Raw genomic sequence first — 131663 nt, 5'->3', positions numbered from 1 at the left:
GGGGGGGGGGAATCTGATCAATGCTTATCAATACTTAAAGGGAAGGTGTCAAGAGGATGGGGCCGGTCTTTTTTCAGTGGTGCCCAGGGATAGGACAAGAGGAAATGGGCACAAACTTGAATACAAGAAGTTCCACCTAAACATGAGGAGGAACTTCTTTCCTGTGAGGGTGGCAGAGCCCTGGAAGAGGCTGCCCAGGGAGGTGGTGGAGTCTCCTTCTCTGGAGACATTCAAACCCACCTGGACACGTTCCTGTGGGACCTGCTCTGGGTGGACTTGCTTTGGCAGGGGGTTGGACTAGATGATCTCCAGAGGTCCCTTCCAACCCCATGTGATTCTGTGATTCTGGGTGATGCTTGAGGTACGGAAAGCTGCTAAAAACAGGCCACATCTGCACTAAAAACTCCTCGTGTAGGAGAAGCGTCTCCTAGGGAGTTGGATGGGAGGCGGCAGTACTGCCCTGGCATACCGTGGTGCTTCATGGCCAGTACATGGGCAGGAAAACCATGGGAAGCCCCCAAATAGAAGCTCGGAAAGTAAAAGAGAAGAGGAAAATTGGGGAAAGCTCCTGGATCTATGAACAGTAGAGTAGGTGTGGACAGCTACAAAAAGCGAAAAGGGACAAAGTCTGACCTTTAGCCAGGTCCGTCTGTGTTGTGTCTTGTGCCTTGAGGTGGGAAGAGGGATTAACTGAGGGACCAACCCTGAGGGAAGCCGACCAGGCACTAGGCACTTGCCAAGAGAAACGACACTTTGTGGAGATCGGCTAGAGGTAGAAGAGGGATGGTAGCCTTGCTGAAGCATCCTGGGGGAAGGGAAGAACATTTTGCTCCAAGAGAAAGGCCTTCAACTTAATGTCTGCACGCATCCTTCATAGTTGTTTCCTAGAAAAGGGACATTTGATTTCCCTCTTCATATTCAAGAGGTCAGAAATGTATCTAAGAGCCAAGTACTTATGATCCAAGGAAAAACCTGAATGAGACTCCAAGGCCTTAAGAACTATTTCCAGGAGAGTCATGTGGACAAGGGCGTTGGATTCTGGCTCCTATTTTTGGCTCTGGCACTGTGTCGTCTTGGACAAGTCTTCTCTGCTCTCGGCATCTCACCTCTCCTCCCACTCTTTGCCTCGTGTGGTTAGATAATTTCACGGAGGCAGGCGGGATGATCCCCGGTGAAGCCTGTGGGCACAACAACCACAGCAGCAATCGTCTGACTAGATGTGAGATTGCCAACCAACGCTGCTGTGTTTTCATCCCTCTAAGTGTTTAGTTGTGATCGTGCCCAAAAGGCCCCGTTAGGACTGAAAGCCTGTCAGTGCCGTACCCACATTAATGCACGAGGCTCTTCTCCAAAGAGCTCTACTGCGAGTGGTTTTCAAACATTACAGAGGTGTGTGGGTCAAAGTCAATTAAGAGTGGCCAAAGTCTGGAACAGAAACAAACCAAGAGAACTTTACTTTCCAAACAGGGAGATATTCACAACACATACACCCGCGGGTGGCTTATTTTAAATCTGTATTTTTTTCCGTTGCTTCGTAGGCAGAACGTGATACAGGGAATTTAGTACTGGCTCATGAATTTTGATCTGGGGTGCAAATAGCAGAGGCCAACGTCTTAGCGGGTTTGGTTTTACCTGGCATGAAGGACCAGGAGTCTCCATCCAAAGGACAGAGGCAGCAATAGTGAACATTGTCTAGCTTGAGGAAGACAATGCAGCGTTCACAGGAATGTGTCATACAGATTTAATCTCCATTGTACTTCAATATCTTCACTTAGATGGTAACATCTAAAATAGCCTTCTGAAGCGAGAATTGTAAAACAGATAATCCTGGGCAAGGTAAAGCTTTATTTGTTTGGGTTTTTTTTTTTGTTTTGTTTCGTTTGTTGACAAAACCTTGAAAATAAAGAATTTGTTTGACTCGGTCCGCGCGCTTGTTAACCTCTGTTTTAGTAAAATCCAAAAAAGTCTCGACTCAGCACAGCGTATGTCGAGTTTGGTGGCATATGACAGATTCCTGAGTCTTAGAGGGCTGAAATCCATGAGGCTGAAATCCTGAAGCATCAAAAGAAAACTCTGGAGACCTGTGGGTGTAACATTCATCACGGGGAGTTAAGGCATCGCTTCTCTGCTGCAATAGCCTGGCTCTTGGGCCTCCTGCCACTGTCCGCAGGCTCCATAAACAAACGGTAGGAAAGGAGCAGTCCCTACCAACGTTTGTGTTTTAGAGCAGGGGAAAGTGACTGGTTTGATCCCCGCTGTCTCTACACACCAGTGAGGAAAAAGCACCGGTGAAAAGGTTTTTTGACGGGAGGAAGTTTTGGGCACGGAGAGCCGTTCTGTATAAGCTGAATGGAAGCGCAACAGAGGCGAGACTCGCACGTAAACAGAAACTCTTCCTTTATTGCATTCAGGCTGCCCCTCCACGCTTGCATGAATAATTCACAAAGCCATAAATGTTAAATCGGAAAAAAAAAAAATAATCAATTGTGTTCTTGAGCTGCTTGAAGAACCACCTGCTCCGCCTGGGATAGCAGAGAGGAAACACGCCTGCTAACCCGGCAGCCTCCTCCTAGGGATGGAGCTGCTGGCAAAGTCCTATCAGGAATGTGCTGAAGTTCATCTTTTGCACGTACCTTGCACTTCCATCAAAGAGTTAACTGCAAAAACTGTTGACTTATTAGAAAAAAAAAAAAAAAACAAAAAACCAAACAAACAGCTTGCTCTCTTTGCCAAGTGGCCTTTGTCTTTTAAAAAGATATAGCTGTTATAAACCACTGATCACCTGTCTGCTGATAAATGAGTTTCAAATTAATTCCATCGTTACATTCTATTTGTTTGCTCCGTAGCCTGTGAGAACGTACAATTTCTCCGCCTCACTTTTACCAGTGAGCCTCTTTTCCTAAGAGAGGAGGACTCTTTTCTTTCGAGCACTACTAGGACTGTACTTTCAGCGCGGGTAGGACAGCATGATTCCAGGGAGGACACGGAAAGAGTGCTAGTTTTAACACTTTTCCAGGCTTCCATTGTTTGAAGGCCTATTTTATGCACAAAGGCTACAGGAAGTCATGCTTTCTAGCGGGATATCTCGCAGTAAAAAGCGCAAACCGTGAGAAAGAAACATCCCATGAGAATATATCAGAGTTGATGAACTTGGAGGAAAACATTTTCATATATCCTTATTTTTCAATTTATTTCACAGAGTACAGCACATAAAAAAAAACTTCAGTTGAAACTAGACGCTTCAAGTTTCTCTAAATGAGGTGCTCCAAACCGATCCAAAAAGGTTTAGTTTGTTCTTTAACCTTGTGAGAAGTTCTCAGGATTCATCATTTTTTTGTTCTATAAACACTAGTAATAATGTGGTTTTATGTCTGTAGTAAGAGTACATTTACATTTATTGCCTTAATATGCACGGCTGGGTAACGTAATGCGTGATTTTAACAGGGGGATGGATTGAACCAGAGACTGAGAAAAAGCGTGTGTCAAATTCTCATCAGTCCTCACCACACTGCCCTTCTGAATGGTTTATTTTTACGTTCCTTTGGTTGTACTTATTTTATCCCACTTAATTATCAGAGCCCAACGGGTTTTGGCAGCGTGGAGAATTGCTGCAAACTTGGTTTCCAGGATGAGGGAAACCTTGTTGAGGGAAATCTCAGGAAGTGAGCCTGGAGGGTGTCACCTCCTGTGGCAGTCCCACTCTCCATTTGCTGAGTTCCTGCACGCCTTATTGGCTTCTGGGAGGTCAGATCTAACAGAACGTAGCTTTTCATCTGTATCCTGTCACTGGATCAGAGCAACTTTAGAATATCAAATAGCTTCATCTCATGTAAATACGTGTATTTTATTGGGAATGAATAGGGTCAGAGTCATTATCCTGGTACTCCCTTTTATTTTCTGCTGTTGAGGAATGGCAGGTAGCCAGCAAATCACTCGGGAAAATTCTGCGCTCTCTTACCTTCTGCTGTCATAGACCTCCAATTCTTATTACACTGAAAATAAATAAAAAGTATCCCAGCTTCTATGTACCCTTTAAGCCTTGCAGTGTGTATCGACGGAGCTGCAGCCTTGTGTGTTGTCTCCAGCAAGGATGAGGGCTCACCGTGTGCTTCATAAACATAGTGCCAAGGTGCGCCCCACCTCAAAAAAATTGACTTCAATAATTTAGAAATTTAGGTTTCTAAGAGTTCAGCAATCCAGCTATGATTAAACTAAACTAAAAACCCCATTAAAAGCCCGGAGCTTATTTTCTCCTTACAACGACATGGGAAGGACATTAACGGAAGCAAGCTAGAACAGGCACCAGGAAACACATTGTGGTGGAGACAACTTCAGGCCACAGAAACTGTCCACACTCGTCCCACACAACCTTGAGTGTCTCAGAGGTGATTATGCTGAGGTGACTGGGGAACGGTGCCGGGGGGAAGAGGGAGGAGAGGAATCTTCTCTAATGTGATGGTCATATGGATAAATCCCAGAGGAAATATTCCCAGGTGTTCGGCGTTCAGTTCTTTTCATTTGGATACCCTAAGAACAGGCTTTGTGGTCATTTGGCCTCCCGTCTACAGCAGGATTTTATCACTTGGAGCATAATAGCTGAGGCTCCTTGATAGTCTTGGAAACAGGACCTTGAGACCTTTCTAGCAAGAAATACACTTGCACATTTTTCAGTGGGACATCTCAGTGCTCGTTCCTGCAGGTTGCTAAATATGCTGGCTTTTACACAACAAAATACTTCAGCTCATACTTAGAGCTTGGTTCTGTAGCAGCAGAGGGGCATCAGAAGGTGAATCAGCCACAGTCTTCCCTTCGTGACCTCAAAATACTCTGGGCTCAGCTGACCAAACCACTGAGAAACCTTCACCACTGTGCTAATGTGGAAGGGGTTTTGTGAATCTCTGAGCGGTTCTATGCACCGAGCACAGGAGGAGATGGGGACACCACCTTCTGTAGCAGAACTGCTACGAACAGACAACCCAGCAGACACGCGAGAACCTGCCGCATCAACACAAGGAGCACCCCACAAGGATGGCACCTCCTTTTGCTGTCCACCATCACCCGAGGCCAGGCAGCCTGGCTTTCTGTGGCACTCAGAGAGCAGCAACAGTGAAGAAAACATGTGTATTACTCCAGAACTTAATGATCTCTTTAATGACTTAAGCTTCCAGTGTAAGAAAATCACTGCTTAAAATCATAGAATCACAGGATCACAGAACGGTTAGAGTTGGAAGGGACCTTAAAGATCATCGAGTTCCAACCCCCCTGCCATGGGCAGGGACACCTCCACCAGACCAGGTTGCTCAAAGCCCCATCCAGCCTGGCCTTGAACCCCTCCAGGGATGGGGCAGCCACAACTTCCCTGGGCAACCTGTTCCAGTGCCTCACCACCCTCACAGGAAAGAATTTCCTCCTAATATCCAATCTAAATCTCCCCTCTTCCAATTTAAAACCATTACCCCTTGTCCTGTCACTACACTTCCTGACAAGGAGTCCCTCTCCGGCTCTCCTGTAGGCTCCCTTCAGATATTGGAAGGCTGCTATGAGGTCTCCCCGGAGCCTTCTCTTCTCCAGGCTGAACAACCCCAGCTCTCTCAGCCTGTCTTCATAGGGGAGGTGCTCCAGCCCTCTGATCATCTTCGTGGCCCTCTGCTGGACCCGTTCCAACAGGTCCATGTCCTTCCTGTGTTGAGGACTCCAAAGCTGGACACAAATGATACTGTACTTTGCTGTTCATGCCAGCATTTTAAGAAGGGACAAAACACGCTGATGTCCAGTAAATTTACTTACCTTTTCATCTTCTTTTCTTTCTCTTTTTTTTTTTTTTTTCTAAGTGATACTAAGGCTTGTACTTCCCAAAAGGGCATTAATAAGATTCTAGTCCTCCTGGCGGTGTTAGACGCGCGTACAGCCTGCCACCTCCTGGTCCCGCAGCAGAGTGGGCACCCACCAGCTTCCCGTGTCCCCACCAGCTCCCCGTGTCCCCACCAGCTTCCTTTGTCCCCACCAGCTTCCCCTGTCACAGGCACAGCGCAAAAGGGCCAGGGTGCAACACGCCAAGAACAACTTAAAAGTCCAAATGCGTAAACCAGCATCTGGATAGAAATCAGCCTTAGCTCAAATCCTAACATATATTTATTTTTTAATCTCGGTATCTCTCCTTATAATCCCTTGTAGGTGTATTTTATGAAATGATATTAAAAAAACACGAGACAAATGGAGTGGCTATTGGAAGTATATTGTACGGGTTATTTTCTTGAACCTGTGTACATACGTACATCTTAGGTAAGGTTATAAATTATATGAGTAAAGGAGACTGCCCATAGCCATATATTATAAGCATTTTTTAAAAAAATCTGCTCTATAACATGGTAAACACAGTATTTAATGTATGAACAAATGAATGCTTATGAAGTAGTTACAAAATAAGCTGTTTAATAGATGCCTGTATAAATTGAAAAGGTAGTATATAATAGCTATGCCATATAAAAAGAAGAAATATACCTTTCTAAATTATCTAATAACCTATTTCTTAAAAGTCCAATATGCAAGGATACAGCATTTCCCCCAATATTACTCCATTTAATATCCACCATGAAGGTATTAAATGTCTTTCCCCACATCCATCTTGTGTATAGTCAAATACAAATACCGAGGGATATCAACTGATGTCAATAATCTACAGTTGCACACAAATCATGACTACTGATCAGTAAAGCAATTATCATATTAAAAGAGTTCAACAGAGCTCAACATACTGTAAAATTAGAAATCAGTCAATACCATGGCCATTATATGGAACATCACTGATTGGATGTACTAAACGCTGGCCTTAATGACAATTGATCCCGATGAACCCTGCTCACAAAGGAATCTGGTACACTAATTGAGGAGGCATTGGTAAATAGAATAATAAATATAAGAGGAGAAGGAGGGGAGGGGAGAAATGGCTACAAAGCCAAGGCCCTTCCTTTCTGTACAACAACAATAAAAAAGCAAAGAGCCAGGAAGGCCTCTGTCTGTACCGTATCTCCACTAACTTCTAAGCCTACTTTTCCAAACCCAAAAGAACCTAGGAACCCCTCGCAAATCATCTCCACAAGCTGCGCCACAGCTGGGAAGCATGCTCAAAAGAACCCAAGCAATGGGTATTTCACCTCAGCGCAAACATTTCCGAAAGCAAATTCCACAAGGAAGATAGAAAACCCAAAGGTCCCATCCATAATACACCTGTGACCTATCTCTATTGGCCTACTTGAAATCAGGCCTCAAACTGCACACATAACCAAAATATGTTCCTTAGAGTGCCTTGAGACTGAAAAAAAAACACCAGGTGAAGATCTGCCCAGGTTGCTTCCCTCACTTTCATTCATAGAATCATAGAATGGTTAGAGTTGGAAGGGACCTTAAAGACCATTAAGTTCCAACCCCCCTGCCACGGGCAGGGACACCTCCACCAGACCAGGTTGCTCAAAGCCCCATCCTTGAACCCCTCCAGGGATGGGGCAGCCACAACTTCCCTGGGCAACCTGTTCCAGTGTCTCACCACCCTCACAGGAAAGAATTTCTTCCTAGTATCTAATCTAAATCTACACTCGCTCATTAAGAGTCCCTCCCCATCTCTCCTGTAGCCCCCTTTAGGTACTAGAAGGCCGCTATAAGGTCTCCCTGGAGCGTTCTCTTCTCCAGGCTGAACAACCCCAGCTCTCAGCCTGTCTTCATAGCAGAGGTGCTCCAGCCCTCTAATCATCTTCGTGGCCCTCCACTGGACCTGTTCCAACAGGTCCATGTCCTTCCTGTGTTGAGGACTCCAGAGCTGGATGCAGTATTCCAGGTGGGGTCTCACCAGAGCAGAGTAGAGGGGCAGAATCACCTCCCGTGACCTGCTGGCCACGCTTCTCTTGATGCAGCCCAGGATGCAGTTGGCTTTCTGGGCTGCCAGTGCACGTTGCTGGCTCCTGTTGAGCTTCTCATCCACAAGCACTCCCAAGTCCTTCTCCTCAGGGCTGCTCTCAAGCCATTCTCCGCCCAACCTGTATTTGAGCTTGGGATTGCCGTGACCCACATACAGGACTTTCCACTTGGCCTGGTTGAACTTCATGAGGTTTGCACGGGCCCACCTCTGAAGCCTGTCTAGGTCCCTCTGGATGGCATTCCTTCCCTCCAGCATGTCAACAGCACCATGCAGCTTGGTGTCATCAGCAAACTTGCTGAGGGTGCACTCAATCCCACTGTCCATGTCTCCAACAAAGAAGTTGAACAGCAGTGGTCCCAGTACTGACCCCTGAGGAACACCACTCGTCACTGCTCACCACTTGGACATTGAGCCATTGACCACAACCCTTTGAGTGCAACCACCCAGCCAGTTCCTTATCCACCAAGTGGTCCATCCATCAAATCCCTGTCTCACCAATTTAGAAACAAGGATGTCGCATGGGACAGTGTCAAATGCTTTCTACAAGACCACATAGATGATGTCAGTTGTTCTTCCCTTATCTGCCAATGCTGTAAGCCCATTGTAGAAGGCCACCAAATGTCAGGCACAGTTTCCCCTTGGAGAAGCCATGTTGGCTGTCACCAATCACCTCCTTATTTTCCATGTGCCTTAGTGGAGTTTCCAGAAGGATCTGCTCCATGATCTTGCTGGTCACAGAGGTGAGACTGACCAGCCTGTAGTTCCCTGGGTCTCCCTTTTTTCCCCTTTTTGAAAATGGGGCTTGTGTTTCCCCTTTTCCAGTCAGCAGGACCTTCACTGGACTGCCACGACTTCTGAAATATGATGGATAATGGCTTAGCAACTTCATCCATCAGTTCCCTGATGACCCACAGATGTATCTGATCAGGTCCTATTGACTTGTGCACCTTCAGGTTCTTTAGATGGTCTCAAACCTGATCTCCTACAGTGGCTCCCAGTCCCTTTCTTTACCTTCTGTGGCTTGGGCAGTGTGGCTAGAGCATTTGCCAGTGACGACCAAGATAAAAAAAGTCATTGAGTATCTCAGCTTTTTCCATATCCCAGGTGATCAGATCTCCCGTTTCCTTCTGAAGAGGGCCAACATTTTCCCTAGTCTTCCTTCTGTCACCAACATACCTGTAGAAGCTTTTCTTGTTGCCTTTGATACCCCTGGCCAGATTTTAATTCTATCTGGGCTTTACCTTTTCTAACCTGATTCCTGGCTGCTCTGCAATCCTCCCAGGCTCCCTGTCCTTGTTTCCACCCTCTGTAGGCTTCCTTTTTGAGGATGAGTTTGTCCAGGAGCTCCTTGTTCATCCATCTAGTCCTCCTGATGTTTCTGCCTGACTTCCTCCTAGTTGGGATGCATCGCTCCTGAACTTGGAGGAGGTGATCCTTGAATATTAACCAGCTCTCTTGGGCCTCTCTTCCCTCCAGGGCTTTATCCCACAGGACTCTACCGAGCAGATCCCCAAGCAGATTTGGGGCAGGCTGCACAAGGAAGAGTTTGAGTAAAACACTAGGTCATCAAATTCAGTGCTAACTGCTCACTGTTCTCACTGCAGCTCAGGGAAATGCACGCTGGTAGAAAATAAAAAAGCTCAGAACATCTCCCTTATTGTTCTGAGCGCATTTTTTCTTCTGAAAGTGTCCCCAGTCCCAGATCAAGAGTAAAGAGTATCAAGGTACTGAAGAAATTCATCACAGCAAATGCAAGTGTCATACTGCCTTCAGGAACATCCTGGGGCTTGTCTCCTCTACCGAATTTTAAAATACATATAAAAGCTGAGGGGTTAAACCCATACCTGATTTTGAACCAACTGAAGGACAGAAGTATTTCTGATTTTGATTTGTCACAGGGAAGAGTCGGCCTGGGGAAACTCCACACAGCACAGGCTGCTGAAGCGTAGAACGAGCACAAGTTTTGCTGGCAAGTCCACCGTGACCGATAATCAGAGACCCCACGTTTGGGATATGCAGAGTTATTTCTACGTTTTCATGAAGGCTGCGCAAGGGAGAGTTTGCCACCACTCTCTAGATGTCACTAGATGGCAACCTTTGCACAGTTCTCATAATACTTATGTGTACTTATAATATAATGTACAATTATGGAAACACATCTTGAAACAAGTGAGTCAGGAAAAAGAGGTGCCTCCCAATAATGTAGAGCAGGTCAGCAGAAGTCGGAGGGAGAAGAGCATTTCAGAGCTTCCCAAAGATAAGACAGACTGTAGAAAAAGACATTTGGAGTCAAGAGAATAAAGGATTCTAGCTACATTGATCTGTCTTCTGATCAACGCTTATAAATACTTAAGGGGAGGGTGTCAGGAGGATGGGGCCGGTCTTTTTTCAGTGGTGCCCAGGGACAGGACAAGAGGAAATGGGCACAAACTCGAATACAAGAAGTTCCACCTAAACATGAGGAGGAACTTCTTTCCTGTGAGGGTGGCAGAGCCCTGAAACAGGCTGCCCAGGGAGGTGGTGGAGTCTCCTTCTCTGGAGACATTCCAAACCTGCCTGGACACGTTCCTGTGGGACCTGCTCTGGGTGGACTTGCTTTGGCAGGGGGTTGGACTAGATGATCTCCAGAGGTCCCTTCCAACCCCATATCATTCTGTGATTCTGTGATCTTGTCTATGGAGCTTGCAGAGCTAGCAAATAAATAAAAAAAAAGAATAATAAGAAAAAAAACATTAATTACACTGACATGATTTTTTCAAGGGTTTTTTGTTTGGGTTTGGTTTTTTTGAGTGCCTGATCCACTGAAATATTCCTTCTCTTCCATGTAGGCCTATCACTTGGCACAAATTAGCCAAGAACTTGGCACAAATTAGCACGAGACCGTGCTACATTTGATGCTGCAAAGGTACGGAGTGAAAAAGGGGCTCAAACAGTTTAGAAGCCTGGTTCCTGCAAGACCAGTGGAAGATAAGCAAAGAGGAGGAGTAACACAAGTGTGAGCTCTTTGACTGTGAAAAAATAAGCTGCAGTTTACCGGCTTCCCACTCACGTGTTATGAGAACATGTTCTTTTTGCCGTTACCATGCCTTCCTAAAATTTTTTGCCTAAAAATTTTTTTCTTCTTACAAGCAAATAGCGATAGAACAAGAGGGAATGGATTCAAGCTGCAACAGGGTAGGTTTAGACTGGACATTAGGATGAAATTCTTCACAGTAAGAGTGGTCAGACACTGGAACAGGCTGCCCAGGGAGGTGGTTGAGTCACCATCCTTGGATGAGTCAAAGAGTCGCTTAGATGTGGTGTTGGGGGATATGGTGTAGGGGAGAACTTTGTAGAGTGGGATTGATGGTTGGACTCAATGATCCCAAGGGTGTTTTCCAACCTGAATGATTCTATGATTCTATGATTCCTGCTGGAGGAGGAAGACACACTTATCACGGAATCACAGAATCACAGAATTTTCAGAGTTGGAAGGGACCTCTAGAGATCATCTCGTCCAACTCCCCTGCTAAAGCAGGGCTGCCAACAGCACATCACTCAGGACTGCATCCAGGCAGGGCTTGAAGATCTCCAGAGAAGGGGACTCCACACCCTCCCTGGGCAGCCTGTTCCAGGGCTCTGGCACCCTCACCGGAAAGAAGTTTCGCCTCGTATTTAAATGGAACTTCCCATGTTCCAGCTTGTGCCCATTGCCCCTCGTCCTGTCACTGGAAACCACTGAGGAGAGTCCAGCTCCATCATCCTTCAACCCACCCTTTAGGTACTTGTAAACACAGATAAGGTCTCCCCTCAGCCTTCTCTTCTCCAGGCTGAAGAGTCCCAGCTCCCTCAGCCTTTCCTCATCAGGGAGATGCTCCAATCCCTTAATCATCTTAGTTGCCCTACGTTGGACTCTCTCCTATAGTTCCCTGTCTCTCTTGAACTGGGGAGCCCAGAACTGGATGCAGTATTCCAGTTGTGGCCTCACCAGGGCAGAGTAGAGGGGGACTCTGTGGTGTCATTTTGGAAAACCATCAGTTCCTCCACAACCTCAGCACTCTAAGGGCAGTGTACAGTTTCAGTTCAAAGCGATTACCAAGGCCACTGCTGATAAATGCAAATGAAATACAGAGAATCAAGAGAAAGGAAAGGGGGAGATGGAAGGTAGGTAAAGAAAGCACCACCAAAACCCAGAACCATTTCCTTAAATCAGGGCAAGTAGTCTCTATTCCAAGTCAGGTCAGTGTTTTTACCAGCAGCTAAAAAAGCACACCTCACTCCTGTCATTGACAAGTTCTTGGGTTCATTGTTTCCCTTAAACTTACCTATTCTGTATGTAAGTACCTACTTCACAGAGTTTTTAGCTTCTTTTGTCAAGACAGCCAAAAAAATGACAGAGAAAATATAGACAACCCACCACTCCTCCCACAGCTCAACAGGTGATGTGTAACACTCCTACATTCAGAGGTCCGAGCTACACTTTTACAAGACTTGGAGTCATAACCATAATGATGATCATGCATTCAAGGGCTCTTCTGCTCTTAGTGAGCTGGGGAAGCGTTACAGGACAGGAAAAAAGGCACATTATCTCCTAATGCCTTACAGAAGCAGAACCCAAATAAGAAAATTTCTGTTCCAACATTTCTTCTTTATATCCCTACCTTTTCCTGTCTCTGGCCCCTCTTTTTGCCTATTCTATCTCCCCTTTTGCCTCCCAGCAGGAAGGCAGCACACAATAACGTGCAAAAGATGCTCCCAGCACTTGTCTTACCCCCCTGCACGCAACTGCAGTCTCTGTTGGCAACTCTCAGACATCGGTCACACAGAAGGAAAAGCTCCCCATTTTAAAATCTGGCACACTGAAGAGATTCAACAGTTACCAGGATAGTCTGACACACTTCTTCAGATTTTTATACTTAGAAACTGAATCAACAGCTTCAACAGATGCGGAAGCACAGCTTACTGCAGTCAGGAGCAAGCAGATGTCTTTCACAATAGGAGAGCCTGAAGCAGCATTCCTTTGTAGACATACTGCTAGCACTCTCCCTATCTGGATGGCTAATAGCTTTTTGAAAGGGCAGTTTCTCCTACTACTTACCTATGAGTGGTTGATCCACCAAGAGGTTTCACATACCAGTAGCAGCTAAGCCCAGGGATGACACTTCAGGCCTGGCCACAGAAGAGGAGAGCTCTGTTCTGTGCTACATCTGTGCCACGCAGCCTCAGGGCAGTTATCACCTCTGGGACTCTCCCCTGAATATTGGTTTTCTAGACTCTCTGGGGCTGGGCAGTGTTCTATCTGCCTTTCTGCAGGGTGTATTTGTGCTCACCACAACAGGTTCTCCATCTCTGCTGAGACCTCAAGTCAACAGGCTGCTGTCACATAAATCTTAACTGTCTTGACCAACTCATCCATCTCAAAACAGCTCGGGCAAAATAACACCTATTCCTGTGTGCTTCATTAGTGATGTTCAGATCATTAAAGAAGCCAAATTCTTCCACGTGGGAGCTACTTAGCAAGAGAGCAGATATTTTATACAAAGAAATACTATAGGTGACCAATTTTTCCATTAAGATTCTTTAAGTGCACTTGCTCTATTTATTTCTGGAGTGCGGGCTCCTCAGAGAACAAATCGGTAACCTTCACATCAAGCAGTAACACAAGCAGGTGGCATACAACATATTTTTCTTTGACATTGTCCTTGGCTGTGACTGATTTACCCCAGCACCACACACGCAGGCATCAGGGAAGCACCGCCCCAGACACCGTTCTGCTGTTTGGCAATGGGACCCTGGAAAACTTCCTATGCTGTAATCCCTGGTCTTGCAACATGGAAGAGGAAGTCAGCGACTGCCACTTTCCCTCTGACATCCAGCATTTCCTCTCCAACTTGCAATTCAGAAAACATGTTTTTGGTGAACTGCTTAATGTTTTCTGCCATCAGGAGATCTGTCTCTGCAGTGACACAGTGACTGTGGCTCACAGGAAAACTGTTAGTCCGAGTCACCGATAGAGGCTACGAGTACAGAGGTGTTTTATTATGAGTTAAGAAGTAACCATTTAAGTCTTCAGGGTAACACAAAGATTTAAAAAATGATGTTTTAATGAACCTAAGCAATTTTATTGCAGATTTTTCTCACTCAGCATCAGAGAGAATTTACTAGTATATTGTATATGTTCCTATTTGTAAAGTGATATCCTTATTTAACACAAAATACTATCTCTTTATGGTTTCCCTGCTGTGTCATATGCAAAATATCTTGCAGGGACAGAAGCAAAATATGTCCGTTTTAATATAAAAACTAGCCTGTTTTCTGGTGGAGATAACTCATGGAAAAAATGAGATAAAATAAATACCATTTAACAAACACTTCCGTTTCCCACAGATCCATTTTCTATTAGTATCTGGCAATATTTTTTCTGTTGCTCTTCCTTGAAAGACTCTTTGACCTTTTTCCTTTTCAGTCCCCCATCCCTGAAAGATACAGAAAAGAAACATCCTTGAGCTCACTTCAGGGTCAAGGCAGAAAAACATTACTATATTTAGACTATGTAGTCAAAGCAGTTTTTACTGTAAATTTTGGCTTTTGCAATACAATTATTAATGATCTGTACTACTAAGACTTACCACAAAACACAAGTAATGCCTTTCCTTTAATCCAGCATTTAACAGGCAAATAATTTATTTTCATCAATACTACCTGCTGGCTAGATCCACCTGTCAGCTCCATTTCTCTTTTTATACTATGTTAGTCTATTTATTCTAGTGGAAGTGTTCAAGGAATAAAGTAATATTTTCTGACTCCGAGTCAGTAAGGGGGATGCCCTTCCAGCCCAAACAAAACAAATCTGGGATAAGTTTTAAAAGATTCCAGGCTAACGTTTCAGAATACAAAACACCTCAATATGCTTTAAACCCAACCTCAGAGGTGTTGCTTCTTACCAAGGAAGCACAGACATTCCTCCCCGGGCAGCAATGACAGCCTTCACTCTGTTGGCAAAGTGAACAGCGTCTTCTTCTTCCTGAAAAAAAAAATAAAAATAAATGAACTATTTGCTTTGCAACTTCAACAGTTTCTCCATGTCTCAGAGAGATACTTTTTGTCAGACAGCAGGCGCTTGGGTTTATGCCTGGCCCATAAGCCAAATGTGACCTGCAGGGCAGTTCCAGCTGGTCCCAGGGAATGCTACCTGGTTTGCCACCATTCGGTGCCAAAAAAGAACTAAGTGGGAGGCTCCATGGTTTCTGGGGCAAATCTCAAACACCACAAAGCATGAGGTCACAGGTCTGGCCAGAGCAGGGGATGCATCTGCTCCCAGTACTTCAGTATCAGTCTGAAACTGAGAACACACCAACGGGATCACCTTGGAGGGGATGGGGGCCTTGAACAGGCTTGGGTCCTGGTGCATTCAGGATCAGTGAATTATTCTGAGTTCACAGGCATCTCTTTGCCCAAACTGCAAAGGACTGAAGATACGTGCGTTACAGCAGCTCTCCTGCCAAGAACAGGGCTGAGCAAAGCCCAGGGTCAGCAGTACCAAACTGGGGCATGGCTGGAACAAAGGCCTTGACCACTTTGTCAGCATCAGGTGGGTATCCAGGGCCAGTGGGCTGAGAGGCTGTGCCTGTTGTGGGGTAAAGCTGCTGGGCAAAGGATTAGCCGGATATTCTGCAAGCCTGAGAAACAAGGAGGTGGGAGGAAGCCGTGCAGATGGAGGTAGAGGTGGGGGTACACCGAAGGCAGAAGCACCCCAGTATGGAGTGAAGAGAAGGTCTGAATCCATATATCACTTCTGAAGTAAAAAAGGGAGGTCTGTGCCATGCTGAAGGGCAGGACTCCTGCAGCATAAAACCCCATTTAACATCTCTTCTAGTCTCTGGGAGCAGAGGAAAGCAAGACAGCTGCACCCAAGTAAAGAAGCTGTTTGGAAGCACGGGACAGAAATGTCTAAGTATCTGTGAGAGTAGTTTTTACTTGGAGATAACTAACCCACATAAATCCGTGCTCACTTAGTTTTAAGACTACAGTGTTGCTTTCTGGCCTTTGTCGATTAAGTTGTCGATAAAGATTCTCAAACGTAATGCTAACACACTGGGAGCAGGAATGCAGTCTCCCTCCCAGACAGTATTTTCTGAGCATTTTCAAAACATGCGAAAGCGTCAGTACCTCTTTGACCATTGGTGGCAGGTACCACACATTACAGACAATAGCCCAGCTGGTCATCACATTAAAAACATAGGTCATCATGGAATACTTTGTGCTGTTCCAAAACGCATCTCCAAAGCGGGGGTCATACTGGAAGACAACAAGAGTAAGGGGAAGGGCGTAAACTGTTCCCTTAGTTTAAATCATGTAAGTTGTTCTTTTTTGGCCACGAAGTCACAGTTCAACTTGTTAAAGCAGGGGCAAACCTGACCACACCTCCTAAAAGCTGCAGTAAATTCAGAATAAAGCTCCACATTTCAACGTTTATTACAAGTTTGTAACAGTTAACCTTTACAAGCAGTGCAGGACCCCAAGATGCAACAGACCCATTGAAACACATCTCAACTATAACAAGATAGATCTACTCAAAACGTTAAGACTAGTTTTCTACAAATATGCTGACTACAAAGGTTTCCTTGAAAACACTCACACTGGTTTTAACAATTTTCGTAAGATTATGCAACACTGAAGTTCCAGAAAAAGTAACTAATGTATCTAGAGCGAGGGTGAGTTGGCTAAAGCCACTCAGAAAGCTTTGGAAGTACCAAGAAAAGTGCCTTTATCCCCAAAGCACACAAGAGCCAGGAGGCCTAGGACAGAAAGAGCAGGCAGAACACACAGCGTAGAAATTGCCGTTAGGCCTTTCAGGTTGCTTCTAACCAGCTTTAAAGATACTCAGTGAAACATTTTCCACGCTGCACTGAACTGCAAGACATTGCACAACATGAAAAGTTTCCATTTTCTCAGGGCTTATTCAGTATCTTATTCACACAGAACAAACTCCTCTTTAAGGTTTACACACAAACAGCTTCTCTGACATGAGAAGCTTCTGCAAATAATTCTTCCACCTTTGGAAAACTGCAGATACATTACCTTGATTGCTACTGGATGGATGGTCCCTCCTACCTCAAAGCTTCCCTTCTTAAACATCATTACTGATGTATTGTTTATGCACGTACCTGGCCAGAATTAGAACAGATGAAGAGTTTAATCAACTGCAAGAAAAGTATCAGCAAATGAATCTGAAACTGTCTAAGGACCCTTAAGCTGCTAAAGGAGAAAGTAAGCCTTAGTTCCAAAATATAACCCCAGAACCTGTTCTCTTTTCCATCATGATATACACTAGGACAAGCAGACTTTTGAAATACCAGAATCTGACTTTTAATATCTCACAAGACCTAATTAATTCTACAGACTAAAACCAAGCACCTCATTTGTAAAGACTGGATATAATAAACTGCACTCAGTGGCAAGAAGTGAGAAGCACAATAAAATCAATATAGTTGTTTCCTACCTTCTGGGAAAATTAAAATGGGTAATTTGGCCTTATCTGCAATGTGCTCTCTAATTCTGTGGAGAGAAAATAAAATTTCAGTGTATATTTCATATTTGTATTTGGCCAAGAATCTAAACATCTGTTACTTCTTATGCAAGACAGGAAAAGCCCTTGCCCAATTGCCCTTGACCAGTCAGCAGCCTCAGCCAGGATGTGTGCTAGTTTTAGGCTTTCATCTCAAAGGTTATCTCTTGCCAATTGCAAAACTAGGTTTTCTACAAAACTTTATGCGGTTTTATTTCACCATTTTAACTCAATTAACACAAGGCGAGAGAACTTGAAGCATGTAAAAGTCTCTTCCCATTTATCTTTGACAGGTTCTAGCTATGAACACAGTCAAACTTTTCTTCTGACTGAAGTATATTCCATATTTCAAGTTTTCATGGCTTCTAGGTTCAGAACATCAGTTTTGTATGTATCTAACGATTCTCTGCATCTAGTTAAGAGGCCACTATTTCGCTACATTTGCTGCATCACTTAAAAACAAGTGTATTACCACTAAGCAGACTGCTGACACACAAAATCTGTTGTTTTCTGAGACACCTATCTTTCCTGTGACTCAAGAGCATGCAGTTCCTCTCCAGTCTGCATTAAAGAGCAAAACCAAAACATCAGATATCAAAAAAAGGAAGGAATGATCCAGCATGGGGGTACCTTCTCCATTTTTTTAAGGACAAACTGTCCTTAAACACTTACTTGATGTTAGCTGCGTTGCACCCTATTTCATGAAGATTTAAGATGACTAAGAACAGCCTCTGTAAACACCCGAGAATATAAGAACTGCCATACTGAGTCAATCCTGTTCGTGTCCTTAAAGTCCAACGTGCTGTCTCTGCCAGGGATCAATACTGCAGGCCTGGAGAGCAGTATAGGCATTAAGCAAACATATTAAGACACTTCTCCAGGATGCTCTTCCAGCTTCTAGCAGCTAGGTGGTACCTTGGGGTTTTTTTGTTTTGTTTCGTTTTTTCTTTTTTTCCTTTTCTAAAATCAGCCTCCCTTTATCCTGTACTCACAGCAGATATAACCAGCTTCAATGCTCAGAGCTGATGAAAAGCGTACCTGGGCAAGGCATGACCCAGGAAGCACATATGCTGACAGAACTCAGATTTCTGCCCTGACACCCCGAATCATCAGCCTCGAAACTTGAATGAACAAGCTTCTGCCTGCAGCAGGCAGGACGATTTTGGCAATGTGGAAATTCCCAAAGGTTACAGGGCAAATGATCAAAAGCTCAGTAGATGACTGCTGCACCCTGCAACTTCATCGATGGAGCAGTTCTAAAGCTTACACTGATGACAACCTGCAGCTGCCCACCAAACAGAGACACAGGGCAAGAACAGTTTCAACTCACACTTGGCCCTCCCAATTACTAGAGCTGACGGGTCAATTAAGCAAACACCTCACTACCTTACTTTTTCTTCACCAGATGACGGTCTTCCATTTCTGAGCGGTCAAACAAAACATGTTGAGTGGTTTGCATGCAAGATTTTTGAATAAGTCCCATAAGCCCTCCGTGTGCCTGGCCAACCTGCAAGCCCAAAAGAAACTGGTTACTATGCATACATACAGGTACTTAAATGATAAAATTCTGAACACAGATGCATCAGTTCACAAATTTTACCAATCCTCTCAGTCAAAAGTGCACACACATCTGCCTATGTCTATCCTTTTGCGGTCCTGAACATGAGTTTGAATGCTATCAAATCCCACTCTTTCTACCAGTAAGTTTATCTTCCTATCCAACACTACATTTACAGGCATCTCAGCGTTACCAATATTTACCAGCTCTCTTGTTCGTACCAAGGAATAGCATCCATCACTGGCCAGGATTAGAACATCTAATGGAGATGTGTGGTTGGCTACACAGATGCCTCCTTCCCGTGGTCTGTTTTCCCTGCAATGACAACCATAAATGTCATTACTTAATGTTTATTCTCCAGACTACAGGCCCTATCAGGTGATCCATCCAGCGAGCACACATCAACAATTGAGACTCTCAGTGACAAAAGCATTTCAGGCACACAGATTATCTGTAGATCATAGGAAGTGGAAGAACACAAAACATTTAAAAATACTAATATTACTATGATATATGTTAAAACTTCTGACAGTACCTTACAGCAGATAAGTCATCCTTCCACATACTTTCAAGAATCCCTTCAGATTTCAATAGTTTTGGCATTTCACCAAAACCAGTTTCCTTCCAGCTAAGACTATGAGACTTTTTTGGAGTAGGAAGCTGCATACATTATCATTCATAGAGGCATATATCAAAGAATATTTGGACACTAAAATTCTAAAAGCAAAGACACCAGGGCATGATTTTCCTTATTTTCTAAAGCACAGCACAAAAAATATTTCAGAAGCCTCTATTATAATACATAAAGCTCCACCACCAAGCAGGCAAGATATTACAATAACTTACTGAAATGCCACCCATAACTTACTTTAGGTGAGAGCATGAAGAATTAGTTACCAGACAAATTGGCTAATAGAACAGCTGAGTGTTTTATGACTATTTTCTTGCATGTGATTGTAATGTGTTCATGGCAAACACTGAGAAAAACATCTAAGTGTATATTTAATCAAGAACACAGTACTACTACACTTTTGCACTACCCTGCCGATACACAACAGAAAACACAGAAGAGCATGCAAACATCTTGACAGAGTCTAGATGATCCAAACAGCTTCTTGGATCGTGTGGCACCATCATAGTGTCTGTGCAGTAATGGAATAAAAATCCCACACTGAAACTCGAGACATTAAGTACCGTACAAAAGCAATAACAAGCCAACAAGAGCAGGGTGGTATCACTCACCTGTTGTGGAAATGAACAAGACCACTTACACATCGGACACCTAATGTGGCACATATCATCTGAACCTGGTTGCCCAGCCAGCATTTAACTCTAAAAGAAACGAAGCCATACATACATTTCCAGTTCTACGCAGTCACTCACAGAACAACGTAATGTGAACTCTCCAAATTACTCCCAACAGCTGTTATTACAAAGACCATACTAAGAGGATTCATTGCACTAACAATGCCATGCAGGAGGAGCTTACTGGGTATCAAAGATATTCTTGTTGCATTCTTCTACTGTAATCTATTCTAAACCCACCAGATTTGAAGCAGAGAAGATAATAGTCAGGGGTTTGTTTTACAGATTTTCTCTGGAAGCAACTGTTATTAACTCATTCATTAACATTAATTTAATATAAAAATATTTAGCTGGTGAATTGTGTTTGAGTTTTCTGCATTGACAGCACATAACAATCTCACAGTATTAATTAGGAATTGCTCAGGACAGACAATTTACTTGCCCTATTTTGACTCAAGTAGAGCCCACTCTAAGACACTCTTCCAGTATCTATCTGGCTTACATTGCATGTCCACTTTCAGATGCCACTGCCATACTGTCTCTTATAGTGCTCTCAGAGTCTACAGTAGAGAAAAAGTCACCCCACAATAGTCCACATTAATCCTCCAGATTAAGCAGATTTATATTCCAACACATCAACTCAAACCCTTAAAGAAATAAAATAGAAATAGAAAGAGCTCTCAGTAGGCACCTACCTGCCATTTGGAAACTGTCCTACTACTGTAGTGGCCAAGACCAGCAAGAGGATGCTGAAAACAGCCAAGCAGACACTACAAAGTAAAATAATCTTAATTAAATGCTAAGAAGCAAAACTGGAAGACCAATCAAGAAAATATTATCTTTAATCCTTTGATCCATTTCTCAATGGTTTCCTCCACCATTAATAGCATCTAACTAGCAATACAAAGCAGTTAAGGCTAACAGGATAATATGAGCATGTTTTCACTCAATTAATCCTGCACTGAGTACAAAACCTCGTGCTGCCTAGAGTCTACCTTTCAAAAAGCACCGTGCCCTGATCTGAAGCTATCACATGGTAAAGAAGCCGCTGTGTTCAAAAAGGATGACAAGTCACTACTGTTCTTTAATGCAGGTGAGATTTCTCAGTGCCAAAAGGGACTCGTAATTTCATTTTTAAAAACCTATCCAGAAATTTCAGTACATATTTCTACCCCATGCAGTAAGCCACTATATAATCATGAAAATTAAATGTCATAGGTTACTAATGACTGAGCAAAACCAATATTGAAACCATTTCTACATAACAGTTGTCTTACTAAGCATCATATCTAAGTTTACACACAGGCATGTGTGCTCTGGTATGTCATTGACTGGTATAAAATCTGTATATGCACTGCAGCTATGTTTTAAATATACTGTCCTTCCATCAAAGGAATAAGACACTCTAAAAGCTCCTGCTCTTTACAAGAATGTAGGAATATTTGTGACTGTTTGGTCAATATGCTAAAGGCTGGTTTTGCTTAAAAGAAAATTGTAGAAGAATGTAGTACATTCCAGGTGGATATATCTCTTTTTCCATTCAGCCCTGTGCTCCCTGAACACTGGCTTTGCTTCAGATCCCAAGTGTTCAGCATACAGTCTGTCTGTCTTAGACAGGTAGAGCCTGATCCTTTCAGTCGACACAGTTGTTACTTTACATAACAAAAAGATCTCCAGATCATTTCTATAAAGTTTTGCTGGATTTTAAAAAGAAATTAATTACTAATAAAGTATATGGAACATGAGAAATTTACATCTTCAAGCGCCTTTTTTTTTTTTTAGCGATATTTGAGTTTCGATGGCATCTCAGAAAACAAAGTCATGCCAGGTTCTCCTTTCTGCACTGGTCAATAACATATTTTTTCACATATTTTGTAAAAAGTAACATGAAAAACAGATCAAATTACATCTGGCTCACCGAAAAGGCATCAGTAGACAATACCGAATTAGAATCCCAATGACCCACACAACGGTCAGCTGCCAGCTGACATGGTGAAAGTTGGCATTGGTTCTGCTGAGGAGATTCCAGGACACCAGCTCCTCAGAGGAGAACCGTTGGGTGACTTCATCTTCTGCAACTGCCTCACACCCCTTCTTGGAGAAGTACATAACATCACCAAGGTTAAAGCGTCCTTGGTGTTGGCCAGCAATCTCCTCTTCCATGGAGGTTTCCTCTCTCTGGATGATCCCTGCATGAGGAAATAAGTCTTCCTTTCAGATAGTGGAATGGACAACATGGTTCCAAAAAGAGTAAAACACATGTGCTTTTTAGAAATAGTTCTCTTACTCCAAGCACCATAATTGCACTGTTATGCTTTATTTACATACTAGCATTTAGTTCCACAAGTTAAATCTCTAATCCTATGCCACATAACACCACTAAACTGTTGAAGAAAGGAGAAGAGCATTCAAAGCAAGCTGTGAATAAAACCTTAAATACAACACCTACTTCATTGTCATTTACCAAACAATGTATGTACACACACCTAGAAATGTCAGCAGTGCACTGCCAAGGTTACAGATCCCTCCTGGTGCCTTGACTCAAATTCAGGCAGTGTTTGTATAGTTTTTGTTCTTGCTACTGTTGATTAGTTTTACTTTTTCCCAGCTGAAACAAACACCTTCCTCTGGTACAGCCTTCTCTCTTCCCCCATCCCTTCTCCTTTAAGAGCTACTTCACTACTGAGAAACTTCAAAGTGTCTAGATTTTTCCCCTGAGTTATAATAGTATCGCACAGAAGCATTGTGCAGGAAGAATGACAACATATTCATGCTCCATATCTGTAAAATTACACCTCATGGGATGGCCACACAGAAAGTCTCAGTGATGTTTGCTGAGGTCCCTCTAAGACCAGATTCTTATCTGGCTGATTACAGTGACTAAAATTGTTCTGATTCATACCAGCTAACACTTGGCTTTTTTGTTTGGCTTTTTTTTGGGGGGGGGGGGGGGGGGGGGGGAGGGGGGTATGGGACGGACAGGTATTGGATGATATTAAATATTTATTATTCAAAATACATTTCATTTATCTTAATCAGCATACTACCCCCTGATCAGAATCACAACACTTTTCTCTAGCTGCACTTCAGTCAAACCTTCAACAACCAGGAAATCATCAGAACCCGAAATTCATCAGCTGACAAACCAAGCAGTCCACATGACTAATGACTAAAAATGGCACTGCAAGTATAAAGATTAATATGAGAACTTAACCCAGTCCCCTTTAGTCAAAGAAGAAAGGAAAAATAGTTGGAAAGAAAAAATACTACCAAAACCTCCTCTCTCAGATTTTACACCCATGCTTAGACAAGAGTGCTAATTGTTAACTGTGATCCATGGGATAGTGCTGCTTCTTTACTTGAGAGACCCTGGGTTTTTGATTGCAAGGAGTTACAAGAAGCAAGAGAGCAATGCCAAGGGCTAAGAATACTCATTCCTCCTCATCTTGTAAAGAGAGAGCTGATGGGGGTCAGAAAGTACAAAATACTCATGAAAACAGGGACAGCTTCCCAAATGTTTAACAGCAATGCCTTTCTATACCCACACGAGTCTCTAACACCTTTCATTCAGAAGACTCAATCATTCACAGATTCTCTTGCTTGTAACATCCTAAAACATCCTTGTAGGTTTGTAACTTCAGCAGTTATTTGCCCATCAAACTCCATTTTGGCCATTCTAGTTTTCTTACTTAACATCAGATGCAATTTATGTTTCCGTTTACTCTTTTCTAGGCAAGATATTAAAATAGTTGCCTTTTTACAAGACAGAGAATGCTGCGTCACTTTCATTCAGAAATCTTACCAGTGGAGATTAAACTTTCAAGTGCCAGCGCCTTCTGCTTTTTTACTCCCTCCTCAATCTGCAGGGTGGCCCACTGTTCCCAAAACAAGAAAAGCAGATGTTGATGGGTTTCATTTCATTATTTCCAGGTATTTTGTAATTACCTTAGGTGAATTGCCTGAGCCTCTTTTATTGAAGCCAGGTCTTAGATTTTCATTTCTCAAATTCGGCCTGGAGGCCGCATGCCTCTTTGCTTCATTTGTTACACAGATTACCTTTTGCCATTTTCAGGAAAAAATTGGTTGGTTCAAACTTCTTTTCAGGACCATGGGTCTAAAACTCTCTCTTCCCCAATTAGCTTCAGGCAATAGAATGATGCAAAATACTATCCCTGACATTAGAGACATGCTGGAAAAATAGATCTAAACATGGATTTTAAAGAATAAAAGAGATTACTGCAGTTTTAGGGCATTCACACAGTTTCTCTTAAGAGAAAAGAGAGGAGGGACCATTTTGTATCCATCGTAATTCTGAAGTAGTAGTTTTGGTAATGAGTTTTCACCATTCCCTGTCTTTACCTTTTTGAGCTTAACCAACTTTCTCCTCCTCGTGCAGAGCCGCATAAAACTCCTCCGTTAGCAAAACCAAATTTACCAATACGCCTAATTTTTGAAGTTTTCATAGTTTTGAATGTTTCCATCACACACAGACACATAAACAGTAGCTCTCATGAGTACTAGATCTTCCCATATTTACATCAAGATATCGGCCCTAACAAAGGACAAAGGCTGCTTGCGTGTAGGCTCTGCTCATTATTAAAGAATCAATGACCCACTCAACTTACATCCTCACCTGCTATTAAGGCTTCCCACCTGCAACAGATAAGGATGCATCCTTCCGCTTCAGGATAAACTCTTGCTAAATAGTTTATTTCCCTCTAACTGACATGCACAGCCATTTAAGTCACCATGAAGCTTGATCTCAGTCTTCACCACATTACGACGTGTTGCATGAGCCAACAATATCAACAAGCTTTTTGTCATCCTTAAGTTTTATGTGCTCTCTACCAGCTCTGTCTGTAGCTATTGAAGTTTAAGACAATAACAAAAAAAGGGACACTTTATCACAGCATAATTAGGGTATTTTAGTTACTCTTAGCTGATGTTTTTTTTACCAGCCATCTTAAAAGAAAAAAGAGAAACCAGAATAGGCAGTGATGGGATATTTCAAACTCCATGTAATATAACTCCATGTTATAACACCATTAAAAAAATACCCCCAAAACCACACCTTCACCTTGTCTGTATTTTCCAATTATTCCCTAGAAAAAGTAAATGGGTACATCATCTGTCTCAATTTTTTGCAACACTATCAGAATAGGGGGGCCAGGGTATGTCATGAAAACAGCAGCCCACACATTGAGAAATGAAAGAATATACAGCACAGGAACAATAATGTTACAAAAGAGAAAAAAGCAGACGTGGCAAACTTAACCTTTTTATAATGTACTGGTGGTCCTCACCCCTTCCCCAATAGGACAAATGTATGGCATGAAGGAGGAAAAAAAATTAAAATCACCCACCTTGGCAAATAAAGCCCTTTGCCTTACTCTCTGCTTTCTTGTCTCCTGTTTATCTGTCTACCACCCTCATCTTGCCTATCATGATCCTCCTACGTGAACAAGCACCTGCCAGTTGGCAAGCACGGCCAGAAACGAGTTTGCTTATACTATCCTGAGGGATTTAGAATACCTCAATAAGGATGGCTTTTGAACCCCAGGTAGAAAAAGGGTGATAATCACAGACCAAACTGACTCACAAAAACATGTTAACTAATTCAAATGAGCAAGACAATTCAAAACCAACAAAAATTTATAAAGTTTACTAGTAAGTAAACTGCCTCATAGCACAGGGAAACAGCAGGACAAAAGTGGCAGCCTGTAATTAGTCAAGGCTATGAAGGCAGAGGACAAGGCATATGACGCAGGGATTTCAACAGGTGAAGGGTTACACGGGGCTTGTTAGCTTGGAAAAGAGTCGTCTGAGATGGTGTAAAACAGAGGTCTACAAAGCCTGGACTGGCACAGAACAGGTGCATCAGGAACAGTTACGCACTTTCTCTTCTAATAAAAGAACTGGGGAGTTTCACATGAAAGTGTTGGGCAGAGCATACGAGCAAGAAAAAGGTAATATATTTCCAGAAAACACAGTTAAGTTGTGGAGTTCATTGTCCAGGACATATTGCCAGAGATCATCTGAAATAGTAGTTACATAAAAACACCAATGAAAATCATCACAGGACACAAAACTCTCCTAACTCATGAACCGGCATGGGAGGCTGAAGCAAGAAGCAGCTGGGAGGGTATTCCTGGCAACACGGCCCTACAGTCACGCAGCTCTTGGGCTTTTCATCAAGCAATTGAATTGATGCCTGTCAAAGCCAGGTCACCTGTCTGGGTCAAGCTCTGGACTGACCCAGCAGAGTAGTTTCTATGTTGTCCTGCATTTGGTGGCATGTGAATGAGTGATTTGTTTTTAAAATATTAAATAAGGCTTTGTGATCGCCTTTGTTTTGCACAATATTGAGACAGAGCTGTCACGCTGGTCTTTGTTGCAAAACAGTAATGAAAGGATGTTTTAAATACCTTACAAAAACACAGATGTTGCAACTAACACAGAATTTAAGTGTTAAATGGAGCAACTTCATTCCTAAGCCTGCTGACCAAATGAGAATTCAGGTGCTGTGCTTTCCTCCCTCCCATTTCTGAAGTGATGAAGACACACAGAGTCCAAACATCCAGCAGGTGATCCCAGCTGGAATACGAAAGACTTGACAGCTTAACTCTAACAGTCCATTTGTTTGAGGCTTTCTATAATTAAATTCTGAACAAAATAAGGGTACCTAATACTTCATTGGATTAATTAATTTCTTCATTGTACATGACACGAAAAGCAATACAATATGGAATGTTCATTTTTTAAAATCTCACTTCTTCTGGTTTTTCCTCCCTTTTTCCTTTAAGTATAGTTTGGTGTGTTGCTCCATACCCCGTTTTTCTCCACTGTGTAATAACTCAATTCAGTTTTGCCTCTCTTCCTCTATGTTCCCATATTTTACTACCTCTTCTCCCATTTTCTCACAAAGCTTTTTCTAATAACTCATTGCACTGGCTTTTTTCAATCATCTTCTTGGCTTTGTTCTCATGTGTGGCAAAGGCCTTGGGGCAATTACTCCATGTAAAGTCTTCCGATATAATTACAAAGAGAAGGTCAGTAGGTTTTCAGTTCAAGCTAAAATCACCTTCTAAGATCAAGCACTTACGACCTTTTCATCCAACAGTCCTTTCTGTCTGGCCTCATTTCCCCTTTCACGGCACAAATAAGAACCCAGACCAAATGATCTGCATATTATATAGCAGATCTGAGAGGATGTGCAAGCATCCACAACAGGATGGTGAAAAGCACTCACAAATCTGCTGGCTGCTCCAGCGAGGGCAGGTGAAACAGGCTGAAAAGAGTCCCAAACATTTGTTTGGGAGAAAAGCACAAGTATCATTTCTTCGGGGTTTTTTTGATGCAGTGGCTAGCTCAGGATAACCATGTATTAGAAAGCAGAGCAATGAGCTTAAGTGTCTGCAACATCTGCCCATACTCCAGTAGGCGTTTACAGCATATTGGCTACCTCAATATACAAGCGAGCTATCAAGTCAAAGAATATCCACAATTATTAGCCAGCTGATGTCCTTCCTACACATGAGTATTTATCAAGAAACAACAATACTCCAATTTCATACAGAAGCTCAGATCTCATAAAATTCCAGAAGATTCTTGGCAAATGGAGCCACAGCTGTTTAATACGTTTATTTGACTTTCCACAGGACTGCGAGAGCACGGTGTAGATTTCATTCTAGCAAATGCCTGTTCTTTTCCAGCTGCAACACTAAAGAGCTGGAATAATATCCCTAGCACAGCTTTGCCAATATCATTTCCACCAAAGCCCATTACAGACAAGGAAATACAAAGCTTAGAGAAAACATGTTATTTCACAAATAAAAAGCATACGGGAAAGAATCGCCCTATCGGAAACCAAGCCAAATTAATCTTTATCATTTCCAGAAATATTTTAGGATAAATTAACGGTAATAATAGTAATTATGGGCTAACAGCTATGCAATTGAGAAATTACTGCCTTGGAGATCTTTTACTATTGTACTATTCATATGTTCTCAAAAAAAACCCAAAACACCAAAACAAAAAGATAACCACAAACAGAAACAATCAGCCCCCAAATTTTCAAACCTTGAATCTTGCTTTTGTAAAAAGGATTGTTTTGTTTCTAAAAAAAACAAGGTATCTAGATTCCTTGATGCAGAAGCAGCAAAGGGTACGAATTCTTTCCATACATAGACTACATCTTGCCCATTTGTCCCAGTCACTGTTCACACTGCTAAAATACTTCACTGAAGTCAGGAAATCAAAATTACTTATCTCATCATATGCCACCATTACTCATTGATTAGTAACAGATGGGCAAACTTGGGCTTTATCCTAAAACACCTAGGGCTCCCAGCGAATTCAGAAAGGACTACAGATACGCTTTCTTTGAAAACACAACTTGAAAAAAAAAATACCATTTTATTTTCGAGTCCTTGATTTCAGTCTCTACCCTTTCATTTTTCTCAAATTGACAAAACACAGAGGAAAATAAAACATGTTTTCACTCTGCCTCCCAATTTACATAGTCATTTATGGCTGTAAGAAGCAAATATGAAGTGTTCTCAGGTGAGAAGTTTTCTATTAATTTTGCTGGTCTACATAACAGACTAGATCAAATGAAACACAATGGAAAATCCTGGCATAGTGCTCAAGGTTGGATTTTTGGCGAAACATCAACCAATAGTTTGGTCCTTCCAAGAACAATCCTGCAATATACTCAGTAACGTGCCAATACGTGACTAAGCATCCGCTCTCAGCATTTTCAGTGCAGCTATCAAGTAAGGCATCCTATATCTCCATTCAGGCTAACAACAGGAACCAAGGATGGTCTTTGTGCATTACAAAGCAAGATCTCAGGTAGATAATGTCACAGCCAGAAACACGCCGACACTTGACTAGGCTGTCGATGTCAAGTTGTTCATTTTTTGAACAAAGGGTGCATATATGCCTGCTTGAAAGCTAATTGTACCCAAGCAGCAATTTCAGCCATACTCTGGGGAATGAGCCCCAGGACTCCCAAAAGAGGTCCAAAATTGCAGGCACCCAGCATCTCCTGCCTTACTCTTACTTCCGAAGAGCCAAGTGGCCCATAGCACAAGCAAAGGGGAACTGACATACCCTCCATCTCTCTCCTTCCCATTTCCCACCACGACAGGACTTAGTTATACTTTTAGCACGATGGAAGCATTTGACCAACACTTAAAACAGCTGAAATTAATCCTAAAATGAAAACAGAGACAACTCCTTATTGGCCCACAGGACAGTTAGGGAATAACTTTCAGCTAAAGAACAAAACAAGCCAGCCTGAACTGCAGTATCACAGAATCACAGAATGATATGGGGTTGGAAAGGACCTCTGGAGATCATCTAGTCCAACCCCTCTGCCAAAGCAGGTCCACCCAGAGCAGGTTGCACAGGAACGTGTCCAGGCGATTTGGAATGTCTCCAGAGAAGGAGACTCCACCACCTCCCTGGGCAGCCTCTTCCAGGGCTCTGCCACCCTCACAGGAAAGAAGTTCCTCCTCATGGTTAGGTGGAACTTCTTGTATTCAAGTTTGTGCCCATTTCCTCTTGTCCTGTCCCTGGGCACCAAAGTACATGGAGCTGTGCTCTTCCTGTTGTTACCTGCTGCAGCAATGGGGAACTAGACAGAAAAGGCTGTATCTAAGTGCACGACAATTAACTTATTTAGTTCTTTTTTGATAAATGAATCATCCACATTGTGAACATAAAATTGTCATACTCCTAACGTTTTACAAAACCTGTGGAAAGAAAAACATTTAACATGCTTCTCCAAAGTGAAGTGCCTTCCTATATCAAGCTCCCACTGGGTGGGTCAAATGTCCTTCAGAGTTGTGAAATGCACAGGGGGGGAAAAAATAAAATACAGAAATTATTTTAATAGCTGCCAACTGCAGCAGCAAAACTGTCCAAAGACCTTCTCAGATTTGTGTTTGATATGAGACACCTGATGAAATCAGTTCCAAGCCCAAGAGCCTCTTACTCAGGGTACCAATAAAAATGTAATTAACATACCACTGGCTGATTAAAAAGTATCACATATAGACCTCAATATAACATACAGCCACTACAGACAGTCATTTCCCATTGACACCAGTATCTGAAAAAACAAGTAACCCCTGAAGTTTGCAGCCATATGCATTATGCTAAATGATGTTCATACACCTGAAGACTGTCCCTGCCCAAGAGCTCTTAATCAGTATTTAAAAAAAAATAAGATAAAAAAATCAGAATAATTATAAGACAGAAATAAGACAGAATTGGCAAGGTAAAATGGTCATATTAACTGTATCACGTTGTTACAGGCATGTTGTACTGCACAAATAGATAGCTCTAACAGCTTAATAATAGTAATAGTAACAATACTAGTAATAAGTTTTCTGCCACAAGTAGAAAGTATATTCATGAAAAGCAGGTTTATGCCAGAAAGACAAAGTTAATCTACTGGAAAATGGAAATGCTTCACTGTTCAGTATGATGAATTGACAGCACCTACTTTGGGCCACTGATGGATATGAGAAGTCAGACTTGAAAAATTAAATGCAATTCTGGCTCATTAAAAGCCCCAGAAAACTCTTACTGATATCAGCAGAATCAAGATCTTAGCCATGACCTGTTAATCTCTAGAAAAATTACACTTTTAGAAGGTTGCATGGATTCCTCGAGTCTCATACAGCAGAACTTGTGACTGCTGGATCCCCCAGATTTATAACTGGAAGAAACAAACACACACAGAGTCAGTATTCTTACCTAAAATAGTACTCATTAATACCATGTAATTCCAATAATCCAAATAAAACCATTGAAATTTATGTACATCTAAAATACATGCTCTTGTTACTACCAACTCCCATAAACTAAAACTTTTTATTTATGTTTAATTGTCATCAGTAGAGCATGAAGTATGCTAACCAGCTTGAACTAGAAGCAATACATCATGTAATCTCTACTTTAACCCAAGAAAACCTCAAACGAGTATTAGACTATAACCCACCACATAGTTAGATATCGTTAACAAAAGAGCTATCATGGAAGTTAAAGCCGCAAATGCCACATCCAAGTTAACAGAATTCTTTCTACTGACTTTTATGGCATCTAGATCAAATGTACAGATTTTTATTTTTTTATTAAACACATCCTGTAGCAAACATATACCTTTTTAATCCAATTCTCAACTTACCTCAAATATTTTTATTACAATTTTCACATAGAAATGAGAAATCCCCAATGACACTCTGAACATCGAAGGCAACAAAACTAACACCACAAACAAAATCATCCAGACAGACAAAATCTTGGCTTCTGCAAGGCCACGGCCCTCTCTATTTTCTTCCATGCTTGCTCCTTCCAAAAGCCAACCCACTGCCTTTCTGAGAATATACACTGATCTGTAGCGGAGAATCCAGCAAGCTTCAAGAAACAGAGGCAAATGAAAATTACACATTCTAAAAGCCAAAGCTATCTCTAGGAGAAGACTGCTGCCCTCCAAAGACTGACACCACAGACGCTCTCAATGAGGATGTAATTCCTACCCCTTGTCGCACCCTAACTCCACCCACTTCCTTTTAATTGATAAGCATTTGCTCAACACATATAATACAGGGGATAAGAAAGAAAAATACATGGTAAGCAATAATATATGTTAACATAATAAGATGCTGCCAATAAGGAAACTTGTCAATGTGTCAACTAGTTTTCACAAGGCATCCCACCAATAAATTACAATACAGAACCAAGAAGGAGTGGTTTTCAGACTGCCAAAAATCTTCTCTTCTAAAATTCATTTAATACACATGAAGCACTTCTCCAACTGACATTTGCTCAAGTTAGTGACTTGTTTAATCAGACTTTCTGCTTCATGGTGAAATGACTGCTTCATTTTGATATTTGACAAAAGGAACCAAACTGAAGCTTGAGGTGCAAGTCAGGGCTTTTTATTTTATTGTATTTTATTTTATTTTTTAATAACACCTGTGAAATGGAGATGCAAATTGCAGCAGGCAGGAATTGACGATACAATAAAACCTGCTCTCTCCACTGCTCTACAAGAAATTAGGCAAACTGTATTACAGAGTTAAAAAATATACTGTGGTGAAATAACAAGTCGCCTATATTTGCATCTGTTCAACTACAGAATTTAAGAACAACAGATAAGCAGGTTTCTCCTTCTATCCTATCAAATGCCAACAATTTAATTCAGTATTTTTTAGGAAAGCTCCAGTTCAGCTCCTTACACTGACCTCTCTCCTGACTTTTTGTATGCAAGAAACAAAGGTGAATAACTGTATCTCTAGAGCCTAAGGGGAGCCCACCACCTGCTCATTTGCAACCTTATCACAGAATAAATTAACTAACCTTGGTGGGATGAGCATTTCGGGCATAACTTCCAAGAAAGTGGTATGTTGGTCCAAGAAAGATCTTCCCTTTGCACATGCTTACATTAGCATGTTTATCTAAAGCTGGGGCTGTCCTTTTAAAATATCCCCATCCCCATGTACCGTTGTTTGGTTTGTGTCGTGGAGCAGCCTTGGTACACGGCCAACTGGATTTCTTAGGAATGAAAGGAGACCCAAAGATCTTCTGTAAAAGTGCACCCAATACTCTCCAGTCAGTAACAGAAACAGAGATGTCAGCGGGCTGCACCTACTACTAAGCCCTCTAGTTTATACCATGCACCAACAGGCAGGCTCTTGACACGTTACAAGCTCCCATGATACCGTGACATGCTTCTTGTGTCAAATAGCTTTTGTATCATCACATTTGCTGCTGAATGCCATCCCTCAGATCTTTGTAACTACATCGCATCTTCTTCAGCAATCAAACTTTTCTTTTGCATCTTCTTTTCATTATTTACCCGCTTTACTTTCTCTCCCCTTGCCGACCTCTTTCTGAGCCTTCTGTACCTTCTACAAAACCCCGCTGGTTTGGTTTTTAATTGTTTCTGCCTTCCCGTTGCTCTTTCTCTCAATGGAAACCTCAAGCCCCTCACTGTCCCCTTATACTGCTGCTGCCATTACAGGCACACCATTACCCGCTACTTCTCACCTGCCTCACCAAAAGGCTTTAGTTCTAGGCTTCTCTAGGAACAATATGTCATTGTTTGTAAGACAGCTTTTCTCACCCATTTCTGTTTAGCTGACATTCCTTACATTCCCGTTTCTGGTCTCTTCCTCGAGTGGCTTGCCCTGCTAACACACGTTCCCTAGGGTGGCATATGGTAGAGAGCTGGATTGAGTGGGCGTTGATCCTCTAGCCCAACGCAGCGCGTCTCTGAATAGCTACCTTCAGCCTCAGCACAGGGGATCGGTATGCATGGCGTCTGCGTGCTAAAAGCTTTGTGGGTGGGAGGGTGGAGGTAGTTTCTGGGACCTGATTTGAGGCAGGAAAGGTGGGCGAAATGAAGCATTGATAGCACACCAGGAAGTAACAGGAAGGTGTGGTAAATGAGATGCCTCAGCAATAAGCCTAGGCACAGAAAAGGGGGATCATTTCTTAAAAGGAGAGAGGGAACGACAGATTTCCCTATCTTGGGGGGAGGAAGAAGAGGTTTCCTCTCCTGAATGAGGGAGAATTGTTTTCCATCCTGCGAGTCCTTATCGTTTGCACTGCCTGTCTAACCCTTACAAAGTCATATTCTCTGCTACACCAGGAGCACAGACAGACACTGTAACTCTTCCCTGCCACCTTCTAAAAAAACAGACAGCAAGCAAACCCCTCCCATGCTCACCCCTCCATCCTGCTGAATGATGGGACTGCAGCCCTTCATCAGCTATAACTTTCCCTGGCAAGCCACTCAAGACATATGAGGTCTTCTGGGGGCTGCTCAGACATCGAATCATAGAATCATTCAGGTTGGAAAAGACCCTTGGGATCATCGAGTCCAACCATCAACCCCACTCTACAAAGTTCTCCCCTACACCATATCCCCCAACACCACATCTAAACGACTCTTCAGGGATGGTGACCCAACCACCTCCCTGGGCAGCCTGTTCCAGTGTCTGACCACTCCTTCTGTGAAGAATTGTTTCCTAATGTCCACTCTAAACCTACCCTGTTGCAGCTTGAAGCCATTCCCTCTTGTTCTATTGCTAATTACCTGAGAAGAGACCAGCACCAACCTCTCTACAATGTCCTTTCAAGTAGTTATAGAGAGTGATGAGGTCTCCCCTCAGCCTCCTCTTCCTCAAACTAAACAGTCCCAGCTCCCTCAATCGCTCTTCATATGATTTATTCTCCAGGCCCTTCACCAGCTTTGTTGCCCTCCTCTGTACCTGCTCCAGCACCTCGATATCTCTCTTGTATTGAGGTGCCCAAAACTGGACACAATACTCCAGGTGTGGCCTCACCAGTGCTGAGTACAGGGGGACACGTCACAGACGTATCCGACAAAAAAAAGCAGAACGGGTTTAGAGAGGGAACAAATAAAACAGAGAGGCTTGGCAGTCTATTGCTTTTCACCTACCACGTCACATTTGCCACACAGCAAAAGACAATTACTACACCCATTCCACTCAGTTTGCTCCTGGACACACAGCACTGCAACAACCCACTGCAGTGAAAGCATCACCTTGAATTCATGGGCCGGGCTGGGAGTGCCAGCCCCTTGCAGGGTTAGGAAAGAGGAGGCCATAGGGATGGCATTCTCACAATAAGTGAAAGAAGTTGCTAGCAACCTCTCTACTGAGGTGGTCAAACTGTCTAGCCCAAAGGCACTACAAGATCCATACAGCCAGGTCTCTTCTTATCTTTATTCTTTGCTTTGTCTGCTTTGTACCTCCTGAAATCACGCAAAACATTTCAGTGTTATTACTGCTCTATCGCAAACCTTTAATGTCACATGGTTTGGAAGGTAAAAAACAAAAAACAAACAGCAAAAACACCCAAACTGGGAATGACACTGAAATGAAGAAGAGCCTCTATGTCTACCTATTAACAGTATGGAATAAAAATCCTAGTGCAATGGAAAATTGTCCCAAAAAGCACTAAAGAATGAGCTTGAGTACTGGAATTGGTCCAATCATGACTAAGGAGTTCAGTCTTGGTTAATTTTCGGCCAGAAGAGGCTGGTAAAGCTTCTAAAGCACCTTTCTGCTCTTGAGCTCATGGGCATGGAAACAACCGAGACATGGTGGTCAAAGCAGGTCTACTTCTTAACTCCAAAGTGCTTGGGATTGCTATAGAAGTAAATATAGAAGTAAATCTGGACTTGAATTGTATCTCTGCCCTGTATGAAGGTGATATACTTGCTTGTGATGCAAAGAAGAAAGGAAATTCTTTATTTCTCCAGGCAATTCCTAACACAGCTTCCTATTTTCCAGCCAGAAAGTTACCATAGCTTATTACACTTATTACATTTTTATTGTTATTTCAAAAGAACTACTGAAATGTACATGTTTATCAAATTCCGTGCATCCAACACTATGAGCGATATAACTACAGTTTGTTATGGGGCTACACAAAACTCCTCAGCACTATAATTTCCTTAAGAATTAGCTCTGCCATCCACTGAGTAAACAGAGCATCTGCATGTCATTCCTCTGTCCTTCTTGCACTCATCCCCCTTATCAATAGCCAGCCTGCTGCAATCATGTCCATGTTGAAGCTAGAAGAGATACTCTGTCCATTAGTGTGAAGGTACTGCAAATAATTCAAATAAACATGCAGCAACAGAATGTAGTTTCATTCATTTGTAAGGTCCAGTAAATAACAGTTGATGAATTTATACCAAATATAAATACAAGCCCTTCACAATGAAGTACCCTCCCTATATGTCAGGAAAAGTTGCAAGACACTTAATATGCAAAAATCTCTATTCATTCGGAAGACTGAAATCCAACTTAGAAAAAAGGGGTGCTGGTGACACAGGAGGAATTCAAGAACTCCCTTGAGCTCCCTTTAATTGAACAAATCTCAAATTCACACCTGCAAACATAAGAAATTCACATGTAACAATGAAGATATTCCGGGTCTCCTAGGGAAATGAGGAGGAGATGGAGTGGGTGTCAGCTGCCTACTCTTGGCTCTCGATCCTTGAGGTCTACTCATTCTACTAATTTCTCATTATTAGGCAATGTTTTGCAATTGTCTGTGGGAACCAGAATTATGACCCATTTATTTCTGCACTGCAAGGAGAAGCAAATCCAGCACTGACCTCAGCCTATCTGTAGCACCCTATATGGAAGGGTTAAATCAGATATAAACAGCCTTTTCCTGACACAGCAGTCATCTTTTAAGAAGGTGCATATACACTGTGAACACGTAAAAACTGCAATAGGAGGTAACAGCTTTCAAGGAGCACCACTATGGTTTTGCCTTCCCTCTGATATGTTACCTACGGCGGACATGGACTACAAAGAACAGTCGGCGTGACCCCTAAAGAAAAGGAGTCATACAGCCACAGAAATTTTGGGAACCACTCTTTCCAGGTATGCCTCCTTTCTGTCCAATACTAACCATTACAGTGACCCCAACAGATGTCTGGAGGGATGTCATAAAGAAGAGTTTGCTGCTGATACTGGCCTGCCTTTCTTGTAACGCCTTTCTTATCAGACTACCAGAACATTCTATGTTCCTAGTAGATACTGTTCCAGAAGAGCACTGACATATCAGTTTCAGCCAGGTAGTGCTTCAGATGGTTAAGTAATAAGTTCCCTACAGGCTAACAAAGAGATATTTCTACCTGAGGCAAATGACAACAGGCTCCATGACTATCAATCAGGGTCAATCTTCTATCAGTTGATGTTCTTTTTTACAGTAAATATACAGGGTATATTGTCTACCTGTTTTGAGTTGCAACATGACCAAAAGCTGCTTACATCTAGAAGTACACCCTAGCATTGTCATTACGCACGTGAAGGTGTTACTATTGCTAAAATTATTCCTCTGACTCCAGCTGTAGGGCTCCCTGGTATTTTTATGCAAGTTTGCCGTGCTACAAAGACAGCAAAGCAGACTGATCTACTTAGAAAAGCCCTGTAAGTCAATGACACCAAGAGAGCAAACCTGGGCTGACTTCCCAGCATCTCTTAACATCCAGGAGTACCTGGATGATCTTTTGCAGGGTAAGAAAGTTTTTCAAAGAGGACTGACCAGAACATTCTGCACTTTGGTAATTCCGATGTGTGTACCCACAGATGAAAACTACTATGAATACCTCTTTTTCGATTAAACTTTTACCAGCTATAGCAAAAAAAAAAAAAAAAAAAAAAAAGGCCCTTTTGGGTTTTGCTTCTATCTTCTCAATATTTCAACCTCACATTGAGCAAACCCCTCACTTGACTGCTACTGTAGGGTGAAATAATCTCTGGTGGGTTTATTTCGATTTTTATTAAGAATGAGATTCATGCCTCACTTGTGAAAAATCCTCCAAAAGGCCAGAATAACCTTAAAGATCATCTGTTGCAATGTCAGGTGCAATATTTATTTATGGAAACCACACTGTCTGCACACACTAAAGTGCAAATATCCACTCCTCTGCATTCACACTCTAACTGATCTATGCTATGTCTGCTGCTCTTTAGGTCTGCACAGATCCCACCTATGCCACTACACTGATCAGTGTTTATATCTGACCGCAGTAAGATTGTGCTATTTATGGTTTATCTTTGGACATCAACAGTTTAATGATGAAAACATTGAAGAAGTATGTTTAAGTATTGTATCACTCATTAGGATGACTGTAACACATTTAGCTGTGACCACACGCATTATTGTTTCTACACAAGATAAATGCAACAATTACAAAACCTTATTTATCATATCCTGTAGCTTACAACAGGCTTGAGCCTTTTTATCACAAAAATGGGAAGTCCACTACACGTTCTGACTACATTTGTTTGATTCAGCAATGTACCCACCAGATGTGTAGGCATTACATGACTGTAAGTACCTCATACACTGTCAATATAAATCTTACATATAGTTTGCGTATCATCGATGCTGAATCATAGAATCATAGAATGGTTAGAGTTGGAAGGGACCTTAAAGACCACCAAGTTCCAACCCCCCTGCCAAGGGCAGGGACACCTCCCACCAGACCAGGTTGCTCAAAGCCCCATCCAGCCTTGCCTTAAACCCCTCCAGGGATGGGGCATCCACAACTTCCCTGGACAACCTGTTCCACTGCCTCACCACCCTCACAGGAAAGAATTTATTCCTAATATCTAATCTAAATCTCCCCTCTTCCAATTTAAAACCGTTACCCCTTGTCCTGTCACTACACTTCCTGACAAGGAGTCCCTCTCTGGCTCTCCTGTAGGCTCCCTTCAGATATTGGAAGGCTGCTATGAGGTCTCCCCGGAGCCTTCTCTTCTCCAGGCTGAACAGCCCCAGCTCTCTCAGCCTGTCTTCATAGGGGAGGTGCTCCAGCCCTCTGATCATCTTCGTGGCCCTCCGCTGGACCCATTCCAACAGGTCCATGTCCTTTCTATGTTGAGGACTCCAGAGCTGGATACAGTACTCCAGGTGGGGTCTCACAAATGCAATAGAATAATTTGTCAATGCCCAATATTTATTGCATTGATTAGATGCATAAAATTTTCTCACAGTTCTGGCTCAGGAGTGACTGCAATCACAGCACAGGGTCCTCCAGGGCAATTCCTGTAAGATGTCAGCATTTGGGTCTGCTTTCATCATCTTCTCCACAAACAGCTATGGAAGCTGGTCATACCCATCTGTTCTTCTTGTCTCCACCATGGCAATGTGGACCATAATGGATCCATTTGTTGCAATCTATTGCACTTATTCCCCACTTGTTTAATACCACGTGGCCCACAATGCAAGAAATACATACTGGCTCGTTCCCATTAATCTTGTCAACCATTCTGTATCATCCGGAGACTTGTCACCCCCACATTCAGAGATCTAGATAATTTATGAGTGTGTTGAGAAATAAAAGTCTTAGCTAGTCCCTTTCTCCACTGTGACAATAGGTAAGAATCACAATTTTCCTCTTCTAAATATTGCCACCGTTCAAATATATTTAAATAACACTGACTGATTTTTATTTAGATAAAAATATGTCAGAACTAAATCTTGCCAACAAGTTTTAAGGGAAAAGAAACTGCACTGAAAAGGTTAATTTTATATGCAACCTGAAAATACATGCATGAGACCCCAAAATCATGGAAACACCTCTTGAAGGACCACAGCATACACCCTATTTCAAGAGTCAGGAAATGAATGTCTTAGGCTTAGAGTATGCTCACCTATAGTGCTGGTGAGGGATGAAATAAAACATTTGCTCTCCCTGAATTGAAGGGGAAAAACTCCTGGAGCCTTTAGACTGGATCTCTGATCATGTTTCAAAGAATGCTGTTGCTTTTAACTCTTCCTTCCTGAATTTTTTTTTCTAGAGCTTTCTTCTAGCTGATACGGTCAGGAAAACCTGATAGGATGTGAAAAAATAAGTTACTACAAATATTAAAAAGAAGTGAAATGTGACTACTGAAAAAAGGCAAAACACACATTCTGCTAACTCAGTCTATGTCTTAGGAAGAAGTGGTACAATTTACCACTGTCTGATCACTGTTCAGCATTATCATTTTATTAGGTTACTAACTCAGAAGGTCCCCTAAACAGTGCAGTGCACCTCCAGACATAATTAAAGCTGCATGTCCTGTTTCAAAAGGTACAACCTCGTTACAGACAGGAGCTCAGCCAGTGCCATGCCTTTTAGTATTGCAGGCTGGCGTGACACCATCCTCCTACTCCCAAAGACATGAAGACAGCTTGCTCGACCCACGCTCCCCGCTGGATGACACTGGCCAGGCAGCTCGCTTTAAACGCTGGTTTGATGCTTGACTAAAGCTCGTTGAACAGAGCAATGAGGCACTTTCTGTAAGAACAGATCCTGGCTTTCGGCCTGGAGTATGTCAGGTCCTGGAGCCTGCAGGCAGGTGACGGGCAGACATCACTGAGGGCAGGACACCTCACAGAATCACAGAATCACAGAATCTTCATGGTTGGAAGGGACCTTTGAGATCATGAAGTCCAACCACAAAAAAAACCCAACAAAAAACCAAAAAAAACCCCAAAACACAGACACAAACCAACAATCTCGGGCACTAGACCATGCCCTGAAGTGCCACGTCTACACGTTTCTGAAATCCCTCCAGGGATGGTGACTCCACCACCTCCCTGGGCAGGCTGTTCCAGGGCCTGACCACCCTCTCAGGAAAGTCATTCTTCCCGATATCTAATCTAAACCTCCCCTGCCCCAACTTCAGACCATTTCCTCTGCTCCTGTCATTATTCCCTTGGGAGAAGAGGCCAACACCCACCTCTCTACACCCTCCTTTCAGGGAGTTGTAGAGGGCAAGGAGGTCTCCCCTCAGCCTCCTCTTCTCCAAACTAAACATGCCCAGTTCCCTCAGCCTCTCCTCCTATGACTTGTTCTCCAGACCCCTCACCAGCTTGGTGGCTCTCCTCTGGACACGCTCCAGCACCTGCGGGCAGGTGAACGGGCAGACATCACTGAGGGCAGGACACCTCACCCTGCCCTCAGGAACAAGCCCTTGCTGCTGCACCTGCAAGTCCTTCCCGTGAGACCCGGGGTGGGCTGAACAGCCTTCCCCAACCCGAGCGTTGTTTCACCTTAAGGGTAAAAACAAAACAGAAACTTAAAAGTTAAGAATTTACAGCATTTAAGGCAAACCGAAAGGGCTGGTTTTGCAGCGAGCCCCGCCGGGCAGGAGGCGGGAAGAAGCCGGGAGGGCTGCAGCGGGAGCGCAGGGCGAGGCCCGCCGCAGCCCCGGGAGGGGACCCCGCCGGCTGCCTCCTCTCCCCGCCGCTGCCCCCTCAGGGGTGATATGTGCCCGGCCCGGCCCTGCCCTGCCGCCGGCGGCCGCTGGGGGCTCCCGCCGCCGCGGCGCGGCCCGCCATTGTCGGGGGCATGGAGGGCGAGAGCACGTCGGCCCTGCTCTCCGGCTTCGTCTTCGGCGCCCTCGCTTTCCAGCACCTCAGCACCGACTCGGACACGGTGGGTGCCGCGGGGCCCCGCCGCCGGGAGGCAACGGGGCAGGGCTGGGGGCATGGCGGGCGGGGGAAGGAGGGGCGACGGTTGGTGGTTGGTTATGGCGATGCTCGCCGCCGGGCCTCCCCCGGCCCAGACGGGGGACCCCGCTGCCGGGGCGGGCTCCACGGCCACCCGGGGCGGGCTCCACGGCCACCCGGGGCCTCGCGGCATGCTGTGCTGGAAAACGGGTTTTGCAGCCTGTTCCCTCCCTGCTCCAATGGAGGTTGCTTTCCGTGCTGACTAACGCAGGGGAATTGTGGGGTTTTGGGTTTGTGTTTGGTTTTTTTTTTTTTCTTTTAAAAAGAGGAGGTGTGGGCCACCCGCCGGGCGGGGTCTGCCACGGAGTGAGCGAAATGGGGGTCATTTCTTCTGGCCTAAGGCTCGGGGGCGGGCACCCCCTGCCCTGCCGCAGGCTGCTCACTTGTGCATGAAAACGCGAGGGATGGAAACCAGCTGAGTACACATTCCAGCCTTTTTTTTCCTCCTTTTCTTAAATACAGGCACGTATTGAAAAATGAACGCTACTACTCCGTTTAAAAAAAAAAAAAAAAAAAAAATTCATTTTGACAGCTTTTTTTTTTCTTCTGAACACAGCCTTTAAATAATAGACAATGTCCTGTTCAATGCTACTGTTAAATATGAACTTTTTTTTTTTTTTTCTTCCCTATAAAGGAAGGTTTTCTCCTGGGAGATGTGAAAGGTGAAGCCAAGAACAGCATTACCGACTCACAAATGGATGATGTTGAAGTTGTTTATACAATCGGTTAGTCTGTCCACATTTCAGGCAATACACAGCTGCGTGCTTACAGCCAGATCAAAGCTGCTAGACCCTGGGGTCCATATTGACGTAAAAAAAAAAAAGCCCACACACGAAAGGGTTATTTTATAACATTAATCGCTAAACAATTTTACAAATATAATAATTTAACAAAAATACTAGTTCTTAGTTCCTCAAATAGCTCCTCTTTGCCAAATATCTTGTCACATTATAGGTAATTTAGGGCTTAGGCTGCTTCTTTGTCTTGGCCACGTCACAAACTCTCCTGGGACTACAGTTGCCCTGGAAAAACTTGGCTTATTTTGATGATGTGAACTATAATGCGTTAGCACCTATTACCTAATTTGGAACTTACAAATACTGTGTGTGAAGGCTGCAAACTATTCATGTATTTCACTGAGCAGACGCCAGATGCATTTTTCTTTATAGTCTTCATGGGACTGGAGTATAAGTACATTTTATACTAGCCCTTAACAAAAACGTCTGTATACACATGCACACATTTAACTCCATTCTTTTAAAATGCAGTTACACAAAAAGAAACAGAACAAGGTAATACAGTACATACCATCTTTCCAATCTTCCTGAAAATACAGTAGGGAGAAGTTGCATCCCATTTGCTAGTTTTACTGTAGGGTACAATTAAGGTATAACAGTTTCGTCCACTGAGCCTTGAAGCTGAAGCAAAAATGTGGGGAATTTTTTGTGGTGGCATTGATCAAGTCACCCAGAATCTTGCCACACGCAGAGTTAGTTGCTCCAAAGTTTGGAGCTTCCCTTAGTTAACTTGTGAAAATGGAAGTAGTGGAGAATTTATGAAAAGGATTTAGAACACTGTTAGATCACCTAATGTTCTTTTTTTTTTTTTTTGAGGTAGCCAGCTTTCCAGTTACCATCTACTCTATGAGTTTCTGTTCTTCAGCCTCATCTTTCTTACTAACAGCATCCGTGCTTTGCTGCAGAATAACTGAAGTGAAATCCTCCTGAACTCAACAGAAAGGAGGAAAAACTACAGTGCTCAATTCGATTTTTCACTTGACAAAACAGAAAAATGTTTTTAAGACATAAGTGGTTCCCTTTACATTTGAAAAATTAGAGTCTTTTAAAAAAATATTTCCTTAACCTTATTTAATTAGATGCTTATACATTTGATTTTAAGAAATTATATTATATAGTATTCTTTCGTGGTTCTTGTACCAGTTTAATTCTGATCATAGCATACAGAAGAATATACATCTTGAACTGATAAACCCAGAGTAATATTACCTTTCTCTTTCCAGATATACAGAAGCATATTCCATGCTACCAGTTGTTCAGGTAAGAATCTTAAGCAACAGATAAGAAAAAGTTAAAATGAACCTTACCTTGAATTCTTTAAAGTTACATTATGTTACTGAGAAAATAACTACAGGAGCCGTATCACAGAATGATATGGGGTTAGAAGGGATCTCTGGAGATCATCTCTTCCAACCCCCTGCCAAAGCAGGTCCACCCAGAGCAGGTCCCACAGGAACGTGTCCAGGTGGGTTTGGAATGTCTCCAGAGAAGGAGACTCCACCACCTCCCTGGGCAGCCTCTTCCAGGGCTCTGCCACCCTCACAGGAAAGAAGTTCCTCCTCATGGTTAGGTGGAACTTCTTGTATTCAAGTTTGTGCCCATTTCCTCTTGTCCTGTCCCTGGGCACCACTGAAAAAAGACCAGCCCCGTCCTCTTGACACCCTCCCTTTAAGTATTTATTGGCATTGATCAGATCCCCCCTCAGTCTTCTCTTCTCCAGACTAAAAAGACCCAAGTCCCTCAGCCTCTCCTCCTGAGAGAGATGCTCCAGGCCCCTCATCATCTCTGTAGCCCTCTGCTGTACCCTCTCCAGCAAACTTGGAACTTTGGAATTTTAATATCAACTCCTTGGAATTACAGATGCAAAATGCCTTACGTTATTTTTATTTTGGTTCTTCATGGTTTTTTTATGGTGTTTGTCTATGCATATAGAAATAGAGATATGGCATACTGCACCTTCAGGTGAGCTATGATACCATATAAACTACAGAATAACGTCAACAATTTAATAATAATTATAATGCTTTTCTAAAAGCATACACCCCAACCCTTCACCCTCAAAAAAAAAAAAAAGAAAAAGGTAGCATCAGCAGTAGACTTCTAAGTGGGCCAGAAAAAGAAACAGTTGTTAGCGCCATGGGAAGAGTAGTTTCAAGAACTCAGTTCTGTCATAGATGGAAACACAGCTGTGCAGGTTTACACCCCTAAAAGGGGAGAATCACAACATAATCTCTTTCTCAAATCTTTCTGAAAATTAATAAACCCTGATGTAATTAGAAAGGCATTTCATACCAAACTGAAGGCATCTCACTATTTTGTAGTTGCAAGGACACAGATGCTACCTTTAAGTTGTGTTGCAGTAGCACTGATGCCAGAAAGAGCATCTGGGCTGTACAAGACCACATACACACAATACACAGCTGTTTGAGTAATTAAATTAACTGCACTGGCCTAGCAGACAAGCTGTGTCAGCATATCTTCATGCTTACCAGGGGAAGAAAAGCTATTAAAGTGAGACGACTGCCAGGGAAGAATTATTTCTACAGTAGTATTTTTTTTCCCCCTCTAATTATCCTAATTTTCTTCTAGCTTTTATAATTCTGCAGGAGAACTGAATGAACTTGCCCTGAAGAAAATACTATCGGGCTGTAAGAAGGTATTTTATTTTCAAACCTAAACCATACCAAGGATGTCACTCAGATTTTGGGGGCTGTTCTGGATACCTCTTTTATCAAGGTGTTTTTGTGGGGTTTTTTTCCCCCCTCTCCTCTTTTTAAAAAGTCTTGTATCTAGTCCCTCACGCTGCTGGTCAGAGCAGCTGCATCATCTTTTTCCCCTGAAAGAATAGTTTAGATTATTTTTTTACTGGGGTTTGCCTACATATATGTCAACTTTATTTTTTCTTACTCATTTCTCAAACAGTTCAAGTATCCTAAAGGAATTCTACTGATTTCTAGCTTAAGATCAGTTGAGATCAGCTCACTCAAGTGGTTAAGAGCCACTTGACCAAAAAAAAATAATTTAGTCTTCTCCACAGAAGTTTCACAAGGAGAAAGCAGAAGCTGGGAAGCAACAAACAGCAAAATAGCAGAACCAAGTTTGCAGAGTTTCAGCTCAGAAAACAGGCCAGTTCAACACATGGTTTTGAAGGAAAAAGAAAGTTGACATACTGGCATTAGGCTTAGATGTTTTAAGGGTTTCAAATTAATTGCTTGAATACGTACACGTCATTGAACAATTCAAATTCATGACTTTGTACTGACTCTTTTAACTTGCTTCAATATGACACGCAGGGACAGCACGACTCAACTCCAGTAATGTATCTTCTTCTGCCTGCAGAGTGTAATAGGATGGTACAAATTCAGACGTAACACAGACCAGACCATGACATTCCGGGAAAGACTTCTTCATAAGAATTTACAGTCACATCTATCAAATCAGGGCCTCGTCTTCCTTTTATTAACCTCTAGCGTGATGACAGAAAGTTGTTCTACTTACAGACTGGAACACGCCTTACACCGGCCACAGGAAGGGTAATTGGTTTGTTCTGTAGTTTTAATAAAGCAGTAGCACAGCACATGCTATCATTTGGAAGAGATTGTTTTTTTTCTTTGTTGCAACTGAGTTATTGCTAACACTGTTTATTTTAGCCTTAAAACTTATACATTAAACAAGATTATTCCTTATATTGCTAGACCTCAGTTGAAATCTTACCCCAGAGGTCTGATCAGGGATTTGCCTTTATAACTATCTGTAGTGCTGTGTCAGTGGTCAGACACTGTCAGTTCGTTCATGCACATAAGCTGTTCTTCATCAGTTTGGTTTTGTGTGTAGGACTTCAGTGATGCCTGGCATTTAAATTGGTGGTGATTTTCAGTTATCTTCAGAGATACGCTTCCCATAGGCTAGGTTAACAAGCAAGTACTGCATTATTGTGCGACTCAAAACCAGAAATGGGAAAAAACTGGAGGCATTGCTCAGTTTTGTTGCTCTTGCAGTTTACCTTTTGCCATCATTTATATGTGATGTGATACATTCAGCAAGACCTAACTATATTGTAAACCTCCATCTGGGATGCTTAATAGTCAAGAACCTTTAACTATCAAAGAGGCCTTTGGGTGTTAATATGTCATGTTCTCATACTTCTGCTTCTTAAGTCTTTTCCAGAAAGTCCCTTTGGTGGTTACCAACTTGGGTATGGCAGAACAGCAAGGTTATAGAACAGTGTCTGGTTCCTGTGTATCTTCTGGTTTTGTGCGAGCAGTAAGACAACACAGGTACAATATATGCCATATTTACTGATAGCTGTAGCTTTCAGTTAAGATCGGTATAGTTATCTGTCGTGGTTTTGACCAGATTAACCAGAGCGACAGATGGCCCCTCCCCCCCCCTAAGGAAAAGAGAGGAGAGGAAGAGATAAAAAAAGATTTATGAGTTTAGAAAAAAACTAAACTACTTTAATGAAAATATTAATAAATAATGAAATAATAAATAATAAAATAAAAAAGAAAAGAGAAAAAAAAATATATACAGTATATACAAAACCATATCAAGCTCCCAGGGTGATGATCACGTCACCGGCAGGCACAAGGGAAAAGTCCCAGGCTGGACTCGGTGATGGACAGGAGCTGGATTCCGGATCTGGAGTCAGGATTGCTCGGATCGGGATCAAAGGCAGATGAACAGACAGGGTCCTCCTCAGATGTCGGCCATTGAAGGAAGAGAGATGATCCTTTGATCCCTCAGCTTTTATACTGAGCATGATGCAGATGGGATGGAATACCCTGTTGGTCAGTTTTGGGTCACCTGTCCTGTCCGCTCCTCCCTACAGGTGTGACCCCTCTACGCTTTTCCGCTTCCGACCCTCCAACGGGGCAAATAACAAATTTACCTGACCTTGGTTGTTATAGCAATAAGTATAAGCAAGGGCCTCTCTGCACAGCGTTCCTTGGTATTATCAGGTCTTATCACTATGAGAGCGAGCAGTTTCTGAACAATATGCTGTTAATTTCAGAGTTTAGTTAGTTAGAAGAGGCCCAGCTAAGAAGGTAAAATTACTGAACAGAAAATTAGTTCTGTTTTACCTCAAACCAGGACATTATCTTTCTATAAAAGTATTTAAGTGCTTTTACAAACGCTACAGCCATACTCTGCTCACTTGTTGACCTGTTCTCTGCAATTACTTATGTTTCCAAGGTACCTGGAAATTAGTTAAGTCCCATACTTTGCCATGAGAGCAACTGTTTGTCTCAACATAGGCACCTAGTGCTGAAGCTCAAAATGCTTCTTTATTCGTTATAGCTCCTACTAGGTAAGCACTAGGATCATTAACTTGCAATTATACAATTATATTCTTGGTCTACAGGTCAGAATTCTTTTCTGAAGATGGATCCTTACAAGAGGTTCATAAGATAAATAAGATGTATGCCACCTTGCAGGAGGAACTGAAGGTAAGTCAGGCATTCCTGCCTATACCGTCACCTTCAGCAGTACTGCAAAGCCTAGTCTAGCAAAGGGTACACCATCTTGCACTAAATGAGAAATAAAGCTGTGTCTTGGAAGCACGTATTGAAAGATCACGGAGTTCCATTTACTATTAGCTGTACACCAAGTTCTCAAAGTTGAAGACTTAAGTTTCCATTTGATCAAAAGTATGCTGATAAATCCTCAAGTCCAATGATAATTCTCACAAGAGGATTATTTTGAAGGAGCGCTATCTGTAGTTTGTCAGAGCTCCTTTGCTTAGATGGGAACAAGTAAAATATCTTGCACCTCATTCAACACAAGGTTTAAGTTATCTCTAAAATCCACCTCAAGCTCATTACTTAAGCTTTTTAATACTTTGTGTCCAACTTCTAAAATCATGAATACCTTTAAGGATTTTGCAACACTGTTAAAGTCAGCTTCTGTGAATACTGTTAATTCCATCTCATGCTCTCTGCTTTGTAGAAAATATGCTCTACAGTAGAAGCCAGTGAAAGATCTGTAGAGAAACTTTTAGCAGAGGTGAGCCAATTAAAAGAAGAAGTAAAGAGGAAAAAGCAACAAAGTCTTTCAGGTAAGTTAAATAAATGCAATGCCAATCTTAGTTTAGTAAGACTTCCAAAGTTGATTGAATTGGCAGAAGCACAAAACACTTCTTGAACTTGATGCAGCCAAAACAGTAGAACTGTGCAGGAGGGATGGCAACTCAAGTTTTGTGTTTTTTTTTTTTTTTTTTTCCAGAAGACAAAGACTACCCAGGAGAACCAAAGGAGAATGTTCTCCTTTGTCAGGCCCTGCAAACATTTTTCCCCAATTCTGGACTTCAGACATGCATTGTTTCCTTTAAAGGCCAACAGATATCCAAGAACTGCTGTAACACTGACCATAATATTAATGTCATGGACAAACTGACTCTCATGGTAGAGGAAAGAGACTGCACTGAAGCTGAAACAAGACACCTAACCAAGCGTAAAGTCAGAGGGACCACAACGGGATCAAAGTCATTCAAGAAATCAAGATCGCTGCAGCTTCATCAAAAATTACTTCGAGACCAAGAGGACAGTGACCAGGAAAGGAAGCTTATGCTGAGTAGCACTGAAACAGATGAGGACATGTTGGAAAAAATTAGAGACACAAATGAATACCCACACTCTCCTACTTTCTGATCTGTTAATGACTTGGCCGTATGATTTGGCACCAAAAGCTACTGCCAGTATATTCAAGTGACATAAGAATTTATAGCACTGCAGGGATTAAAAAAAAGAACAACTAACAAAAAAAACCAGTGGATTTTTGCAAGACATACAGGTTTGGGTTTTTTCCAATGCATAAATCCTGTTTGGCATAGAGACAAGTCCAGATGACATTCCTTCATTTTGCCTTCCAGAGTTAAATCTGTATTTGCTTTCTCAGGGTTTAAAGACTACTAGCAGGATGTTAGCAGTCATATAACCATATCACATAGTGCCTCAGAGTAACACAACTTCAAGCTGCTGTTGAAGCAGTACTACCCTTCCCTCAGCAGAAGCTGAGGCAGGGAGCATCAAATGAACACAGGTAACATGCTTAACAGAATTAGCTGTCTACATAACTTGCCACAATTTAAATACTTTCATTTATCCTTAGCTGTCTACTATTTGTTTGTTTTTAACTCCCCCTTCCAATCCATCAAGGGAAAAATCACCACCTGACCTTTAGCAAGACCTGCGAGCAGAGGAAGTGGTCCATACAGGTGCCAATTTCTACTGTTGCTTTCATCTTTCATACTTCCTTCAGACAGTTTTAGAGACTTGACACTTCATAAAAAAGCGACTGACATCCACCCTTCAGTCAGTGATGCATTATGCTAGCCAACCACATTGCCAGTAAAAAGGATCTAAACATGAAAAGCAGTTGTATTGTTTATTTCTTGATAGAATATCACTCTGGATACTTGATACTGCATATCTTGGGGTCTGTGAGAAATGACGGGTTCTTAAACATAACTGGCATAAATCCTGTAAAAAGATAAGATGAAGGGGTTTTTTAATAGGAAAGTAGACTTGACTTAAAAAAACTCAAGGGTGTAATCATACTTACCAAGCACATGAGCTCTTTTAATGGCTTTTGTGATTTCCTTCTGCTTCTTGTTGCACAAGCCTAAAGAGAGAAATCATTTTCAAGTCTCTTAAATCAACAATAACCAAACGATTAGCTTAAAGGGTAAAACTAGTATTACTGACAATTCCCTCTAGCTTTGCCTAAGTCTTCCTAGAAAAAAGCACTTGTGCTTATTCTGTTAAATACAAGAAAACCATATAATTAAGGGATATTTCCATTCCTTGATGAAGGCTACTAATTCTGAGGAATACTGTTACTACAAAATAGCAGCTGTTGGCAGCAGTTGCTTTTGGAAAGGTAACTGATACACAATCACTTGGACTCACAAGAACATTAATAGTAACCAGTAAATGATTTAACACTTCACGTACCTGTTATATGCCTGCCATAAATACAGCCCGTATGAGGAGAAACAAACTGGGAAAGAAGCTGTTTAAAAATTAAGAAACCCAAAGTCAGTTTAAGAACTTATTTTAGAGAGCTGTAGTTTGTTTTTCTACTTGCATTCTACTTTTCATTTTTTGATCTGTTTTTACAAAACTCAGTTCTACCTGGAGGCAGGAAAAAGCGTAAAGTTAGACAGGATTTTACATGCCATAACATTTAAGCAACATGACAGTGGAATTAGAATTGCGGGCTCATATTTGGTAAATAACAAGGCTGTAACACCTGCATACAGGACTAGTAGACTGAACACCTTATCACAATTACATTATTTGACCTGTAACTGCACATAGCTTTTACGTTTTAAACACCTACACGCGTGAATGCATTTTCATTTTGTATTTTTAGGGACTTCCCACACACACGTTTAAAAATAGTAAACCACCTGCCTTCATCGGAGGACAGGATTTTTAAACTCACCTGCACATTCTTGTAGTCCACATTTATTCCACATAAGACACATCTTTTAGGAGGCTCTTTATAGGGGTTCTCCATTTGTATGGGCTGAAATTACAGAATTATTAACATTTGTAAGCTTCACAAGAAAATAACGAATGTTTGTTATTTTCACTCTTCGGGCAAAGCATGTCTTGACACCAAAAGAGGTATTTAGTGCATTGTTGAAGTTTTTCAGTAACTTTCTTACCTCTATTTCTCTAACACACTGATTGGTACCTAGCAACCTAAGAGACTTCTCAGTGACAGGACCTTCTATATCTTACTAATAACGACAACGTAAATAAGTCCATTAAAGCCATCAATAAGATAGTGCTAACACCCTTCACTTAGAAGGCAGTATCGACAGAATTTGGTAGTAAAGGAGATGTAGTAAAGTAACGGCCAGAAGGAGCTCCTGTCTGCTCACCTGCTCGAACAGGGAGATCCCAAAAATATATCAGAATCACAGAATCTTTATGGTTGGAAAGGACCTCTGAGATCACGGAATTGTCAGAGTTGGAAGGGACCTCTAGAAATCATCTAGTCCAACTCCCCTGCTAAAGCAGGGCTGCCAACAGCACATCACTCAGGACTGCATCCAGGCAGGGCTTGAAGATCTCCAGGGAAAGGGACCCCACACCCTCCCTGGGCAGCCTGTTCCAGGGCTCTGGCACCCTCACCGGAAAGAAGTTTCTCCTCATATTTGAATGGAACTTCCCATGTTCCAGCTTGTGCCTGTTGCCCCTTGTCCTGTCACTGGAAACCACTGAAAAGAGTCCGGCTCCATCCTCCTTCAACCTACCCTTTAGGTACTTGTAAACATAGATAAGGTCTCCCCTCAGCCTTCTCTTCTCCAGGCTGAAGAGCCCCAGCTCTTTGAGCCTTTCCTCATCACGGAGATGCTCCAATCCCTTAATCATCTTAGTTGCCCTACGCTGGACTCTCTCCAGTAGTTCCCTGTCTCTCTTGAACTGGGGAGCCCAGAACTGGACGCAGTATTCCAGTTGTGGCCTCACCAGGGCAGAGCAGAGGGGGAGAATGACCACCCTTGACCTACTGGCCACACTCTTCCCTACGCAGCCCAGGATTCCATTGGCCCTCTTGGCAACAAGGGCACATTGCTGGCTCATGGAAAGTTTGCTATCCACCAGGACCGCCAGATCCTTCTCCTCAGTAGAGCTTTCCAGAAGATCCACCCCTAACCTATATTGGTGCCTGGGGTTCTTCCTCCCCAGGTGCAGGACCCTACATTTGCCCTTGTTGAACCTCATGAGGTTCTTCTCTGCCCAGCTCTCCAGCCTGTTCACCAAGTCCAACCATCTCCTAAGCCTTCAAAGGCTCCTCAAGCTTCAGAACACAAACACCCAGCACCAAATCCTTGCAAGATACAAGCAAAAGGAGGAATTTCATTTTTTTGCAGACATAGACAGAATTTGGGCAGAGAAAGACTAACTTTTGAAAGCTTTTGCTGGTACTGGACAATACGTTTCTGACATAACCATGCCATATGCATTAAGTCTTCTCCTCGGCTATACACAAGAAACCAGTTAGTGCTTCCAAAGGTTTTGCTCTGCACTCGAGTTCCGGAGGGCGCCGTGAGCACGGTGAAGATATTGAGCCATAAACCAAGGGCGCCTCAGCTTCAACACCCGCCCACCGACCTCCACGCCGAGCTCCTGCTTAGCAGCACATCCCGAACCCAGCTCAGGTGTTTTTGGAGCCCGAGCTACGCCAAGGGCGCAGCAAAGCGTTTCCAGACACCCCCGCTGCCCAGCCGGAGCCCCTCCTCCGGGGGGAGGCCCAAGCGCAGGCCGCACCGGAGCTCTCCTCACCTGGTCGGGCCGCCCCTCATGTTGCGGGCGGCACGGCCGCTCCCACAGCGCCGCTGTAAGGGAAAGACCGACAGGGTTAGCGGCGGGAGAGACCGGCCCCACTGTGCGCGACCACCCCACCGGGACGGAGGCGGGGGGGAGGGGGTAGAAGGAACGTACCGGGCATCAGCCGCCGCCAGGCCCTCCCCGCCACTACCGCCCGCGCAGCCATCCCGCCCGCCCCAGCGCCCCGCCCGCAAACTACGTCACTTCCGCCAAACGTCACTGCCTCCCCAAACGCTATGCGCTGGCCAATGGGATCGCGGGCCGCCCTACTTGAGGCAGGCGATTGGCTGGTGCTCGGTGATGATCTCTGTACGTTAGTAGCTCGCTGGAGGAAGTGATGTTGGTGGCTGTTGCCGCAGGTGGAGCTCCGCTCTCCTTATGGCGGGCCCGTCTTTCTCTGTCGGCCCGGCCGGCCCTCGCCCTGCCCTGCCGCAGCCGTGACGATCTCCGCGCCGCTTTCCCGCAGCCCCCGTCTCACGGCGGAGGCTGACACTGCCCCCCCCCGCCCCCATCTCTTCGGGCAGGCGGCGATGGCCGAGCCCGCCCTGGCGGTGCGGAGGAAGAGCCGTCCCGGTTCCGCCCGCAAGCGGAGCCGGGCCCCGGTGCAGCCCAGCGCCGTCTGCTCGCCGGTGGTTCGCAAGAGACTGAGCTCCGGTGGCGGGAGGTCCCCGGCGGAGACCCCGGTGCGGGGATGGCGGGACGCGGGCAGGCTCCTGGAGCTGGCATGGAGCGGGGGGGGGGGGTGTGCTCTGCCTGGGAGGGTGCCTGACGCTAGTCAGGCCTTGCTTTGTGTGAGGGGGGGGGGGTGTTTTGTCTTAAACTAACTTTAAAAAGAATTTATCCCTACCAAGTAGCTCTGCAGGCATCACATCTTCTTATAGGTTAAGTCACTGAGTTTAAAGCCTGTGTTCTGTTACGCATCCTGGCCTGTGTCAGGAACAGCGTGGGCAGCAGGAGCAGGGCAGTGATGGTGCCTCTGTACTGGGCACTGGTGAGGCCTCACCTCGAATGCTGTGTTCAGTTCTGGGCCCTTCACCCCAGGAAGGACATTGAGCTGCTGGAGCGTGTCCAGAGGAGAGCCACCAAGCTGGTGAGGGGTCTGGAGAACATACGAGGAGAGGCTGAGGGAACTGGGCATGTTTAGTTTGGAGAAGAGGAGGCTGAGGGGAGACCTCATTGCCCTCTACAACTCCCTGAAAGGAGGGTGTAGAGAGGTGGGTGTTGGCCTCTTCTCCCAAGGGAATAATGACAGGAGCAGAGGAAATGGTCTGAAGTTGGGGCAGGGGAGGTTTAGATTAGATATCAGGAAGAATGACTTTCCTGAGAGGGTGGTCAGGCCCTGGAACAGCCTGCCCGGGGAGGTGGTGGAGTCGCCATCCCTGGAGGGATTTCAGAAATGTGTAGACATGGCACTTCAGGGCATGCTCTAGTGCCTGAGATTGTTGGGTTGTGTCTGTGGGTGGGGTGATGTGTGGTTGTGGGTGTTTGGTTTGGTTTTGGTGTTTGGTGTTCTGGGATTTTTATTTTTTGTTTGGTTGGTTTTGGTGTGTGTGTTTTGGTTTTTTTTTTTGTTGGTTGGACTCGATGATCCCGTCCAACCAAAAATATTCTGTGATTCTGTGACTCAAGCTAGGGTTTCCTTACGAATGATATCAGAAAACACTTAGCTTTTTTTATTAACTTGAGGAAGGCTTGTACCTGGTGTGTGCGTGCTGTAGGAAGTTACGCTGCCTTCTTGTGTTGGTGTTACTTTGGAGTATTGATGCTCATTGTTATGTTTTTACAGTGCAGTATCGATAGTGAGGAAGACATGTTTGGCGACTTCGACAGCTTTTGTGGAAATGATTCTTTGCTAGCTCAAGTTGAGGATATAGAGCACAAATACCTGCAGGATGAAAATGCAGACGCTAAAGCAGCTGGAGACATCATACTTGGGAATCTCAAGTCGGGAATTTACCAGAAAAAGCAAGATAACTTTTCTACTTCAGAAAATAAGATTGCCCTCAAAGCTGACAAAGAGGATACTTTCCAAATAAATGAAAATGACCCAGTGGATAGCAATCAAGAGCTGATAGAATCTGGTTTAGATGATTTGCCATCATCACAACTTTTGTATTTTGGGAAAACGGATGAACTTTCTTCTGGTTCTAGAATATCTCCAGTCCCAGAAAGGAGGAATAAATGTGTGAATTCTCGCTCGGACAAAATCAGGAGGCCATCATCTTTTTGTCCTGATACTGAACACAGAAACAGACCTACTGACTTTTCCTCAGACTCTAAGTGTGATTTATTTAAAACTGAGAGTCTTAAAGATCATCTGAAAAGTGCTATGACTGGAAATGCCAAAGCCCAGACTCTGCAGGTCTCTAAGACCAAGCAGCTTAAAGAAGCTGTTTTATCTGAAGAGATTTGTGTCGCTAGGAAGACTATTGAATCATCTTCTGTTGATATAGGCCCTTTTTATGGATTACCTAGCAAAGTTAAAGATCTGTTCAGACAGTTTCGAGGGATTGAAAAGCTATATGGTAATGTGACAAGTAGTTCTTTAAAAAAAAAAAAAAATTGCTAGTGTTGCCTGTTTTACTCATTACACTGTAAAATATTTAAGGTAATATTTAATCTACACAGTGTTGGAAAGCGGTTGTTTTGTTTTATTAAGTTATTATTTTGTGCTTTTAGATGAGTGGGAGAGGTTGATATGGCTTATAGAATACTTTGGAAGGCTTGATCACTGGAAGTGACCTTTTGGTGGTTTATTGAGGAAAAGCTCTCAAATGCAAAGCTCAAAGTATTTTATATGAATCAGAGGCATTTTGATACTGATTAACATGCCCCTACGGATTGCTAATAATTCTTTTTTAATTTTGCAGAATGGCAGCATGATTGCTTAATGTTAGAATCCCTACAGCAAAGAAAGAATTTAATATACTCATTGCCAACCAGTGGTGGAAAAACACTTGTAGCTGAAATAATAATTCTCCAAGAATTACTCTGCAGGCAGAAAGATGTTCTGGTGATCCTGCCCTATGTTGCCATTGTCCAAGAAAAGGTCTGGATATAGTGTTTCTGATGCTGCTTATCTTTTCTGATAATGCGTTGTTACTTGGCTGCTTTTAACACTAATTCTAGCAAATGCCGTGATTTTCATAAATATATATATATAGTGGGAAGTGAGTGACTTCTCTCCTGACTGCTGCTCTGAGGGCCAGTAACTGTAACAAACCAAACTTAAATTATGAGGTGAAGATGCTGAGTTATAAAGTGTGCTGAATTTTGAAATAATAGCTTTTTGCAATGTTATGTTTAGTTCTGCAGTCTTAAATCAGTGCTGCCCTACTTGCTGAAGAAGTAGTCTTGAAATAAAAACTCATATTTATTTGATATAAAGGAAAAGTTAATTTTAGAGAACAGATGTAGTGCAAGCTTGATAATAATTGTAAATAGTTCAGCTCTGCAGTTGGAGAAGGTAGTCTTAGCTAATGTGTTTTCACGAATGGAAACAGTTGATTGTGGTGTGGGTTGGTCACATGCATGTTGAGGCAGCTTTGAAATCCGAAATGAGTGTGAGTTTGTTCCCTAATTGATTTTTTTTTTTTTTTCTTTTACAGGTTAGGGGTTTATCAAGTTTTGGGATAGAATTGGGTTTCCTGGTTGAAGAATATGCGGGAAGTAAAGGAAGATTTCCACCAATCAAGAGGAGAATAAAAAAGTCCCTTTTTATTGCTACTATAGAAAAAGGACATGCTCTAGTGAATTCCTTAATTGAAACAGAAAGAATTAATGACCTCGGCCTGGTTGTAGTAGATGAGGTATCCTACAAGACTTACTGAGACTTATAATATGCAACTTTTTATATTTATAATACACAATTTTTAGCAAAGAGCAGGTTTTTTTGATTACTTGGTTTTGCTTTGAGTGTCTGTCGTTAAATTATTACTACTTAACTAGGTTTTGCCTGCTTTGGTACCTAATTCTGTAATATTGAAAGCTATTTTTCTTTAACTGAAGCATTTGTTGCTATATAAGGACAATAGATTCTATATTGAGATATCCACTGTGTTAGTGGTTGTTGATAAATTACTTAGTAGCTACTTGTCAATTAGACACCTCTAATAGATTAGAAAAAAATATAAATTGTTTTAATCATATGGAGTGTATTTTACGACTCAGAATTGAAGACAAGCATGAGACTTTGTGTCTGGTATTAATAATGACTAAAGGAAACATCAAAAAAAGAAAAATATTACTTAACATTTGAATGTGAGAATTGCCCCTTCTTCTGCTTCTTAGTGGTGCGGCTGAGTGATGTTCTTTAGGGTGATTGTGGGGTTGAAGGACATGCATAACATCTAACAGGGATGTTTAGTTCCTGGAATGCTTCAGGCTGACTGACTTTAACACAGTAGCTTCTAAACAGAAGGCAGCTTATAAATTAACTTCTACTTTTTCTGGTAGTAGCTGGCTGCTAGAAATTTTTTAATAATAAATTCTGCTATGAGTTTTTTCTTAAAACACCATTTGTTTAAAATTGCTTTAGACTGGTGCATTCAAAGATGTCCACACTGACTGTTTACTGTCAGGAGTTAACTGTTTGTGTCAGATATGGTTTGGTTAAATAGAAGGTAAATCTTGTTATCTACGTTTGCTCTTGGGTCTATTTTTCTGTGATTCTTAAATGTTGTTTCAGTGAGGCTATACTTCTGGAAGGAGCTTACCAGTCAAAATTTCCCAGAGGCATATGATGAGGAAGTCCAACAAAGACATTCCTGTAATATTTGTTTAGGACTATGTGATTTGGATTTTTTTTTGTAGAAATACTCTAAGTCAGTAATATTCTTGCATTTTCTTTTTGCCTTCTGTGCACAGTTGCATATGCTTGGTGAAGGAAGTCGTGGAGCAACGCTGGAAATTACCCTTGCAAAAATTCTTTACACTAGTAGTAAGTCATGGCTGCAGTTAATGTTATTAAAATATTGTAGTGATGGAATCTCTGGAGAGAAGTCATACTTTTGCTTTCTGGATTTGTGGTGTTCTGGCTGCTTTTGAAAAACGTGGCATGACTCCATGTATTAACTGTGTTTACTCATTTAAGTGTTAGTCAGTTGACCCAGTGATGATGGGCTGGGTGTTCTTGAAGCTTTTTTGATACTCCCTCTCTGAGAAATCCTGAGTATTGTCAAATGTCTTCCATTTCTTCAGAGGAGCCCCTTAGCCATTCCAATTAAATGCTTCTATAGAGAAGGATTCCTTTTTTATGTTTGTCTCAGATAATATTCCCTAGCTATATCCCCCCTCAAACCTACTACTTCGGCATTTAAAAAGACTAAGGATGAGGAAGCAGGCTTATGAATTAAATACTGAGCAAGAATTAAGAACTGCGAACATGACAATAAATTACTCTCAACTTCTGTTTTACAGAAAACACTCAAATCATTGGAATGAGTGCAACTTTAAATAATGTTGGAGACCTGCAGAAGTTCCTGCGAGCGGAGTACTATACTAATAATTTTAGACCGGTCTGTGTATAAGATAACATAAACTAGCAAAGAGATTTAAAATCATAGCGTATCTGTTTAGTGTCGCATCACAGCTTTTGTGCTTAATTTCACAGTGTAATGTAATATAATGCCTGCTACTGTTTGCAGTTGCACCAATACAATAAATAGCACTATCCACTTGTAAATGCACAAATGCCAGTACCTTTATATTGTCTTAAGCCATTTGTGTCATTTTAACTAAGCTAATTTCTAAATTACAGCTACTGTGATAATTCATTACAGCTCATTTGATAGAGTCAAAATCTGGACTACCAATGCTTGAATGCTATAATGACCATGGTTTATGAATAGTTCATGGGATAAAATGCTTGTCATGTTCTTTGTTATAATTAGACATGTCCTTAAGGCAAATAATTAAACCAATTAACTTTTAACAAAATTCTTGGAGTGGAATGTCTGCTTGTGTGCATGCCAGCATGTAGGTGAAATGTGATGCTTAGGGAAAAAAAATTAGCTGTACATCAGTAATCGCTTAATCTTTAGAGAAGACTTGGTAATTTAACTAAAGTTTCTGTTTACGGCTTTTGTCCCTCTAGGTAGAATTAAAGGAATACGTAAAGATACGAGACACCATTTATGCAGTTGACAGCAAAACAGAAAATGGCTTTACTTTTTCACGTCTCCTTAATTTCAAGGTAAAACTGTAGTGCTTCTTGGTTTCTTTGAATTATAATTAGAAATGTATTATTTTACAACTATTTGTTTACAGAGCTTACTTGATTTTCACTCCTTCACCCCTCTTTAAGGTAGAGGTTTCTTCAGGATTTTGACGTGTGAAGAGCAATGGGTTTGGGTATACCCAGTGCTTTATGCTTTTGGGTAGATTTTCTCAAAAACTGGTCACTCTTAGATGGTATTAAAAGAAGCCATCTATTTTTTTGGTTTTTGTCAGCTTATTACTGCCTACTAGGGATTCGTTTCAACCTTTAAAAAATAAAAATGTGTATTATGGTAGACTGCCAGTAGCACAAGTAACGTTGCTAAAAGAAATTGAAGTGTTATGGGGAAAACGCAAAGCGTTTGATTCTTACATCCCTGTATCCCTCGGCTCAAGCTAGGTGTGCCAGAAAACTCTTTCAAGTGAGGGATTGGGGAAAAATCTTTTCCTACGTCTGCCTGTGGTTCTGTCACGTTAAAGCAAGTGGGAGTATTCTAGTGAAGGTTGAAAACAAATCTTGAATACTTAGTTTATTACTTGCTAATGTTTGTCAATCTGTGTTTATGATAGTATTCTAGTAATCTGGAAAAAGCAGACCCTGACCACATCATTGCACTCGTTACTGAAGTTATTCCTAAATATTCCTGCCTAGTCTTTTGTCCCACTAAAAAGAACTGTGAAAATGTGGCTTCAATGGTGTGCAAGTACCTCAAGAAGTAAGTTTGTCATGATTTTTTTTTTAATTACATATGGGATAATTAGTCAGAATTTAGGATTAGTCTTCACTATTTCACAAGTGACTTTCCCTGGTAATCAGAAGTAAATACTTTGAGCATGGAATCATGTCAAGTTGCTAACTGCATAAATGATAGCAAACTGCTCAAGGTTCATTTAACAAATGTTTTACAAAAAAAAAAATAAATTTTTAAACAAATATGTTGAAAAAATTGTTATTAGAGGACAAATAATAAAAAAGGAAAAGCATACTAAATTAATCTAACTTTGTGTCCCCTTGGCACTGGTCTCTGCAAGCTTAGAAAACAAACATTTTCTCTAAAGGCTAATATTTTGTCATGTATGTTACTGGTTGATTGAGTATCTCTGTTCCATACCGATTTTGTGAATATACGTTGTAAAATCTAAACCAGGCTTCATTAATTAAGCAAGGCAAGTAAGACTTACATTCGATTTTGTTTAAATGTGATTTGATCAACTCAAAGTTAAATTTTATGTAGGAAGAAATTACATTGAAATAATCAAAGCCCCTCCCTTGCTATCAAAATTGAAACCATTTTTGATGTATCTATAATCACTACGAGGTGATACTGGCCCTATTCCCTTTCCTTGGGGCACTCAATACCCACACCCAGTCAGTATCTGATCCCTTCTGTACCTGTGCTGACAAACAAGAAAAGAGTTCTATTGCAACTTAATCAGTCTCCTGTGTATTGCTATTTTAAAGCTACTGGAAATAACTGTTTCTCCAACCTAGATGTTAGAGGAATGGATAATAAGCAGAAACAGACAATAAGCTGAAAGAGACAGTAACTTATTTTAAGTAGTTAATGATTAATCCAAGTCTAAAGAAATGCTTTTCCTCCTTTAAGAGAATTTAGAGCTCACAGGGAAAAAGAGAAACAAGATCTCATCAAGAACCTAAAGAATATTGGAAACGGAAGCGTCTGTCCTGTTCTGATGCAAACAATCCCTTTTGGTATTGCCTATCACCATAGTGGCCTTACAAATGATGAAAGAAAAAGCATAGAAGAAGCGTATTCTACGGGTGTCCTGTGTCTACTTGCTTGCACAGCTACTTTAGCTGCTGGAGTCAACCTGCCAGCTAGAAGGTTAGCAACTGAAACGTATTTCATTGTTGCATTGATTTTTGCTTTGTAAAGAAAATTTCCAACTAAGTTGGAAATATCGGTGCTATTTAAAATATTTTTCTGCTTTTACTAGCAAACTGGAAGTGTAAGGGGTTTTGCATTCAACTCAGACTGCAGCGATTTTTACGTAGGAAATGTGAATCAGTAGCAAGTCCCTCAGAATGCATAGCTGAAGAGCATGTATCTAAATGAATTAAGAAAATTATAATAAATTGAGGAAACGCTTCAGTATTTTAGTAATGCTATACAGAAGAATAAGGAATTCATGGTGATTTCTTTAGATATTGTCCTAAGAACAGTGCGTAAGTCCTATCTCTTTAGGATTTATTTTACAGTTTGAACACAAACTAGTAGTTTTCAACACAAAAATGTGTTATCTTTTCTTATACAAATGCTGATGATATGGCTGCTGTGCTCTCTTTGACTGAACACTGTTTGCCAAGAATCCAGTTTTGTATGCGTGTCTTGGAGTAATGCATCTGAGGGGAGAAAAAAAATACATACAGACAAGTGTTTTCTTTCTAGCATAACTGATGTATGGTCAGTGCTGCTTATGTTTTTCAGTAGGGTTTATTTTATATCTTAGTGATTTTTCACTCAGGCCTTTGAGTAGATATAAAAACTAGTTCAAAAGGTTCTGTAAAACGTAATAAGCATGACTTAGAATCATAGAATCATAGAACTGCCTAGGTTGGAAGGGACCTTTCAGATCATCTAGTCCAACCGTAGATCATTCAACTAGATCATTCAACTTATCGTTCAATAAACTTTAAATTGTTAAATGTTTTCCTGGTTGATTTGCACATCTGTTCAAACAGGTGCATTTGATTAATTTGCATTAAGCAAAAGGAGCAAATGTAAAGAATGTATTTGTAAAATTTTATTGCTGCATTAGTAGTTTTAATATGAAGCATAACTTACTAAAGACTTCTTTACAGGGTTATTCTAAGAGCTCCTTACGTTGCCAATGATTTCCTGAAGAAGAACCAGTATAAACAAATGATTGGCAGAGCTGGTCGAGCTGGTATTGACAGCGCTGGAGAAAGTATTCTCATAGTGCAAGAAAAAGACAAACACTTGGTAATTTTTACAAAGCTCTTGGTAATTTACGTTGTTGGATTAAGCTGGTGGGATAAACAGGAGGAGCTGAGCTGCCTAGCTTAGTTTTTGTTCACTTCTCAACGTTTCAAGTATTTGATTTATGTAATAATACCTATAAACTTACCTTTATGTGGTTTGTTTTCAGATGGGAAGTGTAAACTTTAGGCATCTACACTTATTTTCGTTATAAGCTGAACCATCTGTATCGGGATCTTGAAAAATGTCAAACTAATGCATAAATATTTTCCCTTAATATTTTAATATATTTCTTGCTCTTTTTAGGTTCAGAGTTTAGTTAACAGTCCTTTGGAGAACTGTTACAGCAATCTTTTGCTGGAGTTGAACAAGGGAATGCAGAGCCTCTTGCTGTCTTTGGTTGGACTGAAGGTATCAGTTGACTCTTCTCTGTGAGTAACTTAAGTGCTTGGGAATGCAAAGAAAATTTTATCTGTTGTTTCTATAGAAAAAACAGACTTTTTAAATAGATTGGCTGCAAGTTCAGAAAAGTTTTTAATCAGATAAGAAGGACAAAGATTTGATTAGTCTTTTTATTTAACTCAGTTATCAAGTAATCCTGTAACATGACAATTTTCTTATGTGTAAAAGTCAATTATATCTGTAATACTGTATTACAGTATTAATAATATTTCCTTTTCGGATACTTGATTCAAAATACAAACAGTGGAAACAAATTAACATGATGCAGTAGCTAGAATAATAGAACAGATGGGGAGCAGTCCCATCAGATCTGTCATAGATCTCTATAATTCTATTTCTTGTCACGTATTTCTATAGAAACATATTAACAGGATGTGAAACTGTTCTAGTCAGTAAATTTTTTCATATAGTTTACGGAATGTCTTAGGTGAAATGACACCTTTAAACATGCTGATCACTTGCAAAACTGATGCAGATTGCAGTTACCCATGAGGAAGTCAACAATTTTATATGCAGTACATTGCTGGGTGTTCAGCAGCAGCTGCTGTGTAAAGAGAAGAGCCTCTCAGAGATAATTAAAGACGGGCTAGAAAATCTAATAGAAAAAGGACTTCTTAAAGGAAGAATATCTGAGAAGGAACACAATTCCAAATGTATACTAAAAATCACACCATTGGGTAAAGCTACGTACAAAGGTAAGACTTCTTTTATTCTTACCATAATCTTTATTTCAACAAACCCTTTCATCTCAGCCTCATCTCAGTTCAGTATGTTTTCCCATGTTCTGTCTGAAACTGCAATTTAAAATTAGTTGTAGAGAGACAGTTTTGATTGCTAAATGATGTGCTGGACTGAAAATGGGAATGAACAAGTATTGCCTGACCGAACACGATGGGAATGAAGTGTAATAAGGTTGGTCAGAATGGGAGTAAAACCAGAGCTCTACCCCAAAAGGTTAAAAAAAAAAAAAAAAATTAAAGATTTGAGTGATTGTAATCAAAATAGCTCACAATCTCATTTTATAATTGTTATGAACAGGTATTGAGAACAAGGTCATATGACATGTAGACCAATTGTAATAAAGAAGAGTGTATCAGGAAGTTCTGTTTCCCTGTCATAGGGGGGGATATGGGGTATGGAATGCAATTGGAATAGAACGAATCTCCAAAAGATTCCTTCAATCTACAAGTGTTCAAGGATTTCATTAGAGCCAAGGCAATGCACAGACGCTCCAAAACCACAGAGAATGGACATACATGGCAGTAGGTGACTGCCTTTCCCCAGTTCCATTTCACAGCCTAATTTAGGTTAGAGCAATTATTCAGGTTACAGTTATTCCTCTTCAATTTAGATGGCATAACAAGCTTTTGTGGAAGATAACGGAAATACTGATTCTATGTTAAAATCTATTACACTTCACTCTGTATGCCTGTTTAAAACTGCAATACGTTGTGTGCTTATTATAGGGTCTATAGACTTGGCATACTGCAATCTTCTTTACAGAGAATTGAAGAAAGGTTTGGAAGGGCTGATTCTTGAGAGTAATCTTCATCTTCTATATCTGACAACTCCATATGATATGACTTCTGACTTTAGACCAGATTGGATGATATACTTGAGACAGGTGAGAATTTACTAGCAAACATGCACTGAGGCACATAGTAATCCTGCTTGTTAAACTTTAGGTAAGTTTATATACATAGGAAACGTAGATAGTGGGGTAACAATTTGATGAAAAATTAAGATATGCCAATTTATTTTCAGTCACAGGGCAGAATTGCTTTCCTGTATTGCATAAAAACCTAAGTTGTCTTTTGTATCTATAATATTAGACGGTGTTCAGGGGAAACAATGTCATGAAACGCATCTCTTGAGTTGCCAATACTTCCGATCCTGACTCTAACCTTGGTGCTAGCCTTGCTATCACCAGAGTCTGGTTAATCTTGAACAAAACTTTCCTATGAACTAGTTACATGTAATCACATTGGAGTAGTCTTGCAAGAAAACCACTATGAAATTACTCAAGAGCCATATTTACCTTCTGATGCTGGCTCATTTAACCTGTAGTAATCTTTGTTTGATATCTGAGTCTAATGCTTAACTCTAGATTGCAACTATTACGCTGTGACCGATACCTTCCTGCAGACCGCTGTGCTTATGTCAGCCTTAGCAGCACAGCCCTTATCCTAGTCTTGCACACTTCCTGGGCCATTACATTCTACTCACTTTCTGGGGTTTCCCTAGAACATCCTCATGTCATACTCATGTCAAAACTCCAGTTTTGGGCACCTCAATACAAGAGAGATATCGAGGTGCTGGAGCGAGTGCAGAGGAGGGCAACGAAGCTGGTGAAGGGCCTGGAAAACAAATCCTATGAAGAGCGGTTGAAGGAGCTGGGACTGTTTAGTTTGAGGCAGAGGAGACTGAGGGGAGACCTCATCACTCTCTACAACTACTTGAAAGGACACTGTAGAGAGGTTGGTGCTGGTCTCTTCTCACAGGTAATTAATGACAGAACAAGAGGGAATGGCTTCAAGCTCCAGCAGGCTAGGTTTAGACTGAATATTAGGAAAGAATTTTTCAGGGAAAGAGTGGTCGGGCATTGGAAAAGGCTGCCCAGGGAGGTGGTTGAGTCACCATCCCTGAATGTGTTTAAGAGCCGTTTAGATGTGGTGTTGGGGGATATGATATAGGGGAGAACTTTGTAGTGTAGGGTAGGTGGTTGGACTCGACGATCCCAAGGGTCTCTTCCAACCTGGATGATTCTATGATTCTATGATAATTCAACTATATAGTTGTTTTCTATAAAGTGTTGTGTACTAGGGAGAGCACTAAAAACTATTTAATTTTGTTAAAACCTGGCATTTGGAGATGGACAGTTACAGATAATTCAAACAAGTAGGCAAAGAAACTGCAGATCTGCGTCTAATAACTATTTACTATATATAGATATTGAAATGAATTGTTTCACTTTGAGTGACTTGTGTTTTCTGTAGTATTAAGAGAACTAAATATCTAAATATTCTTTATGAAACTATCCTTGAGTCTGCAGAGCAATTGTTAAGCTTGGAGAACAGCCTTTGATCACCATTTGAGAAGACGTTAAATCCAGAAGATACAGTAATGTTGATGACATTTTTTTGAAAAAATATTTTAGCACTTAGAAGTGACTTAGTTCTCCAGGTTTTTTAACCTGTTCATCTTGAATCATAAATATACAAGTAGATATTGTTACCAAGGGATGCAAGAAAGGTGATGCGGTGTGCACCTTAATACTGGAGTAGGCTATACATTTATGAAAGAAAGACTTCATATGTATGCACACCAGAAGCTTATCAGTAGAACATGTATGGAAATGTATTTCCAAACCAGTAGAGTTCAAGACGAAAAAGAATGAAAGTTTGTCATTCACAGATGAAAAGGGAAAGCAAATTATATCTGTCTGCCGGTGGTATCAGTATTATATAAATTAGTTGTGAATTATTTTTTTTTTTACAGCTGAATAGAGCATATTCACATTGTCTGCAGCTTTTCTAATTTGTAACACTTAACTTCTAATGAGTTGTTAATAAATAATCTTGACTGTAGTCAATCTTATTTTAGTTCAACCAGCTAAGTGCAGCAGAGCAAAAAGTAGCAGATATTGTGGGAGTACCTGAAAGCTTTATTACAAAAAAGGCTTCTGGTCAAGCCATCAGAAAGGTAGGCTGGACATTTCTCATACCTAAGATGACAGAAATTTGATTATTTTCAAATTCTAGATTATTTTCCTGATAGTGTTCTTTGTTTACTGTTCTATTTATTAAGGTTCTTTTAACCTCATTGATTTGGTTTTCTTAATGTTGTTTAATGTCTTGGGTATAATATAGACATGCTTTAGAAATGTGAAGGAGTAGAAGCAAAAATTATTTCTATGTAGCACTAACAATATCTTGAATGTGATATTGGCTCTGAATTCTAACTTGCTTTATTCCTAGAACGTGGACAGTGCTGTGGTAAACAGGCTCTACCTGTCATTTGTCCTCTATACCCTACTGAAAGAGACCAATATATGGAGCGTTGCAGAGAAATTTAATATGTCCCGAGGATATGTGCAAAATCTCCTTAATTCTGCTGCCTCATTCACCTCCTGTGTTCTCCATTTCTGTGAGGTAGTGTGTTAAATTAATTCCAATAAGTTCTTTGGGATTGGTTTTACAAAATCTATAGAGTTTTGTTCTTTAATGTTAGAACTGAACACAGGTGTTGTATTTCGCCTTTCCTCAGTGAAAATGTGTTTTTTCACCTTTTCTGTTCAATTTTCTTTTCCTGTTCAGAAAAGCATGCTGGTACAGTGATACTTCTTATATTAAAAGTAAGCTTTATGCACTGAGAATGTGAAAATACACAAACAGTACAGGGCATTGATCAGTGTCAGTGCTGTTGGTGAAATAATAGTGCTTCTCCTGTCTAAAAGCCAAATAAATGCTTCTTGCTGTAGTAGAGCTTTCATCAGAAATACAGGACTTAGGCTCTCAATTTTAGTAGTCTTTGTCTCTGCAGGAATTGGAAGAATTCTGGGTTTATAAAGCCTTGCTGACAGAACTTACCAAGCAGTTGACATACTGTGTTAAGACGGAGCTCATCCCTCTGATGGAGGTAGCAGGGGTTCTAGAGGTTAGTAAACCTGACTTTGTGAGATTTTTTTCAATGTGAACCTGTATGCTAAATGTTGCTGAGCTTTTCAAGTATATCTGGAAGACCAAGCTAGTTTTTTATTGAGAGTTTTGCATAGTGCAGATATCCTACAACAGTCCTGGAAGTTGGGGGAAAAAATGGTCTGTTGAGGAAACACGAGCTGGAGCCAACGATGGTTTTCTTCTGGTTGCTACCACTGCAACAGGGAAAATGCTGTATTTGGACAATAATTTGGCTGTATACTTAGTTGGAAAACAGAGTCTAGGTTTCTTTTGTGGTAAGGATTTTTCAGTTCGTGAGAGTGGAGAGGAATAAGAACTTACATGTTTAAGTTAGAAGATCCTCACAGAAATGTGTGAAGTCCTGTTGGAAACTTAGGCTTTTACAATCACTTGCAGTGCTGCATGTATTTTAAATAAGAAACTTACCGAAGACTCTTATAAAAGTAGAAAATCTTTTGGGGCTTCAGTGCAAGATTATAAGTAATCACTGACCTCTTTGGAAAGTAATCTAACTTGCCTGTCCAACCTTTTGTGGAATCAGTTTGTCAGCAAACCATTGAATTTAGTTAGTCTGAGAAGCTAAACAAGGATGAAGACTTAGAACCTAATGGGTTTTTTATATATATATCAAATTTTCTGAATTGAGTGCAAAAGGTGAATAGTCTTTTTTGTTTCATGGCTCATCCCATATGGGAATGTTTCTGCGTAAGGGTGAAACCAGCCTCAACAGCATGATTCTGCTGAAGTTGTATTTTAAAGATGGGTCTTCAAAATTATTGCTGTCACCAAGGTACTTCTGCACTGGAGTTAAAACTATACTGACGGGTGATACTTGTAGCAGGTAGACTGTCACGGTGAACAGATGTGATTTGCTTAGATTTCTGTGGAGGAAATGATTAAATCAACCTTAAGGTTACGGTAGTGAAAGAGAAAATTTTCTGCACATTTACTTCCACAGATTTCAAAGAACAATCTAAAACCTTTTCATGAGATTTAAGTCATTAGTGGGAAAAGATTCTGTGTCATCAGTCATACTGTGTATATAACAGCCAAATAGAGCACAGAACGTATTTGTTGCAAACAGTGATTATTTTTGGTGAAATTAGTACCACTTGCTTCTCATCAATGAACATGCATAGTGCTCAATTGTCTTTAAAAGAAGCGGGGGAGGAGAGGGAGGATAAACCAAAAAGTAATTGACCGAAGGGGAGACCTTATCGCTCTCTACAACTCCCTGGAAGGAGGGTGTAGCCAGGGAGGGTCGGCCTCTTCTCCCAAGTTACAGGCGATGGGACAAGAGGAAACAGCCTCAACCAGGGGAGGTTCAGATTGGGTATTAGGAAAAATTTTTACACTGAAAGGGTTATTAAGCATTAGAATGGGCTTCCCAGGGAAGTGGTTGAGACATCATCCCTGGAGGTATTCAAGAGACGGGTTGACATAGTGCTTAGTGACACGGTTTAGTGATGGTTTTTTATCAGTTAGGCTGATGGTTGGACTAGATGATCTTGAAGGTACCTTCCAACCTAGACAATTCTATGATTCTATGAATGTTTGGAGGTCTAACACTTGGTTCATCAAATGGCTATTACTTCAGAACTCAAGATCCTAAAGCCTTAGCTGTAGTAAATTACCCTCCACTACTAGTGTAGAAATGCATTTTATTTTGAACTTTGTAATCTAGCAGTATTTGTTTTGCAAAAGAAATGTTTGTCTGGAGATGACCCTTTGTTAAGCAAGTACTGCTTGGCTGCCTTACATAGCAACAGCATCAAACCAGGTTAAGAGAAGCAGATAATGCACACCTGCTTACACTGGTGACAATCAAATTCCAGAGAATCTCTCCTGTGATGTCTCTCAGAATCACAGAATCACATGGGGTTGGAAGGGACCTCTGGAGATCATCTCTTCCAACCCCCTGCCAAAGCAGGTCCACCCAGAGCAGGTTGCACAGGAACGTGTCCAGGCGGGGTTTGAGTGTCTCCAGAGAAGGAGACTCCACCACCTCCCTGGGCAGCCTCTTCCAGGGCTCTGCCACCCTCAAAGGAAAGAAGTTCCTCCTCACGTTTAGGTGGAACTTCTTGTATTCGAGTTTGTGCCCATTTCCTCTTGTCCCATCCCTGGGCACCAGTGAAAAAAGACCGGCCCCATCCTCTTGACACCCTCCCTTTAAGTATTTATAAGCATTGATCAGATCCCCCCTCAGTCTTCTCTTCTCCACACTAAACAGACCCAAGTCCTTCAGCCTCTCCTCCTAAGAGAGATGCTCCAGGCCCCTCATCATCTCTGTAGCCCTCTGCTGTACCCTCTCCAGCAGTTCCCTGTCTGTCTTGAACTGGGAAGCCCAGAACTGGTCCCAGTGCTCCAGATGGGGCCTCCCCAGGGCAGAGCAGAGGGGGAGGATGACCTCCCTTCACCTGCTGGTCACACTCTTCCTGATGCCCCCCAGGATGCCATTGGCCTTCTTGGCCACAAGGGCACATTGCTGGCTCATGGGCATCCCATTGTCCACCAGGACTCCCAGGTCTTTCTCCTCAGAGCTGCTCTCCAGCAGGTCACCCCCAACACGTCCTGGTGCAGGGGGTTATTCCTCCCCAGGTGCAGCACCCATGCTCTCCTGTATATGTGAGCTCTCAGCCATGACTTCGTACAAAACTAGAGAGATACAAAAGATGTTGTGATTATAAAAGTAAAAATCATTTATAAGCTTAAAACAGGAAAGTATAGTCTCTTCTGGGATTTTGTGAAAGCTCTGTTGTGTGAAAATTCTGTGGGAAAAAAAAAAAATTGGATAAAATCAGCCCTCCTTTCAGTTAGACACCTCCAAAGAATGTGGGACAGTCATCCCTGCCAGTGACAGTGAATGCGGAGAACATAACAGAATGGCAGAGCCAGTATCATCTAGGCTTGGAGAAAATAATGACAAATGGGCTCCTAAGAGCTGGGTAGGATTGTATGAGGGGGCAAAACTGTATTTTGGGGGAGTAAAGGTTCTCGGTTGAGTATTAATGTTGTTAGTAAGATAAAGAGAATTGGACTGATATGCGGAGATGTAATGTTTGAGGTTAGTGCAGAGATTGGCACTTAGTTCTTACTGCCTGTTCTAATAATCTAACACAGGTTTTGACTTGCAGGCACGAGCGAAACAGCTTTATACCGCGGGGTACAAAACTGTAGCACATCTGGCTAATGCACATCCAGAAACTCTGGTCAAGATGATTGAGCACTTGTCACTGCGTCAGGCCAGACAGATCGTTTCATCTGCAAAGGTAAGTTAGAAACAAGTTATAAATACCTGTTTCAGAACTTCCATATATCAAAAGTGGATGTTTGAATGACATTTGAAGTGAAGGATTCAGTTTACTAGTAAAGGCATTAGTGGATATTTGTGATCCAAACACAAGTGTGTTAATTCATTAAGAGTAATGAATTGAGCAATTGCTGGTTTTCATGCTCTTGAATGACAGGCAAACTTAAACTTTTTCTAAAACATTTTTTTATATACAGGATAGTGGAAAGTTCAGAAGGGGAGCAAAGGGCAAAAACATTTGACAGCTTACCTGGTGAAGCGTGGGAATTAAATTACTACCCGATCTCTGTGCAGAGCTATAACTTGAAAAGGCTCGATTCCACCAATACCTAAGGACTTACCTTACAGAAATTCTAGTGGTAGTTGTGATAAAAGAACATGTTTTTCAGAGCAGTAGAAAGGGAAGCCAACATATAGGGTTAACCTCAGCTATTTAGGTTGGTTTCGTCATGCCCTGTTATTCTAATTCCGTTTTGAATATGCATTATGAGAAGGGCCTTAGCTTAACATCTGCCTCTAAGGCACACTGAGTGCCTCAGGCACACATAAATAATCCAAGGGAAAGGGTCTGTAACAGACATCGAGTTGTGCCTAAGCAAAAAATAAAGTATTTTACATATAAAGTGGTTGTGTTTTCTCTCCTGAATCTCCATCGATCACCTGCTGTTGCAGTGGCATCGGCTTCGTGTTTGATTCTGCTAAAATAGCAAGCTTTCAGTAAAGTAAGGGAACGCCTAGAATAAATGAATGGGTGGTTGGTGTAAAAATGATGTAGTCAATAATAAAGCCTTGAAATGTATATTCTCATGGAATAAAAGTACTAACTTTGGGGTTTATGTGCTTGAAAGGTCATGGCCATTTAATGTTGTTGTAGGCTCCTTACTGGTGGTTTTTTTTGGTGTGGTTTTTTTTTTTTCTTTTTTGCTGCTATTTGAGCTAAAAGAAAGGCTTATGTGCAGATTCCTCATCTACGTCAGTGCTAAACCCAGCAATCCAGCTTACTCCCATGCTCGGACATTAAACTGATGGGAAGTTAGAAGAGTGCTGGTGTGTGTTATGCTGCATGTGCAGTAGTTATACTGTCACACTCCCACTGCCAGCTACAAACAGTTCAGGGCACGGGATTAAACAGTTCCCAATATTTGGGGTCCTAGATGTCTGATGTAAAACAGGAAATCTTGTAAAAAGCAAGAAATTGGCAACTCAGCAGGCACAACTTAAAAATATTTATTCCAACATGGAAAATAAATGTTTAAGGTTAAAAGTGCTTTTGTTAACAGTTTGTCATGGTTTAAGGCCAGACAGCAACTAGGACCACGCAGCCACTTGCTCCCCCCGCTTCTCCCCCCAAGAAGGGTAGGGAGAAAAGGAGGGGAATGGCAAAAACCCCCACATCTTGTGGATTGAAATAAAGACAGTTTAGTAGAACAATAATGGAAAAGGAAAAATAATAATAATGGTAAAAGAATATACAAGACACAAGTTACTCTCGCTGCCTGGTGAATTGGTTGCCCAGCCTGACCTGAGCTGAGATCGCAGGTCCCACCACCACCCCCAGCCAACCCTCATTTATACACTGAGCATCATGTCTATGGTACAGAATATTCCATTGGCCGTTCTGTCTTCTGTCTATGCTCCTTCTCAGCTTCTATGGGTTTTTGACTACTATAAACATCACTTAGCAACAACTAAAACAATATGCATTATTGATGTTCCTTTCATTTCAAATCTGAAAACGCAACAACCACTAGAAAGAAGATAAATTATCTCAGCTGAAATCAGACCACGGTTCCAGATAAAACTGCTTTAGGTTAAATTTTGTGTATAATGTGATGGCAGCATTGAGAAAACCGGCCGTGTACTGTGTGAATTTTTGTGTTAAGTGTTTTTCAAATGGGTATATGCTAATTGGTAAACAATGTCGGTAGTGGTACTTGTGAAAAAGTCCTTTGAGGCCGAGGTACTGCGGTCCTGTGAGGAGCAGCAGAAGTATTTTACAGACTAGATGCAAGTTTGGGAAGAACCGTTGGTGTTTCAACCTGTCTAACAGTTAAAACTAATTGCTTGTATTAATTTCCTAGTGTTGAGGTTTGTTTGGGTTTTTTTTATTATAGATGTTGCTGAGTGAAAAAGCTGAGGCTTTACAAGAAGAAGTTGAAGAACTCTTAAAGGTGCCTGCAGATATCCCAGGAACCTACTGACCAACTCTCATGAATAAAAATCATGAATCAAAAAATTGGGATTTTTTAAAATTTTTAACTTTCCCATGTAAAGGTGCTGTAATTACAATAAATATTTAATGTCTTTTGTATACCTCAGTTTTGTGTGAGCTCTGAGTTAATGGTTCTTGGAAAGTTGACTTAATTTGAAGGTTTTGATTATGAACCTCTTGAACAATAGGCTAGAATCAAAAGATGTGATCTTAATTTGTTCCTGTTTTTAGACATAGCCCTAGGAGTGCTTTGGGGACTGGACTAGCTGCCTGGTTTGTACTTCCGCCTCGAGCTTAGGTTCATCGCTGACTTAAATAGTGCCTTTACATTGAATATTCTCTTTAGGACATGTGCTTGAGTGAACTGCTCCAAAATTCCTACTTGCAGGAATCCTTGTACTGTAGGTGTAGCTAATGGAAGGAGAGAAATAGAGTTGCAATTCATAACGAAGGAGTTGTCCCAGAGTTGTGTAAGAAATTTTAAATGATGCCTAGTTCAAGCCTTGTTAAAAGATGCGAATATCAGATTCATATTTGGCCTCTGGGAACTCCCTGAGAGAGAATTCTTTCGGGATGTTTCTGTAGCAGTCTTCCAAACAGAAAGCTTACCTTTTTTTTTTTTTTAATGTTACTAAATTTCCCGCTTAAGTGTGAAGACAAATAAAAACAAAAGTTTGAAGAACTGATTTTTGAGAAGCCATATCAAGTTCTGAGACTCCATGGACATGTGTCGGTCGGTCAGTCACCTTTTAAATATCCTAACTGGCGTATCTGAACCGTATTTACTCCAGCAAAAAGTGAAGCTTTATGAAAGTAATTTTGAAGATACCTGAAACTTCATCGGTTGTGGTACAATAAACTCCTTTTCAGAACTGGGACGTAGTACATGACAACGTACTAAGCTCTGCGCATGAAGAGAAACATAAAAGCTGTGACAGTGTTGGGTTAAATCATGGTAGCCAGTACAGTTACACACTTCAATATGGCATTTCTGTGTAAAATCAGGGATCCCTTCTCAGTAAAGCCAAGTAAGATAAACCTTAGTTAAACTGTCCGTCTTTTGGTCCGTCTTTTGGTCCGTCTTTTGGTCCGTCTTTTGGTCCGTCTTTTGGTCCGTCTTTTGGTCCGTCTTTTGGTCCGTCTTTTGGTCCGTCTTTTGGTCCGTCTTTTGGTCGTCTTTTGGTCGTCTTTTGGTCGTCTTTTGGTCGTCTTTTGGTCGTCTTTTGGTCGTCTTTTGGTCGTCTTTTGGTCGTCTTTTGGTCGTCTTTTGGTCGTCTTTTGGTCGTCTTTTGGTCGTCTTTTGGTCGTCTTTTGGTCGTCTTTTGGTCGTCTTTTGGTCGTCTTTTGGTCGTCTTTTGGTCGTCTTTTGGTCGTCTTTTGGTCGTCTTTTGGTCGTCTTTTGGTCGTCTTTTGGTCGTCTTTTGGTCGTCTTTTGGTCGTCTTTTGGTCGTCTTTTGGTCGTCTTTTGGTCGTCTTTTGGTCGTCTTTTGGTCGTCTTTTGGTCGTCTTTTGGTCGTCTTTTGGTCGTCTTTTGGTCGTCTTTTGGTCGTCTTTTGGTCGTCTTTTGGTCGTCTTTTGGTCGTCTTTTGGTCGTCTTTTTTTTTATTCAATTTAGGTTAATTGTGTTGGGATTCTTGAGATAAACAGGAATGTTTTTAATGTTAGAGGTTGAAGCCTTGACTGAAAGGAGTTATGGTGAAAAACTGGTGAAAAGGCTAGTATTTCACTGCTCGTTTTGTTGCATTACAGAAATCGTATGTAGCAATTGAATAAATCCTTTATAAGCCTTCATTTAGCAGAATGTGCCTCTAGAGCCATAATTCTGATACTTCATAGTGGCTTACAAATTTGGATACATGAAATATTTGAGTGTGTTTGGTATAAAACCAGGTCAGGGATTTAAAACCAGCGCTTTTCAGAGGCAGCATGATTCATTTTGTGCCTGCAGGGGAATCCTGTTACTGATCCTTCACTGCCTCAGGCACAAACAGTTCTAGAAATGAGAACACGTTAAGTTGGTTCTAACAATCGGGTATCATTGGCCTGCGAGTGCAGAAGCAATATTTGCCATGCCTTGAGCTTATCTAGGTCTGTCTCTTAATGCCTTGCCCTTTTAATTAAGATATCTAGCACTTGGTCAAAAATATAATATAAAATTCTCTATTGGTTTTATTTGCGTTGTCTTCTAAAGACAGATGATTCATAGATTGGTCCAGGCCAGAAGGGACCTCCAAAGGTCATCTAGTCCGACCTCCCCGCAGTCAGCAGGGACACCCCCAACTAGACCAGGTTGCCCAGGGCCTCGTCGAGCTTCACCTTGAATATCTCAAGGGAAGGGGCCTCAACCACCTCCCTGGGCAACCTGTTCCAGTGTTCCACCACCCTCATGGTAAAGAACTTTTTCCTAATATCCAATCTAAATCTCCCCTTCTCCAACTTAAAACCATTGCCCCTCGTCCTGTCACTGCAGGCCTTTGTAAACAGACCCTCCCCAGCCTTCCTGTAGGCCCCCCTCAGGTACTGGAAGGCCGCTATGAGGTCTCCCCGGAGCCTCCTCTTCTCCAGGCTGAACAACCCCAGCTCCCTCAGCCTGTCCTCATAGGAGAGGTGCTCCAGCCCCCTGATCATTTTGGTGGCCCTCCTCTGGACCCGCTCCATCAGGTCCATGTCCTTTCTATATTGAGGGCTCCAGACCTGCACACAGTACTCCAGGTGAGGTCTCACCAGAGCAGAGTAAAGTGGCAGAATCACCTCTCTAATGATGCTCGCTTCAGCGTAAACGTGGGTCCGTTTCTCAGCGGTTGATGTAGCATGCACGTGGGAAAATTTTAGTGATGCCTTTAATGCCTAACCTGTTGCTCCAGAGGTTTATTGGTGTTTGATGGTGTTCCTCCCAAGTTTGAAAGTCTTGCGTGGATTTTAGGGGGGAAAAAAAACCCAAACACCAGAATATTGCTGTAAAATTATTCTGAGTACTGAGTTATTGCAATAACTGATGTGAAAATAATCCATTAATTGCTTACAGGAGTAGTTCATGAGCCATTAACCTCCGTAACGATACTTTCCATGATACTTGTACCTGTATGCTAACTTAAAAAAAAAAAGTAGTGTATATTTTTTGTTTTGTGGAAGGGAACTGGCAGCTGTCTGTTGTTGAGTTGCTGGCTGCCCATCTTCACACTTGTACGTCACCATAGCAATTAGCGCTGTTGTAAGATCAGGTGTTGATGAGACTCATGTTTAGGAATGAAGTCAAGTATTCCCTCCAAATGCTGGAGCCTGTCGCGGGCGGAGTGATTAACTTCACTCCTAAGAGAGAAGTAGTGAAATAATATTTATTTAATATAAAACAGTGATTTAACAAAGTTGGTAGTGAGTGCGACAGTGTTTTACGAGATCCGATGTCCAGGTACACTCTATTTACTGCAGAGAGGACAGGGTCAGACACGCTGTCAGGGAGACCTTCCCGTTGAGTCAGGAGGTTCAGAAAGGACCCCCTGGCTTTCTGAACTCCTTCTCAGAGAGGAGTCTGGGTGGATCCAGTCCTGGTCCCAGACTTGATCAACGGTTTATGTCTAAAGGATTAGATGTGCGCAATCAATCCTTTATATCACTTAGCTAAGATTTCAAAGTTTAGCAGGCTATTAGTCACTTACAGAGAACCTGTTGTGGCAAGGAATCTCTCAACCTCAAAGAGCAGAACCTTAAGTGGGTGTCCCTGCTCAAGGGGAGATCCTGGTGTGTGGTCACTGCCCTGCAGGAGAGCTCAACGGGCTCTTGGGCTGTCCACTATTTAGAGAGTAAGATAATTGACCTATAGTCATATTCTCATGGGAACAAACTGTCTCGGTCCCCGCTCCAGACAGTGTTTTGGCTGCTGTTGCCAGCCATCCCCCAAAGTCCGGGTGCAGCTTACCACAACTGATGTTGTGATGGCCATGGTGGCTATGGCCCAAGCAGGAGCCGGGGGGGGAGAAGAGGGGGGGAAAACGCAGGAGCTGGGGGGGGGGGGAGAAGAGGGGGAAAAACAGGGAGAGCACAGCACTGCAGAGACCCTTTGAAAAAGGTAGCTAAAACGGGTTTGAGATAAAACAGGTGGTTCCAGGTCTGCATGAAGCTGGTCTGGAAGGAAAATGAGGTTGGCGTTTGTTGTCTCTGCTGCTCTGTTCATACAGGCGGCGCTTTGCCAGATGGATGAGTGCAACTCCCCAGGGCTTCTTCTCTGTGACCTTTGAGAACATCGCAAGTGAAATGAACGGAACAGCAGTGATTTGCACTAAAACTTTGCCATATACGTAGCTTGTCTTATGTTTCGGAAATCAAACGTATGAAGCGAGGCAGTACCACCTCTTTCACGTTGCTTTTTCTTTCTACAGTATGTAGATTAAATGGCAAAAAACGTGTGATTAAATGCTTTTCGCAGAAAGCTTTCTTGCCTGGGCTTCTCCTCTGGGAGACGGGAGAGGGAAAAAGAGTAGGCAAGTGATGCCGGTGGCAGTATTTTTGCGCTGCTGGATGATGCCGAGGTGCATCGGGGTGCGGTACAGCACTGGGCTCATAAAACGCGGTACAAGGTGCGGGCGTCAGAGGGGGCACCCCTTGGTTTGGTGGATGTCTGGTACGGGTGGCTGTGCTACAGGAGAGCTTGTGCTCGGGATGGGTTCAGGGTGTTTTGGAAGGCAAAGATTTCTCACTTGCTCCCCGGGGATGTTTATATCCTACAGCCTGCGTTAAAGGAAAAGAAGCAACAGCGATCAGCTTCTCCATGTGGAATAACGAGAGACGCTTCAAAGCTAAGGTAGGTCATAAAAATATGCTCTATATGATGTTCCTGTCAATTTTTTTCATAACCTACAGTGAATTGGATCAGGGCTGGCGTGTGTGTAAGTCTCTTCAGGTTGCACCTAATGCAGGACCAAAAACCTCGGAGCGTATTTCTCGGTCTTTATGCTGATTCACTCCACTTTCCAACTTGCCTGCACAGACCAGTCCTTGTGTTTGTGCAATTCCCTTCCCTTCCTCCCCCCGAGTCCCTAATTCTGCACTTTCAGAAATCCCGGTCCATAACTTGCTGAAAGCTGTCTCTCTGGAACTACTGGTAAGAGGCTCAGGCTTAACTGTGAATTTTCATTGTGTGACACCACCTATTGTGTTCCTGGGTTCTGGAAAGCCACTTCCACAGGAGCTAGTCCTGCCGAGGCAGCTCTCGTTTTGTCCTTCCATTTAAAGCTTCGTTTCACCTCTTTCAGCGCCGTGGTCTAGCACTGGGTATTGGTTGTAATGAGAGATAATGAGATAATATCACTTGGAAGCTTTGATTTGATTAGAAGGGAGGCTGAGTGATTTTTGCGGTGCTCCGTCTGGCGTGCTGGAGCTCAGCAGCTCCCACGGCACCTGAATTTCTCAAGAGAAACAAAGTCTTTTTAGCAATGCCTATAAAGATGTGTGCGTTTAAAAGAGAACAGCTGAAAACTAGACCGAAAGTGTTATTTCCGTGGCTGAATAAACAGAGCCATCCCGAGGGTCTCGTAACCAGCTGGGTTCGGTGCCGAGAGCTGTGTGCTGTGCCAGGACAAGCTCTCGCTGGGGCTGGGGCTTGGGGGCAGGGAGTAAGGATGGTTTTTTTCAGTTTCCAGGCTTTCTTGGCGTCAGCTCAGTCTTAGTTGCATCTTCCTGAGGCTGGTGAAGAACTCTTTGTCAGGAGATGCAGTGACAGGACAAGGGGTAATGGTTTTAAATTGAAAGAGGGGAGATTTAGATTAGATATTAGGAGGAAATTCTTTACTGTGAGGGTGGTGAGACACTGGAACAGGTTGCCCGGGGAAGTTGTGGATGCCCCATCCCTTGAAGTGTTCAAGGCCAGGCTGGATGGGGCTTTGAGCAACCTGCTCTAGTGGGAGGTGTCCCTGCCCAGGGCAGGGGGGGTTGGAACTCAGTGATCTTTAAGGTCCCTTCCAACTCTAACCATTCTGTGATTCTTATATAGAAACACGGATTAAATGCGATTCTGACATGGACCAGCTCTCTTCGTCTGCCCAAACGCTGCTATGTCATGAGACCCGTTTGCCTTTTGGACAGATAACAACAATCCCTTCTGAATTCCCTGCATAGGCACAGGTGTAGCACCGAGGTAGGTATACTTAGGTATATCAGCTCTTGGTTCTTGCCCGGGAACAGCAGTGGGGTCACTGTTGGCAATAGCATGGTGCTGCTGCTCTTGAATGGTTGAAATGCCTGGGAAGTTCTGAGTTCCTCTTGGCAGTAAAAGCCGCCTCGTCACATCCCCTGACAGCATCACTGGCATGGGAGAAGCAGGACTGCCTGCTAGGAGCTGTGTGACCAAAGCATATGAATACCACAAGGGAGGGACAGGCTTTCTGCGGAGTGGGGAAACAGGATGGGGTGCTGGTACGGAGCTGGCTCCAAACACCCAAGTGGGTTTAAGCCCAGTCCTGGTCCTCGTGCCAGCCCCTTGTGGCTCACAGGGCATGGCTCGAATTCTGCCCTAATTTCCATGAGGGTCAAAATGCCTCTGTGTTGATATCTCCCCTACTTTGTAATATTTAAAAATTAGTATAATACGATGTGAAAAAATGCCCAGGCAAAAGCTACCAATTCCCAATTCATACCTGTAGCTCTTCCAAATAGTGATGCTGGAAGCCATTCCTTTCCAGCTACGAGGTTTTCCAGGCTGCTGAAAGCATAACACGTGCTAGACCTTCTGTACCCACATCTGCACACAGCAGTGGAATCTGAAATGTAGCATTTGAAATATGTACCTTGTGCCTCTGCCATGAGAAATACAGCACAGTGGCAAGTGACTCAAAGCACCTCCGTCCAAAGAAGCACATTGAGGAACGGGGCTCCCCAGTTCAAGAAGGACAGGGAACTGCTGGAGAGGGGACAGCAGAGGGCTACAGAGATGATGAGGGGCCTGGAGCATCTCTCTTGTGAGGAGAGGCTGAGGGACTTGGGTCTGTTTAGTGTGGAGAAGAGAAGACTGAGGGGGGATCTGATCAATGCTTATCAATACTTAAAGGGAGGGTGTCAGGAGGATGGGGCCGGTCTTTTTTCAGTGGTGCCCAGGGACAGGACAAGAGGAAATGGGCACAAGCTTGAATATAAGAAGTTCCACCTAAACATGAGGAGGAACTTCTTCACTTTGAGGGTGGCAGAGCCCTGGAAGAGGCTGCCCAGGGAGGTGGTGGAGTCTCCTTCTCTGGAGACATTCCAAACCCACCTGGACGCGTTCCTGTGGGACCTGCTCTGGGTGGACCTGCTTTGGCAGGGGGTTGGACTAGATGATCTCCAGAGGTCCCTTCCAACCCCATATCATTTTGTGATTCTGTGAAATTAAGGGAGAATTAGTGAATTCCAACAGAAAAAAAAAAAAGCCCTGTGCAGGCTGTGTCTCAGCTGATGGCTATTAACATCTTCTGTACCTGCAGTAATGACCCCAACCTGCTTTGCAGCAATGATTTCTCACACACTGAGCTGCGTTCTTAACTCCTTGGTTCACTCCTGGGGTCAGGTAGCTTTGTGTGGCGCTCCAGTCATCTGCTGAGAGATGAATTATTCCTCTGGCAGATAGTCACCCCAGCCCTTCCTGTGGGCGTAGGCATATAATTGGTGGCATACCCCCGAAATAGGAAGCGTCACACTGACTAAGATACGGAGCCAGTCAGGAGTGCAGCTGATGTTTCCTTTCTGGCTGAGCCGTGGGTGTTGTTTATCAAAAAACAGAGTTAATTTGGGCTAGTTCTTCTCGTTCTGGTGGTGAGTTACTTAATGGTACAAAAATGCCGAGCAAGCGGGGACAGGAAGGGCCAGGCAGGCGAGGGTTTGAGCCACACTGATGAACGCCCCGACCTCGGTGAGCGTGGGAAGGGCTGCACCCAAATAAAGGAAGAGATGAAGAGCGGACAATTCTCGGAGCGTTCCAGCAGGCGGCTGTTCAGAAGGCAAGCTCAGTAAGAGACGTGGGTGAAGTTCAGGCCGGACGGACTGATTCAGATGAAAAACCCGTAACGGTGGCATTAAGTGTCGTCGTTTAAAAACCCTGCCAATGTTTTAATAGTGTGGGTATTGAGCAATACCTGCTGCTGCTCGCTGCCTCCTGAGAAGGCTCCCTGGCAAAGCCGGGTGTTGCCAAAGAAGAAGGAGTTTCGGCACAGGCTGGGCTCTGCCGGGAGCACCGCGGGGGCAGACCCAGAGCACGCTTGGGTCTTTTTTGGTAACAGCAATTCCAAGTTGCACGCTGGCTGTAATTGAGAAATACCCTCCTTGCAGCAGGGTGGCAGCGTGGGTTCCAGGTGGGTTTCAGCCTGAAGCAGCGAGCTCGCCCGGCAGCACTTGCCACAGGCTTGCTGCCTGCTGCTGTGACTCGGTTTCCCGCAGTGTAGGCCTGTGGGTTGGGATGTTGGACTGACATCTCATCTCCTCAGCGGCAGCGGTAGCGGTGATGTTTTTCCAGCCTGCTGGTTTTGCGTGCAGCGGCCTGGGGTCATACGGGTGACGTGGGAAGCTGTAGAAGCCAGCCGGTGGGCTGCAGCGTGCTGCGATGCCGCAAGGGTCTGAGCAGGCGAGGAACCAGCTTGACACCCAGGCTCACTTTCTAATGGTTGAGGCTCTTTGGGAGAGGAACCCAGGACTTCAGGTGTCTTAGCCCTGATTTAAGACAGAATCGTCATGGTTGGAAAGGACCTCTGAGATCACCGAATCCAACCACACACACACAGAAGTCCCCAACAATGTCGGGCACTAGAGCATGCCCTGAAGTGCCACGTCTACACGTTTCTGAAATCCCTCCAAGGATGGTGACTCCACCACCTCCCTGGGCAGGCTGTTCCAGGGCCTGACCACCCTCTCAGGAAAGTCATTCTTCCTGATATCTAATCTAAACCTCCCCTGCCCCAACTTCAGACCTTTTCCTCTGCTCCTGTCATTATTCCCTTGGGAGAAGAGGCCAACACCCACCTCTCTACACCCTCCTTTCAGGGAGTTGTAGAGGGCAATGAGGTCTCCCCTCAGCCTCCTCTTCTCCAAACTAAACATGCCCAGTTCCCTCAGCCTCTCCTCCTATGACTTGTTCTCCAGACGCCCCACCAGCTCGGTGGCTCTCCTGTACCGCACAGAAAAGCAGGGCTGCGCTTCGAGGATGCTATTGCAGCCCAAAGCCCCCCTTTTTTCAGAGGGTAAGGGGGAGGTGTCTGGGCGCTGGCTGCTCGCGACACCGCTGCCTTTCCCGGCGGCGCCCCCATCCGCGGCTGCCGGGCCCGGCCCCCGGGGGGGTGTTGCCGCGGGCGCGGGGCGGCGGGCCGGGAGCGGAGGATGCTGTTGCTGCTGCTGCTGCCGCTGCTGCTGGCGCCGGCGGAGGGTCGGCGGGCGGCCGTGCTGCGGTTGGGGCTGCGGGGCGCCCCCCGCGGGGAGGTGAGCCCGGCTTTCCTCTCCCTCACCCTGGACGCCAGCCTGGCCCGGGACCCCCGCTACGTCGCCTTGCTCAGGTGAGACGCCTCCTTCCCCTTTCGGGCAAAGGGGCCCTGGGGGACATCCGTGGGGGGGGGGATGGAGGGGAGGGCGGAGGGGTCCCCCCGAGCCGGGCGGGGGGAGGTCCCCGGCGGGCAGAGAGGTCCGCAGCCGCGGGGATGGGGAGCCCGGGCATCCCGGCGGGGAGCCGGCAAAGGCGGTGCTGCCCGGCGTGCTCCGGAGGGGAGGGAGCTGGGGCCGGGAGAGGCTGCTGGATCCTCTCTGCTTCGGGATTCCCTAATTTTCGTCCTCCCGGGCAGCAGGAGGGCGCCTGCCGTGGGTGCGAGCTGCCCCTTTGGGCTTGTGGCCGGGGGGCGAGCGGCGGGGCCGGGCGGATGGCAGGGGAACGCAGCTCGCTGGAAGCAGCGGAGGGGGGGGGTCAGCTCGGGAGAGGAGCTGCTTTGCGAGCACAAGAAAACAGGAGAAAGAAGAGAAAGAAGCTGCCGAGCAGAGGGGCTACGCGTGGTGGGGCTGGGGGCCCCTGCTGCTCCACGAGATAAACATCCCCTGAGTCCTCGGGCAGCTTTTGTAGACATTTGCCAGGGCACTAGCAAGGTGAAGTCAGATAAGCGCTGAGGAAGGTCTGTCACCATCAAAGCTGAATCAAGAGATCCTAAAAATGAAGCCTTTTTTCCCCCCTTGGGTAACGCTGGACAACTCTGGATCGCTGGTGTTCCTTGCCTGTTCTTTTGGCTCTGACCTCTCTCTTGCCTTTTCTTCCCTGCTTTTGCTCTATTTCTTTTTTTTTTTTTTTGTACTGCATTACTTTTTGTTCTACCTCTTTTTTGGAAGCTACCTTAATTCTTTCGTTTTTGTCTGTCAGATCCCATTTTTCAGCCCCATGGTATTTCTCTTCTCCTGATTTCCCTCCTCCCACCGCTTTCATCTTTTCCTCCTCACCAAGGTGGGAGGAAAAGGTGACACCAGCTTCATTGGAAAGCGCTCGGATCTCCAACCTCCAGCCCCAGCTGCACACCTTGGGGTTCAGTCTGGGGCCAGCCCCACCACCACAAGGCTCGAGAAGTACTTGGTGGCCTCTTATCTACTGGTTTTCACCACTGAGCAGATAGTGCTTGTGCGCCTGGCATCACCGGATGCCCCGTGGTTTCCCCCCAGGGAAGGCCGGGTGTCAGCGCTGCACATCCTGCCTGGGCTTGTGTGCGAGTCGCAGAGGCAGAGCTTATGTTATTTTGTAAACACGCTTCAGTAAACCTAACGCTCTTTTTTTTTTTGGAGTTTTATGTTCACCTTCTCACAGGACTGGCGTGTTAGTTTTGTCTAAACAAAACCAGAAAATCTAGGGGAGAAGGATGCTTAGGACAAAAACATACCTGTTTTGAAGTGTTGCCTTACTTTGCCTCCAGGATTATTTGACTCCCTGTCCATAAGCGTGTTCCCTGGGGCATGTCTCCCCCTCGCTGCCCTCCCCAGACTCTCCTGGCCCACTCAGCCGGCAGTGTCTCTGTTGCACAGCGCAGAGGGATGGGGCACAGGTCCAGCGAGGGGTCAGGAGTGCCCTGAGGCTACTGGGCAGCCCCAGGTCACCTACGGCACTGCGCCCCTCCAAGCACTTGCCGTGTTTAGCCTCTACACCCAAGCCGTAGCCCACGTGAATATAGTGTTTCTTCTGTTTCTTTGGTGTCCGTCCCTCAGCAATCCCAAACTGCGTGCCCTGGCAACAGCCCTGTCCCCAGGCTTCCTGAGGTTCGGTGGCACCGAGACGGATTTTCTCATCTTTGATCCCAACAAGGATTCAACTTTGGAAGAAAAAATCCTCTGGGAACTTCAGACCCAGCAAGGTAAAACGGGCATCAACGTGTTAGACTCAAAACCTCCCTGGGTTTAGGAGATGGCTTTGATGCAGGCTGGGGATGCTGCAAGGGCACAGTGGCAACACTGGAGGTCCTCCACAGGGTCAGCATTTCTCTCCTCTGTGGAGAAGGAGATCTGTGGACCTTCAGCGTGGTCCATGGGAGGAGCTGTGCCAGCCATGGGAAAGCGAGGAAGGGCACTGAGGCCCTCATATCCACCCTGGCGTCTGCTGGGACTCTCCCTTTGCTGCCCCATGCTCCCTGCAGCAGCCTTGGGAGCTCCCCCGCTGCCTGGGAGGCAGTCGAGGTCAGCTCAAAAGTTGTGGTTTCATCATGAAATAATCTAATGAGAACAGAGTGCCCATTTTCTCTATCTTGGCCAAAGCCAGAGCTAGGCTGGGGGTGCAGCCTTGCCCTGCTGTCGCTGTGACAGGGCAAGCGCAAACCCACCAGACCACTGCTAACTGCTCGAGCTTGGTCCTGCTGCACAAGGTTTCCCACTGCATTAAAGTCCATTTCCTCTTTGAACCTAGCAAAAGCACACCAACGCTTCTAGACATGTTTGAGATGAAAAAAAATTCCCACCCTATTCCTGCAGTACGTAGCACAGCAGCGCAATCGTACAACGCCGTACAACAGGCGATGCTCGGTTTTGAAGTCGAGTGGTACTTTTCCTGCCCCCTCGCCCGTACCGCTTTGCTGAACTCTGGGTAACTGTGACTCCAGAGCCTGCCTTCCTCTCTGGTTATGGCTTGTTCCTGGTTTGCGTGCTGAGAAAAAAACATGAACTTCGAAGAAGAAGTGTCTTATGACACCTGCCAGCGTTGCCGTCAGCACTTCTCCCTGCACGAGACGGGCAGCGCAGGAAGCATTGCTCCATATCTGCCCGCAGCAAGGCGAGCCATTGACCGTGCTGTGCCGCTGCCGGGGTGGCTTATCTGCCTGCACGTTATCAGCTCGCTGGAACCGAGGGTTTCTGGATGGTGCTCCAGCTGAAATAATTTACTGGGCTGCGACCGCCATGATACCAGCCTCCAGAAGCACAGTAGGGTCTTCCCACACACCCCCACCTCCGTCACCTTAAATTGGGAAATACACATCGTATCTATAAAATACATAATTATGTACCAAGCCAGTCCTCTTTTTTTCCGTGTCGTGAAAGTAGGGGCGTGTTTCACAGCAGCCCGTGACTGGCGCTCAGCCTGGTACCCAGCAGTTGTGCCTCCTCCCGAGGGATGCAGCCCCTTCGCATGTTGGACCCTGGCCCTGAAGATGAGGACTTAATTGCTCTCAACTTTCTTCTGCCCTACAGAGGCTTGTGGCTCGAGGCCGGCGTTTGCCGCTGTTGAGAAGCTGCTGCTGGCCCAGTGGCCCAGCCAGGAGAAGCTGATTCTTGCAGAGCATAACTGGAAAAAGCACAAAAACACCACCATTACAAGTAAGGCTTTGATGGAGTTTTCTGCTAGGGTTTATAACCAGGGGGCTGCGACTTTCTGCCCTGCAGTAAAAGGGTTGTAGGCTGTTAGGAGCTGAAACCACTGGAAATGAATATTTTTCTAGGTGGGTGAAGTGTTTCCAAGAAATCTTTCTCTGCTGTCTGCCACCTTGTATTTAACAGTATTCAGCTGCTGCAGGAGTTGGGAGGACTCAACGCTTGGCAGGGTGGCATGGGCTCTTCTGTCTGGCTGGGACAGCCTGGCACATCTGCAGCACAGATACAGGTGGTGTAAATAAATACAGGCGGTGAAGATCGTCACTTGGCCGAAGCTCAACTAGCATCCCATGGCCTTGAGGCAAACATCCTCCCTTTCTCCTCCCTTCAGGAAACACGCTGGATATTCTCTACAGCTTTGCAAACTGCTCAGGGTTTCACCTGGTCTTTGGGCTCAACGCCTTGCTGAGGAAAGATGGCTTGCAGTGGGACAGCTCGAATGCCCGGGCGCTGCTGGACTACTGTGCCTCGCGGAGGTACAACATCTCCTGGGAGCTCGGGAACGGTAAGCGTGAAGCCTGCTTGTGGGCCAGGTCAGTGGTCACCTGAAAAGGTATGACTGCAGGGTATGGGCTGGTAATTTTGGATGTTTCGGATGACAGCCCGTAAAGGTAAAGCAAAGTTTTATTGGGAAGCATCAAGGTCTTAATTGGCAAGGAGAAATTGTCACGGAAGGCCCAACAAATGAGCAAATTGAGATGATTTTGCTGCTCCTACCAAGGTTCTGAGATGAGGTGAACAAAACCCCACGAGGTGCAGTATGTCACCTATGGGGGACAGAGTGCTGGTGAGCAGCACACTGTGTCCCACAGGCTTTTGCTTTCATGCTCATTACCTTCAAATATCTCATGGGTATCATGCCAGATCACATGAAAGCATAGGCAGTTGGTACCCCCCATGTGGAGTGAGTTCCCCAACCAGAGCAGGGTCCTGATGCGTGCGTGTCTTCCCCAGAGCCCAACAGCTTCAGGAAGAAATCTGGCATCTACATCGACGGCTTCCAGCTGGGGCAAGATTTTATTCGCTTACGCCAACTTCTGAGTGACTATACCCTCTACCGGCATGCGAAGCTCTACGGTCCCGACGTCGGGCAGCCCCGAAAGCACACACAGAGACTGCTGAGAAGGTAGGAATGTTGGGGTCCCGGCAGCACCCCCTGGGGTGGGCAGCAGTGGCTCATCTCCACCAAGACGCAGGGAGCATGAGGAGCCATCTGGGCAGGGTTTTATGGGTTTTCTGCTCCAAATCAATAGTAAGAATGTACAAATGGATACATCCAGTCTATTCGAGAACTAATTTCCTGCATTTTTCCTTAAATTAGAAACATGGAAAGTTTTTTTTTCCTTGGCTGGGGATGACCGAAATCTTACCTGTGCGCATCAGCTAAATACTCAGCCAGTTGAAACTACGACACCAGCAGTACTGCAGTGATCTGCACACCTCTCAACTGAGTGCTTGCGCAAGTGCTGTGCTATAGCAAGGGCTTTTCAACCTAGAAACCTCCATGTGTTATACAAGCATTAATTCATCCTCCCAGCAACCTGCTGAGGCAGCTCAGGCTGCTCAAAGCCCCTTTACAAGCCACCGCAAGCACGGCCCCAAAGCAGTTCTCCATCACTACTGCCAGCCGGGGGGAGAGGGGAGTGCTGGGCATGGCAGCTCACGTGTGGGGGGCCATGACTCGACACCGGTACCCGCTAACCCTCCGCTCTCCACTGCATCTTCTCTGGTTACAGCTTCCTGAAGTCAGGAGGGAAGGTGATCGACTCTGTCACGTGGCACCAGTAAGTACCACTCGGATGCCATTGTCACTCCGTGTATCACCCCTTTGCTTTACAAAATACCAATTTGAACATCTCAACAGGAAAGGAGGAGTGAAATACCCCTTCCAGCAGTTCCTCATGTGCCTCTCTGCAAAGTCCTCTGCTCAGCATGAGAGACGAACTGAGGGAGCGCGTTAGGAGAAGTGCAGAAGGTCTCCAAAGAGGCTACTTGGTGCCAAGATCCAAAAGCGGTGGAGGGTTACAAACCAAGGGGGTTTGTAATGCAGGCGTAGCAGCAGAGAATGCAGGCTCTGCAAGACAGTCACTTTGCTAGCTCAATACGTGCAGTGAGAAAAACAGAAGTGGGATGTGGAGAAGAAGGTGGTACGGCAGCTTTAATTGTCAGAAGAGCGCGAGGGGGTAGGTCACAGCTCTCCCTCTGCCCGGCGAGAGCTCCTGCAGCCATCGAGCCTTTTTGCATACGCCATGTTTCAACACGTACCAAAAGCTAGTGAGATGTGAGCAGCAGTCCTGGATGTCTCAAAGCTCTGAGCTGCCAACCCTTGCAAATAAAATGCACTTTCTCATGGGGAGGAGGAAAAAGGAAAAGGCGGCAGCTCAGACTTACTCAGCAGCGATGCCTCTGCTGAACTTCTGCAGAAGAGCAGAAGTTTTTTAATGTTAAGGTTTTAAACAACCCGTGGGCGGCTGGTCTTTGCAACGGTGTGAGTGGGCCTGACGTTGGTGTTCTCCTTCGCATTAGAAAGGCTGGATCTGCTTGAGTGAAAGCTTCACTCCCTAAAAGCAAATTCAGGGAGCCACTGATGACCCTGCTGGCAAATGCACCTAACTCCTTGTAAAAAATGCAGCAGAAGCCTCGTTAGCTGATGCCTTAAATGCTGCCTTTTTTTCTCTATTTATGTCTGCTTGATAAAAACGAAAAACCCTGCAGGTCTGGCAGACCCTCACCCGCAGAGAAGTGCTGGCAGCTTCTCCTGCTCCCTTACCTTTGTCCTCTGAGTGGGTTCGGGCTGCGTGTGGGTAACCTGCTCTCAGATCCCACCTGCCACGAACTCCACACGCTTGAAAGTGATTTCCACGTGAAGGTGGTTTTTCTTCCTGGAGTCACATGCAGCGCGGTGTCATGCAGCAGTTGGGTAACAGCAGGAAAAGATGTGCACACTTATATATATGTATACATATACAGCTTATCTATGTATTTTGAGCAGCTAGCAAAGCATTGAATGTGTCTTCTCCCCTTCCTGGGCTGTTCTTGCCCTGTGGCTGCCTTTGCTTTAAATGGGCATGCGTTATTTTCTTTACTAATTTGGGATTATTGGATTTTAGCTTCCTCTTGTGGCTGGAAGACTTCAGCTACTTCTGGTAGGACGGAGTGACAGACGAAACGCAAAAACCACAGGGATCCAAATTTCCTTCTGTTCTTTATTCAGACAAACCAGACTTCGTAGGGTAACCTTCATCCTGTAGGGATGCCTCCATCCTGTTCCCCTCCAGAGGGCCAGAATACTCCATCAGAGGGCCAGAAGCTGGGGTCTAGTATTTTTAATATATAACATGAAACAGTAAAGCAAGTAACCACATAGGAGTGTCGGACTCCTCAGCAAGAGGTTTACAGAAACTGTCTCTTATTCAGTGATGTTTTTCTTGTTCTACATGAGTAGATAAAAAAAAAAAAACAACCTACTACTTCTGTTGATCAAAATTTCTGTGATATCCTGCCTCCATCGAGGTAATTACACTTGATAGTCCCTTAAATACAAACAACATACCTACAAATTTGGGAAAAAAAAAAAAAGAAAAAGAACTGGACAGAAAAATAGTGCTGTGGATAAATGCCTCAAGCAACTGACTGCTTTTGGTGGCGTTTTGTACCAGTGGTGGTATTTTTCCTTCATTTTGCCTGTGGTTTTTTGTTTTGTTTTGTTTTTCCCATTTCCAGTTACTATGTGAATGGACGAAGTGCAACGAGGGAGGATTTCTTGAGCCCTGAAGTGCTGGATAGCTTTGCTACATCTATACATGAAGTCCAGGAGGTGCCTTGTCCTGTTCAATCATTCCTATGTTCAGTTTCCAGGGCGTTAGCAGAGAATTCGGAATAAAGTATAATTTCCCACTAGCGATAAACAGGGATCCTTGAAGCTTGGGTGCTGCTGCCATTGTAAATAAATAAAAAATAAAAAATTAACAATACTAATAGTAAATGAGCTCCAGTGGTTTGCCATGCAGGAAGCATGGTGGCTGGGTACATTGCAAACCTACAACATTCTCATTTATTGATGTAGTCACTACATTACAGGGATGTAAATTTATAATCATACCCCACCCACCCCTAATTTCTTTGTATTTTGAGATCCTAAGAACAGTATAACTTAGAGTATAGCGCTACTCAGCACGAGAAGACTTACAGAACGTGGCTTTTAGTAGTGTTTGCCTCATTCTACATGCGTAGACATGATTTTTTGGGGGTGAGGGAGGGAGGAGGAAGTAAGTCTGCTTCTAGTCCTTTTGATCAAAATTTCTGTGACATCCCACCTCAGTTAGTGTTACCCCTTAAATGCAAACGTCATACATAGGCATTTGGCTAAAGCACAAAATTTTGACTGCCGACTATTTCAGTAGCCAAAAAACTTAACTGTTGTCTCTCTTCTTCCCTACGCCACACTGGCCAGATTGTTGGTGGGACCGTGCCCGACAAGAAGGTCTGGCTAGGAGAGACGAGTTCTGCCTACGGAGGTGGAGCTCCCAGGCTGTCCAACACTTACATTGCTGGCTTTATGTGAGTACCGTGTCACAGGTGTGGGGAAATCACACATTTTACCAGCTGAAGGGGATTGCGTACATGCCCCGTGGGAGGAACATCTCCCTCAGGCTTCCTGGGGAGTGCAGGCAATGGGTGGGTTGAGGATCGTAACCATCCCACCGCTCCCTGTGTGCTTTCCCCATGCCTGAGGTTCGATGTAGGACCAGGTAATTGATTCCTATGGGAAACGGAGGATGAGAAGCATGAGAGTGTTGTATTTCTGCCCTCAAATCTGCAATGCAGATTTGTGCCCCTGTACTCAGCACTGGTGAGGCCACACCTGGAGTATTGTGTCCGGTTTTGGGCACCTCAATACAAGAGAGATATCGAGGTGCTGGAGCGAGTGCAGAGGAGGGCAACGAAGCTGGTGAAGGGCCTGGAAAACAAATCCTATGAAGAGCGGTTGAAGGAGCTGGGACTGTTTAGTCTGAGGAAGAGGAGGCTGAGGGGAGACCTCATCACTCTCTACAACTACTTGAAAGGACACTGTAGAGAGGTTGGTGCTGGTCTCTTCTCACAGGTAATTAATGACAGAACGAGAGGGAATGGCTTCAAGCTGCAACAGGGTAGGTTTAGACTGAACATTAGGAAAGAATTTTTCACAGAAAGAGTGGTCGGGCATTGGAACAGGCTGCCCAGGGAGGGGGTTGAGTCACCATCCCTGGATGTGTTTAAGAGACGTTTAGATGTGGTGTTGGGGGATATGATATAGGGAAGAACTTTGTAGTGTAGGGTAGATGGTTGGACTCGATGATCCCAAGGGTCTCTTCCAACCTGGATGATTCTATGATTCTATGCTAACTCCATCCTTTTGTGAAGATGGAAAGCCATTCACGAGATGAGTGTCCTTTTCCGATGTCATCCTTTGGCCACCATGAAATAACTAGCCAAAGGGAAATTTAGTCATGAAAATTATTTTCTCCAAGGACTCCTGTTGTAGCATTTTGTTGAAATAAAAAAAAAAATCAGGCTTTTCTTAGCACTTTGATCAGTGTGTAGATTCAGGGAGATAAAACTGATGGGAATGTGCACTTCACACTTTGAAAAATTAACCAAAAACCTGGTTGCAATGTATAGTTTTCCCTCCTATAAGGCATGATGATCTTTTCATCAGGGCCTGTTGGGTCAGCAAGTCAAAGCCTGGTAATGGCAGGCAGCCCTGTCCATTGGTGTGATGATTTCTCGCAGCCTTCAGGCCTTTGGCCAGTTCAGGAGCATCTGCTGCCTCTCCCGGTTTCCACCACCTGCAAACAGGGAAGTGGAGCAACTGTTCCCACCAACTCGGACCTCTAGAGGTGGTCTGAAGTTATTTTTTAAGGTAATCGATGCAAGACTTGAATTGGAATTAGTTGTGTGGTTTTAAGGAAGTCAGCATCATGCCCTAATTCTTGCTTTCCTACTTCCCGAGCTGGTGTTGAAAAGGGGCAACGGTGTACAGCTGAGGTCAGCCATTTCATCTGCGTGTTGTTTGCCTCATTTTTTTTGGCAGGTGGTTGGACAAACTCGGGCTTTCAGCCAGGCAGGGGATTGACGTGGTGATGAGACAGGTTTTCTTCGGGGCAGGGACCTACCACCTGGTGGATGCCAACTTTGAGCCTTTGCCGGTATGTATGCAACCCCACATATATATGTATATACATACATACACACACGCGTGAGATATTTACTGGCACTGCAGAGGTGCAGCTAGACTCCAGCAAAGCAGGGGCTGATTTCTGGGACACGATGCTCTGATTTGTATGCAGGCACTTCTGGAGTTCATAAGGCTTTTCTGGATGGAGAGTTTTGGTTGGAGTACTCCCCAGCTGACCGATGAGTAGCTTTTAAACAGAAGTGATAAGAGGTATTAAAATAAATTATATCCCAAGTGAAAACCAAACCAACATGAAGTTACGACTCAAGCGTTTCTTGGGTCGTGAGCATATTTAGTCTTGAGCAGTGGCTGAAGGATAATTTAAGTGAAAACATGCATTTGGTATAGTTGGATTTATTAGGAAAAAACATTCTGCTGTGATGAAACATCGTTATTTAAACTATACGTTGTTCTTGCATGTACAGCATGTTTCTTTGTGCTAGTAGCAATTACCTTGGGGAGAGAGGACAACATCTTTCTTCTTAGCCTTCCTCTCATTTTTCCGCTTCCAAGTTGTGATTTTCACAGGCTCATAGAGACGATCTGAGAGGAAACCCAGTATACGGGGTTTTTCTGGCCTGGCTGTTCAGCTGGTCTCTATGCCAGGGGCTGCATTGTCAGGCTTATTGCTTTGGGCTTTTTATTCCTTCTGAGGAATAAAATAAATAAATAAATAATAGAATAAAATAAATAATAAATATATAAATTAAAAATAAATAAAATAAATAATAAAAAAAAATTTTAAAAGGCTGAGGGGAGACCTCATCACTCTACAACTACTTGAAGGGACATTGTAGAGAGAGGTGCTGGTCTCTTCTCACAGGTAATTAGCGATAGAACAAGAGGGAATGGCTTCAAGCTGCAACAGGGTAGGTTTAGAGTGGACATTAGGAAACAATTCTTCACAGAAAGAGTGGTCAGACACTGGAACAGGCTGCCCAGGGAGATGGTTGAGTCACCATCCCTGAATGTGTTTAAGAGTCGTTTAGATGTGGTGTTGGGGGATATGGTGTAGGGGAGAACTTTGTAGAGTGGGGTTGATGGTTGGACTTGATGATCCCAAGGGTCTTTTCCAACCTGAATGATTCTATGATTCTGTGATTTAACATAAATTTAATTTGGACTGAAAGGATGTGCCTTATTCCTCACCTGCAGGCATAGAGATGCTAATCACAGAACCACAGAATCACAGAATATTTTTGGTTGGATGGGACCTTTGAGATCATCGAGTCCAACCAACAAAAAAAAAAAAAAAACAAAAAACAAAAATCCACCAAAACCAAAACAAAACAAAACACCCAAAAAATCCCAGAACACCAAACACCAGAACCAAACCAAACCAAACACCCACAACCACACCCCACCCACAAACAGACACAAACCAACAATGTCGGGCACTAGAGCATGCCCTGAAGTGCCACGTCTACACGGTCCTTAAATACCTCCAGGGATGGTGACTCCACCACCTCCCTGGGCAGGCTGTTCCAGTGCCTGACCACCCTCTCAGGAAAGTCATTCTTCCTAATATCTAATCTAAACCTCCCCTGCCCCAACTTCAGACCATTTCCTCTGCTCCTGTCATTATTCCCTTGGGAGAAGAGGCCAACACCCACCTTTCTACACCCTCCTTTCAGGGAGTTGTAGAGGGCAATGAGGTCTCCCCTCAGCCTCCTCTTCTCCAAACTAAACATGCCCAGTTCCCTCAGCCTCTCATATGACTTGAGGAGCTAATCAAGCTAATAATGATTTAGAGGCAGGGAAATCGAAACCCAGGTCCATCAGCCAGAAGGCTGCACCTCTTTGCAGAGGGCTGAGCATACAGGCCGATAGGAAAAGTTACTTCCCCGGGCCCATGGTGAGTCAGGAGAGAAACATGACAGTTTTCCTTCTAGGAAAACCTCAAAGACAAAGACACATGAGCTGGGAGAAGCTCTCTGAAACACACCAGCTGGAGCACATCCTCTCCTGGGGCTACGCTCAAAGAAGCGATGCTGCAAAATGCAGCCTACTAGTCCCAAATGCATCTGTGCAGACCACGCACTCTCTTTGGGCATAGACTTCATAGAGGAAAAGTAGCAGTCAAGATGCAAGAAAACGCAGACCCAGAAAAAATGAGTCTGTACTGGGCATCGCCCTGCTCTCAGGCATCGTCCTGGGGTGTCAGAGGATTTACTTGACTGGCGTTCAGAAGTTAATCCCAAGACCTGTTCAAAATCACAACATTAGTGAAAGGCAAGTAAGTTGTCAGCTCGCTTCTTCCCTGAATTGTGCCTGCGGACTAGGGACAGGCTTTCCCGCAGGAAGGGCAGCTCACCCCCCGTGGGTTCAGCCCTGAGGTGCTCCGTACCCTGCAGAAGGGCGCTTCCAAGCAGTCTCTCCCTGACAGAAAGAGCTCTGAGATTTGTACAGAAAGGGGAAAATGACTCTAAGGTACCTTGTGAACACAGCTGCTCTGCAGCTTGGAGGCAGGGTCTTCTCTTTAGCTATGCTGTTTGCGGGAATTTAAATATATATGGTGAAAAACTTGGTAAAGCAAAAAATTATGGGTGGAAAAAAACCCTCTGAAACTACCAGCAAAATGAATGCTATGTTAAGGACCACGTGGAGTATCTAGCATGTACACAAATGCTTATGTGTGTTTTTGTGCCTCCCAGGACTACTGGCTCTCGCTGCTCTACAAGAAGCTGGTGGGTACCAAGGTGTTGCATGTCAGCCTGGTGGGAGCCAACGAGAAGAGGCTCCGTGTCTACCTCCACTGCACCAACACCCTCCAGTAAGCTTCCAGAAGGGCGAAATGTCCCAGAAACTGAGCCCGCGGCCACCCCCAGGCCAACAAAAGCAAACTGGGACAGTGCAAGGACACACATTATTTCTGTGAAACTTCTTTCTCTCCTGATCCCCACCATCATCTTCTCTTGCCTTGCAGCCCGAAGTACAGAGAAGGGGATGTGACGCTGTTTGCCTTAAACCTCTACAACATCACCCAACATTTGCAGCTACCGAGTTACTTAATGAGCAAGCATGTGGATCAATACCTCTTACTGCCTCATGGCAAAGAGACCATACTTTCCAGGTAAACGTGCAAGTCCTCCTATCTCTGTAGAAAGGATTCTGAGCAGAGTTAGTTAGACGGCCTGTAAAACCTCTCCTTGTTCAATTTGCAGGTGTGGGGGGGGTGAGGTTATCATTCAGTCATCTGGGGTCTTTTTCAGTTAGGTCTGACTTCTCTTAAGTCAGGTCTCCTAAAATAAAACAAAAAAATAATAATTAAAAAAACCACAAAACAAAAAACCCAAACAAATAACCCCAAACAAACAAAAAAAAAACCCTCACAAAAAAAGCTTGCTACGTTACGAGGATACTTTTTTGATGTTAATCGGGAAGTTTCTTCCTAGCAGGCTTTGGGGCTCTGGACCAGCTGCTAAAGTGCTTTTTCTTTTGCACAAGCACAGGTCTACTGCTTTCCCAAGTGCTGGTTCCCGATTCACAGCAGTGCGTTCAGGCTTTGTGTGGTTTCTTTTGTTGTTACTGCTAATGCAGCAGCATGGTAAGGATTTGCTCTGTGGTTGTAGAAGATACCTTAATATTTGCAGGAGAAAAAAAAAAAAGTAAAATTTGTACTTTTTGAAGCCTGTTCTGCTGTTAACCTCATTGAGAAGAGTAAGAAACCTGTACTTTTCAACTTGTTTGTGCTGCAAAGACACTCTAAAGGAGTCCTTGCAGAGGAAGTGCAGCAGATGCTCTGTGTGCATGCATACACAAACCCTCAAGGGAAGTTTAGTTTGGCTTTGGGCTGAGTTTATGTTTACACTCGGGTCCAGGGCTGTTTTGCTCAATGGCAAACAGAGCACAGCTGCCCAAAGAGTCTCTCATTCCCTCTCCAGGTCTATGGAGCTGAACGGCCGCGTGCTCCGGATGGTGGATGACAAAACGCTGCCAGAGCTTATTGAAAAACCCCTTGGTCCCGGCAGCATATTCGGCCTTCCAGCCTTCTCTTACGGCTTTTATGTTATCAAAAACGCCAAAGCTACTGCTTGCATTTAAATGGCTACACGCGCGCAGGATAGATGTAAAGCACTCGGCTTACAGGGAAGTTTAACCCCAGAAATTCACGTTTCGACCATGAGATTCAATTCTGGCAAGGGATGCAAATGTGGCAACACTGGTACAGTCTGTGGGCTGGGGAAGGCAGGAGGTCGCGCTGGGTAATTTGTACGTGAAAGATGCTCATTAAGCTCCTGGGAGATTATCCAAGTAGAGCAATCCCAGGAAGGAGCTGGGTTTGCTCTAGATCCAGCCGGAGGCACTGTGCCTGGGCATGGGGCCCTTCTCCATGCCACACGTGGAGCTGCATCAGCTTCTCATGCTGCACCTGGGGCTCTGCCAGCGGGGAACTGCAACCTCCCCTCTCCTTCATTTCTGCAAGCGCAGCTCTTAAAGCAGTTCCTTCAAAAGCTTGCCTTCGGAAAGGACAAGCAGGGTTTTTGTTGTAGCTGTACAGCTGTGATTTTTGCCTGCAGCATGTGGGGAAGCCTGAGGAGGGGTTGTGGTTGCTGAGGGCATCTTGGGGTGGAAAGCGAGGACACAAAAAGTCAACCATGGTCAGAATGCCTGCAGGGGAAAACGCCTGGCTGAGAAACCAGGTCCTCCATGGGATTTGGGGCAGCAGTGTGTATTTTTCCCAAGCTAGGAGAGTTCAGGCACAAGATGGAGCTGTGGCCACGTGCTTTCCAAAGGCAAGTTTTTGACACAGGAAATGCAGGCTGTTCCTGCAGGGTGGTCTACCTCTGCCCTCACACACCTCATCCCCGGGAGGAAAGGAGAAGAGCCCACCAGCGCCCAGGCAAACCCTCCGTGGTCAGTGGGCTGCATGTCAAGGGCTCATGACTCCCACAGGCAGTTCAGCTGGAAAGAACTTCCCTGAATGCATCTGCAGGTGAAGCTCTGCTTTACACTCCCAAACTCATTCAGGTTTCTTCTGTCCTTGAGGAAAGGGAAGAGTAAGGAGACTGAGCAAAACCCCAACCCTTCCACCATCAGAGGGACTTCAGTGGCCTTAGAACATCCTGCTCATTTACAGCTCATGTAACTGCTTCCAACTAAAAAAGCTCTACACGCAACCCAATAATTCTCTTCACAAAGTGTTGCATATTAAGCTTATTGTGACTGTTAGCTCTGTACAAACAAATCACGAGGGAGGGGAGCAGAGGAAACAAGACGCTGCATCCCAGCACACCAGGACAGGTACGGCCAGAACCAGAGGCCAACATCACCCTCGCAGGACCTGCCTGCAGCAGAAACACATGCCCCACGGGCACCTTATCTCAAGGGCTTTCTTTTTCCCCTGTGATGTTGTAAACCTTGGCGTCTTGACCTTGAGTGTCTATATATACATATACACACACACCCCCCTACCTGAGACCTGAAATGACGATTATCTCTCTCACACGTTCCAATTTACTTTTGCATTTTCTTACTCTGGAGCTTGGATGACTCATCTTGTAAATTGGTTCCTGCAAGGTTGAGTAAATTGCATAACGTTAAAGACCTTTGTACAGGGGATCATTTAATATATGCAAAAATAAGAAAAGTGATAACCTCTTTAGAATCAGGGGCAATTCGTCCACCAACTCATTTGAGTCAAACAAAACAGTGGGGCCTTAATAGCTTTTGGTGATTTTTCAAAGTCTGAAATGTGCTATTCCCTAGATTTTTTTTCCAGTGAGGGGCCAGGCCACCTTATAATGAATATAAAACTAGTGACAATAAGTTTGCTTTTCTGCTTCACTTTCATGAGCTCCTTAAAAATTGTCTGCATATGGTCCAGGGTTTGCTCACCACATCACACTTTAAAAAAAAAATGCCCACGGTGTCTGCACAGGAGCACCCACCCAGTAAAAATGGGAGTATTGGAGTTCCTGTGGACACAGCAGACAGAAAGGCTGTGGGCACACATTGCCAGGACTCACTCGGTGCCCTCCAGGATCATAGAATCATAGAACGGTTTGGGTGGGAAGGGACCTTAAAGATCACCTTGTTCCAACCCCCTGCCCTGGGCAGGGACACCTCCCACCAGACCAGGTTGCTCAAAGCCCCCTCCAACCTGGCCTTGAACACCTCCAGGGATGGGGCAGCCACAGCTTCTCTGGGCAACCTGAGCCAGTGTCTCACCACCCTCACAGTAAAGAATTTCTTACTGATATCCAATCTAAATCTCCCCTCTTTCAGTTTAAAATCATTACCCCTCGTCCTATCACTCCACTCCCTGATAGAGTCCTTCCCCGTCTCTCCTGTAGCCCCCTTTAGGTACTGGAAGGCTGCTGTAAGCTCTCCCCGGAGCCTTCTCTTCTCTGAACAACCCCAACTCTCTCAGCCTGTCTTCATAGGAGAGGTGCTCCAGCCCTCCAGTCATATTCGTTGCCGTCCGCTGGACCCGTTCCCACAGGTCCATGTCCTTCCTGTGCTGAGGATTCCAGAGCTGGACGCAGTCTTCCAGGTGGGGTCTCACCAGAGGGGTAGAATCACCTCCTTCGAACTGCTGACCACGCTTCTTTCAATGCAGCCCAGGATGCAGTTGGCTTGGATGGTGTGGTGGCCCAGGATGCACTGCTCAAACATGCCTCAGGCATGTCAGGTCTGTACCTGAATAAACCCCGCGATGACTGACCTTGTCAGCGTGAAACAGAGCCCACATCACAAAAAAAGAAATACTAGTTAAACTTCTTAAGAGTTGAGCAACCGTTTCTTTTATGATCCTGTGCAAATCATTTTACTACAGTGGAGTACTGCTCACTGAAACAGTGAATGGAAAAATATGAAAGTCACTTCTCCATCACATTTGTTTCTTACTTCCCCCCGGTAGTCAACATTTTGGGAAATGAAAGTTCAAAATGGTTTCCCTTGTCAGTGTGTCACTTGTTCAAGCTGAAGGAACTGTGGAATGAGATAGAAATTATACACTCCAGGGACACTGAATTCTCCAAGAAATCTTTCATCAGCAAATCTGGGGCCATTTTATCACTGAAACCAAGACAAAGGTTTTATGGCTCTGTGGAAAGCGCCCTTCCCTTCCTGGTTTACACAGTGACTCAGATGGTGGGATAAGATGGTGGGAGAACTGAATGAGGACAGAGATCCAAAGGCCATACATGAAATCAGAATTTTGTTATTAACTACAGTCTAGGAGATATGACATATGCTGATGCATACACAAATGGTCTTGATGATGTTTGATGATCCTAGCTTGTATTAGAAATAGTGTGACCAGCAGAAGTAGGGCGGTGATTGTGCCCCTGTACTCAGCACTGGTGAGGCCACACCTCGAGTATTGTGTCCAGTTTTGGGCACCGCAATCCAAGAGAGATATCGAGGTGCTGGAGCGAGCGGGAGGAGGGCAACGGAGCTGGTGAAGGGCCTGGAGAATAAATCATACGAAGAACGATTGAGGGAGCTGGGACTGTTTAGTTTGAGGAAGAGGAGGCTGAGGGGAGACCTCATCACTCTCTACAACTACTTGAAAGGACACTGTAGAGAAGTTGGTGCTGGTCTCTTCGCACAGGTAATTGATGACAGAACGAGAGGGAATGGCTTCAAGCTCCAGCAGGGTAGGTTTAGACTGAATATTAGGAAAGAATTTTTCACAGAAAGAGTGGTCAGACACTGGAACAGGCTGCCCAGGGAGGGGGTTGAGTCACCATCCCTGAATGTGTTTAAGAGTCGTTTAGATGTGGTGTTGGGGGATATGGTGTAGGGGAGAACTTTGTAGAGTGGGGTAGATGGTTGGACTCGATGATCCCAAGGGTCTTTTCCAACCTGAATGATTCTATGATTCTGTATACAGTCACCTATGAGACTTCAACAAATAGCACGGAAGACTGAAAAAATTTAGTGGTAAAAGTGTGGGGTAAAAATTTAGTGAGGTGCTGAGGTGCGGTAACAAAAGATGGCGGAAGTCATTAAATCTGTGCATCCTGTTGTTTGGCCATCGGTCCCCCCGGGTGCTCTGTCAGCATTCACTGCTCGAAGCCGCCAGCAGGCGAAGCCCTAGCCTCCCTCACACCTCCTGCCAGGAGACCCGCCTGCCGTCCTCCCTACCTGTGCCAGGCCCACGGCACACCCGATTCCTGCCGGGCTCCGCGGCCTCGGGGGAAGCGGCTGCTCCAGCGCCGCCGGGGCGAGCTCTGCCCGGCCTGACCCTCGGTTTGGGTGCCCAGGAGCGAGGGACCAGCCGCCACGGCCCGCCCAAGCGAGGAGCGGCGGCGGCGGCGACGCCCGCCTCGCCTGACCCGGCCCCGCTCCCTCAGACGGGGGCGCTGCGCGTGCGCGGCGTCGCGTGACACTGCCACGCCGGAAGCGCGGGGGCGACAAGATGGCGGCGCTCCTAGCGCGGCTCTGCCGGGGCGCCCCCAGCCTCCGCGCTGCCCACCTGCCCTTCGCCGCCGCCGCCCCCCCCCCTCCTCCCCCTGCCGCTGCGCCGCCCCTCCGCGCCGCCGGGATCCCCGAGGCCGCTCAGCTTTTCGGCGGCCGAGCTGGTGCGCGCCGCGCCGGCCCCGCTGCAGCCTTACCTGCACCTCATGCGACTGCATCAGCCCGCCGGTGAGCGGGGCCGGGGCCGTAGCCGTGGCGCTGGTCTGCAGCGGGTGGTGCGGGCCGGGGGGTGCGGGTGATGCCGGCCCCGAGGGGTGGGCGGGAGTGGCGGTGTGGCGGGGCCACCCCTCCCCGGCCACAGGCGCCCTTGCTCTGGGCAGAGGGTCTTGCCGAAAAACGCGCCTGTCTGCTCGGCCGTGCCCTTACTGGGCAGCCAGCTGCCGCGGCTGGTGCCTAAGGCAGGTTTTATGCAGGTCATAAATGGTTAAACTGTAGAGAATTTTCTTTTAGAGAAGAAATATGGCTATCTTAGCAACCACCCCAATGGTTTCAAGGACTTAGTAAGATAAGAAAGGAAGTACGTGGCCCTGAGAACATGGTGACCTAAGACAGGGATGCATTAAATACGGACGTTTTCTGACAAACAGGTGGTAGCAGGGAGATCGTTAGTTTTAATGAGCAATTAAGCAGTTAGAATCTTTTGCCAACATGAAAAGCGAGCCAAAGGACAGGTGAAGAAGATGAAGATTGAGGAAGAAACAACTCTCACTCAAAATGAGGACCACCAGAAGGCACAACTACGCATGCCCCGAAGCTCATTATAGTATGTAAATGAATTCTCGGAAACGTAATGAATATGCTAATGTTTTCTTGGAATTACATTGAATATGTATCCCTGTTGTGTATAAATTTAATTTGACAACAGTATTCGGTGTGCACAATAGGAGGAGCGATCCCCTGTACAGCCGACACGGCAATAAAGAATGCCTGCTTTCTAAAACTTTAAATTGAGCCTTAGAAGTTTTACCTGCCGGTTTGCGGTGACATGGCACCCCCGCTCCTCGTCTCACCCCACCCGCCGATTTTGTGTTCCCCCAGGGACGTGGCTGCTGTACCTGCCGTGCACCTGGAGCATCGGCTTGGCGGCCGAGCCGGGCTGTCTCCCTGACTGGCACATGCTGTCCCTGTTCGGCGTGGGAGCGGTGCTCATGCGCGGAGCCGGCTGCACGATCAACGACATGTGGGATCAAGACTACGACAAAAAGGTTGAGAAACCCCCCTAGGGTTGCAAAGACCTAGGGAAGTGACTTGCTGGTTAATTAACCAAGTACGTGTCTGCTCATCTCCAGCATCACCAACTCCCTTGCTGAGTGCAGGCATAGGGCTCCGGGTTCAGAATCACAGAATCTTCATGGTTGGAAGGGACCTTTGAGATCATTGAGTCCAACCACAAAAAAAAAAAACCCAAACAAACAAACAAAAAAAAACCAAACCAAAAGAAACCCAAACAAACCCCAACCAACAAAAAAACAAAAAAAACCACCACACACCACACCCACTCACAAACAGACACAAACCAACAATCTCGGGCACTACATTCCTCTGTGTTTCTGTCTGAGATGCATTCAACTAATTTGTCAACGTTTCCTCCTAGAATAGTAGAAATCATTTTTGTTTGTATAACATTTCTCTGTCTAGGACTGTAGTTAAGTCCTCTAGAGTACTTCCCCCTGTGTAAGATAAAATACACGTTGTCAGCTGTAGGTAGTACTTGAACAAGTTTCTTTTTCAACTTTGTTTTGCATGACAGAACGAAATAAACAACACTGTTTTGCTACACTTGCTAGTTATGATCTACTCAAGAACAACATTTTTATTTTATTTTCAATTTTCAGTAGCAGGGTTTCCTTGAGTATTGTTAATTACTACATGGGAATGGCTGTTAAGAGTGTCATGCCCAACCCTGAGCCTAATCCTCTTCCATTATGTTGTATTTTTCACCTCTCTTTTGTTCAGAAGAGGAAAATGAGCAAAAGGCAGTGCCCAGTGTCAGATGTTGAAACGTGAGGAGGTGCAGGCTTGGAGGGGAGTATCCTGGTGATGCCTCACCGTTTGCTTGTCCTGTTTTCTGTTCCTTATATTGTTCCTCTGGTTTGGGGTTTTGGGTTGCAGCGCTGGCAAGAGACAGGATAATGAGCCAATCTGGTATGTCAAGTTCTTCTTACAGCACTGTTGTATTTGTGCTGTTGAGAAGGCAATGAATCAGCACAGGTTTTGTGACAGCTTTGGATGGTTTAGAGTTTGGAGGATATGAGCGTCTATATACACTAAAAATATTTGACAGGGTGGAGGGTGTGACTAGTAAGAATTCATTTATGCGTGTCATGTGGTTAGATGTAGAGTTTTAAAAATTCCTTTCTTGCATACCTTAAAAGGATATCTTCAGAACAAGTGCGATAGGGGCCAGGTCAATAACAGGATGTTGGCTTGTGTTGGTGATGGTGTTGATTTTAGAGGTTTTAGATTTTACGTTACTGATTACTTGGTAAATGTTTTCTTTTCTTTAAATGACACAGCCCGTGCTTGGTTACGATGTGCAGTGGAATTGGTCACAAATATGTTAAGTACATGTTTAAACTGCAAAAGCAGTGTTTGACATTTAACATAACCTGATTGAGGGGGGGGAGAACAAACTAAAAGTGTCTATTTAAATACACATTATTAAAGCATATGCAGAACACTTTATACATACATAATAGTGTATAAAAAGTTGGCTTTTGAACCTCTTCAAATAGAATTTACACTATTTTCATCAACATGCAAAACTTTTTTTTTTTTTTCTTTTGACAATGGTCACCTTTTGCAAGTACCTCACCATTTAACTTTTTTCTGATATTTGTTTCTTCCTTCAGTTTGCCTCTTATGATTTCTTGTTCCAGACAGAGTTTCTAAACTTCATTGTATCCTGACTAGGATTAAAGTAATTGTCCTTTCATAGATATTAACAATGTTTCTGCGTGCTAGAGGAGCCCTGCATCTTTAGGATATTTTACATGGTAATCACTTTAAAGCATTTAAGCACAGAACTGCTGCTTGAAATTGGGATAATTAGCTCACAACTGACTTTGTCTGACTTTTTTTTTCCTAAGGTAATAAAATTCATACACAAGATGCCTATAGTGTTTCTAATCAGCCTCCTTGCACACAAGTGGCACTTTATTCTGCTCTAGTTTTTAAAGCCTGCATGCTTTTATTATAAGTGCTGCTGCTTAGAAATACAGCTCGTGTCTGTGATGATATGCTAGGTTTGTATCGTTAAAGGAACCTCATCTCATACATTCTGTGACCTGTTTCTGTTTATTTTTCCTCTTATATGCCAATGGTGTGACTTCTAGTTTTAAGATGCATTGGAATGTATTATGTTGGATTTGGTATTAACATTATTGTTTCCATGTTTAGGTTGCAAGGACAGCAAGTAGACCCCTGGCAGCTGGAGATATCTCCACTTTTCAGTCCCTCGTTTTTCTTGGGGGACAGCTTAGTTTGGCACTTTGTGTGCTTCTGTGTCTGAATTACTATAGGTGAGGTATAAGTTCTCTTTTGGTTTTTAAAATTTGATTCTGGGTCCAGAGTTGAGCACAGAGATTTTCAGCAGAAAAGGTGTTGGGGGCAGAGGGAGGAGCTTATCACTTGTGGAATTATGTTTGAAAGCAAAAGAACTAGTTCAGTACTATGTACAGTTCAGCTCCTGTAAAACTGCACTGTATCTTGTGATCTTTAGACTGGCAAACAATACACCTCTTGGTACTTTTTACAGTATTATTCTGGGAGCAGCCTCTTTGTCTCTTGTGATCACCTACCCTCTGATGAAGAGAGTAACCTATTGGCCACAGTTAGTTTTGGGTGAGCTGGAAATATTTTTACAATTTTTTTCCTTCAGATGTAGTTTTTGGGCTGTTTCACAAATTAGTAATTGAACTTCAGCAGTCTGATTTTTTATAACTTTATATTAAAATAAAAATACCTTATAGACAAAGTTCTCTTGTGCCAGAAGCTTCTTAAACAATTTGTAACGTATAAGAGTTGATGTTTGGGTTTGGGTGGTTTTTTTGATAGAAATCAGCTTTAAGAATCAGCTTTAGTTTCAGGGTTATCTCAAAATGCATTTAAATGTGCATCTGTCCTGCATTTCAGTCTTCAGCCTCTAAAATAATTCTTGTGCAGAAACTGATGGTGCTTGTATTTCAAGTTGAGCTACTAAAACGTGTCTTTGTATCTTGGCCTTCACATTCCAGCTGCCTTCAGCTTTTTCAATCAAAGTTGTCATTTTTAGCTTTGAAGTACCGTAGTTGGCTGCTGTGCGCTCGTCTGCCATCAGTTATACTGACATCTTTTGTTATACAGACATCTAAGAATTTTAAGTTCCGTCCCGTTGTTTGAGGACACTGGAATAGTTTTGTGCAAATGCTTCCCTGTGCCAACGAAGTCGAATTTAAATTGGGGACAAATGTGTGGCTATACATATTTCTCCTTGTATGTCCAGAGTATTTAATGTCAAATTACTTGTATATATTAGCTGCCTGAAAATAAGTGGTAGAAAAATAGAGATGCCAGTATTGTACAAAAAACTGCTAATATGATATACACTTCAAAAAATATTTAATTCTATACATGTAATTTAGATCGCTCCTGTCAAACTTGTAACTTTTTTCTTTTTTTTTATTTTCTTTTATGTTTTTAGGACTTACATTTAATTGGGGAGCCCTTCTTGGCTGGTCTGCCATCAAAGGGTCATGTGAGTGGTCTGTATGTTTGCCCTTGTACTTTGCTGGAGTAATGTGGACTCTGGTATACGATACCATTTATGCACATCAGGTAGAGTAACACTGGGAAATTTTAGATATCTGTATATGTTTGTGTGTTTAATTTATAACTTTGTTGTCTAACAGCAGTATTAACCTGTTGCAGTTCTTCACCCTCAGCTGAGCTAAAAGAGCACCAAAGAAACCCCAGCCTTTGCACCTTTTATTGCCATTTGCAAACGTTTTACATATCAGGTAGAAAGCTGGAAGTATAATGCACTTGTGCTTACACATTTGCATTGTGTAAATAAATTTTACACGGGTGTTAGCTCTTAGCTGCTAAAGCAGCTCTAAGGACCAAATTTCAAATGCACTTAAATTGGGTTCCTAATAAGAAGCGTTGGAAATGTAAGCAAGGGCCCCCCCTTCTTATTTTCCTTATGAAGTGGCAGTTGGATTGTGGATTTTTTGCTAATTCATCCTTTCATTCTAGGATAAGAAGGACGACATCATCGTTGGTGTGAAGTCAACAGCATTACAGTTCAAGGAGGATACGAAGCAGTGGCTCAGTGGCTTCAGCCTTGCAATGCTCCTGAGTTTGTGCGTGGCAGGAATGAATTGTAACCAGACGTTCCCATATTACTCAGCTGTGGCTGCCGTAGGGGCTCACCTAGCACACCAGGTTTGATGGATTTATTTATACTTTTTTACACGTGGCAATTCTTGGTAAAAAATCAGAGTGCTTTTCAACCCCCATCAATTCGCCAACTACCTAAAAGAAAACAATTCCTCTAAAGAGAATTCAAGAAGTTCACTGATAGAACAATAACATCTTTTATGTTGAAGGAGAAGCCGCTGCCTGAGCATTCACACACCATTCATGGTGTCGCACACTAGCGCACACGAATGCTTACCCTTGACTGCGCTTCCTCCTTCTTCAGGGTCGACCCTAGGTTTCTCTCAGCAGTCTCACGCATCAGATTTTAATAAATAATTAATTTAATGGAAAGGTACACCAGCAAGGACAACCCGGGCTGGGTGCCTCCAAAGAGGGGACCCCGAACAAAGAAATCCCTGGGCAATTATAGATCACCCTTGTGATCTGTACACTTGCTACTCACATGCATCTTTTAGTCCAATTGGTTATTTTTGGTCTGGGGTCTTCTGACATCTTATTGGATTCTTTTTCTGTGTCCAGGCAGGCAGGCAGGCTCTTACCTTGTTGATTTGTGGTTTCAGCTGAGGGTTGGAGCCTCCTCATCTTCTGGTTTATATTCCTTGTGCACTCCCTGGCACAACGTGGAGAACTGAAGAGTCCCAGACTGGGGAAAAACACTACCAAAACATCACTGTGATATCAACGTCTTTATCACACTAAAAGACTAAACACATCACTGTATCAGCTGCTAGGAAAATTACTAAGAAAAATAACTCTATCACAGCCTACAGGCTTCAGCAAATCTAGCTACTCATGCTGAGTAAAACTAGGCAAACAGCACAAATCACACCATATCATAATCCTAAGTAATTTGTTCCAATTAAAACTTACTTATTTACTCTACGCTAATATCTCTCAACATTTTATTTGCTTTACATTTCTGAAGGTGTATCTTGCGGCTTGGCTGCTGTTGGGTGTGATTTGTCAGTTCAGTGTTTTCAGTTCTCTGTTCTTGAGGGGCTGACAGGTTTTCAATGGTGTGGATAAAATGATAGCTTAGAAATTGTCTTAGAAGCTTGTGGACACAGTTTCAGATTATTTGATCAGTACCCAGCCCTGTTTGATTAGAACCTGTTGCCTCTGTACCACCGCAGATGGTAGATGAACAGGTTTCCTGGGAAAGGTTTCGCTTCCTTTAGTTGGATACATTCTGTTTTGACTTCTTCAGAGGCTGAACTGTAAGGTTTGAGGTTTTCGGGGCTACTTTTCTATTAATCCTTTCACTTGTTTTGCTTGTCATCCTTCTCAAGACTTTCGCACAAAGTTTTGTTTCAGAGAGTATTTTTCTGTGACTTCGCTCTTGCTGCACTGTGTGTTTTTTTTTCACCTCTAGCTGTGACTCACAGCAGACAGCTGGCAAGCTGGGCAAGCCTTGCTTCTCACTGTTGTTGCAGGTGTCCTAGTTCATTTTTTACAAGAGAGTTGAGCAGACACAACTAAGAGTGACTGGACTAAACTAGCCCTGTGTTGGTTGGGCAGGGGCGGGCACGTTCCTGTGCATTCCAGTTAGCCTGGTTCACTTGCAGCAGAGATTTAAAGGTGCAGGCAGGTTTGGGGGGGGTGGTTATTTTTATTTATTAAGTTCCCATTGAAGAATTAGGTGGCTACCTACTGAGGAAGATCTCAAAACAACTTATTTACCTGCCCAGACATTTTTACATTTTTAAATATCAGATCAGACACACCAGTATCCCGGCTGTTTATACGGTCCTTCATTGAGAGGGTCTGAGAATCGTGTTCATACGTGATCCTTGACTTTTCTACTGTATGTTGAACAAATCTGTCAAGTAAACATACGATTCCAGTTGTGCAAAAAATCCTTTGCAAGCACAGAATATTCCTGTTTATTATGGAGTTAAGGATAGACTTTAGAATTTGAGGTTCAGTTTATGAAGTTACAGAGTTTTTTGTGTCTTTTTGTAACGTGTCAAATATTTATGAGTCTGTAGAATAATAATGCCAGAATGTTCCACTGTGCTTTTGCAGATTTACACTTTGGACATAGACAAACCTGAAGACTGTTGGAAGAAATTTGCTTCAAATCGTACTGCAGGAGTTCTGCTCTTCACAGGGATTGTGCTTGGAAATCTGTGGAAACAAAAAGACTCAAAAAATGTAGAAGAACCTCTAGAAAACAGATAGCTGAAATTACTATAAATACTGATATTTTAGTCCAGCCAAAATGTAAGTACTGTAAGAAAAAGAAATTTAACATAACTATAGCTGCTTTATACGCTTTATTTATAAAAGCTGATGAAAACATTTTTGTTTCTAAAACCATGCAAATCTTACAATATAAATTCTGATTATCCTTAAATTACTTCAGCCTCCATAGAAGTTTCAACAAGTGAAGCTGCTCTGCTGGTCCTGTGTAGTACAAGTAAACTTAGGTCAAGCTCTCGGACTGTGAGCCCAAGATTTTATATGAAATAAATGTCTCTTAGTGACAACACGTGGGAAAATGCAAAAGAATTTCAAGATGTAAATAAAATCTGGCTGTACATGTTCAGTGTTCTGATTTAATACATGAATAATTTTCAGTTTGAGTTGGAGCTTGATGCGTGAAAGAATTGCAATAACAATTTTTATCCTGAGATGTCTAGAAGCAGTCAGGACTCTTGAGTGTGTGAGGTTCAGAATAATAAATCAATAGAGAAGTATTTAAAATTAACTTTTGCTCTTGTTGTGATTGCTGGCAGTGGTTCCTTTTCACCTGAAAAGAACAGGCTTCTTCAAAGTTGCTTGCACAGAGTGAGCTGAGCTCGTTTACCAAGAATGATTTGAGCACAGACTACTGACTGTAAACATAAACAGAACAGCCCAGAGCTATTGCCAAGTGTGTGTGACTGGTGGTTGACCCTGAGCTATAATTCATCATGTAAGGTGATCCTTGTTTGTTTAATTTTTATTTTTTAATTCTGTTCCTTTTGGTTTATGCCTACCGGTTTTTACTTGTAGTCTTACAGGAAGAACTTGTTTATAGGAGGATGCCTATAAACAATAAAAACAGCAACTGCGGGCTGACAATTACATTGCTTCAAACCCTTCATGTTTTCAACTGCTTTACGCTCTCAGTTACATGATTTGCACTGTAGTTAACCTTTTCTTTGGCTCGTAGCGTTAAAGAGCTTGTATGGCATGTTCTGGAATTAATTTCTGTGAAGGCATAATGGACACGCCAGTTCTAGGAAAATGATAGGTAATGCAAGTGTGCTTTTCTCCACCGGTGGCTTTGCGTACACCTGCATGCGGGGCTGTAGTTCGGTGATGCAAAGCGTTTGGTTGCCAAACTCATTTTGGTATTCCAACGACCTTTCTTGATGTCTGCTCTGCTCCTTGAGTAGTGGGGCACAACTGCATGCAGTCCCACCAAAAATAAGGCTGCATCTTGCTCTAGTCCTGAAGATGGGTATCACATTTTATGGTTATTTAAACCTTAAAGGTATGTTTGAGAGATGTTGCAGTCCAGAGCCATGCGTTCAGGGTTTGCTAACTGTAGTTTTGCATTACCACTGATTGTGAACAGGTAAAGAAGTTCCTGTTGCAGGGAAATGGAGTCAAGGGCTTTGGCAGCACAAGATTGTTTTGGGGACTGGAACACACTTCTGTGGGTTCTGAACACTTCTTTTTAATGTACACCCTGTAAAGTTGTTTTTTCTTTTACTGTCTAAACAAGTGATGTCAAATATTTTTTGAGCAAATTAGAAAGAGTGGATTTTTCAGCCTGACTGCATGTAAGATAGAAATGTGTTAAAACATTAGGAAGTGTAACTGCTTTTAGGGCCTCCTTGGTTCTTCCACAGGACTTAAACAGGATTTATAATTTTGGGGTTGAGGAAGTATTAAGTTGAAGAAAAGCAGTTTAAAAATGAAGAATAAGAAGTTTCTGAACAATTACTTGACAAAGTTGCATTTTGTAGAGGGAGAATTGGATGCATCCAACTTCATGTTGAACTTTGGTTATAAGGCATTTACTAGTAATAAAAAAGTCGTCACATAATTAGTGTGGATCAGTTTCTTAATACTTGTAATATTACTTTAGAGAGGTTGTGGCAGAAGTTATTAATCCATTTTTAACATATTAAAGCATCTTTAAGTAGCTTAGATTTGGGAAGAGCTCACATTTTGTGGTGCCTTTGAACCTCCTGGCATCCTTTGTCCAGTGGCAACTTATCACAAGCATTTTTCTTGTAATGGGAGGAAGAAGAAGGTGTAGCTAAATAGAGTGAAAATTCAAGTTTCAAAGCAGTCCTTGTGTCCTAAACTTGAAGATCATTGCATGTTTTCTGTGGGGTTTTCCAAGTTCATCTCAAAATGTGTTTTACAAAGACGTGTCATAGCTGTATTTTAGGTTCATTGCCTGAAAAATGGAGAAAGGTTTAGGTTCCAGGCTATAATACTGAGAGTGTTATTCGCGTGAGCATTTTACAATTAATACACAGAAATAACTTTTCAAGTGCAAAAGAGACAAAGGCTAAACTACTTCCTGGCTAAAATCCGGTTCGTATCTGCTGGCAGGCATATGTGCGTATCTTCTCCTTCCATTTCCAAGCTATTCTATTCCAAATCTTAACAAAGACACTCACTGCTGATTTAGATAGAGTCTGTTAAAAAATTCTCAAATACACCTATCTCTAAAGCAGCACGTTCATGATCAGCTAGTGTGCTTTTGCACAAACAGTTTCCTCTGGAAGTCTCTCCTCCCGTGTCAAATGTTGCTTTTCTCCTCCCCTTCCTTTTCCAAATGTTCCTCCACAGGACGTTGAGATAACAAATGCTTTTGGAGGCAGGAGGAAGGTCAAATGTGGCAGTTGCTCAGCGAAATAGAAAACTCTGTAACCAACAAAAATGCTTGCGTTTGTGTGCTCCCGTTGTGCTTTGTGGAAAGGTGTTATCAAAGTAACACTAGCTCTTTGTCCAGGAGTAGCCGTACGTACCTAGGGGTGTTAGTTCCTGCGGGGATACAGGGAGGGATTGCCAAGGCTTTTGTGGTGGGGCTGGATCTCTGAGTCAGAAGCCTGATGGGGACAGTGGCACACGGGAGCTTTTACACTCACCTTTGCCAGGGGAAGGGACTCGCCATAAGGTCATCCAAGGCGAATTGTGCCTGGATTTTGCTATCTGTGTATTTCTCGGTAAATACAGAATTGTCATGGTTGGAAAGGACCTCTGAGATCACCGAGTCCAACCATACACACACACACACACACACACACACACAAAAAAAAAACCAAAACCCTACAATCTCGGGCACCAGAGCATGCCCTGAAGTGCCACGTCTACATGTTTCTGAAATACCTCCAGGGATGGTGACTCCACCACCTCCCTGGGCAGGCTGTTCCAGGGCCAGGAAAGTCATTCTTCCTAATATCTAATCTAAACCTCCCCCGCCCCAACTTCAGACCATTTCCTCTGCTCCTGTCATTATTCCCTTGGGAGAAGAGGCCAACACCCACCTCTCTACACCCTCCTTCCAGGGAGTTGTAGAGGGCAATGAGGTCTCCCCTCAGCCTCCTCTTCTCCAAACTAAACATGCCCAGTTCCCTCAGCCTCTCCTCCTATGACTTGTTCTCCAGACCCCTCACCAGCTTGGTGGCTCTCCTCTGGACACGCTCCAGCAGCTCAATGTCCTTCTTGTGGTGAGGGCCCCAGAGCTCAGTATACATTGAGTATACTGACTTACATACAGTATCATTAATGCAAGGGGGTCAGATTTTTGCCTCCCTCTGATTTCAGGAAAGCATGCGCTGCAGGCACCTAGCTGAGGAACTGTGGTGTGCAAAGCACACGGGCCAGAGGACATGGGACAAGCAAGGGAGTCTGGCTGCAGGGTGTCACCAGGTCCGTAGGTCAGGCATAGCACCAGCCACTGGTGGTGTAACGTAGGGATAAAACGGTGGCTCTGCTCAAAGTTACAAAGGTGTGTCAGCGTGTGGAAAGATCAGGGCATCCTGTGGGCTGAAGTCTACGAAAAAGCTGGCTGAAAATTAAGGTAACCCATCACCTGTACGGGCACGGCGTGGTGGTTAGCTGCTCTTCAAGGAAGACACCAAAAGCACAACCGTTGTGGTGAAGGACTTGGTGTGCTAAACAGAAGCAGGAGAACGTATTTTATAGGCGCTTGTTTTTTCCCTTTGGCAAAAGCAGGGAGAGGGCCATTAATTTGTTTCTAAAGGCCGCCACAGGGCAAATACCAGGAGAGAAGGACCACTTAAGCTTCAAAACAAAGCTGACAGGAAAAAAAAATGTGGGTGTTAACCATCCCTGTGAAGTTTTCGGTGCTAGCTGAAGGCTCTTGGCATACTGCAGAGGTGAGTTTCTTGCAGTGCCTCCCTCTAGTTTGTGACAGAGGCAAAAAGGACAGAGCAAATTTTAACACGGCGTGTGCTAGATAAAGTACCAGTGATGTGATAAATTACAAAGGAAATTGTGAAACACCTCATGGATTTTACGGAACTTTTCTTTTCCCGGATAGTGGTGTTTAACAAGAATGACCCCCCTGCCCCCCAGCCAGGCAGCTGTACGCACGTGGTTTTGTCTCAGCTGAGCAGTAAGAGGTCTAATAAAATTCAAAAACCAAAACCAACAACAAAAAAAACAGTGTTTAAATGCTGAGTGCAAAACTTTAAAAAATACAGCTTTAATTTCTGGAAGAATGAGCGGAAATCCCAGCCCTAATGAAAAAGATAAACAAAACCCACCCCTGAACGTTTACACCAGCAGAACACAATTCTTCCAAATTGCAGAGCTGCTCGGCTGTGACAGGTAGAGTAACAAGGAGAAATCTCTAATATAAAATAGGTTTCTTCAACTGCATAGAGAACGGAACCAAGCCTGTAACAAGCTGTGTGAGGGGGGAAGCAACTCCATGCCCATTCCACACTACCTTGTGGGTTTTTTTCCTGGACTGGCATCAAAGTATTTTTCAGCTCTGAATGAAAAGTATCTCGAAGAGAAAATTTTACCTCCAAGTTAACCCTGCAACAGATGAGGAGACTACTTCGAGGAGAAACTTCAGCAGTGTTAAGTGGCTGCTTAATAGAGCTGTGTGAATTTTATGCTGGCTGTCATGCTGTAGCGCGTCTGAATGTTTGTCAAACAGATTTTCCAGCTTCATCAGAGCTTCTTTCCCCCAAGTGCTGCCATGCTATTAACCACTTTTCTAGGAAATACATAAATTAAACTACTTGAGAGAAAAATGAAGGAAAACACAGGCTTTATGTACACCATAATGTGGTTTTTTGGCAATACCTGCATTGCTGTTGTGCTTTATTTAAGCATTGACTGGAAGGGACCTTAAAGAACTTACTTGCTTAGTCTTTGCATGATGCTTTCCTCCCCCCACCCCAACCCCTACTTTCGCACGCACGACACCACGCAGTGGATGCAGCAATGCAATAAATGAAGGATTCAACAGGTCAGACAGAGGGGCTGAGAGGTCTCCTCTATCTTTCCTGCTCAGGGGGGAAGACCCAGGGGAGAAAGCCAAGGCGGTGTAAGCACAGGTTGTCCATCAACCTGATGAGGCTGAGGTTGCTCGGGTTGGAGGGGTAAAGGACAGGCTGAAGGTCTGGTGTTGCAGTGCATGCCTCCTCTCCCAGGTGACAGGTGATAAAGACCCAGTTGCTCAACACCAAGCAAGGCTCTGGCACCCACAGGTTCATCCATTGTTGGGTCTTCATCTGGTGAGGGTGCTTTCCATAGCTAGCCCACCACCAGCACAACCTGGTGACCAGTTGCCCGATTTTTCTTGTAGGCTGGGTAGGATGGGGAGAGTGTCCCCTCAGTCCTTCCCATGTCTCTCAACCCAGTCATGAGCTGCTGTGCTGTCAGGGGTGCTCTGAGATCTTGGGATGTCCATACAAGGAAGCCATCTGCTATGGAGCAGGTGCAAAGGTGGCGAATGTTGTATCTTCTGTCTCCAGGCCTTCCTCAAGAAATCAGTGGCAAAGCAGAGGGGGACCAAAAAGCTGCCTTCAAGAGTTCGAACTGCTCAGTGGTGATTTATTTATGCCAAGGTAAGTCAGAAGGTACTTCAGAAAACTGGAGGTTAAACACGTAGGGAGCTACCATGAGAGGCTATCAGGGTGAGCATGTTGGGTGCCGGGTGGATGAAGTCAAGCAGAAGAAATCCCGTCATACACAGGAGGCATCAGCGCGCATACAGAGGGGAGAAAGGAGACTGCCATGGAACTGCAAAGCTCTCCTCTGAAGAGGACCCGTGGTCACGTGCACACAGCAGGTGAGGAGCTGCATGGCTTCCTCCTCTTGCACATCGTCTCTCCCAGTCCAACTCTCGGGTTGCCTTCGCCTATCTGACTTAAAGGAGCATCTTTCTTATTAAGTAGTAAAGGCCCGTTTTAATCAACGGTACAACTCACTCTACTGAGTAACATCAATGCATTTAAAAAGTGCTTGCACGTCAAAATTCTGTTGCAAAGTGTGTTGGATGTCATTCTGCCGACACCCTGGTTAATGTTGGATTAACTTCACGATGCATCACTTGTGGCTGTTCACTCGGCTCCCGCTCGGGTCTTGGGCTAACACCCTGCTCCTCATGTACGCTGGGAGCAGTGCCGTCAGGTTAAAACGAGGGCATCGTGTATGCCGGACACAAGGGACAGGAGAAAGTAAGGTCCATCATCCCCTGCAGCTCGGAGAAGGTAAGGTCCATCATCCCCTGCAGCTCAGTGGCAGCAGCTGGCAGTCTGGGATAAAACTCTTGGGAGGCTGTAGAAACGGCACAGAGCACACATCCAAACTGGAAGGTAGACACAGGTCAGCTTACCCAAGGAAGCCTCCAGAGCTGGCCCAAGAGCAACTGGACTGCTGAGGTTCTCCTGCTTCCCACCGCTGAGTGGGGATGGGGACAGGAGGACACGCACTGGCACCCTCTGGCAGCTCTTCTGCTTGTGCATGGGTGCAAGTCAGTGAATGATGAGGGGCCTGGAGCATCTCTCTTAGGAGGAGAGGCTGAGGGACTTGGGTCTTTTGAGTCTAGAGAAGAGAAGACTGAGGGGGGATCTGATCAATGCTTATAAATACTTAAAGGGAGGGTGTCAAGAGGATGGGGCTGGTCTGTTTTCAGTGGTACCCAGGGACAGGACAAGAGGAAATGAGCACAAACTTGAATACAAGAAGTTCCACCTAAACATGAGGAGGAACTTCTTTACTTTGAGGGTGGCAGAGCCCTGGAAGAGGCTGCCCAGGGAGGTGGTGGAGTCTCCTTCTCTGGAGACATTCCAAATCGCCTGGACACGTTCCTGTGCAACCTGCTCTGGGTGGACCTGCTTTGGCAGGGGGTTGGACTAGATGATCTCCAGAGGTGCCTTCCAACTCCACATCATTCTGTGACTCTGTGAATTTGTGAGTTAGGGAATTAATGAAGTAGCAGATTATAAAATTAACAAGTTGGACTAGTCTGTTCCAAGGGGGTTGATTTGGTTGTTGATTTTTACCTTAGTTGTTTTTTTTTTTTTTTAACCTCGTGAGTTCCTGAGATGAAGTTTGATTCCCAGAGGGGTTTGTCCTACAAATCCAAGCGACCCAGAGGAAGAGAGGCACTGCTGAAGGGATGCTGAGAAACTGCGAGACGACGAGTGTGGGAAGCAGAAGCTCAGCCCGGCTGCGCAAAGCCCCTCGTGACAAACCCTTGCCCAAGCCGGCGTGTGAGCGCAGAGGGATGTGAAACCGCTCCCCTACCGCTTTCCTGTGGGTCGGAGGGGCTGTGGCTGTGTGCTGCTGCCCCAGACGTGAGCTCCCCGCTCTGCACTGCACCGCAGCTTTGGGTGTCTGCGGCACGAGGGGCTTGCCCAGGTGGACCCAGCCATAACCCCAACCCCCATTTTTCCGTTTCACCAGCCAGCCGAGCCCTCCCTCTCCACCATGTGCGGTGTCCCCGGCGCTGGAGGGAAGAGGGACGTGGAGGTGTGGGCACAAAAGTGCTCTCTCCTTGCACCAACTGCAGTTGCCTCCGTTTCAGTGCGATGTTGAACCCGACCCTCCGTTGTATTTCTAAGGGCTGTGAAAATTGCCCCTAGCACTTGCTCAGCTCCTTTCTCCTCCGGCTTTTATAATGGCAGGGGTTTTCCTTTTGAGCCCCTCCAAGCTGTGGGAAGGAGGCTGGGTTTGGGGGAACGTTTGCGTGTGGATGGCATTGGCGTAAAATGGAAAAAAAGTGATTTCTGTTCACCAATTCTCTGTAAAATATAATGGTAGACCATGTAATTTATACTTTTTCCTTTGCAGAGAAAGCAAAAATGTGGGTTTTTGGGAGTTTTTTTTTTAACCTGTACTCCTGCATTCTTTATCAAAATTGCATTTACTGTAATACACATTAAACTAGTGAATATTAACTTCAGCTGAATTTTTCTTCCGTGGTCTGCTTGGAAATAGTCTTTTATTCCCACCACGTGGAAAAAGGCCTTACAGGTTTGGCTTTGTTAGCCTCTTTCCTGTCTCCCAGACTAATGAGACTTTTTTTTTGCTCTTTGCTGTCTCGCTGTGGCTAAGAGAGGCGCGCTTTGCAGCCCACTGCCCGTCTTCCCGCAGTGCCGCTTCACAGGATGCGGAGAAGCTGGACGTGAAGGGGGCTGAGGCCACCGGCCACCAGCAGAGCCCCAGCCAGCCCCTGTGGTGGGCTCCAGCCAGAAACCATGGCGGCTGCCACGGGAGGCAATGGGTGGGCAGTCAGTGTCACCCCGGTTCTTAATAGAGGACAAACTGTTAAAATCCTTAAAATGTTGCTGATGAGGGCTTTTTTACCGTTTTCTCCCGTAGCGACTGTGCTTTTCAGCTTCCCACTTCCCTCCCTCCCTAGCAGACTCCAAGGCTAGCTTGGCGTTTTGCATGAGCCTAGTCTAGCCAGCCGCTGGGATGTCAGGTATCTCCACTTCGAAAAAGCATCTGCTGAACTACAACTTTTTGCAAACCTCAATTCCCGCAGCCTCTTGCAATGTTTCTGGGGGAAAAAAATAAATAAATAAAATAAAAATAAGAAAGGTGTACGGTCCAGCCAGGGGGTCAGCCAGGCAGCCCCGTCCTAAAGCAGGGGCAGCCCCAGTTAAACTTTGGAGCGGTTGGCAGCCAAGAGGAGCATTTCAGGGCACACCTCCCTGTTATCTCAGCATTGCTACGAGTGAAAGGCTCCACTTAATGCACCATAAATACCAGCCCCATGACAAAGCTGGAAAGTTGCAGTTTAACCTGAACTTGTCCTTCTCCTGTTCTTGCTGATGGCGAGGGAGAAGGGGGACGCACCACCCATGCTTCACATGGGATGCTTGGAACTTGCTGCTCAGACCCACTCTGTCCATCATTCCGGGAAACAGAACCTGCTGTTTTGGTGTCACAGCTTCTCTACGAAATGTAGAAGTGCATCCAAAACTGTCAGTGACTTGCACAGGGCACGAGTGGTTAAATCTTTGGGGCATATTAGTGAAGAAATAGTAAATGTTAGTATCTCACAGAGGGAAATGGTTGAGAGTATGGTAAGCACTCAGTTAATTTTACAATAGCTGGGCTCCGTGGCTTGTGACCGGCACTTAGGGAATCAGCCTAATTCTTACAGAAAACCTCTGTGTGGGGTATATCTACTAATTCAGAAGTAAATACCTAAATGCATCCCTAAGAAGGAGCAGGGAGCACACTTGAGACAGATGGAGTAGAGGATTAAAAACAAAGGTACCGTCCCAGCTGCCTCCTTATCTGGGGCTGAATGCAAGTGGAGGAGGACAGTTGGGGCTGGGGCTTCCCCCCATCACAGTGTCACCCCCATCACAGGGTGCTGACCTGCAGGGGGACACCCCACACACACACACACCCCCACCCATGCACAGATGGGTTTAGCTGGCGCTGGCTTTGACTGAAAGCATCCTGCTTTGACTGAAAGCATCATGTTTTGCCCATTGCATCATCAAGCTGGGACAGGGGCTGTTCTGGGCGCCGCAGGGACATTTTAGCCACCCAGGAGCCCCTGCCACAGCCCCGCTTCACTGCCATGCTGCCCCCCCACTGTCGCCCAAACCTGGTTGTGAAAGCAAGCACATCTGCACAACGCTTTCATCCAAAACCTTTTCCTCCAGAAAAGGGAAAAGCTCAGAGTGAAGCACCCTGAGGTGCTCTTCATTTAGTCTGGTCTAGGGTCAGAGAAGCATGCTTTTTCTTTGGGGAAAAAATGTTGGAAAAATGTCTATCCCAAAAAATGCACATCATTCAGAGCTGTTCTCCACCAACCAACCACCACATGGACACACAGTTAAGGGAATAAGACAACGTGCATGCAGTCATTTGGAAAAAAAAGATTAATATTATGCTATTGATAATAAATAGTAAATTCCCAGATAAATCACGATTTCCCAGAATTATGATTTAATTCTGAGAAAAGGGGAAAAAAAAAGAAAGTGCTCGCACAACTCCTGACCTTCCCCCTCCAGTTACCTCCCCCCATCACGCTTGCTGACTGCTGGCTGCCAATAAGAGCCTCCCAGGGTGAGAAAGTTTAGTTTCATCTTCCCCAGAGCCTCTGCACAGGGTCCCAGCCGGCAGGGAAGGCTGCACTAACCGAAGCTGCTCGCCACAAGGTTGGTTCTCTTAAAGCATGGAAATAGGAAAAAAAAAAAAAAAAAAACCTCGTTAGCCTGGGAAGCGTGGGATAATAGTGCAAAAGTAGATTTTTTTTTTTTTTTTTTTAAATTTTCCTGCTCAGCATATAATTTAAAGCAAGTTGTATGGCAAATCCTATTTGGGGAAGGAAGGAGGTTTTTAAAAAGCTATGCACAAAAGCTGGTTTATGGAGGGGTTAGTTCTTCTCTGCTGCTTTCTCCTGCTACCAGCTTTGTGTCACTGCGTTAAAAGGGTCTAGCTGGTACTTTGCTCTCGGTTTAAATAATATGGCTCTCTCTTGTCCATGTGGATGGTCAAGGCAAAAGTCCTCCTAGCCAGGCTGCTTAGCTGTGTGTTTTCTGCCAGAAGCCTGGATGGCAGGCTCTTTCATACGTTGCTGCCTGATCTCCCTATGCTTTTGTGGACATTTTCAGTGGAGTGTGCTGTTGCCGATAAGAGCATCCTAATGCTGCAATCTCTTCGTTAGGGTTTGCAGCCAAGAGAGAAGAAAGCATGCGAGCAGTACTCGTGTACACCCTGCTGTGGGGGTGTAGGAACCAGGGGGATCCCTCACGTCGCGGGGGGGCACTGGGCAGAGGGAAGCGCTGGGGGGCAATGCCCGTTCACGGCTTCCCTCTGGACACACGGCCCGGCACTTGCCTTCGGGAGGGGGGGTTCTGGAAGAGCGGGATTTCTGGAGAAGCGGGATTTCTGGAGGAGTGGGATTTCTGGAGGCACACCAGTCCCCCCAAAGGCTGGGGAAGGGAGGGTGTCCCGTCCCCCCGTACCCCCACCCCGGCGCCTCGACTGCCAGCATCAGCCACGGCATTTCGCTTTCTGTTCTGGAGTCTGAGCTCAGGAGCGGGGCGGGGAGGAGCCTGACCACCCAACAGCAGCCTCTCTCCTCCCCAAGCTGCTATTTCAAACAAGAAAAAGAAAAAAGAAAAAAAAACAACCCAAATTTGTAGCAAAAAGTCTCAAATCTGAGCAGGCAGTTTAACTTTTTTTTTTTTTTTTACCTTTCTTCTAATTGTGCCTAACTAGAAGAACTAAGCAGTTTAATTTGTATTTATTTTTTTTTTCCCCTTCCCCTTTCTTCTAATTGTGCCTAGCTAGAAGAACTAGGCAGTTTAATTTGTATTTATTTTTTCCCCTCCCCCTTTCTTCTAATTGTGCCTCACTAGAAGAACTTGACCTCGGGGCAATACTTCTAATCGTGTGGTGGTTTAACCCCAGCTGGCAGCTAGAACCACGCTCGCTCCCCCCAAGTTGCAATAGGGGGAGAAAAACAGAAGAGCAGAAGTGAGAAAAAAAAAAAAATCCCAGTAGCTGAGATAAAGACAGTTTAATAGGTAGAGGAAAAGCCATGCACGCAAGCAAAGGAATTCATTCCCTGCTTCCCATGGGCAGGCAGGTGTTCAGCCATTCCCAGGAAAGCAGGGATCCATCACGCATAGTGGTTGCTTGGGAAGACAAATGCCATCACTCTGAAGGTCCTCCCCTTCCCCCAGCTTTATATACATACACATGGTATGGGATATCTTCGGTCAGTGGGGGCTGGCTGTCCTGGCTGTGTCCCATCCCAGACCTAACTCAAAACACCAGTGCACTATCAAAAGTATTTCTCATCCCAAATCTAAAACATAGCACTATACCAGCTGCTAATAAAAAAAGTTAACTCTATCCCAACCGAAACCACGACAAGCTGTTACCTGAGGATGCTCTGTGCTGTCTTTTACTTGGCTGGTAGAATAGGAGCACAGAGATTTGAGGGGGTTTTTTAGAGCTGAAGCTTACGGGGTTTCCTGGTTTCAGCTGAGACAGAGTTAGTTTTCTTTCTAGTGGTTGCTTGTTTTCAGGTATGGTATGAAAGGCATGTCAATAATGCATATTGTTTCAGTTGCTGCTAAGTGATGTTTATACTAGTCAAGGACTTTTTTCAGCTTCCCATAGAAGCATAGATAGAACAACAGAATGGCCATTGGGATATTCCATACCAATAGACATCATGCTCGGTGTGTTAATGGGGGTTGGAGGAGGGGGGTGGTGGGATCTGCAACCTCTGCTCAGGTCAGGCTGAGCAACCAGTTCACCGGGCAGTGGGAGTGTGTGTCTTGTGCATTCTGTAACTATTATTATTATCATTATTTTCCATTATTGTTCTATTAAACTGTCTTTATCTCAACCCACAGTCTTTTTTTTTCCCCTTTCCCCTCCTTTTCTCCCTCTTCTTCCTACCCCTCTTGGGGGGGGGAAAGGGAGGTGAGTGAGAGGCTGCGTGGTCCTGGATGCTGGCTGGGGTTAAACCACGACACTGGCTTTTAGGGTTTACTTGCTTGGTTTAGTAACCAGGGGAAGGCAAGGACTGGGGTTCAGACTTGGGACGTAGTATTGAATTTCTGCCTTCCTGCCTCTCTGTGACGAGAAACCACCGATACTGGTTTTTCTACCTGTCCTGGGTTGAGAGACACAGGACTAACTTTTCTGCTAATGCTGGGGAAAAGTGCACTTTTAGAAGACTCTAGTGTCTGAATTTGTGGAAATATTTACTTTACAGCCAGCCAGGCTCTGTGGGATTCAAGGTTTTAGTGTTTTCGAGCCTTGCCAGGGGCAGGGACAAGGAGGAGCAAGGCCTGGGCATTTGACCCAGCCTGGCCAGCAGGATTATTTCATACCACGAACGTCACATCCAATATAAATTAGAAAAGTTTGCTGCGTAGCGGGTTCTCTCCCTGATGGTGGCGGGTCCGGACAACTCCTTGCCCCGGTGCCGGAGCCCTGAGGCCTTCCCTTCCTCCTGAAGCCATTGTGCTCCCAGTGTCCGCCATTTGCTGTCCCTGCTGGGAGTGCACAGCTTCTGCTGATATAGTTGGCTGAGTATAATTCCTGTATATCTTATATCAGTATCGGGATTAATACCGGTTCTTTAGTATTATTGTTAATTATTTAGTCTTAGTCTATTAAATCTATTTATATTTCGACCCTCGTGTTTCTTTGTGTTCCCCGATTCCCCTTTCCTGGTGGGGAGGGGTCATCGGGTGATAGAATAATTGTCTAACGACAATAGACTGTTATGGGTTCTCTCAAACCATAACACTACCGTATGTGTCTGGCGCCGAGCTCGGTTTTGTTACGAGGAAATGCATAGACCACGACTGCTTGCCTCGTGCTTTGTACCGGTGGCAAAGCGATCCTGCGTAAAACGCGCCAAGTTGAGCAGCTGAAGTGCCCGAGCGGCTGGCTCTAGCCGAGGGTCACTGCCCAGCCCTGCCTGGCACGAGGGGAACGGGTGCGCTGTGTCTGAGCACCAGCGAAGATTCTCTGGGGTGGAGCGGGGAACATCAGTGGCCTGATGCTATTTTGAAGGCTGGATAAAATGGCAGTTCTGGGCCCCTCACCACAAGAAGGACATTGAGCTGCTGGAGCGTGTCCAGAGGAGAGCCACCAAGCTGGTAGGGGGTCTGGAGAACAAGTCATAGGAGGAGAGGCTGAGGGAACTGGGCATGTTTAGTTTGGAGGAGGCTTTGAACATGAGCCAGCAGTGTGCCCAGGTGGCCAAGAAGGCCAACGGCATCCTGGCCTGTGTCAGGAACAGCGTGGCCAGCAGGAGCAGGGCAGTGATGGTGCCTCTGTCCTGGGCACTGGTGAGGCCTCACCTCGAGTGCTGTGTTCAGTTCTGGGCCCCTCACCACAAGAAGGACATTGAGCTGCTGGAGCGTGTCCAGAGGAGAGCCACCAAGCTGGTGAGGGGTCTGGAGAACAAGTCATACGAGGAGAGGCTGAGGGAACTGGGCATGTTTAGTTTGGAGAAGAGGAGGCTGAGGGGGGACCTCATTGTCCTCTACAACTCCCTGAAAGGAGGTTGTAGAGAGGTGGGTGTTGGCCTCTTCTCCCAAGGGAATAATGACAGGAGCAGAGGAAATGGTCTGAAGTTGGGGCAGGGGAGGTTTAGATTAGATATCAGGAAGAATGACTTTCCTGAGAGGGTGGTCAGGCACTGGAACAGCCTGCCCAGGGAGGTGGTGGAGTCACCATCCCTGGAGGTGTTTAAGAAACGTGTAGACGTGGCACTTCAGGGCATGCTCTAGTGCCTGAGATTGTTGGGTTGTGTCTGTTTGTGGGTGGGTGTGGGGTGTGGTTGTGGGTGTTTGTTTTGTTTTTGGTTTGGTTGGTGTTTGGTGTGTTTTGTGGGGGTTTTATTGTGTGTGGTTTTTGGGGTTTTTTTGTTGGTTGGACTTGATGGTCTCAAAAGTCCCTTCCAACCAAGAAGATTATGTGATTATGTAAAAATGCAAAAAAAACCTGGAAAAGACACAAATGCAGGTAAGGTATGGGTGGGCTTCGTCGTCTGCAGTGGCAGCCCCTGCTGAGGAGCGATGGTGACCAGCTCTGTTGAGGCAGCAGACCAAGCAGGTTTTTCACTAACTGCCGTGTCCCCCTCCCTTCTCTTTCAGAAGAGCAACTAGGAATGGCTGCCCAATCCGTCGTGACAATCCAGCCGCAGTACGCTGTGGCCGTGCCCACCGTCTCCAGGAGCACGTGGCAGACAGGGCTGATGGACTGCTGCTCCGACTGCGGCGTCTGTGAGTGTCTCGGGTGGTCCTGTCTCTCAGCCGTCGACAGCGATGTGCTGTGGTCGGTCCCACGTCCTCTCGGGACACTGTTCTCCCCACCCTTGCCACCTGGGTCAGCGGTGCGACAGCTACATAGCCTGGTCCTCCCCATTCCTCCCCCGGTGCCGGCGGTGCCAGGTGGGCAGGGAGAATCTCACCCGCTGCTGCCTTTCTCCCCCCATCAGGCTGCTGCGGGATGTTCTGCTTCCCCTGCCTCGCCTGCCAAGTGGCCGGAGACATGAACGAGTGCTGTCTGTGCGGGACCAGCGTGGCCATGAGGACCCTCTACCGCACCAGATACAACATCCCGGTCAGTGGTCAACCCACCCCCTCACCATGCTGCGAGGCTGAAAGACAAGGTGCCCCCCCCGCCCCTGCGCATCAGGGATGAGCAGATGAGCAGCAGCGCTCTTCACTCGCCCTTGTTTTTCCCACTTTCGTGTCCGACGTGATGCCAGGAGCACAGGACAGGGGTTGGGATGCCCTCGGCTGCACTGGTCCCTGGGCTGGTGTCCAACAACACATGCTCCTTCCCAGCACCCTTCACCAGGGGCACCTAGAACCACAGAACCACAGAATCTTCATGGTTGGAAGGGACCTTTGAGATCATCAAGTCCAACCATACACACACACACACACACACACATAAAAACCCCAACCCAACAATCTCGGGCGCTAGAGCATGAGGGATGGCAACTCCACCACCTCCCTGGGCAGGCTGTTCCAGGGCCTGACCACCCTCTCAGGAAAGTCATTCTTCCTGATATCTAATCTAAATCTCCCCTGCCCCAACTTCAGACCATTTCCTCTGCTCCTGTCCTTATTCCCTTGGGAGAAGAGGCCAACACCCACCTCTCTACGCTCTCCTTTCAGGGAGTTGTAGAGGGCAATGAGGTCTCCCCTCAGCCTCTTCTTCTCCAAACTAAACATGTCCTGCCTTCAGCTGCTGCCAACCACAGCAGCTCCCTGAGCCTCAGCTGCCATCCCCAGTCTTTGAAAGATGGGAAAGGTTTGAGATAATTGTGGGCAGAGTAACGAATAGATCATCAGTTGCACAGATGAACACCCATAATCGGATGCAGAAGAAAGGTGGACATTCACATACAGTGTATTTGTGAAATAGTTTCTTCCCACCAGGGGGTAGTGCTGTCGCTGGACATGGTGGCTCAAGTCCAGTTTGCCCAAATTGTCATTTTTTTGGTGTGTGTTTCCCCCGCCCCCCCCGACTCTTAACCCCAGAAGCTGAAAGAGAAGTAGTTATTTGCAGCCTGCAGAAAGAGCTCCCTTCTTTCTTTCCCCTGTGTGGGGGTTCAGCAGCCCTGGTTTTTAGTGTCTCCTGCTCGGATGCTAGAACCAGCCAGGAAACAAAGGGCACGTGAGATGGAATGGGATTTTCATGGCCGAAAGGTGGCTTTTGGGAAGCCTGAGTCCCTAACCAACTTCTTCCTAACAGGGGTCTATTTGCTCTGACTTCTGTGTCACCATGTGGTGCCTCGTGTGCTCTGTTTGCCAAATGAAGAGAGACATCAACCGGAGGAGGGAGCAGGGCATATTCTGGTAAGCTGGGCATGCTGGTGCTGGTTTGTAAAGCCACCACCTCACACAGCAAAGCAGCTTCCTGGAGTCTCTCCTGCCAACGCCTGAAGTGAGACACAGGGTTGCTGCAGTGGGGAAACGGCCATGGACAGGTGACGAGAATGACCTGTCCTGCAGCAAAATCACAGAATCATAGAATAGTTTGGGTTGGAAAAGACCTTAAAGGTCATCTAGTTCCAACCCCCTGCCATGGGCAGGGACACCTCCCACTAGAGCAGGTTGCTCAAAGCCTCATCCAGCCTGGTCCCCCTCCAGGGATGGGGCATCCACAGCTTCTCTGGGCAACCTGTTCCAGTGTCTCACCACCCTCACAGTAAAGAATTTCTTCCTAAGATCTAATCTAAATCTCCCCTCTTTCCATTTAAAACTGTTAACCCTCATCCTGTCACTCCACTCCCTGACAAAGAGTGCCTCCCCATCTCTCCTGTAGCCCCCTTCAGGTACTGGAAGGGCACTATAAGGTCTCCCTGGAGCCTTCTCTTCTCCAGGCTGAACAACCCTAACTCTCTCAGCCTGTCTTCATAGGAGAGGTGCTCCAGTCCTCTGAGCATCTTCATGGCCCTCCTCTTGACCCTTTCCAACAGGTCCATGTCCTGGGAACCTGTCCAATGTTGCTGGGAACCTTGTGCAGGACAGGGGGCCTGGACTGGTGAGGCACAGTCCCACTCCTGACCCTTCTCTCCCATCCCATTGCAGATGCCACCATCCTCACTGTGCCCTGCGGAGCTGCTCTGGACCGGAGTTGCCGCTGCCCTGGCTATTGGTAAATGCACCATGGGGGATTTGCTTCGATTATGGTTGATTCCCCCTTCCCTGCTTAACATTATGAATAAACAGCCGAGTTTGCCTTCCTACCCGTGTGTGTGTCATTCTTGCACCGCCTGAGAGCACTCATCCTTCTCCCACTCTGTCCGCCTCAGCAGCCCCTAGTGCAGCTGAGATTTCCTCTGCGCCCACTGCAGAGAAAGATTTTCACTGATATTTTTTTATTCAGTTAGCTTTTTGGCCAAGTGCCGGGTCCTGCCCTTGGGTCACACCAACCCCCTGCAGCGCTACAGGCCTGGGGCACAGTGGCTGGAGCTGCCTGGCAGAAAAGGACCTGGGGGTGTTGGTGGACTGTGGGCTGAACATGAGCCAGCAGTGTGCCCAGGTGGCCAAGGAGGCCAACAGCATCCTGGCCTGTGTCAGGAACAGCGTGGTGAGTAGGACTCGGGAGGTGATGGTCCCCCTGTACTGGGCACTGGTGAGACCCCACCTCGAGTGCTGTGTCCAGTTTTGGGCCCCTTCCCACAAAAAAGACATTGAGGGGCTGGAGCGGGTCCAGAGAAGGGCAATGGAGCTGGTGAGGGGTCTGGAGAACAAGTCTTATGAGGAGAGGCTGAGGGAGCTGGGGGTGTTCAGCCTGGAGAAAAGGAGGCTGAGGGGAGACCTTCTCGCTCTCTACAACTCCCTGAAAGGCGGGGGTAGCCGGGGGGGGTGTTGGTCTCTTCTCCCAAGTCACAGGCGATGGGACAAGAGGAAATGGCCTCAAGTTGCGCCAGGGGAGATTCAGATTGGATATTAGGAACAATTTTTACACGGAAAGGATTATTAAGCCTTGGAATGGGCTGCCCAGGGAAGTGGTTGAGGCACCATCCCTGGAGGTATTTAAAAGACAGGTAGACATAGTGCTTAGAGATACGGTTTAATGATGTTTTTTGTCAGTGTTACTCATCCAAGTTGTAAAAGTTGGAAAAGTGACTTCTGCTCCAGGGCAGAGCTGGGGCTTCCAGCAGTCAGGTGATGGCTGCAGGCCACTGAGTGCCAAGTTGTCCCTGCTGCGGTGGTCCAGGTGGCCATCGGGGCTGCTGGACAGTCCTACTTTTGTGAACATGAAGCCAAGGAGATTTTTGGCTGCCTGGCACCAGCCCACCTCACGCATTGCAGAGACATGGTCCCCTAGAGAACCTGAGCATGAATTCCCACCCAGCTGCCATTAAAAACCTGGTTGGGTTGTGGGTTGGCCAAGTCCTCTCCATGGGCAAAGCCTTCTGCTCCTGACCATGGCCAGGCAGAGCACATCTGCGTTAACAGTACGTTCTCTGTCCGAAAGACAGAAGTGACATTCACCCTCTCTCCATCCCTCTCGGAGAGATGCTAAAGGATTTTTAATCCTTACAAAACTCCCCCAGCTTCACTCTGTAAGGAAAATATGGTATTTCTTTCTCCCCTCTGCCTTCACCTTCACCACAAACGTTGTCAAGGGCAGGTAGAGGCTCTGTCAGTGCTGCAAGGTGGGTCCATACTGCAGCACTCCCACCTGCCTAATCCCCAGATGGCCCAGAGAGTCCTGTCAATAATCCCTGGAAATACAGAAAACTGCATTTTTAGCCGAAGAGAGGTAAAGGCCGGGAATGTAGGGAGGGGCGGGGAGAGAGGAAAAACCATGCTGCTGTCTCATCCCAGCACAGGGATGGTATGATTTTGTAGCTGTACTTTGAGGCAGTGCTGGTGTCACCCAATGGAGTTAGAATCATAGAATCATAGAATCATTCAGGTAGGAAAAGACCCTTGGGATCGAGTCCAAACATCAGCCCCACTCTACAAAGTTCTCCCCTACACCATATCCCCCAACACCACATCTAAGCGACTCTTAAACACATTCAGGGATGGTGACTCAACCACCTCCCTGGGCAGCCTGTTCCAGTGTCTGACCACTCTTTCTGTGAAGAATTGTTTCCTAATGTCCAGTCTAAACCTACCCTGTTGCAGCTTGAAGCCATTCCCTCTTGTTCTATCACTATTTACCTGTGAGAAGAGACCAGCACCAGCCTCTCTACAGTGTCCTTTCAAGTAGTTGTAGCGAGTGATGAGGTCTCCCCTCAGCCTCCTCTTCCTCATACTAAACAGTCCCAGCTCCTTCAACCGCTCTTCATATGATTTGTTTTCCAGGCCCTTCACCAGCTCCGTTGCCCTCCTCTGCACCCGCTCCAGCACCTCGATATCTCTCTTGGATTGAGGTGCCCAAAACCGGACACAATACTCCAGGTGTGGCCTCACCAGTGCTGAGTACGGGGGGACAATCCCCTCCCGACTTCTGCTGGTCACCCTCTTTCTAGTACAAGCCAGGATGCCATTGGCTTTCTTGGCCACCTGGGCACACTGCCGGCTCATATTCAGCCGCTCGTCAGTTAGAACCCCCAGGTCCTTTTCCACCAGGCAGCTCCAGCCACACTTCCCCAAGGCTGTAGCGCTGCAGGGGGTTGTTGTGGCCCAAGTGCAGGACCCAGCACTTGGCCTTGTTGAAGCTCATACCATTAACACTGGCCCATCAATCCAACTATCCCAGTCTCTCTGTAGAGCCTCCCTGTCCTCATGCAGACCAACACTCCCGCTTAACTTGGTGCCATCTGCGAACTTCCTGATGATACACTCTGTGTCCTTATCAAGATCATTGATAAGGATGTTAAACAGAAACATCCAACACTGAGCCCTGAGGAACACCGGTTGTGACCAGCCGCCAGCTGGGTTTAACTCCATTGAATCACAGAATCACAGAAGGAGTTCACAGAATCACAGAACTTGACCACCAAGTTACTCCATTGACCACCGGTTACGCTCGGTTCTTGAGGCTTAATGAAGGAGAGGCGCTGCACCTCCAGTGGCGTATGGCTTAAGGCAGCGCAGGATCCTGAAAACAAACTCTCCTTGTCTGAAAACCGCTCCTGAAAGCAGGGTGTCCCATCGAGCCCCTGGTCCTGCAGGATGCTGGGCTGGGGAAAGGTGAGGGGGGTGGTCAGAGGCGGCAGTGGGCTCTCAGCCGGCTGCCCTCAGCAGGGAAGCTGCAGTTGCGCAAAGCTGCACCTCAGCTGGTGCCCCGTCTTAGTCAGAGGGAGCAGAGTTCATTCACCAGGGAGCACCCAGAGCATATAAAGGATGAGAACCAGGAAAAGGTGACACGTCTCCCGGGACAAGGGCAGGTACGTATGGCTTGGCTTGGCTTTGGCAAGAGCGGCGGTACGAAACTATGGAAGCTGCTGGTGGCTGAAGCAGCGTTGCTGGGGAAGGGGTGGAAATGGAGGTGAGGTTTTCTACCTGGAAAAAAATGCTTCAGAGCTCAGCCGGAGCGTGCCGGGTGCTGCTGACAGGCATCTCGACAGAAGTGGGCAGCAGAGGTAAAGCACGGCAGCTTTTGCGCTCTATAGTTCGTTTGTCCCACATATACATGTGCCTATCCATAACAAAACGCTGCTTTGTGACCGTGGTTGCGGGCGAGATGTGGCTGTGCGCACCTCGGGATCCCTTTTTGTTCCTGTCAGCCGCTCCAACGCCGCTGGTGGTGCCGTGGAGCTGTAGATGTGGGTGCTCTCGGGGTGATGTGCTGGGCCACCTCTCAGGAGATGAGAGTGCAGGGGAGGCTTCTCCAGGCTGCTGCCTGCATCTGCACAGGGACATGGTGTGCTCCTACTTGGGGAGGGGAAGGGAAAGTCCATGGTCAGCCCTGCCTGCAAAGAGCATGGCGTGTGTGTGGCGGTGAGCACTGCTCAGCTGTATTTTCACCATGGGCTGCTGTTAATCTCGTTATCTGGCGGTGGGGGAGCACCTCCTTTGGCACGGGAGACTGGTGGGGTCGTGCCCCAAAACCTTCTCCTGCTGCTGCTCCCGCCCGTGCTTTTTCCCGTGGTCCCTACCTGCTGCTGGGCATCCCTGTCCCTGCATGGGACCCCCCCATGCTGTCCCTGCCTGGCGTCCCCACCACACAGCCTGTCCGTGGTCTGTCCCCTCCCCTGTCTCCTGTCTCCTGCTTCTTCTTCTTAGGTTGCCCTGTGCCGAGGCTCCCGGCAGGGGCTGCCATTCTGAGGTGCCGTGGGGTCTTATGTCAGCTGCGGAGGTGGCAGGAATTACCTGTCTGAACACGGAGGGACAGTCGGCTGGGGCAGAGGCGGGAGGTGTCTGGCGGGAGCTGATGGCCACCATGGTGCCCCCTGCACTCACCAGTGGTGGGTGTTGCCTGCACTCGTTCCAAATGTACCTGCCAGCAGGGACTTTCTTCCCTCTTCTGGCGTAATTAAACATCTCTTTTCGTCTCCCTGTGTTACCAGGGGACAAGGGTTGGCTGTGCGGGAACAGGCTGTGTCTGACAGCAGAGATGTGTCCAGGCCAGTCTAAAGGATGGGGAGCCGCAGGAGCTGCCAGCAGAGCCACCAATCCCTTTGCTGCCTGTTGGCAACAGGCGATACAAACGCAGTGCCGCTGCCTGTATCTTCCCCGGTGTCCGCTGCGGTAATGCTCTTGATGGCATCATCTGAGTGCTGGGCATAGTAATATATTTATCCCACCCTATTCCTGGAGACTTGGGTTTAATATTAAATTCTGTATAGATGTGTAATACTCCTGTGAAAATAATCTCATTCCCTTTGTGGTGTTTTCACAGCATTTACAGGGATTAATGCCATTATTCCTTTCTTCAAAACGTAAATGCTTCCTCTGTTTTTTTTTTTGCTCCTCCCCTGTATCCCGGAACTCAGGCACTCCCTTGTCATTGTCACACAAGGGCTGGGAGCCCTGGGGCAGGGAGGGGAGGGCTGCTCAGAGAGTACCCCCCAGGCCCTGTTGTCACCCCTGCGCAGGCAGGAAAAACGTGTCAAAGCTGGGCAGGGGCAGGCAGGACACGAACTGTCTGAAGATGCTCTGTTGAACACCCATAATGCCTGCCGTGGAAATGCCCATGGGCTGTGCAGGGAGGTGGCACCCGGAGAGGACCTCCCCAGGGAGCTGCTCTGGAACCCTTCCCTGAAGTTACGGGGTCCAAAGCTCAGGCTTCATGAGTCCTTTGCTGAGATTGTGTGGCTGGGAGCAGGAGAGAGCCCTTGGAGTTGTAGGAGCACAAGAGCCTTTCCATCCCTGTGCTGCTTAACAGAGCGGTGCCGAGATTGGGCACAGGGCAGGGAGTGTGTCTATGTTGGACTTCCCATGGGACCATCCTCTACTTTCTTTGGGTTTGGTTTTTTTTTTTTTAATTAAAGCTCCAATGCTGAAGTAAGAATGGCGGAGGGTGGTGCCGTGCCTTGCAGGAAGCAGTGGGGAGGGAAGGGGCCACACCTGGAGGTGGAGACGGAGATGGAGGTGCAGGTGGAGCTGTTACATGGGTGAGGTGGGTTTGGGGATGGTGCTGTGGAGCAAGAGCTCTGCCGCTCTCAGGGGCTGCAGGCCCTCACTGGGGAAGGATGGGCAAGAGTTGGGGGGGCTCCAGGTGCCACGGTGGCCCCAGGGAAGCAAGGAAGAGAAGGATGAGGATGAGGCACTGGCACAGACAGGCAAGTGGAGGAGGGATGGGAACTGGTGTCTGGGCTTAGGGTGATGGAAAGGGATGAGGAAAACCCACTGCCTTGAAGCCTGCTAAGAAAGCAGGTGAAGAAGGAAGGGAAAAGGGAAGGCAAACAGGCTGAGATGTTCAGGGAACAAAGCAAAGATTAAGGTGAGTACTGAGAGCTTGGGAAAGCTAGGACTGAGCTGTAGTAGCTCTAGGACACTGTGAGTGTTAAAAAAAAAAAACCAACAAACCACTTTAAGCAGATAATGATGAAAGATGAACTGGAGATGAGAAACAGGGTTGAAGTGTTGAAGCGCTGAGGCTCAGAAGCAGAAAAACCTCTGTTTCTACAGGGGCATTTTACTTGCATAGGCGGGGGGATGAGGTGCTGCTGCCTTTGGTGGGGGGCTGGTTTTGGGGAGGGCTCTGCTGCAAAGGACAGTGGCAGCTTCTGGCAGAGCTGTGCCCCCCACTTTGTGGAGGAGGTGGCAGTACCCTGGCAGTGGGGACCCTGCGGGGACCTGTGCTGCCCCCTCCATCTTCAAATGCAGCATCCTGAGCAAGACCCCCACTTCAGAAACACTTGCAGCATCTTTCTCTGATGGCTTTTCTTTCCAGACCACAAACTGCCTGGAGGGACCTGACCCTGTGCTGCTGGTGATGGCTTCTCCCAACGTGATCACGTTCCAGCCCCAATTTTCGGCTGCCCCGCAGGCAGGCCAGTGGCAAACAGGGCTGCTGGACTGCTGCTCCGACTGCGGCGTGTGTGAGTACATACGTTCCCGGTGTTGGCTCACAATGTGATTCTGGTGTTTCCTCCATGCCTTCTGTGCCATTGCCCCTGCTGCAAACCCCACTTTTGTGGGTATCAGCGGCGGAGCAGCTCTCATCTGAGGTCAGGAGCCACAGCTCTCGTGTCTATGTCCCCGTCCGGCTTTCCACCTTTCCTCTTTTTCTGCACTTCTCAGCCAAGCCTGCGTCTTGCTCTCCTGCAGGTATTTGCGGAGCCTTCTGCTTCACCTGCCTGGGGTGCCAAGTGGCCGGGGACATGGACGAGTGCTGCCTGTGCGGCCCCAGTGTGGCCATGAGGACCCTCTACCGCACCAGATACAACATCCCGGTCAGTGACCAACTGCCCGGCTGGCAACAACAGCCACGAGCTGGGTGCCAGGGTGTGGGATGAGGGAAGGAGAAAGGGATGCCTGAGGGGAAGAGCAGTGGCGGGGAGTTACATGGGCAGCCCTACAGGCAAGG

General features: G+C 45.0%; 8 protein-coding genes across 14 annotated transcripts in view; 6 read left to right on the top strand and 2 right to left on the bottom strand.

Annotated features, from left to right (window-relative positions):
• Window positions 1–14252: 14252 nt before the first annotated feature.
• Window positions 14253–31675, bottom strand: LOC141469090 (glycerol-3-phosphate acyltransferase 3-like). Of its 3 annotated transcripts, none has more exons than XM_074154399.1 (12): window positions 31520–31675; window positions 24125–24197; window positions 22241–22529; window positions 21018–21092; window positions 20260–20349; window positions 19239–19332; window positions 18851–18966; window positions 17394–17449; window positions 16973–17058; window positions 16061–16189; window positions 14836–14915; window positions 14253–14367 (listed from the first exon to the last, which is right to left on the bottom strand). In XM_074154399.1, exons 1-12 carry the CDS (start codon window positions 31673–31675, stop codon window positions 14253–14255), a joined length of 1359 nt encoding a protein of 452 aa, XP_074010500.1. The 3 variants fall into 3 exon arrangements, with proteins under 3 accessions (XP_074010500.1, XP_074010501.1, XP_074010502.1); XM_074154400.1 differs by having other exon boundaries at window positions 22241–22511; XM_074154401.1 differs by having other exon boundaries at window positions 22241–22533; window positions 24156–24197; window positions 31520–31600.
• A 9365-nt stretch (window positions 31676–41040) lies between these two features.
• Window positions 41041–49557, top strand: ABRAXAS1 (abraxas 1, BRCA1 A complex subunit). 2 transcript variants are annotated; one of them, XM_074154486.1, is made up of 9 exons: window positions 41041–41317; window positions 42026–42116; window positions 43412–43448; window positions 44778–44844; window positions 45528–45721; window positions 46346–46465; window positions 47554–47638; window positions 48138–48246; window positions 48414–49557. In XM_074154486.1, the coding sequence occupies exons 1-9, from the start codon at window positions 41231–41233 to the stop codon at window positions 48836–48838; spliced, it is 1215 nt and encodes a 404-aa protein (XP_074010587.1). In that variant the 5' UTR covers window positions 41041–41230; the 3' UTR covers window positions 48839–49557. The 2 variants fall into 2 exon arrangements, with proteins under 2 accessions (XP_074010587.1, XP_074010586.1); XM_074154485.1 differs by having other exon boundaries at window positions 41210–41317; window positions 48138–48276; window positions 48432–48838.
• On the bottom strand, window positions 48410–52717 carry MRPS18C (mitochondrial ribosomal protein S18C). The gene is made up of 6 exons (XM_074154487.1): window positions 52646–52717; window positions 52487–52539; window positions 50637–50720; window positions 50144–50201; window positions 49752–49811; window positions 48410–49669 (listed from the first exon to the last, which is right to left on the bottom strand). Exons 1-6 carry the CDS (start codon window positions 52695–52697, stop codon window positions 49593–49595), a joined length of 384 nt encoding a protein of 127 aa, XP_074010588.1. The 5' UTR covers window positions 52698–52717; the 3' UTR covers window positions 48410–49592.
• A 344-nt stretch (window positions 52718–53061) lies between these two features.
• Window positions 53062–72478, top strand: HELQ (helicase, POLQ like). 4 transcript variants are annotated; one of them, XM_074154759.1, is made up of 18 exons: window positions 53062–53202; window positions 54318–55056; window positions 55402–55580; window positions 56140–56340; window positions 57398–57470; window positions 57950–58047; window positions 58626–58724; window positions 59318–59463; window positions 60355–60594; window positions 61572–61713; window positions 62017–62121; window positions 62648–62867; window positions 63639–63796; window positions 65776–65874; window positions 66150–66323; window positions 66715–66828; window positions 69986–70120; window positions 72276–72478. In XM_074154759.1, the coding sequence occupies exons 1-18, from the start codon at window positions 53062–53064 to the stop codon at window positions 72360–72362; spliced, it is 3150 nt and encodes a 1049-aa protein (XP_074010860.1). In that variant the 3' UTR covers window positions 72363–72478. The 4 variants fall into 4 exon arrangements, with proteins under 4 accessions (XP_074010860.1, XP_074010859.1, XP_074010861.1 ...); XM_074154758.1 differs by having other exon boundaries at window positions 53062–53214; XM_074154760.1 differs by lacking the exons at window positions 53062–53202; window positions 56140–56340 and having other exon boundaries at window positions 54329–55056.
• Window positions 72479–81671: 9193 nt separating this feature from the next.
• HPSE (heparanase) lies at window positions 81672–96960 on the top strand. Its single transcript, XM_074154910.1, has 12 exons — window positions 81672–81876; window positions 83552–83697; window positions 85022–85147; window positions 85533–85706; window positions 86156–86327; window positions 86938–86985; window positions 88925–89018; window positions 89655–89761; window positions 91275–91389; window positions 94073–94191; window positions 94345–94491; window positions 95303–96960. The coding sequence occupies exons 1-12, from the start codon at window positions 81704–81706 to the stop codon at window positions 95460–95462; spliced, it is 1581 nt and encodes a 526-aa protein (XP_074011011.1). The 5' UTR covers window positions 81672–81703; the 3' UTR covers window positions 95463–96960.
• Window positions 96961–99786: 2826 nt separating this feature from the next.
• COQ2 (coenzyme Q2, polyprenyltransferase) lies at window positions 99787–107813 on the top strand. The gene is given in 8 exon segments (XM_074154944.1): window positions 99787–99882; window positions 99884–100013; window positions 100884–101050; window positions 103245–103366; window positions 103603–103688; window positions 104527–104660; window positions 105081–105269; window positions 107292–107813. Coding segments are annotated over 8 exon segments (1080 nt in total). The 3' UTR covers window positions 107448–107813.
• Window positions 107814–122368: 14555 nt separating this feature from the next.
• LOC141469260 (placenta-specific gene 8 protein-like) lies at window positions 122369–124082 on the top strand. Its single transcript, XM_074154716.1, has 3 exons — window positions 122369–122491; window positions 122707–122831; window positions 123975–124082. The coding sequence occupies exons 1-3, from the start codon at window positions 122377–122379 to the stop codon at window positions 124080–124082; spliced, it is 348 nt and encodes a 115-aa protein (XP_074010817.1). The 5' UTR covers window positions 122369–122376.
• A 6987-nt stretch (window positions 124083–131069) lies between these two features.
• The window catches only part of PLAC8 (placenta associated 8), a 1797-nt gene continuing 1203 nt past the window's right edge, over window positions 131070–131663 (top strand). Inside the window, exons 1-2 of the mRNA XM_074154717.1 lie at window positions 131070–131175; window positions 131405–131529. Of these exons, the coding sequence (XP_074010818.1) occupies window positions 131070–131175; window positions 131405–131529 (231 nt within the window). The remainder of the gene's footprint in view (window positions 131176–131404; window positions 131530–131663) is intronic.

This window comes from Numenius arquata, chromosome 10, assembly GCF_964106895.1.
Source record: "Numenius arquata chromosome 10, bNumArq3.hap1.1, whole genome shotgun sequence".
Lineage (NCBI taxonomy): Eukaryota > Metazoa > Chordata > Aves > Charadriiformes > Scolopacidae > Numenius > Numenius arquata.
This window is presented reverse-complemented; position numbering and strand designations above follow the sequence as displayed.

Excerpts from the sequence above, each read along its gene's own strand:
- LOC141469090 (XM_074154399.1), bottom strand. The coding sequence starts at position 31,675 with ATGGAAGAAAATAGAGAGGGCCGTGGCCTTGCAGAAGCCAAGATTTTG. Across the intron at positions 19,333-20,259 it reads CTTGTTCATTTCCACAACAG|GGAAAACAGACCACGGGAAG; the intron begins GTGAGTGATACC and ends TTGTCATTGCAG. Across the intron at positions 17,450-18,850 it reads CGTCATCTGGTGAAGAAAAA|AATTAGAGAGCACATTGCAG; the intron begins GTAAGGTAGTGA and ends TTCTCTCCACAG.
- ABRAXAS1 (XM_074154485.1), top strand. The coding sequence starts at position 41,231 with ATGGAGGGCGAGAGCACGTCGGCCCTGCTCTCCGGCTTCGTCTTCGGC. Across the intron at positions 42,117-43,411 it reads TGAAGTTGTTTATACAATCG|ATATACAGAAGCATATTCCA; the intron begins GTTAGTCTGTCC and ends TTCTCTTTCCAG. Across the intron at positions 48,277-48,431 it reads TAAATGCAATGCCAATCTTA|GAGAACCAAAGGAGAATGTT; the intron begins GTTTAGTAAGAC and ends AAGACTACCCAG.
- MRPS18C (XM_074154487.1), bottom strand. The coding sequence starts at position 52,697 with ATGGCTGCGCGGGCGGTAGTGGCGGGGAGGGCCTGGCGGCGGCTGATG. Across the intron at positions 50,202-50,636 it reads TGGACTACAAGAATGTGCAG|CTTCTTTCCCAGTTTGTTTC; the intron begins GTGAGTTTAAAA and ends ATTTTTAAACAG. Across the intron at positions 49,670-49,751 it reads TAAAAGAGCTCATGTGCTTG|GATTTATGCCAGTTATGTTT; the intron begins GTAAGTATGATT and ends ATCTTTTTACAG.
- HELQ (XM_074154758.1), top strand. The coding sequence starts at position 53,062 with ATGGCCGAGCCCGCCCTGGCGGTGCGGAGGAAGAGCCGTCCCGGTTCC. Across the intron at positions 65,875-66,149 it reads CTGGTCAAGCCATCAGAAAG|AACGTGGACAGTGCTGTGGT; the intron begins GTAGGCTGGACA and ends CTTTATTCCTAG. Across the intron at positions 66,829-69,985 it reads AGGTAGCAGGGGTTCTAGAG|GCACGAGCGAAACAGCTTTA; the intron begins GTTAGTAAACCT and ends TTTGACTTGCAG.
- HPSE (XM_074154910.1), top strand. The coding sequence starts at position 81,704 with ATGCTGTTGCTGCTGCTGCTGCCGCTGCTGCTGGCGCCGGCGGAGGGT. Across the intron at positions 81,877-83,551 it reads CGCTACGTCGCCTTGCTCAG|CAATCCCAAACTGCGTGCCC; the intron begins GTGAGACGCCTC and ends TCCGTCCCTCAG. Across the intron at positions 86,328-86,937 it reads ACACAGAGACTGCTGAGAAG|CTTCCTGAAGTCAGGAGGGA; the intron begins GTAGGAATGTTG and ends CTCTGGTTACAG.
- LOC141469260 (XM_074154716.1), top strand. The coding sequence starts at position 122,377 with ATGGCTGCCCAATCCGTCGTGACAATCCAGCCGCAGTACGCTGTGGCC. Across the intron at positions 122,492-122,706 it reads CTGCTCCGACTGCGGCGTCT|GCTGCTGCGGGATGTTCTGC; the intron begins GTGAGTGTCTCG and ends TCCCCCCATCAG. Across the intron at positions 122,832-123,974 it reads GCACCAGATACAACATCCCG|GGGTCTATTTGCTCTGACTT; the intron begins GTCAGTGGTCAA and ends TCTTCCTAACAG.